This window comes from Lithobates pipiens, unplaced genomic scaffold (assembly GCF_037356315.1).
Source record: "Lithobates pipiens isolate NorthernLeopardFrog02 unplaced genomic scaffold, aLitPip1_a1.2 Scaffold_13, whole genome shotgun sequence".
Classification (NCBI taxonomy): domain Eukaryota; kingdom Metazoa; phylum Chordata; class Amphibia; order Anura; family Ranidae; genus Lithobates; species Lithobates pipiens.
The window spans coordinates 416,327,902-416,440,587 of NW_027507718.1; the positions used below are offsets into that span (position 1 = coordinate 416,327,902).

At 44.0% G+C, this 112,686-nt stretch overlaps 1 protein-coding gene across 3 annotated transcripts; it reads left to right on the forward strand.

Moving 5' to 3' along the window:
* The first annotated feature begins 21,747 nt into the window (after positions 1-21,747).
* Positions 21,748-107,935, forward strand: GUF1 (GTP binding elongation factor GUF1). 3 transcript variants are annotated; one of them, XM_077477539.1, is made up of 18 exons: positions 21,748-21,822; positions 24,604-24,929; positions 27,074-27,185; positions 35,118-35,266; positions 41,667-41,747; positions 47,176-47,253; positions 51,412-51,495; positions 54,828-54,892; positions 62,024-62,227; positions 62,425-62,564; positions 66,202-66,325; positions 68,003-68,135; positions 71,227-71,370; positions 76,210-76,343; positions 76,866-76,967; positions 80,275-80,394; positions 102,703-102,739; positions 107,480-107,935. In XM_077477539.1, exons 2-18 carry the CDS (start codon positions 24,744-24,746, stop codon positions 107,615-107,617), a joined length of 2,031 nt encoding a protein of 676 aa, XP_077333665.1. In that variant the 5' UTR covers positions 21,748-21,822; positions 24,604-24,743; the 3' UTR covers positions 107,618-107,935. The 3 variants fall into 3 exon arrangements, with proteins under 3 accessions (XP_077333665.1, XP_077333668.1, XP_077333667.1); XM_077477542.1 differs by lacking the exon at positions 107,480-107,935 and adding an exon at positions 104,613-105,002; XM_077477541.1 differs by lacking the exon at positions 21,748-21,822 and adding an exon at positions 21,862-21,881.
* Positions 107,936-112,686: the final 4,751 nt, after the last annotated feature.

A 112,686-nucleotide genomic window follows, 5' to 3' on the forward strand; every position in this document is an offset into this window, starting at 1 on the left:
CTGAATTGAGCTGGTGTTTAAGCTATTCCTTGTGTTCTTGGGTTCCGTCCCTCTCTGGGGGCGGCCTTTCATGATTAATCAGCTTTCTCAATTCTAAATAACACTGTGCTTTTTACTCTTGTCGCCCCCTTGCAAGAGATTAAAAAAAAAAAAAATCACTTGTGCCACTGCACCGTATTCCAATAATGGCAGCGCGTGTAATTTCCTCCCAAGAGGGGAAAAATGAAGGGAGAGAGATTTGATAGACTCAACGTCCTGCACCAGAAGGGGGTAAAACACTCAGACGCTGCTGGCTCTTACATAACCGCCAAGTTAAATATAGCAGGCGCAATTGTCCGTAAAGAACTTAATGTTACAGACTCAGGGACCTTGAGCTTAGGGGTTTACAGTAATCAGAGATCTTTGGCCGTGGAGGCGACTTCACCTACTGCATGCTAAATGCTTTACTTGCTATTTACATTTCAGTTTGCTTATAAAGCTTTCAGCAGTTTTCCACCCTCCCTTGGGTTTCTAGAATGTCTTCTGTTTAAACCACTGCACAGTCTTTATCCATTTAACACTTTTCAAATCATACCTGTGGGGTGGCATCCGATCTCATAATCAAGCATCCTTGATCCTGGTTGCTCAGGCAGCTCCCGGTATCTCCTGGTGATTGCTGGGTGGTGCAATGCAGCCTGTCTCATTGCCGAACTGCATCCCCCTCGCTCCTGCCGTGCACAACACTCCATCAGTCATCAGCCACTGGTCGCTACAGATCTGCGAGGGCTTGTAAGGGGTCTGCGAGGGCTCTCGGCGGAGGGCTCACGGCGGACCGGAGGCTCTCATCTGGGGCTTGTGCGGGCTCTCACTCCACCAGGTTCCCGCTGATTTTCTGGAGCGTCCTCTCTGCACTGCACGCTCACACGGCTGACATTACCTGGCCCCTTCCCTCACCTCCAGTGCGTCACGTCTGCATCCTGTGTCTGTGCTGCAGGAGCCTTGTCAGTACCAGAAAACACATTCTCCTTTTACATTGAATCCACAGAGTTCCCCTTTGACATCTGAATCCATAGAATTCCCCTATGGCAACTTCCATACTTCCTAACTAAGCTCTCCTTTATGTTTTGCATAAAATGAGGAAAGGTTTTTACTTTTGTTGGATTATTAAAGTGACACTAAAGTTACACTTTTTTTTTTAAATAACAAACATGTCTTACTTACCTCCACTGTGCAACTTGTTTTGCAGAGTGGCCCTGAACACCATTTTCTGGGGTCCCTCGGTGGTTCTCTTGGCTCCTCCGCACTTCAGATAACCCCCTGGGAGAAGCCCTCTACCAGGGGGTTACCTTGCCTGTGCGCTCCCGAGTCCTGCATTCGGTGTCCATAGATGCCGAATGCAGGATTCAGTCCCGCCCCCTGGCGGCTGCGTCATTGGATTTGATTGACAGCAGCAGGAGCCAATGACTGCGCTGCTATCAATCTACCAATCAACAGCCAAGAACTCCTGACAGAGAGACGGCGCGTCCCCGTGGAACAAGTTTGAAGGGTCAGGTAAGTAAAATGGGGGGGGGGGGGGGGGCTGGGGGATGCATTAAGGTGAAAAAACACTTACCTTTACAGCCCCTGTAAGGATGAACTTTGGGCTGGTGTAAAATATACCCATGCAGTGAGTGCCCCCCAGATACTCCATAGGTTCTATGTTTGTTTTTAAGGTGAATTACTTAAAGTGGTATTAAAAACAATATAAAAAATGTAATATACATACATACACATATGCACACACACATATATATATACTTACCAATCATTAGATCCAGTGGCTGTATTAGTAAAAAAAAAGTGTTGCTTAAAAAAAAGGCAGACATTTTTGACAAGTGCTTTATTTAAAAGAAAAAAAAAATGTCACCTGGTGTAGATCTATCATCAATTATGATGCCCGCTGCCACCGCTGACCCAAAAAAGGACCTCACAAGGGGGTAGTGCACCACCCCTTAGTTATTTAAGAACTGGCAGATGGCAGGGCGGGCGGACGGTGGGAGCTTTTGCTGGGAGTGGATTGTTTTTTTTTTTCCTTTTTCAGGTTGACAGTGGCAGTGGGCATCGTGATTGATGATGGATCTACACTGGGGGAAATTTTTTTTATTTTTACTTTTTATATAAAGGACTTGTCAAAAACTGCCTACTGTCTTTTTTTACACTAAACTTTTTACTCATTCCCTGGGGGGGGGGGGGGGGGGTAGATCTGGGAGGCCCCTTGTTAAAGGGAGCTTTCAGATTTCTTACACTATAAAATGTTAAACCCATCATATTTTCTTCATGGACATCTCGAAAATGAGGGGATTCCTAATTGTCTGACAAAAAAAATGTAATACTTATCTGAAATTGGTGTGACAGTTATCCAATAAACGGTCCTCAGGCACCAGCAAGTACCTATATAAGAAAAGAGGATGCGCCATCTTACAGGCAGAAGGAAGAAGACACGAAAGAAGATTGTCCAACAATCCCCTCCCTGCCGTGGCCCTATTTATGAGGTGTTCGATTTATTGGAGTCTGCTTTCCTATTTATGTTTGCTGTCCCTTTGAGTTATAAAAAGGGCTTTTTTGGTTGGTTTTAAAATATTAGCTTGAGCTTATATAGCTGAGCTATGAGTATGTTATATTAATAATTTACTATGTGATATAAGTATTGATTTATCAAATTTAATATTTTTAATGATTCATTTAATTTATGAATTATTATTATACCTATAATAAAGGGCACTGCCTTTTCAACCCACAGGTTATTGAGTCTTAAATATTATTTGGTTTGAAATAAAAAGTTCTATCTATGATCCCATGTAGCTGGACAGTGGATTTTCTCTCTGCCCGTGGTCCCTGCCTGTAAAAGGCTTCTGCTTAAACTGACTAAGTACAAACACAAAGAAAGGACGGCGCCCTCTAATTGCAGCATGTACGATAAAACCATTTATTTATAGGGTATAAACACACTCACATTTGAGTAGTATAGTGCCAGCTTATCAATAATAGTATGTGTCACCTGCGCGTGCCACAGTATAGGAAGAGGTCATAGGCTGTAGGTGTAGATGTAAATCCTGTGTCCCTGTAAGATTCTGGAAATGCTACAGGTGGTGAAAACTTCCTGGTTGGTGGAGCGCAGGAAGGGGACGATCCATGATCCACAGCACAGCAAGGCACAGCGTAGTTGACGTCACTTGCGGGAGCGATGCAGGCAGGCAGTGCTCGCGTTCGGAGCATGCATGCTCCTTTGTCAGGCTTAGCTTAGAGCTAAGCTTTTTTTTTTTTTTTTTCTTTTTTAATCTTAGAGCTTTACTCTGTGATTGTTAATCTGACTAAGTGCCTTTTTGTTAGATTCCTCAGTGTTCCAGCTGAGTCTGTGTGCTTTTTCTGAAAGCAAATGCTGGAGGAAGAGCAAGGAGTGTATATAGACTGTAAATAGCTAAGTTGTCCTTGAAGAGTTCTAAGTCAAGTGATTATCTCATAATTTTCCCTCTACCTTATCCAAGTTTTATCCCCTTAATAAAAGATAAAAACAACCACTGGACTGTTCTTTGACTCTGGGATACTGTGAGCATTTGGTGTGCCTGGCTGTGCAGGGTGGGGAGTCCCTGTTCCCCAGTGGCTCCTGCGTGGGGTGCGCTACAGATATGCAATAATTTATATACTTTTTATATAGGATAAATCTCTCCTGTCACCAAAGATTGTATTTCTGTTCTTTTCCCATGCACTTAGCAATATTTGTAAGTGTTAGTGCCACACTTGTAAGAGTCTTTATATGACAACCAAGTTCTACCATCTTTTCCTGGAGAGTGAAACAAGCTGAGCGATAATAATGAACCCAAAGAAGGTGCTCTACAGCTTGAAAACTAAAATCCTTGTTTCAACATGTTCCTTATGGATCTATCTGTAAAAAGAGTAGGTACATTTTTCTTGACAATTCTAGCACTCTGCTTATGTTCCATAGAAAAAGATGTTACAAAGGTGGGACCCAGTCTATATTTCGTGCAATGTTTCCTATTTACGCTCTGTGAAATTGATGGATTATCCACTAAAAGAGAGTCCAGACACCATGATGACGGTATTCTTAGGCCCCTAGATATAAGGGCATCAGGGTACAAACAGTCCCTCAGTCTGTTACTAATGGCAGAACATTCCCCCTGAAATACTTGTACCTGGCTCTAACAAAATTCCCCCATTGGAATGATCTACAAAGTATAGTATGGGTGACAATTATTTGCCAGAAGCGTAGTGTTACCCAAACATTCCTTGTGAAAAGTCCTATTACTCATACAAAGGCATTCTCAACCCCTCAATGTCAACATAATCAATGTCCAAAACATTGATTGTCCTCTAATTGAACTGCAAATTAAAATCATTTTATTTCAATATGTGTCATGATCTGGAGTCAGGTTCAGAAGCCAGTAGTTATAGCAGTAGTGAGGCACCCACCGACTAGCTGGAGGTACGGCGTCCAAGTACTAACCAGTGTTCACCAGAGCTTCTGATAGCAGAGATTGATCGCTGTCCTCAGGACTACCCCACCAGGAGGTGAGCAAGCTGGGGTTCAGTAGCAGATATAGAAGGTAGAGATAAGTATACTCAATAAACAAGCCAAAGGTCAGTAACAAGTGGTTGCAGGTTGGGATCAAGCAAAAGCGTAAGTGGCAGGGCATCAATATAATGACCATACTACAGTAAATGCTGTGAAGTGAAGATGTCCTTCTCTGCCCATATATAAATTTGTCAGCAACAAAGAATCCAAAGACAGGTCAAACAGGCAGAGTCAAGCAATGCATGACAAGGTAGGGAACTACCCTGTGGCAGCATTGCCTAGCAACTAGGTAGCTGCGGAGAGCGTGCAGTGCCCATCTCACCAAAACAGCGATACCAGCTGGATGAGAGACAGTGACTGCCATTGGCCAATTGGGTACAGAGGGTTGAAATATCTATTGCCCAGCAACAGAGTCAAAACACAGGTCAGGTTCAGGCTACAGGGAACAAAGTAGGAGCATGAGCCTAAATCATGCTCCTAACACACCACAGCAGATAATTAAACCCAATTAAGTGACTCCTCCATACTCAGGCCAAAGATTTGACTGGAGTTTCACTTAAACTATATTCAAGGCTTGATTTACTATTAGAAGAATTTTTTTCTGAGTAATTATTGCACGTTTTTCCACCATCAACTCATCATCTCTTATGAGGTTTTTTATGCATTTCACAAAATTCTAAGCTACGTTAAGATCAAGAAGACAGGGAAATGCTATGTGTAAACTAGATGATTTTTGCAGAGGGGTGTTAATTAGGATGCAAAAATGTGTGTGCCTACAGACTGCATTGATACAACTACAGCCCTACTACAGCTCTAACCAATAAAAGATGTCAAGGAACTGCAGCAATTAGACCCCTTTCACACTGGGGCGTTTTTCAGGCGCTTTAGCGTTAAAAAAAGTGCCTGTGAAGCGCTTGAAAGAAGCCTCATCTGCAATCCCAATGTGAAAGCCTAAGTGCTTTAAGAGCCCTTTCACAATGTCAGCACCTGAAAAGCGCTTGTAAAGCACTGCTTAAACTAGCAGCGCTTTACCAGCGTTTTTCAAGCGCTATTGGGGCGCTTTTAACCCCTGCTAGTGACCAAATAAAGGGTTAAAAACGCCCACAAAACGCTGCTGCCAAAAGCGCTTTTCAGGTGCTTTTCAGGCATTTTGCAGGCGCTTCCCATTGATTTCAATGGGAAGGGGCACTTTAGGAGGGGTGTATTCACTGCTCCAAAAGCGCTGCAAAGAAGCTGCTAGCAGGATTTTTTTTGACGCCCTGCCAGCGCAGCGACTCAGTGTGAAAGCACTCGGCTTTTACATTGGGATTGCAGTTGCGGCTTCTTTCAGGCACTTTACAGGCGCTTTCTTTAAAGCTCCGTATAGTTTTTATTGACACCTGTAGAGGACCTAAACTGTCAGAGGAAGATTTCCTTTAAATAAAATATTGAATAGATGTTTACTTACTACTAACAGAATATTGAGCTGTAATTAGATATGGATTATCAATGAAGTGATTGATTCAAACAGAAGACTGACATTTTTTTTTTTCTGGGGTTTTTTCTGTTTTTCTCTTGAAAAATTAGAACAATGCTTGAATAAACAATTTTAGAATAAGCAAAACTTGATGGCAGAACTTGACGGCGTTTGGTCTTTTTCAGTTCTTATGTTATACCCCTCTGTATATGTCAGTTCATTATTCCTTTGCACACAGAGAAAATGGTATCTGAAGCACCGAACTGATGAATCAATGGCAGAGACTGATTGCCTTTGTTGTACAGCAAGAAAATGAAAACCAGGAGCAATGATTTGTTATATGAGAAAGATTTACTGTGAGATTGCAGCCTAATGCTGTGTACACACGACCAAACTTTCCGGAAGACTAGGTCCAACGGTCTTCCTGACGGACTTTCGGCAGCGTTCCAATGGACCATCTGAACAAACGGTCTTGGCCACACAAACAGACTAATGCCGTGTACACACGTAGCGGACTATCCGGCGGACTGTCCGCCGGACTTTCCGAACGGGCTACTTGCCCACGCCACACACAGCACTTTTTCAGCTCACTAATACGGCGTACTAAGTCCGCCGGACTATCCGCCGTACTTTTGAAATGAACGGACTCGCCCACACACGCGGAGGAAAGTCAAGTCCACTCATTTTGACCGCGTCTCCAGGTAGGCGGGGCCCGCGAAGGAGACGTCGCTGGCCCCGCCACCTGGTATGGACTTAAAGGGGAACCCCAATGCCGAAAAAAATTGGCATGGGGGTCCCCCCAGGTCCACTTTAGACCCTTGTCCGAGCACGCTACCCGGCCGGCCAGGAAAGGGGGGGACGAGCGAGCGCCCCCCCCCCTCCTGAGCTGTACCAGGCTGCGTGCCCTCATCATGGGGGGGTGCCTTGGGGAAGGGGGTCCACGCGGCCCCCCCATCCCAAAGCACATTGTCCCCATGTTGATGAGGACAAGGGCCTCTTGCTGACAACCCTGGCCGTTGGTTGTCAGGGTCTGTGGGCGGGGGGCTTATCGGAATCCGGGAGCCCCCTTTAATAAGGGGGCCCCCGGATACCGGCCCCCCACCCTATGTGAATGAGTATGGGGTACAATGTACCCCTACCCATTCACCTGTAAAAAAAAAGTAATAAAAAAACACAACACACAAGGGTTAAAATAGTTTATTGCACAGCTCCGGGGGGTCTTCCGTCTTCGGGGGTCTTCTCGTTCCGCTATCTTCTTCTAGCTCTTTTACTAGCGGAGGAGCCCGGCTTTCTTCCTCACCGCCACCCTCTTCTTCCAACTTCGGGGGTCTTGTCCCCCTCTTTGGGGGGTCTTGTCCCCCTCTTCGGTTCTTCTTGCCGGGCCACCGCACCTTCTTCAAGCTCTTTTACAGGCGGTAGCCCGGTCTTCTGTCGCCGCCTTCTGTTCTTCTCTTCTTCTCTCTCAGATGTTGCCTCGTCGCATCCTCCGCTCACAATGGCACGGACATGACGCGCGGCGACTTATATAGGGACATCACCGGATGATGTCCCCGCCTATTATGATGTCACAGTCCCAGCATCCTTTTTTTTTCGGCGTTGGGGTTCCCCTTTAAGTCCATACCAGGTGGCGGGGCCAGCGACATCTCCTTCGCGGGCCCCGCCTACCTGGAGACGCGCTCAAAATGAGCGGACTTTTCTCCGCGCGGGAAAAGTCCTCTCATTTCAAAAGTACGGCGGACTGGCATACCAACGGCCGGATTGTCGGCCTAAATGCAAGTCCGGCGGGAAGATTGGAGTGCAAAAATACTTTCTAAGTCTGCCGGACTTTCGGGTAAAAAAAGTCCGCCGGAGGCTACACACAGGGGGATTGTCCGGCGGACTTGAGTTTGCCGGACTTTTCCACCCGATTGTTTGATCATGTGTACGCGGCATAAGTCCGTTGGTTTTGAACGTTATGATGTAAAACAGGACTAAAAACAGAATTTCAATAGCCAGTAGCCAATAGCTTTCCTTGCATCGTATTTGGTCTGCTGGACTAGCATACAGACGAATGGTTTTCCCCATAGGAACTGAGTCTGTCGGACAGATTTGAAACATGTTCTATTTCTAGGTCCGTCTGATTTTTTATGTGAAAAACAGATTAGCCCACACACGATCGGATTGTCCAACGGACTGAATCCGTCAGACCTAGTCTGCCAGAAAGTCCGGTCGTGTGTACGCGGCATAAGTCATAAATTCCCTCTTTGCTGCTCTAGGGTAGCACTACACCAATAGAAAACATTATATTGATGCATTACTGTATGTACCTATTATGTGGTTATATCACTCTATTTTTAATTCAATCTATTTTTAATTCACTATATTTTTAAGAGAGAGGACAGTTGCTTTTTTTTTAATTATTTTAAATATGTAATTGTGGTGATTCATAGCTGTTTTTAGGCTAATTGATAGATATTTTAAAGCCAGGCTAAGACAGAATGATTGTTTTTCCCGCAACCATGCTCTCTGTGAGTTTCCTGGATTTCCAACAACGGACTCACCTCTGGCACTCAATCCCGGGAATCACTTCCCTTCCAGGCTCCTGGAGTCCTTGGTCTCCAGCAGCAGGACCACATTAGAGGCAGGCTTCTTCTTCTCCCCGGCTTTACCACTGAGAACATGGAAAGGCCTCCTAGGTCCCAGGCTTAGACAAAAGATTTGTACATCTCACACCCTCCTGAGGCCAAAGCACAGGAGGAAGAGAACTTCACAAGCCCAGCCCAAATATTTATGCACCACTAGCAATAAAAAATCAAGTGGTTGGTTGGAGGAATATAAACATAAATGAGTACAGCACTGCAAATCAGCACAGGCTGTCTACCACCCAGCAAACTAAATGTGGATATTCAACCCTTAGGGTAAGGTACACATGTGCTATTTTAACCAATCCCAGTTGCATGTACAGTGCCTTGAAAAAGTATTCACACCCCTTAAAATTTTCCACATTTTGTCAGGTTACAACCAAAAATGTAAATGTATATTATTGGGATTTTATGTGATAGACCCATAAAAGGTGGCACATAATTGTCACATGGAAGGAAAATGATAATGTCATGGTTATGCAGTGATCTTCCTGTGTTTGCTTACCTTCCCCCATGTCTTCAGACTAAGAAGCCAGCCACTTCCACCTGGGGGTTTTTATAACCTCTCCTCTAAGCATGGCTCCACCCCAAGCCCTATCAGGGAGCCCTATATTAACCTGTGCACTGCAGGCCTCAGTGCTGATCAACCATTGTGTATTAGCTTCCTGTTTCCTGCCGTGTGCTCTGCTACTGGTTTCCGTTACCGACTTTGGCGTGTCTTGACTATCCCTGCTTGCCTGTGACCCTGACCTTTTGGCGTGTACCCGACTATCCTTGTCTGCTTGTGGCCCCGACCTTGTCTTTATCCCTCACCATCCCTATCCTCCTGTTGCCTACTGTGGGTGTGAGCTAGGGGACCCTGGGGGTTGCGACCTGGAGCCAGTTGCAGCCAAGTCCATCCTCACCACTGGAGGCTCTGGTGAACACCTGCTGGCTCTTAGAATCCGCGCCCCAGGGAATCTCACGCTCTATCCCCAGTGGCATCTGTCCCCCGTCTGCAGCAGTCAGCCGTAGGGTCCACAACCTTGCGGTGCACTCCGGATCCCTACGGTGTGCACCTGTCACCTCGCCTCAAGGTGACCTGACAGTTTGATCAGCCATGGACCCGGCTGACGTGCCGCTTCCTGCAGATGATCCATTGCAGAGCTTAGTTTGGCGACTTGAGACCCAAGAATCGCATCAGACCCAGGTGATGCAATTCCTTCAGGATTTGGCGTCCCGTTTTGAACAGGTTCAGGCCTCATTAGGACCCCCGGTTCAACAACCTCAACCGCTATCTGCCACTGCACCTATCGCATCAGTCGCAGCCACACATTCATTACAACTACCAGCTCCAGTCCGTTTCTCTGGGGACTCCAAGGCTTGCAGGGGGTTCCTTAGCCAGTGCACAATTCATTTTGAACTTCAGCCCCAAAACTTCCTGTCCGATCGGGCAAAAGTTGCATATATCATATCCCTCCTGTCCGGCGAGGCGTTAGCTTGGGCTGCCCCTCTGTGGGAACTGAATGATCCAGTGGTTTCTAGCCTGTCTGATTTCTTGAAACGTTTTCGGAATATCTTCGAGGAACCGGGTCGTGTCTCCTCAGCGGCTAGCGCTCTTTTACGTCTCCGCCAAGAGTCCGCTTCTGTGGGACAGTATGCTCTTCAGTTCCGTATCCTCTCAGCTGAATTGAGCTAGAATAATGAGGCCCTAGTTGCAACCTTTTTACATGGCCTCTCTGATAGAGTGAAGGATGAATTAGCAGGAAGATCCCTTCCTGCTGATCTGGACAGTGTCATCACCTTGTGTAACCAGATCGATATTCGCTTTCAGGAGAGGGCCCTGGAAAAAAGACGCCAGCACTCCCCGTTCTTTAGGCAGCCTGAGTCCCCAGTCCCTTCTCCTCGATCCGAGGAGCACCCCCTGCCTACCGAGGAACCTATGCAGTTGGGCTGGACTAAGTTATCTCCCGAAGAACGTGCTAGGCGCAGAACTCTGGGCCTATCCCTATTGTGGGGCCAAAGGTCATTTCCGTGACACTTGTTCTCTTCGTCCGGAAAAACGCTCAGGGCTAATACATCTGGAAGGTGGAGTATTAGACCCTGAAATATCACCTTCACCTTCTCGTCTTCTCCTTTCTGTGTTGTTTCATGTCGGTGCTTCCTTTCGTTCGGTCTCAGCACATCTGGATTCCGGAGCCGCTGCCAATTTCATGGATTGGGAAACTGCATCCTCCATGAGACTTACCCTTTTGCCCCTTACAACACCATTGGTGGTCTTGGCGATTGATGGCACGGTTCTCCCAGGGGGTCCTATCCGCTTCCAGACTATTCCTGTTAAGATGTCAGTAGGGACACTCCACTAGGAGTGGATATCCTTCCTTGTCTTACCTAAGGCTTCATCTCCTATCATATTAGGTCTTCCTTGGTTTCGGCTCCATTCTCCACACGTTGACTGGTCTGCTGGACAGATCCTGGCTTGGGGTTCCTCCTGTTCCTCTTCCTGCCTACTCAAGGGTACCCCAAAGGAGAGACTTCCTGTTACCACCATCCCAGTATCTTCTGCTTTTCCTGCTGTATATGGCGATCTCTGGGACGCATCCTGCAATAGTCGGACTGGTGCACTTTCTGGGTCATGTGGTACTCTGGATGAGGAGCCCACCTATGAACCTGAGTTGATCATTTGCTCCAGTTCGCATAACCAATTACCTCTGCCTGTCCCTAATCTCCCTTGGACGCACAGCCAGGTTAACTTGTCTGCAAGTTCCAGAGTCGCTATGCCTTGTGATGCGATTGAGATGGTCGCTACATCTGACAATACTATTCAGTCGGCCTCCACACCACTTATGCCAGTCCAGCCCATGCCCAATGAGCTTCCTGCTTCTTGTTCAGGACCTTCTGTGACCCAGCCTCACCCTACTACTACTATGTCCGTTCAAACCCATTTAAGAGGCTCAATCCATCCTTTGGATAGAATACCTCATTCGGCCAGGAGGGGTTTTCGATCTTTTTCTCAGGGTTCTGTTTGTGTTTCAGCTATCCAGCTTGACTCTTGCGACATGTCACCCTCTAACCAACCTGACCTCAGGGATCCACTGACCTCTGCCCAGTCTGGTGGTCCTGTTATGGATGCCCAACTCAACTTTAAGGGTGTGGGGGTCCCTGCTCAGACTCCTGTTCTTCTCATGCCCTTACCCATTCCTAAAAAAGCCTTTAGTCCTCAAGTCCTCTCAACCTCTCCCTACCTCTGCTTTGGTTTCTGAGGATAATCTAAAATAGGAGGTTAGTCAAGTTTTGGATTCCCGGCTCCGTAAAGGCATTCTTCAATACCTCGTACTTTGGAAAGGGTTGGGTCCTGAGGAGAGGTCTTGGATCACTGCATCTGAGGTCTTTGCTCCCTGTCTGTTTAGGAGGTTCCATCTGGAGTTTCCCTTTAAGCCTGGACCCAGGCGGGGGAGGGGGAGGCCTCGTAAGAGGGAGGGTACTGTCATGGTTATGCAGTGATCTTCCTGTGTTTGCTTACCTTCCCCCATGTCTTCAGACTAAGAAGCCAGCCACTTCCACCTGGGGTTTTTTATAACCTCTCCTCTAAGCATGGCTCGACCCCAAGCCCTATCAGGGAGCCCTATATTAACCTGTGCACTGCAGGCCTCAGTGCTGATCAACCATTGTGTATCCATTGTGTATTAGCTTCCTGTTTCCTGCCGTGTGCTCTGCTACTGGTTTCCATTACCGACTTTGGCGTGTCTTGACTATCCCTGCTTGCCTGTGACCCTGACCTTTTGGCGTGTACCCGACTATTCTTGTCTGCTTGTGGCCCCGACCTTGGCTTTGTCCCTCACCATACCTATCCTCCTGTTTCCTACTGTGGGTGTGAGCTGGGGGACCCTGGGGGTCGCGACCTGGAGCCAGTTGCAGCCAAGTCCATCCTCACCACTGGAGGCTCTGGTGAACACCTGCTGGCTCTTAGACTCCGCGCCCCAGTGAATCTCACACTCTATCCCCAGTGGGATCTGTCCCCCGTCTGCAGCAGTCAGCCATAGGGTCCACAACCTTGCGGTGCACTCCGGATCCCTACGGTGTGCACCTGTCACCTCACCTCAAGGTGACCTGACAGATAAATGTTTTAAAAAATGTTTACACATAAATATCAGAAAAGTGTGGGGTGAATTTAGATTAAGCCCCCTTTACTCTGATACCCCTAACTGAAATCTAGTGGAACCAATTGCCTTCCAAAGTCACCTAATTAGTAAATAGAGTCACCTGCATTTAATTTAATATCAGTATAAATACAGCTGTTCTGTGAAGCCCTTAGATGTTTGTTAGAGAACCATAGTGAACAAACAGCATCATGAAGACTGAGGAACACACCAGATAGGTCAGGGATACAGTTGTGGAGAAGTTTAAAGCAGGGTTAGGTTGTAAAAAAATATCCCAAGCTTTGAACATCTCACAGAGCACTGTTCAATCCATCATCCGAAAATGGAAAGCGTGTGGCACAACTGCAAACCTACCAAGACATGGCCGTCCACCTAAACTGACAGGCGGGGCAAGGAGAGCATTCATCAGAGAAGCAACCAAGAGGCCCATGGTAACTCTGCAGGAGCTGCAGAGATCCACAGCTCAGGTGGGAGAATCTTTCCACAGGACAACTATTAGCCCTTGTACACACGGTCGGACATTCCGACGGAAAATGTCCGATTGGACCATGTTGTCGGATAATCCGACCGTGTGTGGGCTTTATCTGACTTTTTCCGTCAATGTCCGACCAACAAAGTTTGAGAGCTGGATATAAAAATTTTCCGACTTTGTCCGATCATTTGTAGAGAATTCCGATCGGACAATGTGCCACGCATGCTCAGATCAAATTCTAGACCAAAGCTATTGGCTACTAGCCTGAACGTAGTCCCGTCATAACTAAATAACATCATCACGTTACGAGCGATCGGATTTTCTGAGAACTTTGTCCGACTGTGTGAATGCAACACCAGTTTCGGACAAAATCCGTCGGACAAAATCTGATGGATTTTGTGGTCGGAATTTCCGACCGTGTGTACAAGGGCTTAGTTGTGCACTCCACAAATCTGGCCTTTATGGAAGAGTGGCAAGAAGAAAGCAATTGTTGAAAGAAAGCCATAAGAAGTCCCGTTTGCAATTTGTGAGAAGCCATGTGGGGGACGCAGCAAACATGTGGAAGAAGGTGCTCTGGTCAGATGAGACCAAGATTAAACTAAAAGCAAAATGCTCTATGTGACGGAAAACTAAAACTGCCCATCACCCTGAACACACCATCCCCACCGTGAAAAATTGTGTTGGCAGCATCATGTTGTGGGGATGTTTTTATTCAGCAGGGGCAGGGAAGCTGGTCAGAGTTGATGGGAAGATGGATGGAGCCAAATACCAGCAATCTTAGAAGAAACCCTGTTAGGGTCTGTAAAAGACGTGAGGCTGGGGCGGAGGTTCATTTTGCAGCAGGACAATAACCCTAAACATACAGCCAGAGCTACAATGGAATGGTTTAGATCAAAGCAGACCTAAATCCAATTGAGAATCTGGGGAAAACTTGGAAATTCATACTCTCCATCCAATCTGACAGAGCTTGAGCTATTTTGCATAGAAGAATTAGCAAAATGTCACTTTCTAGATGTGTAAAGCTGATAGAGACATACCCAAAAAGACTTGTAGCTGTAATTGCAGTGAAAGGTAGTTCTACAAAGTATTGACTCAGTGAGCTGAATATAGATGCATGCCACACTTTCACATATTTATTTGTAAAAAATGTGAAAACCATTTATCATTTTCCTTCCACTTCACAATTCTGTTGTGTTGGTCTATCACATAAAATCCCAATAAAATACATTGACATTTTTTGGCTGTAACATGGCAAAATGTGGAATATTTCAAGGGGTTCAAATACTTTTTCAAGGCACTGTAGCTGGTGGCATGGCAGGGGGTATGTCCTTCTACATACTTTGTCCTAAAAGAAAGTTGGAAGTCATAAAGAGGTGTGACAGCTGAATTGGTTAAACATTAGCAAAAGAAGCATATGGCACAACAGTTAGGTTAGATTTCACATTCTAACTGGTTCCATATAGAGTATATGATTCGAGAAGTTACTATAGACAGCACAGCTTTAAACAATCACCATTGTATTTAGAAAATATCTACACCTAGGGCCAGTGCCAGAATAAGGCAGCTTAGGTAGCCGTCTTAGGGAGCCGGGATAGTGGGCGTGGTAAAATCAGAGTTCTTCAGCACTCTCCAGTGCTCCCCCTGTGTCCCCCTGCACTCTCCAGCATTCCTTCTATGTCCCTTGCATTCTCCAGTATTCCCTCTGTGTCTCCCCAGCTCTCTCCAGCTCCCTACTAGTAAGCCCCGACACTCCATTGCTGCCACTTTCCAACATTCCCTCCCGCTCCCCCATGGCGCTGTAGTGCTGGCCGCTCACAAGTGCAGATGAAAAGTAATGCCGTGTACACACGGTCGGACATTACGGCAGAAAAAGTCCAATGGAATCTTTTCATCGGATATTCGGATCATGTGTGGGCCTCATCTGACTTTTTTTCTTCTTGAAAATTCTGACGGACCTAGAAATAGAACATGTTTTAAATCTTTCCGGCGGAAATTCCTATCGGGAAAACTGTTCATCTGTATGCTGTTCCAACGGACCAAAAACAACGCAAGGGCAGCTTTTGGCTACCGGCTATTGAACTTCCTTTTTCTAGTCCCGTCATACGCATTGTATGTCACCACATTCTAGATGATCAGACTTTGGTGTGATTGTGGGTAAGCAAGACCATTTCAGCGGAACTCCATCGGAAGTTTATTCTGACGGAAAAAACGGTCGTGTGTACGTGGCATTAGAGTATTGGCAAGCCTCAGAGATCCCACAGGGAGGGATGCAAGCTGCTGGAAAGGAGGTAAGTTGGTGGAATTGTCATGAGGGATTGTGTGCAGGGACTCAAGAAAGGGTATGAAAGTGGCAGGGAGGGTCAGGGGGAGGCATTGGCAGGCATTCCCCAAGCATGTGTACAGCTCTTTCAGGCTGTAATGTTAGCAAATGGGTGGGGGAGGGGGCTGGAAAACTGATAATCAGTGGCTTGTTTCACAGCCCCAGGCCATCCATGTGAAAAAGCCCTGTGGGCTCATTCACACAATGTACTTTCATACCACCTGGACATATCTCCCTGGCCCCTGTTACACACTCCTCTACTGCACAGTGACATACCCACTGTCATACTCTCCACAACCATTTCCTGCACATAGCTTCAATAGTCATGGGCTTGTTGAACCCACAGCACTGTCCTTGGAACTTTTTTTGAAATCTTAATATAGGCAAATATGTACTTGCTGGGGATTCATATTGATAGAACACCTTATTGATAGAACACCTGTCTTCCGTTCCCTAAGGCCCCTTTCACACTAAGCGGAATCCACTTGCTTAACAGGGGATCTTTCCGCTGAACCCCACTGTGCAGGAAGATGGCAGGTCCGTGTCCGCTCCTTTCTGCAGAGTAGACACAGACACAGTCCCACTCTCCTCTATGGGTCAATCAGATGGAAACAGACTGCATGTCTGTTTCTATACAATGCCATCCAATCCCATCTACTGGATGGATGGGGAATAGGACCGCCATCTGTCTGTTTTGAAGTAGGGCCGCTGTCAGTGGACATGTGTCCGCTGACATCTGCCGCACCATAAAAGAAACTGGAGGGCCCGATCAGGTCCACCTGAAAAACTGACAGGCAGACCTGATTGGGCAGCCCATGTGAAAGGGGCCTAACACTGTTCCCTCTATGCTACTAGGCTAGTGTTGCCACCTGTCCATGATTCACCTGGACAGTCCAGGTTTTGAATCAATCATGTGTCCATGTTTCAGGTCCGCCTGAAAACCAGACACATTATTCAGACTGGGCTGTGGCTTCTCAAGTAACCAAGATAGTCACACACACACACATCTATTGCTGTCTGGGAGCTGCGGGCAGCTGTCTGGGGGCAGGTTTGACATCACTGAAAGGTAGGGCGATGATGCTAGCCAGAGCAATTTGAGATGGAGTGGTCCCTGGCCACCTGCACCTTCAGCTGTCCTCATTTTCCAGCCCCAGTCAGCCTGTTATCTGGTCCTGGGGAAGTGGAGAGCACTGGGTGGGAGCTGAGAGTAATGGTGGGGTTGGAGAGCACATGGGTGGGGGCAAAGAGCAGGGGGGAGTGGAGATCAAAGGGGTGGGGAGTGAGGAGCGCTGGGGGGGAACTTGAGAGCAGTGGTGGGGCCCAAACGGGGTGGCACGGGAGGCTGAGAGCACTGGGGGGGGGGGGGCTAAGAGTGAGGAGTGGCGAAGATCACGGGGGGGGGAGCTTGAGAGTATTGGGGGTATCAGAAAAACAGGGCTGGAGAGCACTGCGGGGTACAAAGAGCAGGGGGGAGTAGAGAGCAATGGGGGGGGCTTTTGGAGCACTAGTGGGGGCCAGAAAGAACAGGGGTGGAAAGCACGGGGGAACTGGAGAGCACTATGGGGGGCGGAGAGCACATGGGTGGGGGCAAAATGCAGGGGGGAGTGGACAGTACAAGGGTAGGGAGTGTAGAGTGCTGGGGGGGGAGCCTGAGAGAGCACTGGAGAGGGAGCCAAAAAGAACAGGGGTCGAGAGCATGGGGGGCAGAGAGAACAGGGGTGGGGAGCACGGGGAGCTGGAGAGCACTAGGGTGGGGGCTGGAGAGTGATGGGGAGAGCTGGAGAGCACTGGGGGGAGAAAGAACAGGGGTGGAGAGCACTGGGGTGAGTGGAGATTGGAGAACAATGGGATGGTGGTTAGAGAAGGATGGGGAGAGCTGGAGAGAAGGGTGGGCAGAAAGAATAGGGGTTGAGAGAACTGTGGGGGGGGGGGGGCTGGAGAGTGTGGAGGGGGAGGAGAGCACTGGGGGGGAGCCAGGGAGCATAAGGAGAACTGGGGGAGGGGCAGTAAAAGAAGTTGCATTGGATAGGAGGAGAAGCAGGGGATTGGCATATAGAGGAATCAAGCTTTCCATATTCCTCCATGCAGCCGTTAAATGCTTGATTCTCCTCCTCTCCCTCCTGCAAGCATTCAGAGGCTGCATGGAGGAATATAGAAAGCTAATTTCCTCTATATGCCGGCTGGGTCTGTGTTTGGTGGCAGCGCCCGTCCCCCCTAGACTGGCTTGTGTGATAGGCGGAACACTGATTCTATCTACTATCACACGAGCCGGTTTAGGGGGCGGGACCGTGTTACAGAGCCACCGGCAAACACAGACCCAGCCATCTCCATGCCACACAGGAGCAGGAGAGAGGGGAGCACTGCAGCTGCAAAGCGGCCCCAGGGAAGACGGCCTACCGGGAAATCACCTGGTATCCCGGTAGGCCAGTCCGGCCTTGCTCCCAGAGGGGGGGCAGGAGAAGACAGTGATTATTGCTAGAAGCAACACTAGCTGCCAGCGATAATCACATGCAAAATCTGCCAGGCTGGTCGTACCCAAGTTGATTGATCGATAAACTTGGGTACATTCAGCCTGCCCATACATGGTTTGAATCGTGGCCAGTTCATTTAAACTATTTACGGCTGGCCTTATGGTGTGAAGGGGGCATTTTTTCTTTGCAGACTATAAAGGAACAAGCTCTTACACTAAACAATATTCTAATTTTGCAAAAATATTCCATACACATTCACTACTTAAAGGCTTCACATTTACAGAAAAAATAATAAATGAACATATTTTTACAGGAAAAAAATATGCATAAATTAATTTTTTTCCTGCAAGAGCCTGGAAAGCACGGTGGTCATGCTTTCGGTTAGGCACCAGTATCTGTGTTGGGAGTGCGGTGCCGCGCTCTCGGCACAGCTGTTTGGACAGCAATTGGTGCCAAGGACCAGGGCCACATATTTGCATGTGGCCGGCGCCAAGGGGTTAAGGGTTTTTTCTGTTTGAAAGCTGGAGGTCATCTGTGCCCCACAGCTGATTGAAACTACAAATAGTACTTTTTATTTTTTTATTTATTATTATTATTATTATTACTTTTTATTTATTATTATTATTACTTTTTATTTATTATTATTTTATTATTTAATTTATTAATTCGCAGGAATCTGTGAATGAATGACATGGCTGTGTGGGTGCAGTATGTGACCACATAGCTCCCAACAATTTAAGATGGGAATGAGGGACACCTACTAGCAAACATATGGGGCCATGGGACATGCCCACGCCCCTTAAAGGGGACATATCCAAAAAAAAAAAAAGAAGGGTTAATTAAATCCAAAAGTGTTGTTTTTTTTGTTTTTGTTTTTTTTATCACCACTTTTATATTGGCTTTTAAAATGGACAAATGCAGCAATTTAGAATTTGGATGCAAAGTTTAGCACTAGTATATAGATCAGACCAAAATGAGGGACAAATGAGGGGGACAGAGGGACATTGCTCCAAATCAGGGACAGTCCCTCGAAATCAGGGACAGTTGGGAGCTTTGTGACCAAGTTGTAAAAACTAAATTAAATAGGAACTGCAGTCTGCTCACATAATTTTTAATAAAAACATATTTGCCAATCTGAAGCTTCCCTCCAATCACTTTGCATATTATTCATAGCTCCCAACTGTCCCTGATTTGGAGGGATTGTCCCTGATTTAGAGCAATGTCCCTCTGTCCCTCTTTCCTCCTCGTTGTCCCTCATTTTGGTCTGACTATATAGTTGTATATGAAATGCTTTCAAAAAGTGTTTCCCAGTGTTAAACCTTCCATCCAAATTCTAAATTGCTCCATTTGTAAATTTTAAAGGCCAATGTGAAGGAAGCGTAGTGGTAAAAATAAAGTCCTTGTGGATTTATTTAATATTTTTTTGGTTAATTCTCCTTTAAGGGTGTGTGGCAGGGGTGTGTCCTATGCCTGCATATATATTCTAGTAGGTGTCCCTCTTTGCCATCTCAAAATGTTGGTAAGTATGTATTATTTTATATATACTGTGATTCTGTACTTGCCAAATATGCTGCAGAAAGTCTGGCTGCATCCATTTTAACTGTGGGCAGCTGAAGCTGCTGCGTGTTCACTTCCCGGATTTACAGACACACAAAGGCACACCTCTGAAGCTCTCATTGGCCCTCTTATGACTCATCCACCTCCCTTACTGGCAAACTCTCAGGAGCGTGAGAGAGAGAGCTGTGTATGATATCATAAGCCTATGCTAATGACCATACAAGAAAGGAAGTGGGCTGTATAAGGTATTTAGGAAAAAAATGTTCTACTATCCAAAGTTAAAGCGGGAGTCCGCGTTTTTTTTTTTTTTTTAAAAGCCAGCAGCTACAAATACTGCAGCTGCTGACTTTTTAAATAGTGACACTTACCTGTCCAGCGCGCCCGCGATGTCGGCACCCGAAGCCGATCTCTCGATCGTCTCTCGGGTGCTGCCGCCGCCATCTTGGGTATGGGAATCAGGAAGTGGAGCCTTTCGGCTTCATTTCCCGGTTCCCTACTGCGCATGCGCGAGTCGCGCTGCGCAATAAGGATGGACCCGCTGCCTCTGGGATCTGTGTGTTTCCCAGCAGGCAGCGGGGGACTTTCGGAAAGGGGCGTAATCTACGCCCCTTTCCGCAGAGAGCTATCCCGGAAGTGGGTGCAGATACCTGTACTGTACAGGTACCTGCACCCCCCTCCCCCCTGAAAGGTGCCAATTGTGGCGCCGGAGGGGGGGAGGATTCCAATGAGCGGAAGGTCCATTTTAGGGTGGACCTCCGCTTTAAAGGGGTTATAAACCCGCGTGTTCTTTCACTTTAATGCATTAAGGTGAAAAAACTTCTGACACTGACCGGCCCCCTCGTTTTACTCACCTGAGCCCGTTCGTTCCCCCCCGCTGGAGACACGCTCTACCTCTCTAGCTGGGGTTCTCGGCTCTTGATTGGATAGATTAATAGCAGTGCAGCCATTGGCTTCCGCTGTTGTCAATCAAATCTAATGACGTGGGCACTGGGGATTGGGTCAAGTCCGGCATTCTGTGTGAATGTACACAGAAGCAGGACTCCAGAGTGTGCCCACAAGGGTGTCCACTGTAGGAGAGCCTTCTCCAACATGAACACTCGATGCGGGTTAGGAGCTACCAGTGCCTTCTCCAACATGAACACTCGATGCGGGTTGGGACCTCAGAAGAGGAGGACCGGGAGCACTCTGTGTAAAACAAACTGCACAGTGGAGGCAAGTATGACATGTTTGTTATTTTTTTTTTTTTTTTTAAAGGAGGGTTTACAACCTCTTTAAAACAACAAGGGCAGAAGATTTAATAGATGAAAAGATGAAAAAACGACTGAAGGTCCGCTTTCTTGTGTTGACTTGAGTCAGTCTGCATTTTAGCACACTTGTAAAATACGGGTCAGCACTATGGGGTTTGTTTACTAAAGGCAAATCCACTTTGCATTGCAAGTGCACTTGGAAGTAAAGTCGCTGTAGATCCGAGGGGGACATGCAAGGGAAATAAAAAAACAGCATTTTAGCTTGCACATGATTCGATAATAAAATCAGCAGAGCTTCCCCTCATTTCAGATCTACCCCTTGCAGGAGTCTCAAACTGGTGACCCTACAGCTGTTGCAAAACTACAAGTCCCATGAGGCATTGCAGGGCTAACAATTACAAGCCTGACTCCCACAGGCAGAGGCATGATGGGACTTGTAGTTTTGCAACAGCTGGAGGGCCGCCACTTTGAGACACTTGATAGAGCGACTGCACTGCCAAGTGCACTTGCAGTGAAAAGTGGATTTGCCTTTCATAAATAACCCCCATAGACACATAAAGAAACAATTGTTGTTGTTTTTTGTGTGTCCTGTTCACACTACAGCGCTGCATTGATCCGCGTAACATTATGTTGCGTTAAAATGCACCATGTATGCATTTTAACACAACGCAGGTCATCGCAGCATTGTAGTGTGAACAGGACACAAAAAAATAAATTTATTTTAAATGTGTCAACCTGCATTTTACAAGTGCACTAAAAAAAAAAAATCAACGCAAGTTAAAACACGCATAAAATAGATGGAAAGGCACACCCAAACTGTTGATCGTGTATTCAGTTTCCATAGTACATGGTGATCAGGGAAGGTCTGCACTGTGTTATCATTGCCCTTTTAAAGTTTTAGATTTGACATTGCCTCTTTAAGAGGAGCAGTGCATGCTGGGAGAGCGAGGCTCACATGGAGTGCTGGCTGCATAGGACATATGTAGGAAGGTGAGAGAACACTGTGTGTTGTCAGTGATCACACTGCTCTGTACTGACACCCAGCAATGGTGACTTATAATATTAGAAGATTTCCTCCTATAGATATATGAATGTATATTAGGATCACTTGTCTGTGTGCTGGGATCTAGTTCTCTGCAGGAAGTATCTGACTTGTAACCACATTGCTCTCTCTATATCTGTTATGTACGTTGTTTGTTGTTTATAGGCAGGAGACCAGAAGAATCATAACACATGAAACACATTACATAATAGATACAGATGTGTTTGTCAGTAGATCAGAAGAGGCAGAATCACATACATGAACATTCCAGATACTGGACGCTTGTCAGTTTCATATATTTTCTTTACGTCTGCATGATCCTTGCTTGCAAAGTCTCACTCCTCTTGCTGAAGTAAACGTGAGATGAATTGGGGTTGTCATTGCTCGCCTTCTTTGAAAATTGTCAATGCTCTGATCTTATTCATTTATTGGCATTTATATAGTGCCGACAATTTACAGCCCTTTTACATATTGTACATTTACATCAGTTTGCTCTCAAGGAGCTTACAATCTCTAAGGCTGGATTCACACCTATGCAGTTTTAGTGCTTTTTGCATTTTGCAGATTTGCACAACAGAAAGTGTTCCATAGGAAACCATGGTAAATGGACTGTAGCCCAAATATGCAAAAAGCGCTAAAAATGCATAGGTGTGAATCCAGCCTAAGAACCCAACATACACATACTACTACCCTGTTTCCCCGAAAATAAGACCTAGTGTGATTGTCGGTGATGGCTGCAATAAAAGCCTTACTCCCCAAATAAGCCCTACCCTGTTTCCCTGAAAATAAGCCCTACCCTGAAAATAAGATCTACAAGGACTTTAACTTGGGCTTATTTGGGGGGTAGGGCTTTATATTGCAGCCATCACCGACAATCACGCTAGGTCTTATTTTCGGGGAAACAGGGTAGGGCCAATTCAGAATCGATTAACCACTTCAGGATTTATCCCCTTAATGGCCAGGCCATTTTTTTGCGTTACAGCACTATGTCGCTTTAAATGACAATTGCGCAGCCTTGCGACAATGACGTTGTACGCAAACAAAATCTATGTCCTCCCCAACCCCCCCCCCCCCCACACAAATAAAGCTTTTGGTGGGATTTGATCACCTCTGCACTTTTTATTTTTTTTGCCATAAACAGAAAAAAAAAACGACAATTTTGAAAAGAAAAACTACAGTATTTTTTACTTTTTGCTCTAATATCACCACAAAAAAATGTAAAAAAACTAATTTCTTCATCAGTTTAGGCCAATATGTATTATTCTACATATTTTTGGTAAAAACAAATAAACGCAGTAAGCGTACATTGGTTTGCAAAAAGTTATAGCATTTAAATAAATATTTTTTTACTAGTAATGGTGGTGATCACTGTTTTTTAGCAGGACTGCGACATTGCGGCAGACAGATCGGACACTTTTTTTTTGGGACCATTGACATTTATACAGTGATCAGAGCTAAAAATAGCCACTGATTACTGTATAAATGACACTGGCAGGGAAGGGTTCACACTAGGAGGTGATCAAGCGGTTAAATGTATGTTCCCTAGGGAGGTGTAACAGCAGATCTCCCTCTCCTCCTCTGTCAGAATGGGGATCTGTCTGTTTACATTGCCAGATACCCGTTCTGGCTCTCTGTGGCGCGATCATGGGTGGTCTGTGGACATCGCAGCCGCCGGTGAGGTGGCACGGGTATGCACACGCCTGTTTTTGCTTTTATAGCGTCCAACGTACACCTACGGCGATTCGCACAGCCATAGGTTTCTATGCAGAGTGGGAGAAATAATGTCCCATCGGTGTCAGGGCCGTCTTTAAGGCAGGGCAAAAGGGGCCGTGTCATTGTTGTGGGGCCCAAAACAGCTGCCTCATACTTGTCAACTATCCAGGTTTAAATTCCCTTGTCCCTTGAATTTTATTCCTGTGCTGTGTCCCGATATCTCAGTGTGAAGTGCTGGTACTAATGCTGCCCAGCTCTGCCCTATTGTGTGCAAATGACTCACCTGCAGACCCTGTGTTTACATGTAAATAACCGGCATTCGTATGTAAATAGCGGCGACAATACTAAGTAAATAGCTGCGGCTGGTGGCATTGATATGTAAATAAAGGCGGCATTCCTATGTATCTCATGCTCCCCTGCTGTGAGGAGGTGATGTGCTGTAACCTCTAGCAACTAATCAGTGAGCTGTAATGTGTGCTGTAACCTCTAGCAACTAGTCAGTAAGCAGTAATGATATGCTGTAACTGCTGGCAACCAATCACAATCGCTGCCTGATCTGATACAGAAAACTGATTTTAAGTCTAGCTGCTATTTATTGTATGTCTCAGAGTAGGTGGAGAGGGAAATTGCATGGGGGGGGGGGGGCCCAAGACAAATTTTGCCCAGGGTCCAATCTATATTAAAGACGGCCCTGATCGGTGTCTATGGAAGGAGTAGTGCCCTATTGTTGGTGTCAGTGGGAGAAATAATGCCCCATCAGTTTCTATGGAAGGAGTAGTGCCCTATTGTTGGTGTCATTGAGAGGCGTAATGCCCCAATGGCTGGATTCTGGCAAGCAAAAGGACCATAACTGGCCTGAGGGCCGCAGTTTAGAGACCACTGCTTTTAAAGGGATAAAACACAGGGAAATGTGCATTAATTCCTGGGATGTTTGAATTTTTATTTTATTTTTTTTGTCTTCACATATGATTTTAATAACCATTTTCAAATCCTGCCCTACATTTAATTTATTACAGGACCTTACAATCTTCTGCAGATTATCTTTGTAGTAAGGATGTGTAAGACATGAACAGCGACCACCATATACTTAAAAGCTGGAATGTAGCAAGGCCTTTGCGGGATGATACAGAGCTGATCATAGACGGTATTTGGAGAGATGAATGCTTTCAGCCCACGTTGCACTGGAAGATGTCTGCGTCTATGGAAGTACAAAATCCGTACATTGAACACACACCTGTCTGCTCAGAAATGGTTGGGAGGCACGCTCTGTGGAGGTCATGGTTTATTGCAAAACATCCAATCTACATCTCTGAATCCGGCTATGCACTTTAGTACTAAAAAGGTAACAATGGTTAAGCATGCAATATAACGCCTCTAAACAATGTTGCTATTATCTTTAAAATCCATTTTTTTTTTTTTTTTTTTTACCCATTCCTATCTGTTGATGTACCTGTGGGCCATCTCTGTGATGTCCTTTAAAGCTCAATGGGACACAAGGACAGCTTCATACCGGTGTCTGTGTTTTTGGATGGCTTGTTTGGCGTAAAGTCACTGACCTACCTGTGTTTTCACCTATAACCTTCAGAAGCCTATCCATGACCCAAATGTTTCTATAATAACTCACAAGGAACTGAACTCTGGAAGCTGTTGACAAACATGGGGCAAAGAGCTACCCACTAGTATTGCCTGTGGTCTTCCTACTGATCAACCTTCCCCCATTACTGACTTGCCATGCCTTGTTCTACACCAGTGATGGCTAACCTTGGCACCCCAGATGTTTTGGAACTACATTTCCCATGATGCTTATGCACTTTGCAGTGTAGCTGAGCATCATGGGAAATGTAGTTCCAAAACATCTGGGGTGCCAAGGTTCGCCATCACTGTTCTACACTGTGTCTGCACCACATGGGCTATTTTAGTAGAGGCGGGGCTTCACTCTCTCATGTCAGAGCCTCCAGTAAGGAGAACAGTGAGCAGCACAGTAATGGCATCCCTGAGACTAGCAGGGTAGCAGAGCCTTAAGCTGACCATGCATGGATTGGAATTTGACCGGTTCAGTAGGGACCAGCCGAGATTGATCCATGTATGGACAGGCTGATTGTACCCAAGTTGATCCATTGATCAATTTGAGTGCAGCCAGCCCGTCCGATTTTTTTTTTTTTTTTAATTTTTTGTCATATGATTATATGTCTAGGAACCTCCTCCTGTTGGCACTCTCGACTCCTCTTCTGTGTGTCCCCCTATAGCAAGCCATTTGCTATGGGGGCACACATGCAGGCTTGCTCCCAAGCTGGGCTGCGAACATTCATAGACCTGTCCCCCACTCCCTCCTCATAGGATTTGATTGACAGCAGAAGGAGCCAATGGCTCCCATGGTTGTTTCTGTGTGGAGAGGAACACAGAGCAGTCGACAGGCAGAGTGCTGGATCAAGATAGGACTCGGGTAAGAATAATGGATTGTGATGAGGGGGTGACACTACTACTACCTGAATGCATAAAGCTAAAAAATGTCTTGGCTTTAGAACCACTTTTACCTCTTCACGACCATGCTATAGCCGAAAGATGGCTACAGCGCCGTCGCACATTGCTGGGAGGGCGTCTATGGATGTCCTCCCATGATCCTGCTGCCCGCGTGCCACTTGTGGCGTGCATTGGCAGAGATCTGTGATCACTGTGTTCCTAACCAATCACAGCGCTTCTATACCACATGATCAGCTGTGTTCAATCACAGCTGATCACAGTGTAAACAGGATTTGCCAGTTAATGGTATTCCTCTTCTCACACAGTGCGTGAGGAGAGCCGATAACCGGCAAATCCACACAGGGGACATGCACACAGATAATTAGGGCACTGATCTGCATTGCTCTTATTATCAGTGCAGCCCCAACAGTGCCTAAAAGTGCTGCCAATCTGTGTCTTCCAGTGCTGCCTGGCAGTACCCATCAGTGCAGCCTCATCAGCACACATCAGTTAAAGGAGAAAAATTACTTATTTATAAAATTTTATGAAAAGTTTTATTTTTTTTATTTTTTTTTCAAATTGTTTGGCCTTCTTTCGTTTGTTTAGCAACAAAAAACCCAGTGGTGATTAAATACAACCAAAATAAAAATCTATCTGTCCAAAAAAATGCAAAAAATGTTGTTTGGGTACAGTACTGCATGACCGGGCAATTGTCATTCAAAGTGCGATTGGCCTTGGCAGGAAGGGGGTGAAAGTGCCCAGTAGGCAAGTGGTTATTGCAGATGATGCAAGGTACAAAACAATTATAAGTTTAGAAACACTTTAATTATGTGGCTATGTTTAATGGTGGGTATGTGTCCCTTACTTGCATTCTTCAGTTAAAAGTCCATCTTTAAGATGCTGTCATAATCTATATAAATTACAGACTCCAGCTATGAAGAATAAATATAAGTTCAATGTTATTTTTGTTGCATCATCATGTACATTTTTATTTATTTTTTTCCATTTCTGTGTCATCTCTTTCAGGAAAGAATTGATATGTCCGAATATAGCACTGAATATATTAGGAATTTTAGTATTATAGCCCATGTGGACCATGGTAAAAGTACTCTTGCAGACAGACTGCTGGAAATAACTGGTATGACACTTCTTATATATGTATTTTTGCTTTTCTTTAACCACTTCAGCCCTGGAAGGATTTACCTCCTTAATGAACAGGACATTTTTTGCGATAATGCACTGCATGGCTTTAAATGACAATTGCTCGGTTGTGAAAAGTTGTACCCAAAAAAAAAAAAAAAAAAATTGATGTCCCATTTCTTCCCACAAATAGAGCTTTTTTTTTGGGGGGGGGGGGGGGTGTATTTGATCACCTCTGCGGTTTTTATTTTTTGTGCTATAAACAAAAAAAGAGTGACAATTTTGAAAAAATAATAAATGTATTTTTCTACATATTTTTGGACCCGAAAAGGGGCCGGATGCCTGAATAGTGGGTGGCAGCCATGGATAGATTAATTCTATGCATGAATCTATCCATTCTACGTAGAGGGGGTGGCTGGAGAGAAGGGGCGGTGCCTGTGTGCCCTTAATGGATGCACTGCCACTGGTTGTCGGCACCCCAAGATGATTTTTCAATCGGCTTTGAGTGCAGGTACAGGCGCTGGCATCTTCACTAAGGCTGCTTTCACACTGAGGCGCTTTACAGGCGCCATTTAAATCAATGGGTAGCGCAGGTGGCACTTTGCGATCGATTTTTTTTTGCCCGCTAGCGGGGGTTAAAAGCCAACTAGCACTGCTAAAACTATGGTAAAGCGGCCCCAATGTCTCAGTGTGAAAGCAATCTAAGACCCCTTTCACACTGAGGCACTTTACAGGCGCTATAGCGCTAAAAGCACCACTAAAAATATATCGGCACTTTACTGCTGACGCCTGGCGCTGCTCAGTGTGAAAGTGCCCTTAGGGGAAACAGGCAGTGAAGGCTTACAGCCCGTTTCCTACTATGAATGCGTGAGATGCTCAGAGCTTTCTGAATGGTCACGCTGTCTGCTGGGACCTGTGGTGTCCGGGAAGGAGGAGGGCCGGAATTACTTGAAGTTCATTGCAGCCCAGAAGTGGGACCAGGTACCCCCCCTGCAAAAAAAAAAAAAAAAAGTGTCAAATGTGGTATTGGAGAGTGCGAACAAGCAGAGCTTCCCTTTTGCTTTTGGGTGGAACTCCGCTTTAAGCTCAAAGAAGGTTGTTAATGTGAGGAATAATCGCACAAATTGGCAGATGTTCGATGACAATCCAGCTATTGTATACATTGTTGTACCCTATTGGAACACCAATGATTTATCTGGATTCTAGCTTGTCTGCTCTTACATCTGCCTTGTCTAAGATTAGATAGTGTGCAGGGTCAGATCTATGTATTGTCATGTTGAGCTCATTGGACAGAGGATTTCCCTTTTAAAAAAAACAAAATTAAAAAAAACTACTTGAAATGAAGCATATCACTTTTAGTAAAGTGGTCCTTGAAATCTCTCTTCCCATAGTGTAGTCCACATGTCAAAATGCTTGGCTTCAGCACCACTCCTGAATTCTTTACTTATCAAGTCCTGCCCAGGCACTGCACAACCGTTACAGCAGTGGAGTACTACGTGGGGGATGGGCCGCCCCGGGTGCCACACACTGGGGGGGGGGTGTCAGGCCAGCGCCCTCCCCCTCCGCAACTGAAGAGGAGACAGCGCCACGCCTTGGGTTCGCAGCCCACACAGAGAGAGCCCGAGGCACTGGCAGTGGGCGGCATTGCAGGGGGGAGGTGCGAGCAGCACCTGAGTGGAGTGACACCTGCCGACTCAGTGATCCGGAACCCGGTGCAATAATCCCCTTCTCTCTGTGGTTGCATCGCGCGGCCGTTCTGATCAGTCTCAGCAGCGGCTGTCACTCACAGCTGAGCAGAGTGAAGCCGCCTCCCCCCCCTCCTCCTGCATGCACAGCACTGTGTAGACATAAAGGAGGAGGGGGAGGCGGCTTCACTCTGCTCGGCTGTGAGTGACAGCCGCTGCCTAGACTGATCAGAACGGCGTGATGCGAGTCACGCGACCACAGAGAGAAGGGGATTATTGCGCCGGGTCCCGGATCACTGAGCCGACAGATGTCACTCCACTCGGGTGCTGCTCGCACCCCCTCCCCTGCAATGCCACTGCCTTGGGCTTGAGGTACATTATGGGTCGTTAGGGGGGTTCTTTACTGTAGGGGGGTCTGTGCACTGTAGGGAGGTCCTGCACTGTAGGAGGGGGTCTGTACTGTAGGGAAAGATTCAGCACTGTAGGGGGGTCTGGAGTGTAGGGGGTATGCACTGTAGGGGGGAGGGGTCTGTACTGTAGGGGGGATTTGCACTGTAGGGGGAGAGGTCTGTACTGTAGGAGGGTCTGCACTGTAAGGGAGGATTCTGTACTGTAGAGGGTTCTGCTCAATAGGGTGGAGGGGTCTGCACTGTAGGGGGGTCTGCACTGTAGATGGGGGGTCTGTACGGTAAGGAGGGGGTTCTGCACTGTAGGGGGTCTGTGTAACATGCAGGGGGTCCAGAGCTGTGAGGGGCTGTGTAATGTAAAGGGGTGCAGGGTGCTGTGTAATGTAAAGGGGTCCAGAGGTACAAGGGCAGGGTAATGTAAAGGGGTCCAGAGGTGCAGGGTGCTGTGTAACGTAAAGGGGTCCAGAGGTGCAGTGGTGGAGAGGGGGGTACACAGTAGTGACAAAAAGATATTGAAGGATGCAGGGGGCAGAGTGGGGTGTTTTCACATTTTAAGGTGGGGGGGGTGCCAGATATAGGATCCGCCCCAGGTGCCAAATGCTCTAGGTACGCCCCTGCGTTACAGAAAAAAGTGTTGACTGCATCCAGCTTCTACTGTTTATGTTCGTCTTTCACCTTATTCATTCCTATGGCTGGTCCGTACTAATGGCAGCCCTCAATTATCCAAAGTAGTAGGGCTCCAGCTATAGAAATGAATAGATGAGGGTGGACCTTCTTTTTACAAAGGCTGTATATGGCAGGGCAGCAAAGTAATAAACTCAGGAGCAGGGCAGGAGGCAACTTTTTTGATATTTGGCTGTATCTGCTAATGCCACAGTATAAATCTTGGCGTGTCTCTATTAAGGATTACATTGCCAAGCCATGGTCACCTGTCCACAGGCAGAAAGTACCTAAAGAAGGTACTGTTCTCTCCAAAATGGCCTCAAAGCCTTCAGTTGGGGACACCTGTGTTTATGGTTTTAAACTATTGTGCTAAGTAATAGCTGACACTGACAGCTAAGCAATAACTGACATTGTGAACATATGACCCGAAGTAATCTGAAAAAAGGGTTTGTGGCGCTACCTATAGAGACCAGTAACCTTATCTATATTATATTCCCAGGAGGTCAAACCAATATAAGCAGAAATTAGTTTTAGTTTTCTACTGCCCCTATGCCAGTCAATTCACTCTATACTACTAAAGACAGATGGCACCCAGCATAAGAGAAGGAGGGGAGAGATACGTATCAGTAATACAGGAAAGCACCTAGTAGCAAGTCTTTAAACCTGATGTGATAGTGCTACCCTCACAGGTCCTATACTTATAAAGTGTCCAAAAAAATATATAGATAGTAAGCTTCAAAATTGTACTCCTCCAATATGAGTGTAAATGAGTGCAATCATTAAAGGTTGTGTATGTATAAACCCAAAAATTATACGTTACAGCATACAAATAAGCCAATAATTAACCTGTTACATATATTCTACTAATATAAAAAGTCTGGAAAAATCCACACTCTAAAAAATGCCTATGGGGTATCAACTCCAGAGGTGTGTGTGTGTGTGTGTGTGTATATATATATATATATATATATATATATATATATATATATATATATATATATATAATGTGTGTAATACAATATCCTTAAAGTGCAATGCATAAAAAATTATGTGTAAAATACCAAAGATATATATATATATATATATATATATATATATATATATATATATATATATATATATATATATATATATATATATATATATATATATATATATATATATATATAAGATAATCAAAAAAAACAATGTTTATCACCATACAGACAACCGTGATTAGTTATCTGTACTCCACACCCACTCACAATACTCTCATAAGGGATGGTGATAAATTTCTACAGTGAAAAAGCCCCTAACAAATAACAAAGAAAAAATACAAAGAGAAAATAAAGTAAAATAAATAAATAAATAAATAAAAGGGCTTAGTGCAAAAATGTGCAGAAAAAGGTCTGTGAAAGTCTCATAATTAGTCCAGAAACTTCTGAAACGGTGACTTTTGTATTTGTATAAATCCAGTGACTTCTGTGCTCATGCCCCTTTTGGGTCCCCACTCACCAGATTCCTATCCCCCTAAGGGGTTGTGAGCCTGTAGTATATCCACCGTATGTCTCCTGTCGCAGATCCTTGTGTCTCTTTGTTGTGTGGTAACAAGCAGATGGTGCCCCTTTTACAGTAGGTAGTCAGCAAACAGGAATTTCCTCAGAAGGGAAAAAGAGCAATCTTCATAGTGCGGTATGTTCATCACCATAGAGTAAACATTTCAGCAGACAGTCCCCAAAAAGACGTCTTCAGCCATATTCTATGACGAAATGCGTTCAGCGTAGTCACGCACACCACGTCACTTCCGGTCCGCTGAGTACGTGGAACGCAGGTGGAGCGCAAGCCGTTTCTCCACGAGCTCTCTGCTAGAACCGGTGACGTACTATACAACACTTACAGCGCGGGAGCGTTTTTTTCATTACAAACAGAATGCTCTATTAAAGCATATATGGTTATGGGATTTCCCAACCTGTGCTGATTGCATGGTTTTGGCCACCGGGTTTACATACAACTAAAAGGTAAATTGTGAATTATATATAACTTCACACAGTGGTCATATAATTCCCTGCTCTCGACATCCTATGCCAGGTCTGGGACCACATACACATGTTTTGTGATGGACTCTTTCACATATATATTTTTATGAATTTTTATTTATTAATTTTTTATTAATTTTTATTTTTTATGTTATGAATTTTTTTTCTGGATTTGTGAACATTATACATCTTCTGGTATTTCCAACCATTAAAAGTTTTTTTAGTAAAATATATGTTTTTGGTGTTGGATATAAATATACCAATCCACATATAGAAAGGAAATTCCCCCTTTTTGGGCACTGTCTGCTGAAATGTTTACTCTATGGTGATGAACATACTGCACTATGAAGATTGCTCTTTTTCCCTTCTGAGGAAATTCCTGTTTGCTGACTACCTACTGTAAAAGGGGCACCATCTGCTTGTTACCACACAACAAAGAGACGCAAGGATCTGCGACAGGAGACATACGGTGGATATACTACAGGCTCGCAACCCCTTAGGGGAATAGGAATCTGGTGAGTGGGGACCCAAAAGGGGCACGAGCACAGAAGTCACTGGATTTATACAAATACAAAAGTCACCGTTTCAGAAGTTTCTGGACTAATTTTTGCACTAAGCACTTTTATTTATTTATTTTACTTTATTTTCTCTTTGTATTTTTTCTTTGTTATTTGTTAGGGGCTTTTTCACTGTAGAAATTTATCACCATACCTTATGAGAGTATTGTGAGTGGGTGTTGAGTACAGATAACTAATCACAGTTGTCTGTATGGTGATAAACATTGTTTTTTTGATTATCTTTTTATATATAGTGTGTGTGTGTATATGTGTGTGTATATGTGTGTGTATATGTATGTGTGTGTGTGTGTGTGTGTGTGTGTGTGTATATATATATATATATATATATATATATATATATATATATATATATATATATATATATACTTATCTTTGGTATTTTACACATAATTTTTTAGTGCGCAATATTGTTTTTTTATGCATTGCACTTTAGTACTTTAAGGATATTGTATTACACATATATACCTCTGGAGTTGATACCCCATAGGCATTTTTTAGAGTGTGCATTTTTCCAGACTTTTTATATTAGTAGAATATATGTAACAGGTTAATTATTGGCTTATTTGTATGCTGTAACGTATAATTTTTGGGTTTATACATACACAACCTTTAATGATTGCACTCATTTACACTCCTATTGGAGGAGTACAATTTTGAAGCTTACTATCTATATATTTTTTTTGGACACTTTATAAGTATAGGACCTGTGAGGGTACCATTATCACATCAGGTTTAAAGACTTCCTACTAGGTGCTTTCCTGTATTACTGATACGTATCTCTCCCCTCCTTCTCTTATGCTGGGTGCTATCTGTCTTTAGTAGTATAGAGTGCATTGACTGGCATAGGGGCAGTAGAAAACTATAAAACTAATTTCTGCTTATATTGGTTTGACCTCCTGGGAATATAATATAGATAAGGTTACTGGTCTCTATAGGTAGCGCCAAAAACCCTTTTTTTCAGATTACAAGTAACATTTCCCCAGCTCCCGTATAGGAGTTGAGGCTTTTTTGAGGGAGGCAGCAACCTATAAACTAATAAATACATATACCCTGCCCTTCAGAGTGCGGCTATCATATATTATTCCAATATGACCCGAAGTCTCCTATAATGTTATATGCAATAATGATGTCAGATACCAATCTCTTCTGAGTGTTATCTGCAGTAAAGCAAATCTTGCACTTAGACCCCTTTCACACCACACTGCCCATAGCGCGGGCGGTAAAACGCCGCTATTTTTAGCGGCGTTTTACCGGCGGATTTGCGGCGCATTTCGGCCGCTAGCGGGGCACTTTTACCCCCCCCAGCGGCTGAGAAAGGGTTAAACCGCTGGCAGTATGCCGCAATAGCGGCGTTTTGCCGGCGGTATTACAGCGCCGCCCCGTTGATTTCAATGGGGAGCAGCGGTGGAGGAGCGGTAAACACACTGCTCCAAAGAAGCTGCTGGCGGGACTTTTCCCTGATGTCCTGCCAGTGCACCGCTGTAGTGTGAAAGCCCTCGGGCTTTCACACTACAGACAATGGTGCCGCTTTTTTAGGGCGGATTTCTGTCGCTATAGCGCCTGCAAAGCGCCCTGGTGTGAAAGGGGTCTTAGTGTTTATCTAAACCCAAAGACTTTAATACATTGCACCTTACCAGTCCTTAGATGTGGTGGCTGCTATAGCTTTATTTACTCAGGTTCTTTGTTTCCTTTATTTTTACTTGGGCTATGCTCCCTCTTCCACTGTATCTATTGAGAAAGTCATGGTTGTCACAAAGGCTGCACTTTAAACATGTCTGCCTTTGTTCAACTCCATTACATGGGGAGATTTGTAGCTTACAGGAGGAAGATAACATTGTATTATGCTTCAGCTAACAGGAAGTGACAAAGACACTGCATTTCTGGCAGGATCAACCAGTATTCCCTGTAAGTGCCAATCAGTGGCTGCTAATAGCTAACCCGGTACATAACATTCAAAATTGTAACCCCCATACAAAGCTATCCACCATTCTGCCCGAGCTACTTTATCAACGGCATCTCAAAATATCACTTCACTTCTCCCAAGAGCTGCCTCATTGCCTCCTCCCACACGTTACTCCAGAACTTCTCTAGAGCCTCTCCAAACTTCTGAAACTCCCTTCTCCAATCTGTGGGGCCATCTCCTAACCTGCCTGAAAACTAATCTCTTTAGGGAAACCTATCTCACTTTCACCCAAAAACTTTACTCCTACCTACTTCATCAGCACACATTTCAGCTAGTACTATTTGTACCGCTAGACCCTCCCTTTTAGAGTGTAAGCTCCCACAAGCAGGGATCTCCTAATCCTTCTGTATCAATCCGCATTGTAACTATTGTGCTATCTGCTTTTATTTTGTAAAGTGCAGCATAAACTGGTGGTACTTTATAAATTTTGCCTCCTAACAATAATAATGTCCTTAGCTTGAAAGGTGAAAACAAATGCAGCCACATTGAAGGACTGGTAAGCTGCAATATATAATATGTTTTGTCCTTGGGTTTAGTTATGCTTTAAGGAAATGCCATTGTAATCATTGTTTTGATCTGCTTTAAACATATTTAAACATGTTCTTTCTCTTCATGTCAGGGTGTATCCCTAAAGCCTCCTCCAATAAGCAAGTTCTTGATAAGCTTCAGGTGGAAAGAGAGAGAGGCATTACGGTGAAGGCTCAGACTGCATCGCTTTTTTACACTTATGAAGGAAAAAAATATCTCTTAAATTTAATCGACACACCAGTGAGTTTTTTTCTTTACTTTCTGCAAAATGTTTGACACCATTTCATGTAATTACTATATTCTGTTAAACTCCTCTACAAGTCGGAGACACAGCCTTGATTTTTTTTAGATGTTCTTTGTAATTGAATGACTGCATTGCTATGATACAAAACAAAATACCTGGTATATGTGGTGTTGTTATGGCTCAGAACATGTGCACAAATTTGAATATTTGTCCCAGTGTTCCTATTCCTTCTCAACACCTATTAACTGGATAGGTGCAATAGATGGCATCTATTCCTGTCCCCTTATACTATGTCATGTAACAGGTGGCACAGCTCAAACGAAAGCTCTCTTTACACCATGGGAGAGATGATTTTCACTTGAAGGCTAACGAGCAGGAGTAGAATTGCTAACCAGAACAAAACTTTAGATTTATCTACATAAATCTGCTGGAAGAAGCTGGATCAATTTAAAAAAAAAAAAACCAGCAGCCAGTGTTGTGCACACATAATACAAGATGTAAACCGTATGCTAATCAACTTTAAGCCTAGTGCATGTGGGCCGTTGTTGGGCGGCATCGGCCCGTTCAATAGAAACTGGCTGACATTCAGCCCGTGTGTACTGGAGTCGGGCCAACAGAAGCCGGCTATTCGGGGGAAGGGGGTGGGGCACTGAGGGCTCCATCCCCCTGTCAGAACACAATAGCACAGCAGGGGTACTAACATCAGATAGTTAGTACTTGATCTCCTCCTGAGCTGTCAGATGTTTGTTTTTTTTCATTCAGCCCTACTGGGTTGAATATAAAAAACTACTAGTGTGTACAGGCATACCTCACTTTTAAGTACACAATGGGGTTTATTTACTAAAGCTGGAATGTGCAAAATCAGGCTCATGTCTGCATAGAAACCAATGAGCTTCTAACCCCAGCTTGTTCAATTAAAGGGGTTGTAAAGTAAAAAAATTTATTTTTTTAAAATAACAAACATGTCATACTTACCTCCACTGTGCAGCTCGTTTTGCACAGAGTGGCCCCGAACCTGCTCTTCTGGGGTCCCTCGGCGGCTGTCTCTGCTTCCTCCCGCAGGTGCTTCTCACGTTAATGTGAGCTCCCTCGCATTGGTGAGAAGCACTGCGGGCGCGCTCCCGTGATACAGCCGGCGGCTATAGCCGCTCGCTGTATCACAAGGCCCCGCCCCCAGCGCGCTGCGTCATTGGATGTGATTGACAGCAGCGCGAGCCAATGGCTGCGCTGCTTTCAATCCATCCACTCCAGCCAATCAGCGGCCAGGCTGAGCGGCGAAGAGGACGGCGGGGGCGAGCGCGGGATTTTCGAGGGGTCAGGTAAGTAAAACGGGGGGACTGGGGGCGCCGGCAGTGTGAGATGTTTTTTCACCTTAATGCATAGAATGCATTAAGGTGAAAAAACATTTACCTTTACAACCCCTTTAAGCTTTGGTAATAAAATCAGGAAGCTGATTGGTTTCTAAGCAGAAGTGAGCCTGATTTTGCACTTTCCCCATTGTGTACTTAAAAGTGGGGTATGCCTGTACAAGGCTTAAATCTGACTCCAGCCCTAAGTGATGGATGAGTAGTAAGCAGTAGTCAGTATGTGAAGACCTCTGCTTGCAGCAAAACAACATGCAAGCATAGAGCTAAGAGGGGGACATCACATGCAGCAGACACGGTTAGGAGGCGTGAGAACACATTTCAGGGTGGGTACAACCCTTTCTTAAGCCCAAGGGCTTGAGGAAGGGGCATGCCTGCCCTGAAACATGGGACGGCTCTCTCCTTCTTTTTTTTTTCTTTTTTTTTTTTTTTTTTCTTTTAAATGTTTGGTTAGCAGGATTTACCAAAGTCCTGCTTCTGTGATTGCAGACGCTGTCAGTGTACATTACCCATCCCACTTGCCACATTTTCCATGGACTTCTTTATATTATTACAAGGACTTTTATTTTAGATTTTATTTTATTTTATTTTTTTCCCTCCTTGGCTGTTTTTATTGCTACATCGAAAACATTTACCCTGGATAAATATGTGGAGACTTACAAGTCTGATTTTATCCAATCCTTATAATCTAATAAAAAAAATATATGTTAAGACCCCTTTCACACTGGGGTGGTGCAGGGGTTAGCAGTAAAGCGCCACTAGTTTTAGCGGCTCTTTGGCGCCACTAGCAGTGCGCTCTTAACCCCCAGAAGGGGTTAAAGGTGCCCACTTAGCGCTGATTTTTAAAGCGCTTTTAAGGCATTTTGAAAGCAGTGCCCATTAATTTCAATGGGCAGGGGTGGCGGAGGAGTGGTGTATACAAGAAATAAAAGATGCTGCTTGCAGGACTCCTGTCCTGCAAGCGTACTGTCCCAGTATGAAAGCACTCGGGCTTTCACACTGGGGCTGTAGAAGAGGTAGTTTACAGGCACCATTTATAGTGCAAAACACCTGTAAAATGCCTCAGTGTGAAATGGGTCTAGGAGTTCCCATAATGCATTACTATAACTTTAAGCAAACATACATGGCTCAACAAATGATTTCATAAAAGCCTAGGAGGGGTAGAAAATTATCGGGTGAATAGTGACTGCGTTCTATACAGGTACTGCTCAGGTATTCTGACAGTCATGGGTGTCAAAATACAATAACTGACAGGGGAGGTGCCTCCTTCCAAGTTTAGTTACTGAATGATGAAAAATCTACATATGTACGGTTAGCCTTAGGCAGGCCTCACACCTTACAATTCTTTGCAGCAATGCTTATTGGGGAATAAGTCACACAGCTGCATAATAGCGGCCAAAGGCGGGCGCAGCAAAAATCAGTAAGTTCTTGCTGGTAGTTCTAAATGTTACCTACACACCCTGTGTGTGAACAGCTACAGGTGTCAGTGGCGGCTGTCAGGTTTCTGTTCTGTACAAACCTATGGCTGGCGCCATTGCTATTCGCATATATAACTGCTTATCTGACTAGTTTTATGTGAACAGATCCTCTGACTGACCCTGGAAGCAGCCAGTGTTCATCCAGGGTTGGCTTTTTGGCAGAGTTTTGGCTCCACGCTAATTGACCAGTTTGTATGCATAAGGTTGGTGTGTCGAGAATGGCATTTTGCTGACTCTGAATGCAGCAAACCATTTGCACTCTTTAAATGTAGTTCTACAGTATCTCACAAAAGTGAGTACACCCCTCACATTTTTTGTGAATATTTTATGATATCTTTTTCATATGACAACACTGAAGAAATTACACTTTGCTACAATGTAAAGTGGTGAGTGTACAGCTTGTATAACAATGTAAATTGTCTGTCCCCTCAAAATAACTCAGCACACAGCCATTAGTATCTAAACAGCTGTAAACAAAAGTGAGTACACCCCTAAGGGAAAATTTTCAATTTGGGCCCAATTAGCCATTTTCCCTCCCCGATGTCATGTGATGTGTGACAAGGTCTCAGGTGTGAATGGGAAAGGTGTGCTAAATTTCGTGTTATCGCTCTCACTCATACTGGTCACTGGAAATTCAACATGGAACCTCATGGCAAAGAACTGTCTGAGGATATGAAAAAAAATTGTTGTTGCTCTACATAAAGATGGCATAGGCTATAAGAAGCTTGGCAAGACTCAAGACCATACAGTGTTTTAACTGGGCAGGTTCCACTCAGAACAGGCCTCGCCATGATCGACCAAAGAAGTTGAGTGCACGTGCTCGGCTTCATATCCAGAGGTTCTCTTTGGAAAATGGTCATGAGTGCTGCCAGCATTGCTGCAGAAGTTGAAGGGGGGTCAGCCTGTCAGTGCTCAGACCATACGCCGCATGCTGCATGAAATTGGTCTGCATAGCTGTTGTCCCAGAAGGAAGCCTTTTCTAAAGATGGTGCACAAGAAAGCCCACAAATAGTTTGCTGAAGACAAGCAGACTAAGGACATGGATTACTTGAACCATGTCCTGTGGTCTGCTGAGACCCAAATAAATTTATTTGGTTCAGATGGTGTCAAGCTTGTCTGGCGGCAACCAGGTGAGGAGTACAAAGACAAGTGTGTCTTGCCTACAGTCAAGCATAGTGATGGGAGTGTCATGGTCTGGGGCTGCACGAGTGCTGCCGGCACTGGTGAGCTACAGTTCATTGAGGGAACCATGAATGTCAATATGTACTGTGACATAGTGAAGCAGAGCATGATCCCCTCCCTTCGGAGACTGAGCCGCAGGGCAGTATTCCAACATAACCCCAAACACACCTCCAAGACAACCACTACCTTGCTAAAGAAGCTGAGGGTAAAGGTGATGGACTGGTCAAGTATGTCTCCAGACCTAAACCCTATTGAACATCGGTGGGGCATCCTCAAACAGAAAGGGGGAGGAGCCCAAGGTCTCTAACATTCACCAGCTCCATGATGTCATCATGGAGGAGTGGAAGAGGACTTCCGTGGCAACCTGTGAAGCTCTGGTGAACTCCATGCCCAAGAGGGTTAAAGCAGTGCTGGAAAATAATGGTGGCTGCACAAAATATTGACACTTTGGGCCCAAAGTGTACTCTCTTTTGTTACCAGTGGTTTAGACATTTATGACTGTGCGTTGAGTTATTTTCAGTGGACAGCAATTGTTGATACTGTTATACAAGCTGTACACTCACTACTTTACATTGTAGCAAAGTGTAATTTCTTCATGGTTGTGACATGAAGATATAATAAAATATTGACAAAAATGTGAGGGGTGTACTCACTTTTGTGAGATACTGTAGGTGGAGGTGTTAAGTCCAAATGAAAAATGTTGGCACCGGGATCCTGCTGAAGTATAAGCAAGTGTTATTAACTCCAGCTGCATTAGAGTTAGACCATCCACTAAAATTACCTTAATTTTAGAGCTGCAGAATTCAGGAAAAAATGAGAATCACTATTTCTTTTTTTTTGCTTAGAATAAACATCACGATTCTCGGCGTAACATCTTTCACATTCTACAAAAAAATTGGCCTAACTTTACTGTTTTTTTTTTTTTTTCCCAAAAAACTGATTTTGAAAGACCCACTGTGCAATTACAGTGTGACATAAAATATTGCAACCACTGCCATTTTATTCTCTCTCTGCAAAAAAATATAGATAATGTTTGGGGGCTCCAAGTAATTTGTTTTAGCAAAAAATACTAATTTTAACTTGTAAGCAACAAATGTCAGAAAAAGGCTTAAACCCCGTACACACTATCAGATTGTCTGCTGAGTTTTTTCTTCAGATTTACCAAAACCATATAATATGAGGTCAAACCTTAGGAGTTTCAATGTGTATGCAATCAGTCAGGCCCTTCTACTACATGGTTTTGGTAAATCTGAAGGAAAAACTCAGCAGACAATCTGATAGTGTGTACGGGGCTTTAGTCTTTAAAGTGGTTGTAAACCCTTTATAACCACTTTTGCCTACAGGTAGCCCTATAATAAGGCTTTCATGTTGGTACCGTGAATTTCTCCTAAACTTGCACAGTTTAGGAGATATTCACTGTATCCACATGTACCGATGTCATTGGCACATGTACTCTGAAGGAACGGTCTTGATCATGCCGTTTCTTCAGTTGCTGTGCCATAACCGGCGGCTCCCGTGCGCATGCGAGTGACATCATCGTGGCTCCAGCCAATCACATTGCTGGAGCTTGCGAACCCGGCAGTAACATGCATACTAGCTCATTATGCCTTTTTGTTTTGGAAGTTGTGTTTTTTTTTTTTTTTTTTCTAGAGTTTACAACCACTTTAAGTGGTTAAACTGCCCTCATTTGCAGATATAAGTTCATCCCTTTGATCTAAAAGAACCAAATGATACAATGTTTCTTTTGTTTAGTGCCTGCCTTTCTTTTATTTAGTTTTTTTGACAGCTGTCAGCCGTGAGCAGAGAACGGCTCTGCACTGAATTGTGGAAATTCCAGATTAAGATCGTGAGGGGGGGTTGAATCGAGATCAAGTTTTTTTTAACGATTAGTGGTGCAGCTCTACCTTAATTTAAGTTTTGCAAAATTTTCTGCAGACTAATTCCAGAGAACTATTAACACGTGGAGTGGTTGGGTCTGCTGTGTAACCTCATTTTGCACATGTGTCACCAGTCAGGTTGAAACCTTCAAGGCAAGTTTGAGTCTAATCTGTGACTGTGTTTAGGCAGCTTAGTTGAAATTAGCATATTTAATGTACCTGACTTTCTGTATGTTAAAAGCAGCAAGGATCCTTCAGTAGATGTCTTGGGTATAGCTCTCCTGTAGTACAAATAGGTAAGAAAAAGGGGTTTCCAGATGATCAAATTTCTGATAAGTGAGCAGAAAGGTTGACGGATATACTATACAATTGTACTGTATGTTATGTGCTTTATATGCATTTTATTGCCTTATTTCCACCACCTGCCTTTTAAAAGTAGTTTACAATGAGTTGTTTAACTAGATTTAGTCTATAATTGTTTTATTTCCTTTTTAGGGCCATGTTGATTTCAACTATGAAGTCTCTAGATCTTTGTCTGCGTGTCAAGGTGTCTTACTTGTGGTTGATGCAAATGAGGTACTTCTTGTTTATTTTCATTTCACAAATGGTCAGTTATAAATCCTACAACAGTCTTCCGTTGCAGCCTTTACTACTTGAACTAATGAAATGGCAGAAGTTATAGAAACATATAGCAGATGCAGAAGGTGGTGCGAAAACACTTTTATCAAACCTTGGTTATTATTTATAACATAATTTTACCACTATTGGTAAACCATGTACCGCTGTCAAGATTTTGTTTTTGATGGGGTTCATGTATCATCTGCTTTTATCTACGTTTTAACTGCTGTACATCTAATCCTGCCACCACTGGACTCTGTTTAGTCCAGTGATTCTCAACCAGGGTTTCGTGGAACCCTAGGGTTCCTCCAAAGGTTGCTAGGGGTTCCTTCAGCATTGGGCCATTTCTACCTCAGGTAAGTTCCCACTGACTCCATTGATCTTTTTAGCTATCTGTAAGGAGGTAATTCTTCCCAATGACCACAAGTGTAAGGACCATTTTTCCCACTGACCATCACACTATTGTATCATGAGTTGAAGATTTCAAATTTTTAGCAAGGGCTCCCCGAGACTGGAGAACTATTTTCAAGGGTTCCTCTGTGTTGAAAAGGTTGAGAAAGGCTGATTTAGTATAATATTCATAATTCTCGAGTCTTTGTTATAGATTATCTTCTTTACACACCTAGTTTTAGAGATGGGTCTACATTTCAGATCAGCCTTTGTCAACCTTTTCAGCACAGAGGAAAACTTGAAATAATAATTATCTGGTCTCAGGGAACCTGAGATAAAAATAACTAGGTCTACAACTCATAACACATTAGTTAGATGGTCAGTGGGAAGAAAGCTTCTTACATATGCAATTGATTGGAAAGAGTTACCCCCTTACAGATAGCTAAGGAGCATTGGTGTCAGTGGGAACTTATCTTAGAGGAAGAAATGGCTCCTTGCTCAAGGAACCCCTAGCAACCTCTGGATGAATTCTAGGGTTTCATGGTACCCTGGTTGAGAAACCTTGTTTTAGATCAGGGGTCTCCAAACTTTATAAACAAAGGGCAAGTTTAATGTCCTTCAAATTTTAGGGGAGCATTACTGTGGCCAGCATGGGAAGAAAATGTCCTGGCATCAGTGGGAGTAAACGGTGCCCCATCATTGGTGTCAGTGAGGATTAATGCCCAATCATTGGTGTTGGTGAGGATTAGTGCCCCATCTTTGTCAGTCGGAGGAATAGTGTTCCATTGCTGCTGACAGTGGGGGGAATAATTGCCCCAAGGGCTGGATAAAGGCAAGCAAAGGCTGCAGTTTGGAGACCACTGTTTTAGATCATCGTGCCTTGTGTACTGCCTGGTAGGTAACACTAGAGGGAGCTCCTACTGACATTGCGGTTATGCTCACTAGTGTGTTACAGTAGCTAGCAATCATAAAAGTTTTTTTTTTTCTACAGATCATAACTGTTCCACTGTGCTACTTTTAGATGCCTATCCCAGTACCCAGAATGAGGGTTTATATTACCATTGGGGTAATATGATGAACACAAAAAATATGAAAGTCCAGGGACCAGGAATGAGAAAAATGTTTGCAGATTCACAATTTTTCCGTTTACAGAGCTATAATTACCATTTACACATATTAATATACAAATGACCCATAGGTACAAACCTTAAAGTGGAAATATAGTCACTTAAGGCTGGCCCCTTTTTTGCAGGTATAGCTATGAAAAACATTAAAAATACAGTCCCTTGAAATTTTCCAGATTTTGTCATGTTACAACCAAAAATGTAAGTGTAATTTATTGGGATTTTATGTGATAGACCAACACAAAGTGGCACATCATTTTGGAATTTGGAAAAGTGGAAGGAAAATGATAAATGGTTTTCAAATCTTTTACAAATAAATATGTGAAAAGTGTGGCGTGCATTTATATTCAACCTCCTTTACTCTGATACACCTAACTAAAATCTAGTGTAACCAATTGCCTTCAGAAGTCACCTAATTAGTATATAGACTCCACCTGTGTGTAATTTAATCTCAGTATAAATACAGCTGTTCTTTGAAGCCCTCATAGGTTTGTTAGAGAACCTTAGTGAACAAACAGCATCATGAAGGCCAAAGAACACACCAGACAGGTCAGGGATCAAGTTGTGGAGAAGTTCAAAGCAGGGTTAGTTTATAAAATAATATTCCAAGCTTTTAACATCTCATGGAGCACTGTTCAATCGATCATCCGAAAAATGGAAAGAGTATGGCACAACTGCAAACCTACCAAGACATGGCTGTCCACCTAAACTGACAGTCTGGGCAAGGAGAGCATTAATCAGAGAATCAGCCAAGAGGCCCATGGTAACTCTAGAGGAGCTGCAGAGATCCACAGCTCAGGTGACAGAATCTGTCCACAGGACAACTAGTAGTCTTGCACTCCACAAATCTGGCCTGTATAGAAGAATGGCAAGAAGAAAGCCATTGTTGAAAGAAAGCCATAAGAAGTCCCTTTTTCAGTTTGCGAGAAGTCACGTGGGGGACACACAAACATGTGGAGGAAGGTGGTGGTCAGATGAGACCAAAATTAAACTTTTTGGCCTAAAAGCAAAATGCTATGAGTGGCAGAAAACTAACACTGCACATCACCCTGAACACACCATCCCCACCGTGAAACATAGTGGTGGCAGCTTCATGTTGTAGGGATGATTTTCTTTAGCAGGAACAAGGAAGGTGGATGGAGCCAAAGATCGGGCAACTTAGAAGAAAGCCTGTTCAAGTCTGCAAAAGACTTGAGACTGGGGGGGAGGTTCACTGTCCAGCAGGACAATGAACCCTAAACATACAGCCAGAGCTACAATGGAATGGTTTAGATCAAAGCATATTCATGTGTTAGAATGGCCCAGTCAAAGTCCAGGCCTAAAATCCAATTGAGAATCTGTGGTAAGACTTGAAAATTGCTGTTCGCAGACGCTCTCCATCCAATCTGACAGAGCTTGAGCTATTGAGCAAAGACGAATGGGCAGAAATTTCACTCTCCAGATGTGCAGCTGGTAGAGACATTCCAAAAAAGACTTGCAGCTTTAATTGCAGTGAAAGGCGATTCTGCAAAGTATTGACTCACGGGGGCTGAATACAAATGCACGCCACCCTTCACGGATTTATTTCTAAAATTATTTTGAAACCATTTATCATTTTCCTTCCACTTCACAATTTATGTGACACTTTTCTGTTGGTCTATCAAATAAAATGACAATAAAATACATCTGTTTTTGGTCGTAACATGACAAAATGTGGAAAATTTCAAGGGGTGTGAATACTTTTTTCAAGGCACTGTAATAATAATAATACTGTTTAAAATCTGTTAAGGCCCTGTCTCGCCTTCTGCTCTGCACAGCTTCAGTTGTTTGTATTCTCTACACTGTGCCTATAATCAGAGCCACGATAGGCCTATCAGCTGACGGCTGTAAGACTTACTGATGCTGGAGGGGGAAGAAAGCAACAGGAATGACATAGACTGTGTAGAGGGAACACAGAATTTTGGAGGGAGAAAAGAAAAGCAGGAGAGGGGACAGGACAAACTCTGCTGCCAGGGAGCCGCAAAAGAGTTAAACGTACAAGGATAGTGTCTTATCTTATTTTGTGATATTCTTTGGGGTTGATGAACAGGAGAGTGCAAAATCTGATGCAGCTCTAAATAGAAACCAATCAGCTTCCAGGTTTTATTGCCAACGCTTAATTGAATAGGCTGAAGTTAGAAGCTGTTTGGCTACCATGCACAGCTGTAACAGATTCTGAGTGTACCAGTTTACTGGTACACTCAGTCTGTGTGAATGAAGTAACTGCTTTGGGCTTCAACAAAATGGCAGCCTCCCAGTAAGAAGAAACGGGAGCAAAGCTACAGGAGACCATTTACAACACACACTCATTTTGGTAGAATCATTTATTAATTTGTAATGTTTGGTAACAATGAATGTTTTTTAACAAAAGAATAAACTGTTATGGGTAAAGTTCCGCTTTTAAGCAATAGACATAGAAGATAATTGTAGAAGGCAGTAGTTAAACAGTAAGAGTAGTAGAATTCAGCTGTAGTACTGGGATGTAGTAGTAGTCGCCAGTTTTGCCTTCCTTGAGCAGGTCCTTTCCCTATTACTGACTTGCCATACCTTGCTCTGCTCTGTGTTTCTGAGTGGAGTCAGCCAACTTGGTAGAGGCAGAGTTTTGCTTCCTCACATCACAGCCTCCAGCAAGGATAACCGTGAGCAGCATAGTATGGGATCTCATTCTGAATTTCTTGAGTCTAGGCAGGAGAGCCTTAGATCTCGCACAATGGATATACAGCTCCATAGGAGTACCTAATTATCCACAGACCCCTTTCACACCAAGGGCGTTTTGCAGGCGCTATAGCGTTAGAATTACTGCTTGCAATCCGCCCTAAAACAGCTGCACCATTGTCTGTAGTGTGAAAGCCCAGAGGGCTTTCACACTGCAACGGTGCGCTAGCAGGACGTCAGGAAAAGTCCTGCCAGCAGCTTCTTTGGAGCGGTGAAGGAGCGCTGTGTTAACCTATCCTCCACCTCTGCTCCCCATTGAAATCAATGGGGCAGCGCTGTAATACCGGCGTTTTGCCGGCGGTTTTAACCCTTTCTCGGCCGCTAGCGGGGGGTAAAAGCGTCCCACTAGTGGCCAAAATGCGCCGCAAATCCGACGGTAAAACTCCACTAAAAATAGCGCCGTTTTACCGGCGACGCTATGGGCAGCGTGGTGTGAAAGGGGTCTAACATACCAGGAAATGCACTACTGTTTTTTACGGTGAATATAAAACCAAAAGGGAAACAATTTTTAGGGTACTGCTTAGCGACAAATAACATTTTCTAAATGTTTCCTATAACATAGAAAAAAACGTTTTTGAGTTCAGTCCCATTTTAATGAATCAATAAATAAATAAGCTAAATACAAGTTCGGGGAAGTTACTTCTGGCCTTGTCCAACAAAGGTTTGAGACCGACGGCTAGTACGATGCTGTGTGTAATGAAATCGGAGCACTTCGCTGTACAGAGACAACAAATCCCGGGCCTGTCAGCTAGTTCTGTTCAGTTTTGGCAATAAATAGTTCAGCAGGTGATCGTATACAAGTCACACATTTACAGGCCATAACCGTTTTAATCTACCATGGACAGAAACAAGTCCCACTCCGGGGCTTCTTTGACAAATGCATGTTTATTGTATTGTAAAGAGGAATCTAAGAAAAACACTTTTCCATCTGTTGCAGAATTTAGATCAACTAATAAAAAGGAAAAAGAAATGCACTTCAAAGCGACAATGGGGTAAAATGTAGAATTGCTGTTTATTTATTACAAAGCAGCAGTGATGTACAGCACCAGAAGGCAAATCATTTATCAGTTTACTAGGCTTATTGCAGAAAAGCATTTAGATGTTTCAATATTTCTGTATCTTATTTTGTCTACCTTCAGGGGATTCAAGCACAGACTGTGGCAAACTTCTATCTCGCTTTTGAAGCACAGCTTTCAATTATTCCTGTCATAAACAAGGTAAAGAGCTTACAAAGCCGTACCCGCCATCAAACCAAACCCTTCAGTCTGGAAGCGGATGAGACGGTAAACACTGTCTGGATTCCTGCAGTTCAGACGGAGGAGAGTGTAGATTGCTGGGACACATAAATGAAGTAGTTGTTAGGCTGAGCAGGGTTCATGCAGTACAGTTTTTGTGTCTCTCTCATTCAGACTTGGTCAAAAAAAAAAAAACGAAACTTACTGACCCTAAGACCCCTTTCACACTGAGCCGTCAGCAGTAAAGCGGCGCTATTTTTAGTGCCGCTTTACCGTAGTTTTAGGGGCGCTATTCGGCCACTAGCGGGGCAGTTTTACCCCCCCCCCCAAAAGGGGTTAAATCCGCTTGTAAAACGCCACCGCAGTGGTGTTTTGCCAGCTGTATATCAGCGATGCCCCATTGATTTCAATGGGGAGGAGCGGTGAGTTCACCGCTCTTTCACCGCTCTTTCACCGCTCCAAAGAAGCTGCTGCCAGGACTTTTTCTGACGCCCTGCCAGTACACCACTCAGAGGGCTTTCACACTGGAGCGAATGGAGCAGCTGTTTTAGGGTGGTTTGCAGGCAATATTTTTAACGCTATAGCGCCTGCTAAATGCCCCAGTGTGAAAGGGGTCTAAGGCTGATCTCAGCCTGAAAAATTTGCTAGCGAGTCAGGGCTCACACTGTTGCAGTGCCTTAACACATGTGCATGGACATTCGTTGTGGTTCTAAAGGTTTTTTTTTTTCCCCCTAATGCATTAGTGTGAAAAAAACTTCCACTAGCTGTTCCCCCTTCCCCTGACACTTACCAGAGTCCTTCGATCCATAACTGTGCCTGGCTGCAGCTCTTGTCTTCCCTCTTACTGCTCTCACAAGCTACACTGAGAGCAGTGGGAGCCATTGTTTTCTGCTGCTGTCAGTCAAATCCTGTAAGAAGGGAGTGGAGGGGCAGGGCCAAGCCGCTCTGTGTGTGTCTATGGATGGACACAGCCCAGCTCGGGAGCCTACAGGTCACAACTTTCTATGGGGGCACATGCGGAAGTTGAGAAGCAGACAGCACCAGTGCAGGATTCCAGAAGAGCAGGTAAAGGACAGCTATGTGCAATATCACATTAAGCAAAAGATCTTTTTAAAAATGACTTTACAACTGCTTTAAGGCAGCCCAAGAATTTGAATAGGCTGCTTAATGGACCAAATACACTAAAAAGTGCGTGTACTTTTCTTTTCGGGGGGGGGATTCAGCACAGCACACCATGGCAGTGTGTTTCCATGGTTTGTGGTGCACTGCAATGCATGTTGGCAAAGTGTGTTAAGGTGCTATTAAGAATATATGGCACACCAGCACACAAAACGCATTGCAGTAATGCACATATACTGCATGCGTTACTGCAGCAAAAGAGTTTGCACCCACTCATAGGATTTTATGGCAGGAAAGACTTTCTGAGTCTTTTCTGACAAAACAAATTATTTCGCTTCCTTCAATTTTTTATTTTTTTTCACTTTCACTTACGTACAATTACTGTTTCACATGCCTAGAGTAGAGTACACTTAGGAATACATAAACAAAAATCACTGATATGGTTATTAAAAAACAAAACAAAAAATGCTCTGCACATTTAGAAAGCAGTGTAATTACTGGAGTCCGAAGCTAGCAGAGCGCAATAAAAATAACGAAGGTTGTTAAAAACAGATCAGAAGAGTGGGCGGTCACATGAAAATGCTTTTGACTATTGCAGACACAATAGTGCAGCCTGCATTTTATGAATGGGCTGCAAAATGCAGGTTGTGGTATTTAGAAAAATAAATAAGAATTAACACCACCTAGGAAATTGATTTGCTCCTGAAACACACCCCCCTAATGCAAAGCCTTGCACTGCACCACAAAATGTGTAGGCCCCACATTATGTTGTGAGATGTGGTGGGGACATTCCTCAGTGCTGACTTTCTAAAAGTCTAGGTTTGGGAACTCCCTAAGCACTTTGCAGCAAGATTCTGAAGACATTGCTATCTATAGGCACCTGTCACTCCCTCATTTGTAAGGTTAGTGATCTGGGTGACAAGTGACACGTTTACCCCTTATCTACCAGGGTATGTCTTTAAAAGGCAGATTGGCGGCCAATTTATTTATTTTTTTAACCTAGTGTCGTTTAAAATTCGCTCTGGTTAAATATCGATCGGGCAGCGATTCTAGCTGCTAATAGCGGGGTGCAGAGCCATCATAAAAATGGCTTGGGTCACAGAAAAAACTGTACCGTGTTGATCTGTGGGGCTGGGTACCATGTGATCGCTGTAATTCAGGGGTGGCCAACCACTGGCCCCATGTGGCCCACGACCTCCTGGTCCAGTCTTCTGATGTGGCCCATGACCTCCTGCTCTGGGATGGCGGGTCGGCTAGCACAGATCGCAGGTTTTCCGACCAGCCGTTCAGAAGCATATATGTGTTGAGGATGTTTCCTGTATAGCGCTGGCTCCTGTCACAGGTGGACTGATACCAAATGCACTTTGCCTGGGACAGCAACAGCTGGTGATATATGCACTGGCTGGTCAATTATTTTTATTAAAATCACATGGCAATGGGTATATCTGTTCTAATTCTGCACTGGTTACTCTGGGCTGCTTTCAACCTGATCCGCAAGTGCAGCGTAGTGCACCTGCGGGTTACCTGCACTGAGCCATAGACTTCTGTTATCACCTGTAGGTTTGGTGTGCCTTCTGAATGCAGGAGTTTTGGTGCACTTTCAGAAAGTGTGCCACACCTGGCAAAGTGCAGCTAATCTGCGGTAAGCCACAGGTGCACTGCGCTGCACAGGCAGTGTGGGAAAATCGCATTGGCACCAGTGTGAACGCAGCCTTTAGACCGATTATGTGAAAGGGGCCTATCGGGTCCGCCTTTCTTTTTTTTCAGGTGGACCCAATCGGACCCTACATTCACCTCTATGGTAGACTTGTGTCTGTTTACATCCGCCTACCTCCAGTCCGCAAAAAACAAAACAAAGGGATCCGTCCCCTTTTGCCTGGGTGGATCGGAGGGCCCACAGAGTAGAGTGGGCTGTGTCCATGTTTGCTCTGCATATGCAGAATGGACACAGACCTGTCATCTGCCTGCTTTGCTCATTGTGGCCAAGTTGCTTAAGGGCCCTTCGCTCTTCAAAAGGTTGGGCACCCCTGCTGTAATTGGTCATTAGTGGTCATTTGTGAAGTGAATGGGGGAAGAATCAATGGATCAACATCAGTAGCAGCTGTACACCCTGATGGAAGAGTCAGAGCTTGTTAATAAGCCAGTCATGCTCCTATTTCAGCAGAGATGGACAACAGGATCAGACTTAGGCTGAGTACACACGGGCGGATTGTCTGTCCAACTTAGTCCGCTGAACAGTGTTTCAGCGGACAATCCGCTCGTGTGTGTGGGCTTCAGCTGACTTTTTCAGCGGACAGTCTGACGAACAAAGTCTTACGGAATTTCCGTAAGACAGTCCGTTCAAACTTGGTTTTGTCCGTCCAAACTTGGTTTCAGCGGACAGTCCGCTCGTGTGTAGGCAAGTTGGACGGACTAAGTATGGCGCATGCTCAGAAAGGGTTTACACGGCCGAAGGTTGCATTGCAGTGTATTGGACGTCGTTTTTCTAGTCCCGTCGTACGTGCTGTACACGTCATCACGCACGCTTTCAGCGGACTGTCTGCTCATCGTGTGTGGTCAAGTCCGTTCATGCAAATTTTGAACGGACTGTCTGTCGGATTGTCTGCCGAACTTAGTTAGGCAGACAATCCGCCCGTGTGTACGCGGCCTTAGACTTAAATGATGACCTCCTCTTGTAATCTCTTACCATCTTACCACCTGCATACACAGTTCTGCATACATAAAATCGCTGCATGCTACATGTACTGAAATATTAATTTCCTGACATTATAATCCAAAGACTTATTAAATAATGCAACTGTGAAACAGTGATGAAACAGGGGGCTGCCCCTTGCTTATCTACTGTAGGTCTTGGTCAGTGTTGCCTTTTCTTATATCCGGGGCTGAATAGATAATGTGATTGGGGCTTTGCTTATTTAGCTAGAGAGGGCAAAATGTTCTTTTAATTGTAGAATACATCACATCAGTGAGTAACAGTTTGCAGCTATAGAGGTTTTTAAAGTGCATTGTTCTATTTTTAAGATCGACTTGAAAAATGCAGATCCAGAGAGAGTGGAGAAACAACTTGAAAAAATGTTTGACATTCCGGCATGTGATTGTGTTAGGGTGAGTATGTACTTCATTAGGGTCCTTTGCAGTTACCTATAGGAATTGACCATTGTAAATTGAAATCTGCTTTTCGCAGGTTACTTCAGTATGCAAAAAGTCTTTATATTCTCTCAATAAAGCTTCTTATGTTTATCGTTGTTTATTGAATGACCTTTATAACATAACAGTGTGTATGTGTGCACTTATACACCGATCAGCTATCACTTTATGACCACTGACAGGTTAAGTGAATAACATTGATTATCTCATTACAATGGCATCTAAAAGTCCAAGGGATACATTAGACCACAAGCAAACATGTGTTATTTTTGTTTTGTTTTGTTTGTTTTTTAAGTTTTAGTGTTGAAAGCAGAAAAAAACTGGCATTTGCATGCTTGTTGTGTAGCCGCAGACCGGTCAGGATGCCCGTGCTGACCCGTGTCCACAGCCAAAAGTGCCTACAATGGGCATGTGAGCATCAGAACTGGACCACGGAGCAATGGAAGAAGGTGGCCTGGTCTGATGAATCGCATTTTTATTTACATCATGCAAATGGCCGGGTTCATGTGTGTTGCTTACCTGGGGAAGAGATGGCACCAGGATGCAGTATGGGAAGAAAGCAAGCCGGTGGAGGCCGTGTAATGCTTTGGCCAATGTTATGCTGGGAAACCTTGGGTCCTGACATTCATGTAGGTGTTACTTTGACATGTACCACCTACCTAAACATTGTTGGTGATCAAGTACATCCCTTCGTGGAAATGTTAATCCCTGATGGCAGTGGCATCTTTCAGTAGATAATGCACCCTGCCAACCTGAAAAAATGGTTCAAGAAGGATTTTATGGTGTTGACTTGGCCTCCTTATTCTCCAGGTCTCAATCCAATCAAGCATCTATGGGATGTGCTGGAAAAAACAAGTCCGATCCATGGAGGCCCCACATTGCACCTTTTATAGGACTTTTGAAGATCTGCTACTGATGGCTTGATGCCAGATACTGCAGCATACCTTCAGAGGTCTGTTGGTGTCCAAGCCTTGACAGATCAAGGCTGTTTTGGTGAAACAAAAGGGAAAACTACTCAATATTAGGTGGGTGGTTATAGAGTTATGTCTGATTGGTGTATATATTTGTTGAATATACTGTTTATGTGTGTGTGTGTGCCTGCAAGCCTAGGGACTGATTCTATGACCATTTCATTCAGTAGAGAGGAATACAGAGCCATCATCCAAACAAGTCTTTTAAATAGGCCCTGATGTCCTGTGGTCAGCTCTAGTCCTAAGCAACTTTATACGTGCAGTTTTTGTTATATGTCGGAGTTCTTTTGACCTCAAAGGGATAGTTGTAGTAAAGAGATAGTATTGTGCAGATGCTGGTTTTCCATACCCATATTACAGGTTTACACAGAATAGGGAGTGGAAGAAGCCATGAGGGACAGCTGCTGGGTGCAGTTGGCCACCCACAATTTCTTTCTTAACTTTGCCTTGCTGCAGCCATTAAAGTGGTTGTAAAGGCATTCTCTGCAACTTTGTAGCGGCGTATACACCGCACCTGCCCATTGAACTGAATGGGTACCGCTGCAGAACCGCCGAAAAAGTGCCAACACAGCAGCGCTTTGCGGGACGTTTTAACCCTTTTTCGGCCGCTAGCAGGAGTTAAAACCGCCCCACTAGTGGCCAAAACCCCCCACAAAAATAGCAGCGGTTTACCGCCGAAGGCCCCGGCGTTCCAGTGTGAAAGGGGTCTAAAGGTAAAAAACCTTACATGGTCAAATTCCACCTCCCCAAATATTTACCTGTGCCCAGTCTTGACCCCAGAAGAAGAGGTTCAGGGCTGTTTTCTGAAAAACCATTGCACAAAGAAGCTAAGTATACCCTTTTATTATTTAAAAAAATATATATATAACTTTACAATCACTTTAAGTTCTAGTAAGCCTATTAGAGGGATTCATTTCTGTAAACCTAGCATAAGGAAGCTGAATTAAGGCAGTATGGTCATTTCAGGGCAGAAATGAATTTTTACACTGTTATAAGCTTTTGGTGTAGCATATTGAGAGCCCCACGATACGTTTTTTATATTTATTATTCATGGGGCTCTTCCATATAAGTTAGAGTTGGTTGAAAGTACGTTTGTGGCTATGATAGATGGATATACTATGTCTGGTCTCCTGTAATTACAAGCAAATCAAAGTGGTTCTAAAGGCCCCCCCCATACTTACCTGAGTCTCATCTCGATCCAGTGATATCCATGAGAGCAGCGGCTCTCCCGGGCCTCTCTCTCTCTTTGTTAGCTCATACAGCAGCAGGAGCCATTGGGTCCTGCTTCTATCAATCACAGCCAGTGAGCCAACGAGAGTGGAGGGGGGCATGGGCATGGACAATGTCCATTCACAGGAATGCGGCTCGGAGGCAAGCCTGCTCGAGTGTCCTCATAGAAAGAGGCTTGCTATTGGGGGTAATCGGGGGGGGAGCCAGGACCGCCGGCAGGGGACCCAAAACTAAGGATCTGTGCTGCTTTGTGCAAAACCATTGCACAAAGTAGGTAAGTATAACATGTTTACAAAAAAAGACAAGAAGGCGCACACACCTAGTTCATTATCAAACCCGTTTATTAACGATATAAAACAATATAAAACCAAGTGGATACTCACAAATAAGGATGAGCTCAGGCTTGTTCGCATGCTCCACGTGCAGAGCCCGCCAGGAAGTCGGCGCAGCGCTGCTCTAATCACAGGCAGTGAGGCATTGCCCCGATGCGCGGCTGCAGAGATCGGACAATGTCTCACTGCCTGTGATTAGCGCTGCTCCGACTTCCTGGCGGGCTCTGCACGTGGAGCATGCGAACACGCCTGAGCTCGTGCCTACTCACAAAGTAGCAACTGATAAATACCAATGAACCACAATATGCCATATAGTGCGAATGGATGTACTCTGATAACATAGGTTGTCAAGCTGACACACATCTGTGGTTCATTGGCTTTTATCAGTTGCTACTTTCTGAGTATCCAGTTGTAGTGGTTTTATATAATTAATAAATGTGTTTGATAATGCACTAGGTGCGTGCACCTTCTTGTCACTTTTGTTTTTGTAGCACTACTCCGGATCCCCCCGTCTGAGGAGGGGTACATCTGCCCAGTGTTTAGCTTTGTTGTTGCTCATTATCCAACCACAGAGGATCTCATAGCGCTGGAAGAGACTGTTTGCAAGTATAACATGTTTGTTATAAAAAAATGACAACCTTTAGAATCACTTTAAATATTGCCTTCTATTTTGTTTGTTTTTTGTTGAATATGCATGACAGACTATACATGACATTATCTGACATGAAAGAAAATGTCTCCTATTTTACTGGTTTAGATCTCTGCAAAATATGGAACAAACGTGGAGAGCGTTCTTCAAGAAGTTATTAAAAGACTCCCATCGTGAGTATAGTTGTCTGGACTGATGCACTGTGTCGTCTGCTCAGCTTTAATTGTTTCCTGTTCTCTTTTTTATTTATTCTTTATTATTTAAATGGAATTTGTCAAGCAGCTGTTACTGGGACAGCGGGGGCTCCCATCAAGCACTGGGAGCTGTCATCACTTAATTCCTGGAAGCAGTTTCAGGACAGGAAGGTCCCGGTGAGTGATGCTACAGAGATCTCCCTTGTCTCAGAGATAGCACTGCTTCCTGAAGTCAGGCACTAGAAGTCTAGAATTATGGAATGGAGAATCAACTGAAATTAGTATCACCTGTCCTAACAGGATCTCTTTAAAGAAAACCTGTACTGACAGAAAAATGTGTAGTTTCATAAAAAGTCACCATTTGTAACAACCCTGTTGGTCATCATAGGCAGCATTTTTTTGAAACCCCGAAGAGTGCATATAGTATAGTTTGTGGAGCAGACTATGACTGTGGCACTTGCGTGCTTGCAAAATGAAAAAGATTTACAACTGTGTGTTGCGGCAACCATGTGTTAATACAACACATGGCAAAACATATTATATGCCTTGACGCATTGAGGTGCCATTCAATATGAACAGCACCTCAGTACACTGAGTCTCCTTTCACATGGGCTTTCCAGTCAGGTCCGTCTGTCAGTTTTTTAGGCAGACCTGATTGGAAGCTCCATGCAGGTCTGTGAGCAGGTGGAGTCTGTCCAGGTCCAAAAGAAAAAACGAAAACGATTGCGGTTTTTCTTGTTTTTATGGACCTAAACTTGACATGTCGGAGGAGACCTGTTATGGGCATAAGGCCATTTGCATCCAGCTGCCCATAGAGATATCATGGGTCCACCACAGTCTGCTGTCAAAATGTGGACAAAAACTGAACAGACACGGATGTCACAAAACTAATATCCATTCCATTCTGCCCCAACTCTGCAGAGAATCTGCTCACAAATCCTCTGCTGAATACAGTGGAGAGCCCGTGTGTGAATAACCCAAAGGTAATGCACATGTGACATGTCCATTTTTTTTTTTTTTTTGGGGGGGGGGCAAGTTTTGGTGTATCAAAAGCCCATTGATTTAAATGGGGCTGCCTAAATGCAACGTAAGTTAATGCACGGTTAATTAGCATTAATTTATGTGGATTTTGTGTAAATGGATCCTTGCAAACTAAATCAACATGATGGCCTACTTGCATTTCCAAGAGTACAAGTCAGTAGTGTAGTAACCATATTCTCTAGGAGGAGATGTGCTGTAGGGAACTTTGCATGGTGCCTTGTGATATTAATTTAGAGTGAAAATCCAAAAGGCAGGTACAGTATGCATGCACCACTCCACATTGCAGTGCACCACAACATACATGTCATATTTTCCCATGCATATACAGCCATTTAAAAGGCTACTTGCATACCAGAAATTAATAAGATTACACCTAGTTGACCTTTTGCAGGAGATGTGCTTTACAAGGCACACAGTGTGTATAGAATAGTATTAGAAATGTTTAGTTTGCTCAGAAGCTACAAATGGTAGCAATAGAATAACTGGCAGAAAAGACTGTCTAGAAGTTACTATCATTCCACAACAGGGAAAGCTGCAGGTTAAAGTGGTTGTTTAGTGACCTGTTACAAAACAATTTAAAGTCAGCAGCTATGAAAACCGTATCTACTGAGTTTTAATCATCAGACACTCTAGGGATCCAGCCTTGTCCTCACCCGACTGGTTTCTTCATTGGGTTTCAGTCCCATGTGTCAGCTTATTAAATGTGGGTTGTGACTGCTCATGTGCAAGCTGCGTTGCTCTGAATAGTCCCCCAGTTGTCTGGGACTTGTGACATGTCCCATGAAGGCTGCGGGGGAAGCAGGGGGGGTTGTCAAAACTAGGTCTCCCCCCCCCCCCCCCCAAAAAAAACAATGTGCCAAATGTAAAGGAGGAGGCGGAAGAGCAAAACTTGCCCTTTTGGGTGGTGATCCGCTTTATTATTTCTTAATCCAGTATGAGGCATGTACCTGTTTCCTTTCAAATACTGTGGTCACCCTTTGACTCTATCCTACACTCTCTAACCCACATCTTCAATCACTCCCTCTCTTCTGGCATATTCCTCAACTCTCTAAAACATGCACAAGTTACCCCCATACTTAAAAAGTCTTCCTTGGACCCACAAATCCTAACCCACCTACACTCAATCTCCTTGCTCCCTTTTTCCTCTAAACTTCTTGAACTCCTGACCTACAACCAATTGAGTGACCACCTCATTACGAATGACCTTCTTGGTCCACTTCAATCTGGATTTCGCCCTCAACACTCCACAGAAACTGCTCTCCTAAAACTCACAAACAACTTACTAACAGCAAAAACCAATGGACACTATTCTGTACTCCTACTTCTGGACCTTTTGGCTCTCTTTGATATGGTTAACCTCCCCTTCTCCTCAAAAAACTTTACTCCTTTGGTCTCCCTGACTGTGCTCTTCTATTTCTGTACCTTTCAGCTGCCTTTTGATACAGTTAACAACCCCCTCCTCAAAAAAAAACATTACTCCTTTTGGCTCCGAGACTGTGCTTTTCATTGACTCTAATCCTACCTATCCCACGGCACCTTCAATTTTGGTTCCTCCTGTCCTCTTTCTCCGTCAGAGTTCCCCAAGGTTCTGTTCTTGGACCTCTCCTGTTCTCAATCTACATCTCCTCCTCCCTGGGTCAGCTGATGGCTTCCCATGTCTTTCAAGATCATTTTTATGCTGATGACACCCAAATCTATCTCTCCACCCCTCACCTCACTCCTTTAGTCTCTTTACGCTTCACTAATTAAATAACTCATTTATCAGTCTAGATGTCACACCACTTTCTCAAACTCAACCTGTCCAAAATCAAGCCCAATATTTCCTCCCTCATGTGCTCCTTTCCCTGACTTCTCTGTCAAGATCAATAGCACAACCATCAACCCATCCCCGCATTCCAGGGTGCCATGTGTAATCCTGGACTCTGTACTTTCGGCCCCACATCCAATCACTCCAAAGCTTGCCGCCTTAACCTCTGTAACATCTCCAAATTACACCCCTTCCTAACTAATGACACCACTAAGCTCCTAGTCCACTCCCTGGTCATCTCTTGCCTTGATTACTGCAACTCCCTCCTCATTGATGTACCTTTTAAAAAGGCTACCCCCTATCCAGTCCATCATGAATGCTGCTGCCAGACTTGTCCATCTTACAAACCACTCAGCATCTGCTACCCCTCTCTGCCAATCCCTCCATTGGCTGCCATTCATCAAACAAATTTAAATTTAAAATGCTAACAATAACTTACAAAGCCATCTACAACTCTGCCCCAGCTACATCACTAACCTAGTCTGAAAATACTGACCAAGCCGTTCTCTTCGTTCTTCCCAAGACATGTTGCTCTCTAATTCCCTTGCCACCTTCTCCTATGCTGGCCTCCAGGACATCTCCTGAACCTCTCCCATCCTTTGGAATTCCCCACCCCAATCTGTCCGACTATCTCTAATACTATCCATTTTCAGTCCTCATGTTGTAAAGTGCTGCGCAAACTGTTGGTGCTATATAATAATAATAATAATAATAATAATAATAATAATGATGTACTACAGGCAAACACAGTTAAATTACATACATTTCAAAGGTTTGTTGCAGCCAAAATAAATATTAAGCCTTGCCCGCACTCAACCTACACAGGTCAACTTCTCATTTTTGTCTAGGGGATTGGAGAGCAGAGATATACTTACCTGATCCCCCTGATCCTTCCAGCACAAGATCGGTCCACCACCCTCAAGCAGTCTTAAATAGTGGACTGTTTCTGACGTCATTACACCCATAGCAGGATCCATAGACTAGGAACAGTCCACTGCTAAACCATGGGGGGTCTCCATTTCCTGGGGTTTAAAAGATTAGGTGAGTTTATGCTTCCTGCTCACCCCTAGACAAAATCGCAGCGTTTACAACATTAGGGCAGACAGTACAATTACAGTACAATTCAATACAGGGGGCAATCGGAGCGCCCTACTCGTTAATGCTTATAATCTAGGAGGGAGGACCAAGTTATACAAAAGGGTAATAGTTGTGGTGGATGAGATAACGGAGAAAATGGTGCAGTTGTTAGACGGAGGCAGGATAGGCTTTTCTGAAGACGAAAGTTTTAAGGGGTCGCCTAAAAGTCGATAAATTTGGAGACAGTCTGACAGATTGGGGAAGCGAATTCCAGAGGAAGGGCGAGGCTTGGGAGAACTCCTGGAGGAGGATATGGGAGGAGCTGATGAGGGAGCTAGAGAGCATGAGGAATGAAGAGGATAATTAGGTTGGTATTTTGAGACTAAGCTAGTAATGTAGCTGGGGGCAGAGTTGTGGATGGCTTTGTAACTTATTGTTACTATTTTGAATTTAATTAGTTGGGCAAGTGGCAGCCAATGGAGGGATGGCAGAGAGGGGTAGCAGACACTGTGCAGTTTGTAAGGTGGATGAGTCTGGCAGCAGCATTCATGATGGACTGAAGGGGGGGGGCTAATCTATTTAAAGGTAAGCCAATGAGGAGGGAGTTGCAGTAGTTAAAGCGAGAGATAACCAGGGAGTGAATCGGGAGCTTTGTGGTTTCCTTGGTTAGAAAGGGACGTAGTTTAGAGATGTTGTGGGGCCAAAAGGAGAGTTCAGAGTCCAGGATAATACCTAGCACACAGACATGTGGGGATGTGTGGATGGTTGGATGGCCATTGCTCTTGACAGATAAGTCAGAGGAAGAGGCACGTATTATAAGCTCGGTTTTGGACAAGTTGAGTTTGAGGAAGTGGCGTGACATCCATACAGATATTATATTGAAAGCCATGAGAAGCTATCCTCTGACCCAGGGAAGAGGTGTAGATTGAAAATAAAAGAGGTCCAAGAACAGAACCTTGGGGGACCCCGACGGAGAAGGCAAGAGGAGTGGGGGAAGTAGAATTGTAAGTGACACTGAAGGTGTGTTGGGATAGGTAGGATGAGAGCCACTGAAGAGCACAGTCACAGAGACCAAGGGAGTAAAGTTTTATTTTTATTTTTTTATTTTATTTTATTTTTTTTGGAGGAGGGGGTGGTCAACCATGTCAAAGGCAGCTGAAAGGTCCAGATTTAGGAGTACAGAATAGTGTCCATTGGTTCTTGCAGTTAGTAGGTAATTTGTGAGTTTTAAAAGAGCAGTTTCTGTGGAGTGTTGAGGGGTGAAATCCAGATTGAAGGGGATCAAGAAGGTTATTCTTAAACTCTCCCACTCTGATGCTTCTTTTCATTTAGTCCATTATAATAAGCCACTATCAGACTATAGCCACTGTAATCCAGCCCAAATCACATATTACTTAGGCTGCTTTCACACTGGGGCGGTATTCAGGCGTTACAGCGCTAAAAATAGCGCCTGTGTAACGCCTGAAAAAAACCGGCCCCTTTAACTCCAGTGTGAAAGCCGGAGGGCTTTCACACTGGAGCGATGCGCTGGCAGGACGGTGAAAAAAGTCCTGCTAGCCGCATCTTTGCAGCGGTGAAGGAGCGGTGTATTCACCGCTCCTATACCGCTCCTACCCATTGAAATCAATGGGACACCGCGGCAATACCGCTGGCAAAGCGCCGCTGCAGCGGCGCTTTGCGGGCGGGTTTAACCCCTTTTCGGCCGCTAGCGGGGGTTAAAACCACCCCGCTAGCGCCCGCACACCGCCGCTAAAACGACGGTAAAGCGCCGCTAAAAATAGCGGCGCTTTACCGCCGACGCTGCTCCCGTCCCAGTGTGAAAGCAGCCTTACTGTTTAAAGAAACTTTAAAAATCTTGTTTCCAGGAGTTAGGCAGCACCATCTTAAGTATTGTTTTCTGAGTGCACAGTGGAGTGTATTTCCGCCCCTTACATTGAGCACTTCCTGTACTGTTAACCAAGCCTCCTTCTCAATCCAATATTTCTATGGCAACCCTGCTTCCCTGTTCATAGCTTACTTGTTTATTTTTATAGTATTTACTTGTGCCGATGTCTAATGTTTCCCTTTGTCAGTCTTATCAGCTTCAGCTGATAAGACTGCAGTAATGGCCAAGTTTAGACTGTATGTCATGTCACATGATCACATGGTGTGTAGGAGGAAGCTCTGAGTGATTAGCAGAGTTCAGTATTGTGCCGTAGGAAGTCCTGATAACAGATGGATAAGACATAGAGAGTGTGCCTTAAATCAGGGGATATCTGGGCATGCTCAGTGACTTCATTCTACAGAACAACAAGAATTACAACAATACTAAGCAAGTAAGGAGATATCTACAGCAGTGTTCATTAGGGTTTTTTATTCTGATTTACATGGGACAAAGTTGTGGGGGAGGGTTTACAACCACTTTAATGAGTTGGTCACTCGGTTGTAAACCAGATGTTCAAGGAGTTTAGAGAAAAAGGGGAGCAAGGAGATAGGGCGTAGGTTGTTAAGATTGGTAGGGTCCAAGGACGGCTTTTTAAGTATGGGGGTGACCAGTGCATGTTTTAGAGCATTGGGGAAAATGCCATAGGTGAGGGAGAGATTGAAGATGTGGGTTAGAGAGTGTAGGATAGAGTCAGAGGACAACGGTAGTATTTGAGAGGGAATAGGGTCCAGGGGGCAGGTGGTTAGATGGGCGTTAGAAAGGAGTTTAGCAACTTCGTCTGTAGTAGCAGATTTGAATAAGGGGAGTATCAATTGTACCTGTTGATATGGGTTCTTAACTGGGGGAGATACCTGTAGAGTGGAGATTTCATCACTGATTGTATCAATCTTGTTTAACCAGCACGGCTGGTGCAGAGCTGCATAGTCGCCTGGGTGACAACCTTATCATTCTTGCAATTTTGTAGCTATTTGTGTCACCGGTCTGTTCATTGGATGATGAATCAACATCATCACACTGCGTATTCACTAAAGAAGCAAAGCTAATATTGAAAATTGTGGTTTCACAGGGTGTTAGAGACCTCAATATCACAAAAACCAAAGTGATGGAAAAGAATTTTGGCAGGTGTGATAGTAGACATGGATGTATCGTAACCTATTATTATTTTGCTGGTTGGCGTTTTGCTTTAATGTTGCTAGATCTATTAATAGATAATGATTTAATGCCAAATATTAGAGGTTAAATGGATTTCTTTGTGTTTCAGACCAAAAATTGAGAAGAACAGCCCTCTTAAAGCCTTGCTGTTTGACTCCAACTTTGATCATTATAGAGGAGTGGTAGCCAATATTGCCCTCTTTGGTGGGGAGGTGAGCAAAGGCAACAAAATTGTAGCTGCCCACTCTGGGAAGAGCTATGAAGTGAATGAGGTTGGCATACTGACTCCCGAGGAACTGCCAGCTGATAAATTGTAAGTATTTTTTATCTTGTGAGAAAAGATCATCACCTTTGCAGCCCCAAGTTGAAGTGATATTGTGTTCTGTTTTTTTTTTTTTTTTTGTACAGTCCCAGTATTGTGCTTATAGAATAATAGTTTATGTACTATTTGGGAATAGTCTCTGTTCTATATGTGTGTATGAATGTATTCAGTGATCATTTATTTTGCAGGTATTCTGGTCAGGTGGGGTATCTAGTAGCTGGAATGAAAGAAGTAAAGGAAGCACAAATAGGAGACACACTGTATCTGTACAAGCAGCCAGTGGAGCCACTGTCTGGTTTTAAAGCTGCAAAGCCAATGGTATTTGCAGGTAAGATGAATTTTGGTTGGGCTACAGTATGTTTTACCATAGTAAATACAAAGCCATTAGTTCTCATTCACACGACCATAAAAGTGTTATTACATGTGTTTTCATGGGTGAAACGTTCCTGTGTAACAATCAGTGAAATACTTGCATATAGATACGTTTAAACACGTAAAGACGCGTATGTGTACATAATCTGTTTTATGATAATTTATTGTACCCCTTTGATTAGATGTAATTTGCACACTTACAAGACACTTGCATGACTCCAGATCAACTTTCTTTGCAAACATTCTGCAAGTCTGCTGCAAATTCCTGGTTCAGTTATGTTGTGCAATAGCCATCCCACCACAGGGGTCACTGTGGCTGAATTTTCATGCTGTAGACCAGGAGAACCCAACCAGTGGCCCTCCACCTCCTTCTCTGGGATGGCAGGTTTGCGAGTCCAGATTACCAGTTGCTGACCCGCCATCCTAGAGTATCAGTGTTGTGAATGAAGCCGGCGGTAGAGGAAGCAAGAGGCTGCGGAGTGGAGCCACATAAGCCGTTGCTTCCTGTATAGGGCTGGCTTCTGTCACAAGTGGAGTGATGCCAAATGCACTCTGCTGGGGACAGCAACAGCTGGCGATACCTCATTAGAAGACTGTTATTAAAGGTACGTTTGTATTACTAAAATCAGTGTGTGTGTGTGTGTGTGTGTGTGTGTGTGTATGTATGTATACAGGCATATCTGTTCTTCAGTGGTTACTAGGCTGCTTTCAAACTGATCTGCAGATGCAGTTCACTGTACCTGTGGGTTACCTACACTGAGCCATAGACTTCTGCTATTACCTGCAGTATATAATAGAAGTCTATAGCAAAGTGCAGCTAACCTGCAGGAAAGCCACAGGTGCAGTGCTCTGCACCCACCGTGTTGGGTAAACATCAGTGCATCAGTGTGAAAGCAGCCTTAGGCCCCTTTCCACATGATCAGCCCGACCCAATCAGACCCTCTATTCACCTCTATGGAGCGGCAAATGTAAACAGACACAAGTCCTTTTAAACCCATCTACCTCCAATCCAATCTGCTTTAAAAAAACGAAAGGGGATCCGTCCCACTTCCATCTGGGTGGATTGGAGGGCATAGAGTAGAGCAGGCTGTGTCTGTGTCTGCTCTGCATATGCAAAGCAAACACAGACCTGTCATCCACCCGCTCCACTCATTGTGGCCCACGACCGGTTGCCAAATGTGCAAGTTAACAGACTTACAATTCAACACTGCCACAAGTTTGTGGCAAGTTATCCTTGCTATCTGGGTAGATGCAGAATTTTTGGATTCTGTGTAACGGACCTGAAAGCAGCTCATGTTTATGCACCTACATGAATGGATTAATTGATAACAATGCAGCTGTGTTCAGATCCGTATTTAAAGTGGTTGTAAACCAAAAAAAAAAACCCTGTAAGACAAAGGCATAATGAGCTAGTGTGCATCGCATACTAGCTCATTATGAAATAATTACCTTAGATCGAATTGCTTACCGTTGTGACTGGCGACGTGTCTCCAAAAGTTATTTCCGGGTTTGCAGGCTCCGGCGATGTGATTGGCACGCCGGTCACAGCACGCTACTGAAGAAACGGCACGAGTGACCCGTTTCTCAGTGCGCAAGTTCAGATGAGGTCGGGGCAAGCATATATGGTAAATATCTCGTAAACCGTGCAGGTTTAAGAGATATTTACAGTATCTACAGGTAAGCCCTATTATAGGCTTACCTGTAGGTACAAGTGGTGCAATACGCTGCGTTTTGTTACAGCTGTGTAAATAAAGCCTTAAGGCCCAGGTTACACAGGCATTTAAAGAAGGCACTTGACATGCATTCTGATCCCTTCCAAGAGCGCCTCAAGTGACAGGTGTGATAGAAAGTGTACCTGTATACAGTTGGCTACTGTGGCTTTGTGATAGATAAAACATTCGGTCATAATATTGTTCCTGGATCATTACAAAGTATTGAATACTCCTGTTTATCCAGTGGCCATATGAACATAACATTAAAGATAATGTGGGAATTTACTAAAATTGAAGGGGGCAGAATCTGGTAAACCTGTGCACAATAACCAATCCGCTTCAGATGTCAGCTTGTTCAGTTAAGGCAGAGCTAAACCCTCCTATCAGTTACAGCCAAGCAAGCTTTAATCTTGGCCTCTGTTTGATGTGCAGTTGCAATTGTGCTGCACATGTGATCCGTTATAATGCCAGCTATTTGTTGGCTTGTAAAAACAGTTGAGAGCACAAGCAACTGTGACATTTATCATTTACAGCATGAATGAAAGGCCTTGTTCACCCCATACATGCAAAAAAACTGACAGAAAATTCACTTGCATAGACACGAGTTTCAATCCGTTTTCATGCATGTTTCAGTCAGTTTTCATACACGACTTTTATGTGCCCTGTTCACATTACAATGTTGATGTTATGTCTTTTTTTTTTCCATGAAGAAAGCTGCACATACATTGCAGATTCCTGTACAGAAAAAAAAAAATTCTTTCTGCTCTTTCAGAACGCGTACGGAAAAACTAACGTCTCTGCACATGGTGTGAACAATGCTTAACCGTTTTGGGAAGTAGTTAAATTAATGGGTTTAGTTCCACTTTAACCACTTTCAGCTACGGAAGGTTTCACCCCCTTCCTTACCAGAGCATTTTTTGCGATACGGTACTGCGTCGCTTTAACTGACAATTGCGGGGTCATGTGACACTGTACCCAAACAAAATGTGTCCTTTTTTTGTTTTTATTGCTGCCTGTGCCCTACTGTGCCCTAGATTTGCCCTCTCGATTTATTCTGTTTGCCATTATTATTAAAAGTGAAAGTAAAATAAAATCCCAAATTTTGGGTTGTCCCCAGAAAAGTAATAGAGGGGATATCTTCCAATGGGGACATTAGTTCTGGTGATCTGGGGGTACCCGAGAAATTCCTTTAATTTGCAGATACTTCCTCTTACTTCCTATTTGGCTATGGGGCAGGAAGTGAAGGGATATCTTTACAATGGGACATAGATGGAGGAAAAAAAAAAAATCCGACGGGTCATAACCCTCCCTTACTCTGTCCAAAAGAAGAAAAAAAAGTTTTGCATATAGTTCTACTTTAAACAGTTGTTAAAAACACACACACCGAAAAAAAAAGTATTTATTTTTCTCCAAGGTTCATTTCTTTTTTTAAATTCAAACCAGTTATTTTGCATCTGTAGCTTATAAATGTGATTTATTGACATTCAATGCATACAATCTGATATATATTATCCTAGTAAGGCAGCTGGTCCCATACAGAGAAAAGCGGCTTACTGAACTATTTTTAAACCTAAAGAACTACCTAGCTTTTTCCTTTCGCTGCATGCAGCAGAAAATGTACAAGTCTTATAAATATCTAAAACCTAAAATTAGCAGGCACTAGGACCTCAGATACTGGCAGGTTTTTGCCATTGTCAGAAATTGTTGCTGCACTGCGGATTGATACGCAACGGTGATAAATAATGCATGCATGCTCTTCAGGTTGTCTTTGAAGTTTTGTTTTTCTCTAGGCTGAATGATAGGACTGAGATAATGTATTTGCATGATAAAGTTGGAGATAAACAATTAGCTGTTCATTTCACATGTCTCCTGTTGTGAAAGGCATGTTTCCAGTGGACCAATCAGAGTATAGCAATTTGAAAAGCGCCTTGGAGAAGCTGACTTTAAATGATTCCAGCGTATCTGTTACCCGGGACAGCAGTGCAGCGCTTGGAGCTGGATGGAGGTCAGTGTGTTCTGTTACTGTATATATGTTTCAGTACTTCTGCAACGAACGAAAAGAAAAATATTGTACTACTGATCAGCTAAATTAGATATTTGAAATAAATAGAAATCTAAACGGGGATAATTCTTTGGGTATCATCAAGGAAGGAGAAAGATATATTGAAGGTTAAAACAATTAAAATGGAACTAAAGTTCTGCTGTAAAACATGCTCTCTCTTCTGCAAACAAATGCCCCTACCTGTCTTCTCTGGCACTGTAAACTGAGCTGTGCATGCAGGGCTGCTGTTATAAATCACGCCCCATACAGCCTACCTTCCCCCGCTCTCCATCCTGGAACATCCCCCCTGTGTGCCCCTTACCCCCGCCAGTGCTGCTGAGTAGAGGAAAGGAGGGAAGCCAGCAGCACTGCAGGGGTAAGGGGCACACAGGGGGCCCAGACAGCAGATGCAAGAGGTGAATGTGCTAGAACCAATCTTCCTATGGTGAAGCTGGAGGGAGAAAGAGGAGGAGAAACTGGCAGTGCTGCAGGGGAGGCCAGAAGAGGATTAGTGTTTGCAATAAGACAGTACAGCCGACGCTCCTGCTCAGCAGGAGCCTGGTCCCCCCTTATGAACTGATGGGGACCGGGCCCAGTACAGGAGGGCTGGCTGTACTGCCTTATCAGCAGCCCTGTGTGCATGCGCAGCTCTTATAGTGCTGTGCCAGTCTCTGAGTGCTAGGATGACTAACTCCTGTGCATCCTGGCTGGAGTGATGTCATCACCAGCCAGCCAATGAAGAGGCCCAAAGACTGGCACTCAGAAGAAGATGCCAGAGCTGGTGAGAGAGCGCTGCATAATGTAGGTAAGTATTCACCCTTTAATTCCACTTCAAGGTTTTTCTGTAGGGTAACGCTGCCCATTGATGGCTTAAATTTCAACCCATTTCTGCTGAAACTGACACAATTCTAAATTGCTGCCCATGCAGGCACCACCTGGTTCAACAAAATGTAAATTTAAAGCTGATATCCAGGTTTACTGTTCTTTGTCACACTGTTCAAGCTGGTCCAAACAAACCATTTCCTACACTAACAGGTGTGCCCTCTGGGTACACTATATGAACTAAAGAAAGGAGATCTAAAACACTAGTGGAGTGCAGCGTCAAGCTCAATGACCTCACAGGACGTTGGAAATCACTATAGTAGTAGTGTCTGCTTCACTAACTTCCAGCATTCAGGGGGATCCCACACGTATGGTATATGCATAATTACATTAGTCCAAGTTAAACCAATGTAACTATGGATAAAATATCCATACCAGGAATCATTTATAACCATGTTATGTCAGGTATGCTTTCCATGCTACTGCCAGTTTTTGAAAATGTGACAGTTTTTTGCTTTTTTGAGTTGAGGCAATTAAACCAGCTCAGTAGGATATGTATTAAAACTTTAGATTTTTTTTTTTTTTGGGGAGAAAATACTAAAATGGTAACAAATACACGTATGTTGTTCGGCGTGCATCTAGTAAATATTTACCAAGCCAATGTATACCCCACCTATTACTTTTCTTTATTTAATTTTAGAATTAAATGGGAAAAAGGACTTTGTTTTTGTGTTGCCTATCTTGTTACATTTTCATTGCCTCTCATGTGAACGGGTATCTACATAAATCACAAATGTCCCTAAATATATACCTGCACAGGTTGGGTTTTCTTGGGCTTCTACATATGGAGGTTTTTAACCAAAGGCTGGAGCAGGAATACAATGCATCTGTTATCATGACATCACCAACAGTCCCATACAAAGCTGTGCTCTGCTCACCAAAACTTATAAAGGTAAGATGTCCACAGAGCTACTTTTACTCTTTATTGTTACAGGTATTTATATAGCGCCAGCAATTTTTGCAGCAATTTACATATTGTATGTTCACACCAGTCCTTGCCCTAAATGTGCTGCTAATTTTATCTATGTAATAACACAAAAAGAGCAGTAGGCCTATATAAGGGACATACTTATGCCAAGGCAAAGTGTTCCTAGTGCTTTAGTTGAAATCCGAAGTCCTCTGACACCCCCCATCCCCTGTCCTCAACATTAATCTTCCAGTGTGCGGGGATTAATGGAGCCTAGGGTCCTGTAACAGGCACTCCCGTGCCGGCTATGCTTGTTCTTTCCACCCACCTCCTCCATTCATAGAAGCTGTACTATAGCTCCTATGAATGAAAAGCTATGAATGGAGGAGGGTGACTTTCATTCATCTGCCCATCCTACAGTCATGGAATGCTTTTCATTCAGACGATTATCACTTTGGGGGAAATGGTGGGGTTCTGAGGACTTCAGATTTCAACTAAAACGTGAGCCATCAGTACAAGGGCACCTTGCATTGCTAATGAATACTGTGCCTTTTGCTTATTTAAAAAAAAAAAATTGACTAAATTTTAAGTGGATGATTTACTAAAGGAGGTGATAATCTTCACATTGTGTAAATATTCACTTTAATTATCCAGTCATTTTCAGATAAAATAAATAGGAATGTGCGACTGGATAATTAAAGTAAACATTCACACAATTTATTATGCAAATATTGTTAACGTCTTTAGTAAATCAGCTACTGAGGCTTTAAAGTGAACCTAATATCCCATTCAGAACAAAGTAATAGATTCACTTAATAGCTTTACTGAGCCTGCTTTAGGCTCAGATGAGGCTGACTTGGAGCTTACGCAAGCCAAAGGAACACCTCCAACCCACCATAATCACTTCAGTCCTTGAGCCTAATGATTGGCCTGTGTGGTGGCTCGCACTGTATCATGAGTGGGAAGGAAGTTACATGCTCACCCTTACCTGGAAGAACAAGGTATGTCTCGTCTTCACTGGTGGGGGAGAGCAGAGAACAGTTGGGGGCACTCTCAAGTGAACCTGTTACTTCCCCTGAATGGGAAAAGTACAGGTTGCTTTTCAGAACTAAAACTATATTTATAAAAAGACTGGGTAAAATATTTGCATTCCTTATTATAAATGTGTGAAAGACCAGTCTTTCCAGAAGAGAAAACTGGCAAAGTTTCAAATGCAGAAAGTGATGGGAAATTCCTAATGTTATAGTCAATTGAACTGAAAGTGAAGAAGGAATCTTCAAACAAGAACACCCGTTCTAGTGATAGCTAAGGGACAGTCTCCTCTCACTTTGAAGAGATTTCCACTCAACTTCCTATTATGAGTGTTGGACAGGAAGTGAAGGAACACAGACAGAAGTTCTAACTGTTCCCACAACTATTAAGTTGTATAAATGACATGCTTGCATTAAAAGGGTTTCACTCTATAACTGTATCATTGCGTGTTACCTTTCTGTTACGCATAGATACATTTGCCTGTAAAATAATACATCTTGCTTACTTTACATGTAGATCTCTATTAATACCCCATAAATCATGTTTCACTGAGTATATTGGCAAGCATGAACCTTTAGCTGCACAGATTATTAGTTATCTGTGTAGGGACTATTAGTTATATAATTGAAAAACATTTCTAATCTTGTCACCTAAAATGTTTGATTTAGGTTAGCAGGTCCTCTTGTGCTCTGAATAGCACTGTGTACATCATATTCTCATCACATACGCTTCAGTTTCCTCTTTGCTCCTTATTCTATTCAGCCTGGTCTTTTATAGGTCAGCCATCATCTCAATTTCTATCCACTGACATTTTCCAGAGCTTCTGCCAGCAGCCAAAAGGTCCTTTTTCCATCCGTTTCTCCTGCCTCCAGCATGGGCATGACAGCGTTTCTAAACTAAGATTCCAGCTTCTTGTGTCATTAGACAGAGTGAATCCACGAGAGAGCTGGTGGCAGGGAAATGCTTCATATTTCTAAGTCACTAGCCCGTTAGCTTTCCTGTAATAGCCCGGTGGGGTATTGTACTCTGCCCCACTCCATCCAAAAACTTGGGTGGAGTTCTATTGTTACTTTGTGTTTCAATATTTTTATTAAAGTTTTTCAGTACAATACAAACAATAGTCTCATTAATGCGGCAACGTATTACATCAAGCACAATGCATAATGGGCTAACACACCGGTCAGTTCCGGAAACATGCTGGCGGCAGCGAAATAGGTGCCTTATCCAATAACCCCGGATCACATAGGATCCCAGCTGCCGGAGCTGTTACCTCTTGAGTGATATAAATATCCAATCATTTAGCTAGCACCACTAAATGAGAGCTATAAAGAATTCAACAGAGAACAGTAAAGAAAAGAGGAAAGACCCTATAGCAGGGAAAGAGAAAAGAGTAGCGAGTAGAAAAAGGTGGAAAAAAGAGGGAAAGGGGGAAAACTGGGTGGGAGGGGGGGGGGGGGAGCCGTAGTCCTGGATCCTCAAACTCATGTTACCGTGACAACGTTAAACAGCATGTGTCCCGGAACCATTAGTTAGATAGACAATCCATGGATCCCAAATTCTATAAAACATTTTCATCCTGTCTTGTGACAGTGCGGATAACCGTTCGTTTAGCATTAGCCATGACATTTTATGTTTAAGCTGGGCTATCGGTAGTGCGGCTGATCTCCAGTTACGAGCTATGGTGATCTTAGCTGAAATAAATATAAAGGTAAGGAGCCGCTGCTGAGGCCTGGAAGCCTCTGCCGCCTTGCCCCCCAAGAGGGCCAGCTTAGGTGATTTCCTCAGGTTCAATCCTGTGATAGTATAGACAAAATTAAACACTCTAATCCAAAACCTTCTGACCTTCGGGCATGACCACCAAATATGGTAGGTGGTCCCCACCTGGCCGCATCCTCTAAAACACTATTGTTACTTTGTTATCCAAAAGTACCCCTAAGCACACTTTTCTTTTATTTTTTTATGTTATCATGAGCAGTTCTTGCTGTTTATATACTATGATTGCTGTATAAATGTCACAAAGCTTCTCTGATTTGTAATTGTTTAGGAATATGGAGCACAAGAAATAACCATTGTAAACCCCTGTGAATTTCCTGATAAAACTGTAGTGTCTGAATATCTTGAACCTATGATACTGGGCACAATAATTTCTCCAGATGAGTACTTTGGAAAGATAATGTCACTTTGCCAGGTTAGTTCTTTTCTTTTTTTTTTTCATGCTAAAAAAGATCTGTAATTATTAAAATAATTACAAATAGATTTCATGGAAGTTGTGGTCTTTGCCATTATATTTTTATAGCTGTTTCATAATTGCTCTATAAAACTGCACTGACTCTCCGGAAAGAGTTGGACTTTATTGCCCCTTTTTTAGACCTTTGTGGTATTCCACTCTAAGTTATCCATTGCTGTGAATCGAAGCAATGGGGGAGTATATGAGTTGGTCATAGATGAGATCGATTAGAAGGAAGTTTATATAGAACACAGGATGTCCTAAAATAAACAATTTCGATCAGACATTCAGCTGAGAGTCAACCCAGCTGTTTCTATGGATAAGTTGTTATGAAGATTTTGTATTTCCAGGAAGTAGAAGAAAAATAAAATTGAAAAAACGTAATTCAAATATAGTATATTGGTGAATATTACATTTCAGAAGGGAAATTTGTATTCCTACATTTAATTGAATATGCTGCGCTAAAAAATTCTATAGATTGTAGTGTTATACTAAAACTATGTAAAATTAATCAAATTAATATAACTAATAAATGGATATGATGTACACAAAACCAATTTAAAGTTCCAAACTGTGTTTAAAACCATAAACTTAAATAATATATAGAAAAAGTGCTCCTGTGTAATATACAGTGTCCAAATATGTTGTAAATGACTGTGCTGAAAATAAGCACTGCAGGGGATATGTGATTCAGATCATAAGAAAAAGTGCTCATGTGCTTATAAATCGCATCCAATTGCGTCTCTAGTAACGTAATAAAAGTTTGTGTAATTCATGAACAATAAAAAGTGTGATACAAGTCGTGCTGGGGTGTCTTCACTCAGGTGCCCCCCTTTAGGTAGTAAACGCTCACCTTGGAGCGTGCAACTTTGCGATTAAGCTAAGCCAAAGCACGCACGTGAACCACCTCTTGGCTCTTTAAAATGTCAGGCTCCTGGGATCCTCCTCAGCTTAGTTATCCGGGATATGTGAAAGGAAAAACTCAATAATGCAATTTAAAGTGGAAAGTGCTAATGCGCTTCACCTCACTCACAAAAAAATGTCAAATAAAGGGGTGTATAAAAATCTAAATATACTAAAAAAACTAATGTTAGTATATGTGTAAAAAATACCGAATATACTAAAAAAGTGGAAGCAGCCAAGCAGTGAATAGTAATCTCAGTACTACATAGAAAGTAAATGTTAATAATTAATGCGGCGCTGCCAGCAAACTATAATATAATATTACAAAGACACTAAATAAATAACCAGTGAAAAAAGTGAATCCACCTCACTGAGTGATCCAATGTGCAATAAGAGCAATATACTAGAAAACACTAGAACTAGTGCGTGTATAAAAACATCATGACCAAATAAATAAATAAATGAATGATCAAAAAATATTAGAACGTGACTAAAAATAAAAATAAACAGTGCACATAAATACAATAAACAATGTAACGTGCCGACTTAATTAAAAGTCCATAGAATTACTTCGTGAATATATAATCAAGTCCATGCAAGTGACGTGATTTCCAAGCCCGTGATACTCCAGCAAACAACTTCAGTGCCAAACAGGTGCACCAAAACGTTTCCCCCAGCCTCTCACCTCAAAAGCTTAGTAAGCAGACTCTGAATACAGCCCAAAGGCTATTCCTTTCTCTTCCATCCAGCAGATAATAAATAGCTGCACATTCCTTTCCCAGACTCTTCCGTTATCTCCCAGTACAGTGTGCGGTATGGAGAGTATGAAATAAAGGACAGGGGGGGGCTCTCATGTGTAGTAATTCACAAAAAGATTTAATGAAATAAGTAATCACTTACATAAAGGATAAGAACAGCAAATAGCGTCGAAACATTCGAACTTTCGGTCTCGGCCGCGACCGGAAGTGACACGTGTAACACCACAGCTCCTTCCCTGACGCGTTGCGTCACTCCCTCGTGACTTTCTCAATAATGCAATTACTCTTTAAACAATTTATTTCACTAAAGCAAAGATCTTCATCTGGAGTACTCACATTTTATCAGGTGCGTCAGTGCACCATTCTATGATGAACATGTAACAGATTATACCAGAGTGGTATCGGGATGATACGAGCGTCCTCCTTAGCTTAGAAGATGTTTTGGGTTATTTAAACCACTTTAAGCATCAAGACAGTGGTGGCTCGCAGGATTTCTTTCTATTTTTGAAATTTTTATTCCTGTGTGCAGCTTCTCCTTTTTATAAGTAAGGCATAGCTGAAAAGATTTAAACTGGGAAAAAGTTAAAGCAATGCAAGCTTTAATTTTTTTCTGTTGTGGTTGAGGATATGGGCAGAGGCACAAAATATGAGAGGGTGTCTGGTGCTGGCCTGCAAAGCAACTGGTGCTGGCCTGCAAAGCAACTGCTCTCTCACCAGAAGCAAAGGAAGTTTTCAGATTTTCATGTAATAATATAGTTTGCCAATCTTTTGTAAAGTAATATTGAGATGTTTAAGGTTGAATATATTTTTATTAAACATTTTTACAAGTAGAACAATAGAGGGTATATTAAAATTCCTTAAAGAGTATTTTTTATTTTTTTCCAAAATAAAAAATGTGTTTAAAAAAAACTGCTGCGCAAATACTGTGTGACACAAAAAATTGCAACAATCGCCTTTTTATTCTCTAAGGCCTCTGCTAAAAAAAGTGTGTGTGTGTGTGTATATGTGTGTGTGTGTGTGTGTGTGTGTGTGTGTGTGTATATATATGTGTATATATATATATATATATATATATATATATATATATATATATAATATAAAAAGTGGTAGAAAAGGCCTTGTCGTTAAGTGGTTTTAACTGATGCCATTTATTTGACTGTAGAGTTGCTCCAATATACTTAAAGTGGTTTTAAACCTCTAACATGAAAAATGAACAAATCGTATCCTTCTATAGTGTGCATTAGCGTCAATCCAAAGCACAAAGTGTAATTTCTCTTTGATCTCTCCTTTTTCTGCTATCTACATGAGTCACTGATAATACTGTATGCCGACACCTCAGCCCTTCTGGTGATGGCCCATCCTCCCCTCCATTGCACATAGCAGGTGACTGACTGACAGTCTCAACTGTGTACGTTTCACAGTGTATAGAGGAGGGTGTATAAATTCCCTCACTCAGATTTCACTGAGCTTTGTACTGTAGCTCTGCAATGTTGGTGACATCAGATCCCGGTACACATGAATACAACCTCTCGGCAGGTGGACCTTAACAGCCTTTAGACTAACACTAGTTGCGGTTTTCCTGATCTGTCCCACTTGGTCTCCTACACTCAGGAGCATGAGATATTACAAAGAAAAAAAGAAAATCTCTTTCATATCACAGCACTTAGGCCACTTTCATATGGGCTCTCTGATTAGGTCCACTTGTCAGTTTTTCAGCCCGACCTGATCAGAGCCGCCATTCACCTCTTTGTAGAGGCGGATGTCAGCGGGGACCTGTCCACTGACGTCCGCATACACCCGCTGCTATTTGATCCCATCCTGCCCAGGGAATTCAGGCAGATGGTTACCTGATTCTCCATCCGTATGGCAGATCGGATGAAAACGGACAGGCGGTCTGTTTTCATCTGATCTCCCCATAGATGAGAGCGGGGCTCTGACAGGTCCAACTCTGCACAGTAAGCGGAGACGGACCTGTCATCCGCCTGCTCCGCCGATTGATCCCCTGCTGAGCAAAGCGAAGTCTGGGCTGCCCTTGTTAAAGGACCCTTAGTACATATTCTCTGACCGATGCATTTTGTTTATTTGTGAAAGCTGTTGGGAGACAGAATGAGCAATGGAGCACATGAAACCTAAGATACATAAACAAAAGGTGGGGGTCATGAGTGATGATACAAAAATCTGTATATTGCAGGAATTGACACCATTCAATTTTATAATAAACTCTGCCAAAGGGTTAATTATGGGTACAAGAATTACTATTTTAACCACTTGCCGCCCTCCATATAGCAATATGACGTTGGCAAAGTGGTGGCAATATCCTGACGTCGCCAGGATATCAAGCCACTGTGTGCCCCCGGGGGCACGCATAACGGCGATCGTTCTTGTGGTGTGTCAATCTGCCTCGGTGCCCATCTGTGTTGCCTATTAGTGCCCATCATCAGTGCCGCCTTATCAGTGCCTGTCAGTGCAGCATCATCAGTGAAGGAGAAACATTACTTCTTTTCAAAGTTTTGTAACAGAAACAGAAAAATATTTTTTTTTTTCAAAATTTTCTGGTTTTGTTTTTTTATTTGTTTAGCAGAAAATAAAAATCCCAGAGGAGATCAAATACCACCAAAAGAAAGCTCTATTTGTGGGAACAAAATGATAAAAATGTAGTTTGGGTACAGTGTTGTATGACCGTGCATTTGTCATTCAAAGTGCAACAGCGCTGAAAATCGGTCTGGGCAGGAAGGTGTATAAGTGCCCAGTATTGAAGTGGTTAAAATATATTTGTGAAAAGACTCTCACTTTATAGTCATACTGGCAAGTTCAGAGACTGATAGCTTCCATGCCCTATCCCTACAACGAATCGCCTAAATACCCTCATACTAACCAAACTTTCATGTTAGATTGTACTATATTGTGTGTAATGAGTTCTTTACTTCTATGAAGGTTTCTCATGTCTTTGATCTTATACCCAGTCTAGGTTTTCCTCAGGAAGATGTAATTTCCTTTCCTCTTCCCATTCCCCCTTTCCCTTTGTTTTTCCACTATTGGTCTTAGATACAATGTTACCTGATTTTAAGTGTCACTATCCTGTATACTGAAAATTTAGAATAAAGGAGATATTTGAATTAAAATATATTTGTGTTTCCAGTCCCGACGTGCTGAACACAAAAGTTTTGTGTACATTGATGAGCACAGGATCATGGTGAAATATCTGTTTCCATTAAATGAAATTGTGGTGGATTTTTATGATAATCTAAAGTCTCTGTCATCTGGATATGCAAGGCAAGTACTACAGACATTATTATTATTTTTGTAGAGGCCGATTCTTTACTTAGTAAACGTCCCTTACTTTCTCAATGTCAACATATTTTCATGTAACTCTGGCATCTCCCTAATGGGGATTTAACTATTCCTTGGCCCATCCAAAGTGAAAAAAGTGTTGGCTTTAGGTTTCCAGGCCTGTAAAGTTATTTATTAGACTTGCAGGCAGAAAAGCAAGCAATTTCTGCATTGGCTTTGTTCATGCTTTTTTACCAAAGGGCTGATGTATGGTATCACAGAACAAATGATTCAGTAATGTCTGGGCACACACTGTATTGTAAATTGTAATTTAAGATGCAGTAACAAAATTATGTATTCTATGCAAATTGCAGTAATTTCAGATTTTTCAGCCTGTGGTAGGTTTATTATTTTTTTTGTGTGTGAAATGTTGGATTGCAGTAACAATGTTCACCAAGTAGGGCCTGTATAGTTGTAGTCTAACACTGATTGATTCCACTGTCTGCATTTTTTCTATCTTTTCAGTTTTGATTATGAGGATGCTGGGTACAAAGCAGCTGACCTGATCAGAATGGATATTTTATTAAATGGGCGTTCTGTGGAAGAACTGGTGACTATAGTACATAGGTAAGAAGTGTTGCTAATAAAAACAGTATGAACAAACACGAAGGCCTGTTTCACATGGGTTTCAGCTTGTATAAGAGCAGTGTGAACAGCAAGCAATGACAAAGCATTTGCAGAGCTTTAGCAAGCTTTGTTGAAGCTTTTAAAGTACCATTCAGCTCCAGTTTGTAACTATACAACAGAAATTCTTTTTTTTATTTTTTTTTAAAAGAATAGTGCGAGAAATGTAATTTAAAACGTAATTTTGCAACATGAGGTGAAATTGAAGGCTTGGTCAGCCGAATTTCGAAAATCAATGGTGGCACCATCGGATCACAAAAAAAAAAAACTTTCTGATTTTGAAAAGAAAATTTGTTCGAAATTCGACCCTGTATGTCCGGCATTACGGGATGAGGAAGTAATCAGTTGGGTAAGTACTCCTGTCCCAGTCAGTTTCAAATTAGTGGTTGCTGCCTGTGCCGTTATTGCATGCCTAAGTTGTAAGTATTGCTAGAATGCAGTGTTTGGTAGGTTGAATTCTATGCGTAGAGATTGGAAGTCCCGGAGTGTACCCCCAACAACAGAAATTCTAATGGTGATGTTGATTGCGACTGTAAACAAGCTGCTAGCAGGCTTCAGCATTTCTTGAAGCTTGTTGAAAGCTCTGCAAATGCTTTGTCAAAGCTTGATGTTCACACTTCTCTCATACAAGCTGAACCCTGTGTGAAACAGACCTTAGGGGTCCATTTATAATGCAGTAGTATGGTCTATCTGTATTGCAGGCTCCAAATTATTGAATGGCACCAGTACAGACTAAAGCCTAATACACTAGAAGTTGTTTTTTTTTATTTATTTTTTTTTATTTTTTCATTCAACCCAGTGGGCTAAATGAAAAAAAAAATGGACAGATTGCTGTACTAACTAAAGTGATGTTAGTATGGCGATCTGCCCTGCTGTCCTATTGTGTTGTAACCCGGGGACCGCACCCCCGCCAGGACACACTGATCAGCGCTGGCAGCCATTGATTGGATGCTGCTTTTCCAGCATGCCTGTTCGACAGAAGCCAGCCGTGAGAATAGCTTCTGTCGGACAGGGAGATGTACACACGGGCCGAAAGTCAGACGATTTCTGCCAAACCAACTGCTTTTGGCTGATTTTCGGCCAATGTGTAACGGGCTAAAGGTATGCATGATGCATAAATTCAAGTACATTGTGAGTATTTCCAGCTATGTGTTGCAGTTTCAATTAAGGCACCCAAACACTGTCCAGTTATTGGTCAGCTTTGGCCATTTAAGTCCTAATTATATATCTACACACAGTATCTCACAAAAGTGAATACACCCCTCACATTTATGTAAATATTTTATTATATCTTTTCATGTGACAACACTCAAGAAATGACACTTTGCTACAATGTAAAGTAGTGAATGTACAGCTTGTATAACAGTGTACATTTGCTGTCCCCTCAAAATAACTCAACACACATCCATTGATGTCTAAATCGCTGGCAACAAAAGTGAGTACACCGCCAACTAAAAATGTCCAAATTGGGCCCAATTGGCCATTTTCCCTCCCTGGTGTCATGTGACTTGTTAGTGTTACAAGGTCTCAGGTGTGTTAAATTTGGTGTTATCACTCATACTGGTCACTGGAAGTTCACCATGGCACCTCATGGCAAAGAAAACTCTAAGGATCTGAAAAAAAAGAATTGTTGCTCCACATAAATATGCCAGGGATATTCAATTAGCGGACCTCCAGCTGTTGCAGAACTACAACTCCCATGAGGCATAGCAAGACTTTGACAGCCACAAGCATGACACCCAGAGGCAGAGGCATGATGGGACTTATAGTTTTGTAACAGCTGGAGGTCCGCTAATTGCATATCCCTGGTCTAAGCTATAAGAAGATTGCCAAGACCCTGAAACTGAGCTGCAGCACCGTGGCCAAGACCATACAGCGGTTTAACAGGACATGTTCCACTCAGAACAGGCCTCACCATGATCGACCAAAGAAGTTGAGTGCACGTGCTCAGCGTCATATCCAAAGGTTATCTTTAGGAAATAGACGTACGAGTGCTACCAGCATTGCTGCAGAGGTTGAAGGGGTGGGTGGGGGGGTCAGCATGTCAGTGCTCAGACCATACGCTGCACACTGCATCAAATTGGTCTGCATAGCTGTCATCCCAGAAGGTAGCCTCTTATAAAGATGATGCACAAGAAAGCCCGCAAACAGTTTGCTGAAGACAAGCAGACTGGAACCATTCCCCGCGGTCTGATGAGACCAAGATAAACTACAGTCAAGCATGGTGGTGTGAGTGGGGCTGCATGCGTGCCGGCACTGGGGAGCTACAGTTCATTGAGTGAACCATGAATGCCACCATGTACTGTGGCATACTGAAGCAGAGCATGATCCCCTCCCTTCAAAGACTGGGCCGCATGGCAGTATTCCAATATAATGACCCCAAACACACCTCCAAGATAACCACTGCCTTGCTAAAGATTGAGGTTAAAGGTAATGGACTGGCCAAGCATGTCTCCAGGCCTAAACCCTATTAAGCATCAGTGGGGCATGCTCAAACGGAAGTTGGAGGAGAGCAAGGTCGCTAACATTCACCAGTTCCGTGATGTCATTATGGAGGAGTGGAAGAGGACTCCAGTGGCCACCGGTGGAGCTCTGGTGAACTCCATGCCCAAGAGGGTTAAGGCAGTGCTGGAAAATAATGGTGGCTACACAAAATATTGACACTTTGGACCCAGTATGGACATTTTTACTTAGGGATGTACTCACCTTTGTTGCCAGCGTTTTTAGACATGAATGGCTGTGTGTTGAGTTACTTTGAGGGGACAGCAAATTTACACTGTTGAAGCTGTACACTCACTACTTTACATTGTCTCATAGTGTAATTTCTTCAGTGTTGTCACATGAAAAGATATAATAATAAAATATTTACAAAAATGTGAGGGGGGGAATTAACTTTTGTGAGATACTGTGTGTGTGTGTGTGTGTGTAGATATATATATCGAGAGAGACACGCACATGCATATACATTTTCGTGATTCTGCTTGCGCAATTTTACCGCGATTCTTCAGGCGACAATCTTGGCAAAATCACACAGCAATCGGAGTGCCATTGGAAGTGACGGAGATTGCAAGGGCGTCCCGCAATTTGATGTGATTCGGGACGCCTAGATGTGAACGGAGCCTTAGTCTGCTAGAACAACAGTTATTGGGGTGTCAGGTGCCTAATTTCTGTATGAGCACAATTTTATTGGTCTACTGGATATATTGGAAAATAAGTACTGTAAAATAAATATGTATATTCTGTTATTTAGGGAAAAAGCCTATTCAGTTGGTAAAGCTATCTGTGAAAAGCTGGCTGAATCTATTCCCAGACAACTGTTTGAAATTGCAGTACAAGCAGCTATTGGAAGTAAGATCATCGCAAGAGAAACGTAAGTTTGTAGACCGTGAAAGGAATATTTTCTCATTTATGTCCCCATGTTCAGCATGGCAATTACAAAATATGTGGGGTGAAAAAGTCATCAATGCTCTTCAAGCAGTATTAAACCCAAAACCAAAAATGTCATCAATTGCAGGCCGTTAAAGAGGAAGTAAACCCTGATGGGGTTACTTCCTCTTCGTCTCCCTGTAAAGGTAAAGCATAATGGGCTACTATTATTATGTGTCACTTACCCGATACAGGAGCCAGCGATGTCGCCACTGTCCCCTGTAGCTCGGAGCGTCTATCTTCTTCCGAGTATCGCTGCTCTGGCCACTCACAGCGCTGGAGCAGCGATGACGTAACTCCTGCATGCGCCGTAGACAGCGGTGACTGTCTTTTTGTAAATATCTCTTAAACCGTATAGGTTTAGGAGATATTTCTTGGACCTACAGGTAAGCCTTAATCTAGGCTTACCTGTAGGTCAAAGTAGTTTGTAAGGGTTTACAACCACTTTAATTAATGAGGTAATGCACCTCATTTATTAACGAGACAAAACTCTGGAGGTATGGGAAAAGGAGGGACAGGAGCAATGTCAGTCTGGGGGTAGTGTTAAATGTATTAGCAGATTTAAGGGGTCCACACAGGACCACTTCATCAGGCATGTGACATCACATGCCTGACAGAGGGGTCCTGCACTACACCGTTTTGTGATGTGATCATTCTTTGAATAAAAAAACGTTTGGACAAATTGATTATCCTTGGTGTGCTGGTGAATATCTACATACCACTGCAAAGTCTGACCCACTGTTGAATGTAAAACATTCAGGTATGACTTTTATGCAGCTTTTGAGGGTTAACATTTAAATCTATGGCCCTCAAGTTGCATGAAAGTTGGACCAAAGTAGTGCATGAACTACTTTGAAGTCGCACATTATATGAATGGTTATCATTGGAAAACATGGGACGTGACTTGTCATGTGACTTTGATGTCCAGAGTCATATGACAAGTTGCACAAGTGTGAATGGGGTGTAAAAATTTGGGTTTAATACTGCTTTAAATTGTATCTCTAGACAGAACATTTTTTTTCTTGTTCTTTTCTTTTGGATAGAATATGAAACTGTTATAATAACCCAAGGAGATATGTGGGCTAGAACCTCTGTCGGACGATTTTCTCTTACATCCTGCTCCGTTGACATAGTTCTCACTGTGGCAGGAAGTAAGAAGAAATCCCCCACTGGGGACACACAACAGTAACAAAGCAACTGGGGTCATGGTTTATTGCATTGTGTTCCTATTTAAAGCAATTTCTCCTCATGTCATGCCCTGGTGACAATGTTATGACCAAGACAGGAAGCAAGGCTAAAGTACCAGAAAGGGGAATCGAAAAAAAAAACCTATACACAATAGTTAATTGTTTCTCAAGAAAATGAATATAGGACGTTTGGGGTGCTAAGAGACATAATTCAATTTCATGTACTGTTAAAATTTATACAAACGTTTATTGGATTACATGGAGTTAAAATTTCATAGTGTTAATATAGTCTTGCTGTACTCATTTTTACAGAGGTACCATGAATGATTGTCCCGACATGTTTTGCACAAAGGGGCTTCTTCAGGGAAATACAACCGTTGAGACGGTAATACTGTATGGAGGAAACAGAATGTAAATAAACAACTTGATATTTGAGCAAGGTATTAAACAATATATTACAGAATACCATATAGAACGTCTGCAGGTCATGCTTACCCCGAAGTTTACTATTCCTCTGGTAAAGGGAGAAATTAAAGCTTCAGGTTTGGTGTCAAGTGCAAGATTCTTTTGTGACCACAGGAGGTACAACAGGACCAGACTGTAATATATATATATATATATATATATATATATATATATATATATATATATATATAATGTATTAGGGATGCGCCAAAACATATTGCCCGAAAATGACCCTTTCGGCAAAAAGCCGAAAGAGTTTTTGCTGATACTGGCGCCGAAAATGGGGCGGGGCCTGCTGGGCTTGGCCCCACCCCTGGTGCCGCCCATCACGGGGGTGTCATTCCATCTTTACTCTCTCCTCCTCCCCTCCCTCCCTCCTCATCCATGCTGCAGGCAGCCCGTGGGGTCTCACTGTAAAGTCCCCCTCTCCCCAGCGGTGACTGCATATGGCTCCTCAGCCGATGTGTAAATCGGCTGTGCAGGAGCCCGGGCATGCTGTTTACTGTGAAAGTGAAAGCAAGGGAGAGATGTCTAGCAGTGTGTGCTGTGCTCTCTGGTCCCCCTACAGTGCAGTACCCAGCATGGAGATTGAAGGTACAGAGCTGCAGCTGCCAATTTTTAAAAAGACTGTGTATGTGTTTCGGGACCAAAAAAAGCATTCAGTGCATCCCTAAAATGTGTGCGTGTGTGCGACATTAGGTATATAAAAAAAAAAACAAAAAAAAAAACGATGAGGTCCTTTCTTAATAGTATCTTATCAAGATAGACCACCAGGGGGCGCCGATTCAACAAAAAATATTTTCATGGTCAGCTTCAAGGACACAACTAAATAGGGATTGAGGTTATCTAATGATGTTTAAGAGAGCTGCATCTATCACTTTCTAAAGTATATAAATCATCCTCAAAATTAAACTAATTTGAACTACCATTAGTGTGCAATAGCCACTTGCAATTAGGGTCCTACTCAGTTATCACTCCCTTTAACAGAGGAATGATAAACCCCGGGGTAAGCATGGCCTGGCCAACACTGCAGATGTTATGTATTGTATTCTGCAATATTTTGTTTAATACCAATGTGCGATTTATCAAGTTGTTTATTTACATTCTGTTTCCTCAATAAAGTATTAAAGCCTCAGCGGTTGTATTCCCCTGAAGAAGCGAAACATGGTGGGACTATCACTCACATGGTACTGCTGTAAAAATGACAAGACCATATTAACACAATGCTGGTTTTTATTATGAAATATTTGAACTCTGTAACCAATATACTTTTGTATAATTTTAACAGTACATGAAATCGTAAGTATGTCTCTTAGCAACCCGGAAGTCCCATATTTATTTTTCTTGAGAAATCTAATTGGGGATGTGGTGCTGACAATATGATATCAATTGCCCAAACTACTATGGAAATAGTTAATTGTTGCCTACCCTAATCAAAGCTTACAAAAAATGAGCTAGAAATAAACTTTAAAGCGGTTCTTCACCCTAAAGGGGAAGTTCCGCTAGTATTATCCCTCCCCCCCTCCGGTGCCACAATCAGCACCTTTCGGGGGGGAGGGGGGTGCAGTTACCTGGATAATCCAGGTAACTGCACCCACTTCCGGCCAGAGCGCTGCATGGCCCCGCCCACCGCCGCATGGCTCCCCCCCCCCCCCCCCCGTTGTGTTCTGGGAAACACACAGTTCCCAGAGACACAGCGGGGAACCAGCGCAGCGCGACTCGCGCATGCGCAGTAGGGAACCGGGCAGTGAAGCCCTCTTGCTTCACTTCCCGATTCCCTGACAGAGGATGGCGGCGGTGGCTGCAGCGAGACGAGCGATCGCTCGTCATCTGCCGCCGACATCGCTGGAACCTGGGACAGGTAAGTGTGATATTATTATTAAAAGTCAGCAGCTGCAATATTAGTAGCTGCTGGCTTTTAATATTTTTTTTTTTTTGTGCAGCTCCTCTTTAAGGCTCATGTACACTACAGCTCCTAAACTTAAAGTGGTGTTGCCACCAAAAAATTAAAAGTGCTTAAAATTCGTAAAAAATAAAAAAAAAAATTGGCAAAAAAAAAAATTTTTACTCACCTCTAAATACCGGTTGCTAGGGGGTCCCTCGTAATCTGCCTTCCTCATTGCCCAGGCTGGTGACATCACTTCCCCTCGCGCCGCACATTCACCTGGGACCTGTCATGTGTCCCAGGTGACTGTACGGCGTATCACGGCGCCCTGCGCCGCTCGCGCATGCGCAGTGGGTGCCCGGCTGTGAAGCCACAGCCGGGTGCCCACAGTATGCATGACGGCGCCGCGAGCGGAGCGGGGAGCGAGGGGGGGGGCTTCGTTCCCCCGCATCGCTGGACCCTGGGGCAGGTAAGTGTCCGATTATTAAAAGCCAGCAGCTGCAGTATTTGTAGCTGCTGACTTTTAATTTTTTTTTTTTAGGGGGTACCCCACTTTAAACCATAAAAACCTATGTCCCAAAGTACACAAAGGCTTTTAGCAGAGTTTAGGAGCTGCTGTGGTTAGGGGAGCTTCAACCTCCTTCCCCATGAACGTGAAAGAACTGTGTTCAGGATAGGAATGTTTTGACCATTGGCAAACGCAAACTGCGGTCCAATTTTCCAGCATTTTCCTGTGGCCGGTGGTTAAAGTAGGCTATGTGTACATGAAGTCTAAAGCCCCATACACACTATCAGACTTTCTGCTGATTTTTGTCTTCAGATTTACCAAAACCATGTAGTGCAAGGGCCTGCCTGATTGCATACAAATTGAAACTCCCAAGGTTTGACCTCATATTATATGGTTATGGTAAATCTGAAGGAAAAAATCAGCAGAAAATCTGATAGCGTGTATGGGGCTTAAGAATGTAAAAATTAGGCCTTAAATTATTTAAACTGTGCAGGTTTAGTCTTTGCCAGTGTCTGATTATTCAGTTTAAAATGGAAGTATAGGTTTGTTTGTATTTTGCTAATCATACTTTTTAATCAAAGTGAAGTTTATTGAGCATAATAAACAGAATATACATTTAAATGTAAGGTGCAACAGGCACCAATCAAAAAGGATAGAGCATTTGACATGACCATCACAAATACAAGCAACACAGAGAGACATACAATCCATCAAAGGCAGAATGAAGAGCAGTGGCACAGGAAACACCAAGGTCCATGTTTTGTGGAGAAGTTATTCCTCGCCTGTGCAAGTAGAGGAGTCTTCCATCCATCTGTCCCAGATTTTATTGAATGTGGCCGGACAACCCCTGTGGGAGTACCTTACTTTTTATAAGGGAGTGTGGCATTCACCACCCTAATCCATTGTTGAACAGTGGGGGGGGGCGCGCGACTCTTTGTTTCAAGTCCAGGCTATTTGCATTCTAGCCGTGAACAACGTCTCTTGCAGAAATATAATTAGGTACTTTTCCCAAGTGTTCTTCCAGGACAGCCCTTGAGAGATGGAGCTCCTCCCATCGACACAGGAAACACATTGCCACAGTTCAAAAGGCGGTCCCTCAGGTCCCTGGTCATTTGTGTTTCCTCCGTCGGAGGAACATGTTGCCAGGAACCTGGAGGCCCCTCTCAGGGGCTGCCTGAGAACCTGCAAGCCTAAGGGACCGGGTCCTGGTTTATGGCTGCAGTTTTGGGTCCATACCTTTTTTCTTTGGCTCGGGTACCGTCCAGCTGAACCGGAGCAGACCCGTTACCCTCCTCCTTCCAGTGCCGAGGTGGCCAGGGGCAGAATGACGCCGGTTTCCCCCAGGAGTGGTGAGTGGAACCTTCCATCTTCCCTCCTTGTTGCAGGGGGTCGGAGACGCCGAGCGTTCACTTCCGGCGGAACCGCGTCATCTCTGTGTGCCGAGACTTCCGGTTCCGGGTCTCTAAGGTACAAGGGGGAGAGGGAGAGCCAGCGCTGTGCCTGTAAAGCCCGACCAGCGTCCAGCAATACCGGACTAGCGGCGGGATCCGGAGCGGCAGAGGGGGACTATGGAGACTATTCCCCAGGACACTCCGGCGGAGACAGGCACCAGCCAATCCCAGGTAGGCTGCCGGGCATGCTATTACTCTGGTGGAGCGGTGGTGTTTGTAGGCTGGGTTCTGTAGTGCCCCACGGTGGTGGTTACTCACAGTCTAGGTTGTGTGCAGTTAGTGGTGATTCTAAGGAGGGACAGGGGGCTGGCGCTAAAAATCCTTTGTCTTCTTATTTTCAGGTTAAAGAGATACCAAAGGAAGACAAGGCAGGCCGCAAAAAGTGCCCTAATTGTGGGAATAGGTTGTCCTCTGGCTCTAACAAAGCCCTATGCAAGCAATGCATTACAAACCTGCTTAAATCTGAGACAGATTCCCCTTTGGCAAAATTTTTGGGCTCCTTTAAAGAGGAAATGGCGTCGACCTTTAAGTCCCTCCGAGAGTTAATCACTGACGTGGGATCAGCTGCAGCTGCCTCCACGAGTAAAACAACTGCAGTCCCCTCCTCACCATGCTTTACAACACCCAGCTCAGGGGAGCCCCGTATGTTCAGGGAGCCTAGCCCCACGTTGATTAGCCCCGATTCCTCTGACACTGATTCTGATCAGGAAGAGGATCAAGCAACATCCAAAGCCTCAAAGTATAGATTGTCTCTTGAGGAAGTAGATGAGCTAATGGGGGCTATCTATGACACGCTGGAAATTGAGGAGGAAGAAACTCAGTTATCCAGACATGATATGATGTATGAGGCTCTGGGGAAAAAGAAAGCAAGGGTTTTCCCTATACATAAGGTGCTTTCTGACCTTGTCCTTAAGGAGTGGTCTGAACCAGATAAAAAGGTTTTCTTTCCTAAATCCCTTAAGAGAAGGTTCCCTTTTGATGAGAGCCCAGAGGCGGTCTGGAATAAAAATCCTAAACTAGACGCCCCTCTGTCCAAAATCTCAAAACAAGCTGATCTGGCCTTTGAGGATATGGGCCATCTGAAAGATCCCATGGACAGGAGAACAGACATTGTCTTAAAGAGGGCCTGGGATGCCTCTATGGCAGGCTTAAAACCAGCTCTAGCCACTTCCTGTGTAGCTAGAAACCTGGAGTTCTGGTTATCGCAACTACAAGAACACTTAAAGGCAGGCACTCCTAGGGGGGAGCTTTTGAAATCCTTCCCTATGCTTTTTAAGGCCACCAGTTTCATCTCTGACGCCTCCACGGACTCCGTAAAATTTACGGCTAAATCTGCAGCACTTTCAGTGGCAGCAAGGAGGTCAGTATGGATGAAAACCTGGGGGGGGAGACACGGCGTCTAAAACCCGCCTGTGCAGCGTCCCTTTTACAGGAGACTTAGTCTTCGGGCCTGAATTAGACTCCGCCTTAGAAAGGACGGCGGACAAAAAGAAAACCTTTCCCGCAAAAAAGGAAAATTTTCAAAGAAAAATTTTTCGTCCCTTTAAGGAACCCTCTAAACCAGAGAAGAGTTCAACCCCCAAAAAACATTGGTCGGGACATAAAGGGAAAGGAAAAGGGGGCATACTGTTTAGCCGCCCCAATCAGGATCCCAAACCCCAGTGACGTCAGGGTTCCTGTGGGAGGAAGATTAAGCAAATTTCTTCCACAATGGGAAGAGACAACCTCGAACGAGTTTGTCTTAAATATAATAAAAAGGGGTCATATGCTGGAATTTCACAGCAACCCTCCTTCCAAGTTTCTGGTGACAAAGCTTCCAAGTCACTCAGAAAAGGCCAGGGCCTTACCTTTACTAATAGGGGAAATGGTAGATCAAGAAGGATTGACACCAGTCCCTATTCAGGAACAAGGGGACGGTTTTTACTCGCACATTTTTGTGGTAAGAAAACCGTCAGGGAGATTCAGACTAATTATGAACCTCCGTCCACTGAATCGCTCCATCCGTTACAAGAGATTTCGGATGGAGTCCATTTATTCCATAAAGAATCTCCTGCAGAAAGAGATATTTATGGCGACCCTGGATCTAAGGGATGCTTATCTGCATATTCCAATAAGGGAGGAATGCCAGAAATTCCTTCGGATGGCAGTGCAGATAGACACAAAAGTTTACCACTTTCAGTGCAGAGCGCTCCCCTTCGGTCTATCATCCTCCCCAAGAATCTTTACCAAGGTTCTCGGAGAGGCCTTAGTTCCACTGAGGCTTCAATCAGTCTCAATTATCCCCTATCTAGACGATCTGCTCCTAACAGCACACTCAGAGAGTCGTCTTTCTCAGGATCTGGAATTGACTCAACTCAACCTAAGTCGATTAGGGTGGATTGTCAGTCAGGAGAAATCCAAGACAACCCCAACACAGGAGATCCTGTATCTGGGTTACTGGATCAAGTCTGTAGATCAGAAAATTATACTGCCGGAAGAAAAGATTTTGAATCTGTGGCAGAGAATATCTTTTCTTCAATGCAGCCCCAAATGTATGGTGAGGGAAGTAATGTCAGTCTTGGGTCTTATGACGGCAGCCATTCCAGCCGTACAATGGGCCAGGTTCCACCAAAGAGACCTTCAGGGTTTTCTGTTAGAACAATTTAAGAGGCAGAGATCTGGAGGAGGAGGTATCGATCCCCTCAAGGATAAAACGCTCCCTCTGGTGGTGGAAGGACAGGGAGAACCTAAACAAAGGGGTTCATTGGGTCCTTCCTATCACTTCAACACTAACAACGGATGCGAGCAGTTGGGGCTGGGGAGCCCACCTCGGCTCAAGCTGGGTCCAGGACAGGTGGACCCCGGAAGAGAAATGTTTCTCTTCCAATTGGAAAGAGCTAACAGCAATCCTGAGAGCTGTTCTAGCTTTTCACCCCACAATACAGGGTCACCATCTACAGGTCCGTTCAGACAATACGACGGCTGTAGCATACATAAACAAACAAGGAGGTACCAAAAGTCCTCGTTTGATGTTGGTAGCCAGACGCATTTTCCAGTGGGCAGAAGCCAATCTGGAATCTATTTCTGCAGTTCACCTGAAAGGGGAACTGAACAACACGGCGGACTTCTTGAGTCGACAAAAGATTTCGAACCAAGAATGGTCCTTACACCCAGAGGCATTCAATCTCATAACAACTCACTGGGGAAAACCAGAGGTAGACCTTTTTGCGAACAAAAAGAATGCAAAGGTTCCCAATTTTTTTCTCGCTAAACCCAGGAGATCAGCCCCTGGCTGTAGATGCCTTGCAAACTCCATGGACTTTCAGTCTGGCGTATGCTTTTCCCCCTCTTCATCTCATTCCGAGGGTCCTAGCAAGATTCCTCAAGGAGAAAACCTGTTTGATTCTAGTAGCACCTTTTTGGCCCAGGAGACCATGGTTCACAACGTTGCTACAATTGACAGATTGTCCGCCTCTAAGACTTCCCTACAGACAGGACCTCCTGTCGCAGGGACCTCTTTACCATCCACAGGTGGCCACACTGAAGCTTTCAGCGTGGTTACTGAAGAGGAAATCTTAAAGAGTAAGGGCCTGACAGATGAGGTAATTGCGACCTTACTACAGAGTCGCAAACCAGTCACGAGGGCTATTTACAAAAAAGTCTGGAAAAAATTTAATAGCTGGCTGAATAGCCGTGACATAAATACGGCTAATATTCTACAGTTTTTACAGGAAGGCGTAAACAAGGGTTTAACCCTAAGTACTATTAAGGTACAGATAGCTGCTTTAAGTGTGTATCTAGATGAACGCTTACAGGAAAATCCTTTTGTCGCTAGATTCTGTAAGGCAGTCGCTAGACGCAAGCCAGTCAGAATCACCAAAGTCCCATCCTGGGATTTAGCAGTTGTACTAAAAGCTTTCTTGAGGTCACCCTTTGAGCCTATCTCAGAGGCCTCCTTAAGGCTTATTACATTTAAGACAGTACTCCTGGTGGCAATCACTTCAGCCCATAGGGTCAGTGAAATCCAAGCCCTTTCCATCAGGGAACCTTTTCTACAGATCCTAGAAGACAGAGTCATACTAAAGACAGACCCTGGGTTCTTACCAAAGGTAGCATCTAGCTTCCATAGGTCCCAAGATCTTGTCCTCCCTTCATTTTGTCAAAATGCAGCAAATGAGAAAGAGGAACGTTTTCATTTATTGGATGTCAGGGGATGTATTCTAGAATACCTTAAAGTAACAAATCCATTCAGAATTTCAGACTCCTTTTGTCCTTTTTTCCGGACAGCGTAGGGGACAGAAAGCTTCAAAAGTAACCATAGCTAGATGGATTAGGCTAGCTATAGCAGAGGGGTATAAGGCCTTGAATAGAGATCCTCCTGAGGGTGTTAAAGCTCACTCCACAAGAGCGTTGTCTGCATCCTGGGCAGAAAGAGCTGGTGCCACCCCGGAGCAGGTATGTAAAGCAGCCACATGGTCAAGCTTTTCCACCTTTACAAGGCATTACCGACTGGACTTAATGTCTAGTCAGGATCAGGCCTTTGGGAGGAAAGTCCTCCAGGCCGTGGTCCCCCCCCCCCTAATCTGGTAAGTACTTGGGGATCCTCTCAAGGGCTGTCCTGGAAGAACACTTGGGAAAACTGGAGTTAGTACTTACCGGTAACTCCTTTTCCGGTGGTCTTCCAGGACAGCACGATCCCACCCTTTATTTTGATTATAGTGATGTACTAATGTTATTACCTGTTATGGTTTATATGTTTTTCAGTTCCATCCTTCGGTTCTTGGTGAATGACTGACCAGGGACCTGAGGGACCGCCTTTTGAACTGTGGCAATGTGTTTCCTGTGTCGATGGGAGGAGCTCCATCTCTCAAGGGCTGTCCTGGAAGACCACCGGAAAAGGAGTTACCGGTAAGTACTAACTCCAGTTTTCCTCCTCTGGGATAGAGGGAAGCCCTAATAGACATTGTCAGGGGCATAGTGTTAGAGGGGAGCCCATGCGGTCATGGAGAAATGTAACCACTTGACCAGTACTCCTGAAGGGGAGGGCAGTACTATAGTAGAACATACCCCTGAGGTCCCCACATCTTGGGCAGGCTGGACTGTAATTAGGGCTTATATTTGGAGAGGCGAAGCGGGGTAAGGAAGGACCTATGAAGGATATATAAAGGTGTGTAAGGTGGTCTGACAGTTTAGAAGATACTGTTTTACAGGTGGCCAGCGCCTCCTCCCGCTCCCCATCTTCCAACCTCCCCCAGGTCCGTCTCCCATTTGGCGTTTAATTTGTAAGCATGGGTAGTGCCCAAAGGCAGCATAAGGTGGTTGTAAAAGAAAGATCAATAGATAAACTTCTTGGGATCTTGACCAAGGACCACGTCGACCAGGGATATCGACTCCAGTGAAGGAATGGAGTTGCTGAATTGGGAGTTGAGGATGTGCCAGACCTGGAGGTAGCGGTAGAGCATATGATTAGGCAGGCCAAAGTCGTCCTTGAGAGCCTGAAATGACCTAACCATGCAGTTGGCAACAATCTGTGAGAGAAATAGGACACCCCTGGTGACCCATAAATTATAGTCAAGAGCAGTCGGCAGTTGGGGGTTGTACCATAGCGGGGGTACGGGTGTGGAGAACCTTGGTAATATTCATGGCAAGCTGCCAAATCTTACAGTGATGAAACCATTGACCATATTACGTCTGTTGCCCATACGTGGGGACCAACGGGCACTGCTGAACAGAATCTGGAAGGGGTGTGCCACCATATTGGCAACAGAGGAACATTCTAGAGTGGAGTACCTAATTTTATCTTCCTTCTCCAAGTGGGATAATTGTGAGGCGATGTAGTAAAATGCAAGGTCGGGTAAGGCAATACCACCCTAATGGACAGGGCACTTCAGAGTTCGCCACGAGAGTTTGACGGGAGGAGCCCCATACAAACGTGTTGAGGATAGATTCCATTAATGATACGGGCAGGAATATACAAAGAGCATGACAGAATAGATAGTCATTTGGAAAGGAGAATCATCTTCACCAAGTTGATGCGGCCCATGATTCAGAGGGGGAGCCGAGACCAGACTTGAGTTTTAGTTTTAAGGAGATCGTATAGAGGTTCTAGGTTCAGGTCTATGTCGTCCGTAAGGGCTCTGGAGCATTGTACACCCAGGTATTTGATCTTGCATGGTCAGCTGTAGGGACAGTAACATCTAATGTGAGGATTTGAGACATGGACCAGTTGATCTGCAGTCCAGAGAATGCTCCGAACTGTTTTATCAGCCACAGAACTGCCACCAGGGAAGGGATGGTGTCCTCCAAGTACAAGAGCATGTCGTCCGCATAAAGACTGACACATCCCATGCAGAGGCCCCACGGGATATGGATATCCATGGGATATGGAGCAGCCCTGACGAGTACCCCGGGATAGAGAGGAGTCTGAAATCCTACCATTGACTTGGATCCAGGCAGTGGGAGCCTAGTATAGCCATTTAATAAAATTTGGGCCAAAGTCAAACCTATGGCTGAATTCCACAGAGTCAAATGCCTTAGCGGTGTCCAGGCTGATCACTACCCTGGACCCAGTGTTGTCGTGTGCAGCCTGGAGGTTCATGAAGAGTCTCTGAAGATTGAATGCTGTGTTCTTGTTGGGCATAAATCCCGTCTGAGAAAAATATATCAAACTAAGGATCACCTTGTTAATCTGCAGGGCAAGGATTTTAACATCTAATTTTAAGAGGCAAATTGGACGATAGGATTCGGGGAGAATCGGGTCCTTCCCTTGTTTTGGAATTGGGACAATGAGGGCTTCACCCATGGAGCTCGGGAAAGTTGCCGAATCGAAGATGTGGGTGTATAACGCCTTCAATTTAGGGATTAGGAACTCTTGGAATTGACTGTAGAACTCCAAGGGAAGGCTGTCGGAACCAGGGGCCTTAGAGGTTTGGGGATGCGCCAATGCCTCTGCTATGCAATCTGTGGTGATGGGTGCCTCTAGCTGGTCGGCCTGGGAGTGGGTAAGGGCGGGAAAGTTAATGTCCTGAAGGAATAAACACAGTTTGTCCTGGGAGTGACTAGCAGTTGAAGTCAGAGAAGAAATGCTTAAACTCGTCCGCCACCTGGACCGGGTCTGTGATCATGGCTCCAGACGTCGACTAAAGCTGGACCACCACTGAGGCCCTATGATCTAGGTGAGCCATATATGCAAGCAGCTTGCTCACGCATTTGCCATGTTCAAACACTTGTTGCTTGCTAAAAAAGATTCCCTGCTCTGCTTTCTCAAAGTGTAGTTGGTCAGTGAGTCTAGATTGCAGACGCAAAAGGGCAGCATTGGCCGTGGATGGGTTGGTGAGGAATGCTTGTTCAAGAGAATTCAGTTGCTCCTCAGTTTGCTGTAGAACAAGTTTGGATGAGGCTTTGTGTCTATTGATGCATGCAGAAAGAATTGTGCGAGTGTGCAGCTTGAAAGCCTCCCACACCACACCCACTGAGGCCGACCGTAGGTTGAAGCGGAAAAAATTGACCCATTCTCGCTGGTTATCATCCAGGTCTGGCATGATGGCGAGCCAAAACGGGTTCAGCCACCACATGCAGACCAAGGGGACTGAGGGCAATTGCAGGGCCACCCAATAGGGTGAGTGATCAGAGAAGTATCCTGGCGCCGAACCTTGCATCGAGGAGGACAGGCACTAGGGTAGGGGAGATCAAAATCATGTCAATGCGGCACATAGCTAACTGCGAGGGAGTAAAGCAAGAGTAAGAAACTGTTATCGGGTACCTATGCCTCCAGGTGTCTATCATGGCAAACTCTAAAAGGAACCTCCCAAATCTGGTGAGCGAGGGCTGGGGCAGTGTCAGGGCAGAGGAGTGGAATTTGTCATGGGTGGGATCAATCGTGATGTTAAAATCTCCCAGCCAATTAGCGGGCACAGTGGGGTGTTTGGCCATGAAGGCCACTCCCTCCTGTAGGGAAGCAAACTGAAATGGTGGTGGAATATAGAATGCCAGAATGAGAACCTCCAGGCCACTAATGGTGGCGTACAGGAACTGACCCAGCGGGTCCGACTGTGAGGCTGCTTTCACACTGGGGCGGTATTCAGGCGTTACAGCGCTAAAAATAGTGCCTGTGTAGCGCCTGAAAAAACCAGCCCCTTTCACTCCAGTGTGAAAGCCGGAGGGCTTTCACACTGGGGCGGTGCGCTGGCAGGACAGTGCAAAAAGTCCTGCTAGCCGCATCTTTGGAGCGGTGAAGGAGCGGTGTATTCACCGCTCCTACCCATTGAAATCAATGGGACAGCGCGGCAATACCGCCGGCAAAGCGCCGCTGCAGCGGCGATTTGCGGGCGGGTTTAACCCTTTTTCGGCCGCTAGCGGGGGTTAAAACCACCCCGCTAGCGCCCGCAGACCGCCGCTAAAACGACGGTAAAGCGCCGCTAAAAATAGCGACGCTTTACCGCCGACGCCCGCACCGCCCCAGTGTGAAAGCAGCCTAAGTAATGGAGCTGAAATTTTATGGATTAGCAATTTAGGATAGCGACACTGTGACTGATCCAATCCCACACACTCAGATTGCTTTCGTCATATACCACTTCCCAGCCTGAATATAGATATCAGATATTCCAACCGCTCACAAGCACAAAACAAGACGACACTTGCTTAGCTGCTCAACATGGACTGATTTATTAGAACCAAAATGACAAGTATTTATAATACAGTAGAAGACTAAAACCTAACCTAATTAGCATGAGCTAATTATCTAATCGTTGACCCAGATTAGTTGTCTAAGAGATGGGACTTTTCAGGGTAAGACTTTGTCTCCTAGCTCACTGATTGACTATTCAATAGACATTACCATAAACATAAACACAGGGTTAATTACCACAAACAACAATGTGTGGAATACTCTTACAAGCCAGACTAGACTCATTTATACAACAGACAGGTGGCTGGCGTTGATGACATTAGCATCTAACAGTTTGTGTCCCAACAGTGTGATTCAGTCTATTGCTAATATGGCAAATACATATCCAGAGTCTGTGTGTCTGGGGGGGGGACGGACGGACATGGATCTGAATCCAAGTAACACCACCTCAGGGGCCCCCAGGCATACAGCTCACAAAGAGCACCATTCCCCCAAATGCCAGGGCCCATAATCGCAAGGCAAGAGGCTCACATTCTGTCCCCTCCAACAGCCTTTGTCCCGGCTAGGTCTGTCACAGACACCGTGGGAGTTAAACGTGTAGAGAGCTTGGTATAACCAGCTGACCCAGGGTTTTTTGAGTGCCAGTTGCATCTGCCCTGTAATATGGATTTCTACGAGGACAGAGACGTCCGCATGCTAAGATTTGAGGTGTGAAAGATAGGACAGCCACACATTTTGGGTTTGGCTCGTAACCCTCGCACATTCCAAGTGACTAATTTAGAGTGATTGTAAGGGTGCATTTTTATTTTAAATAACAAACATACTTGCATCCACTGTGAGCTTGTTTTGCACAGAGTGGCCCCGATCCTGGACTTCTGGGTCCCCCGGCGGATCCTCCTCACGAGATGACACCCTAGGAAAAGCACTCCTCAAACTGGGTTACCTTGCGGGTGCGCTCCCGAGTCCAGCATTCGGCGTCCATAGCCACCAAATTTATGACTCAGCCCCGCCCCCCCCACGTGATAGGATTTGATTGACAGCAGTGGGAGCCAATGGCTGCACTGCTATCAACCTATCCATTCAGAGCAGAGAACCCCAGGCAGAGAGACATCGCATCCCCGTCAGGTCAAGTTCCAGGGCACGTGTAAGTAAAACGAGGGCTGGTCACAAAAGGTTTACAACCCCTTTAAGGGAGGACATAACAGTGGCATGGGTATAGAAGTTTGCAGCCGAACCAACAGAGAACAGCCTCCAGTAACACATACAAACATCTCAGACATAATGCAGGACAGTGAACACTGCAGTGAAAGCATAACATAAACATGTGTGGCAGATCTGTGTGAGCAGGCTGCAGCGATCAGCAGCTTGCAAGCGCTGGTTACATAGAGAGCCAAGGAGAGAAGCAATAGACCATGCATATATAGCATCCTGTGGATGTGAACATGTTGAAATGTGAGGTAAGTCAAGCATAGGTATACCAAAATGTGGAACACATAAACTTCGCCTACACTGGACCAGCTTGGCAAGTTGAACAAGTAGCTGCCCACCTCAGCCATGGGGACAGCAGCTGGCCAGGAAAACAAATCTTGTACAGTCAGTGATGTTCGCCAGAGCAAAAAAAGAAAAAAGGCCATAGTTCCAGGTGCAAACTTACCGGCCTCAGGGGGGGGCGGCTAGTAACTGAAAAGTGCACAACAGTACAGTGTGCAAAATGCCTAACAGTTCAAGGGGGTGCAGACGAGAGCGAGAGTGGCTGGGGTCAATGAGGTGGGGGGTAGTAAAGGGTAAAGGTAAAATTAAAAAAAAATGGACAACAGAGAGATGATCCGGCTTGGGGTAGCAGGGGCAGGGGGTATGGGCAGCTCCAGGAGTGTAACAAGGTATATGCAAGAGGGAGAGGAAACAGCACAACTCATGGTTCAAGGAAAAACTGGAAAAATAGAACGCTGGATAGCCGCACTCCAAAAAAGTTCACCTTTATTAACAAATGAATATCAAGGCATTACCGAGCAATACAGATTAACTGCACAGCTTCTGATGCGTTTCACACCAGATATGGTGCTTAGTCATAGCTATGCATAGAGTGTGGCTATCCAGCATTATATTTTTTCCATTATCTCTGCTGCAAACAGAGCCAGCACCCTGCCTGATTGTGAAGACAGCTGTTCTTGACAGAGGTGATCACTTTGGAGCGGTGCACTCCCATGGTTCACTAGTCAAGGAAAAACTGTCCGTTCCATAGATGAGGCTCCAGGGCCAAATCCAGAGGGACCTGTTCACAGGAAAAAGAGGTGTTATTCACTGAGGTTTTAGGTGGACTCAGGACCAGCCACATTACGATACTCCAACTAGGACAAGACCGCAGAGGGATCTTCAAAGAAGTGGGTCTTGCCATCTTGGACTACACGGAGTCACGCTGGGAAGAGCATAGCATATGTTAGGTGGTGAATGCGTAGTTGCCGCTTTGCCTCAGTGAACTGTGCCCTCATTTGCACTTCAGCGGAGAAGTCTGGGAACACTGCGATATGAACAGAAAAGTTGCCTCTCTCAAGGGTGAGGAGCAATATGGGGTCATGATAGTTCAGGAGCTTGGCAATATAGAAGCCTTCTGCCCTCTCAGGCAGACCCACAAACCGTGTCGTCCTGTTTGCTTAGGACAGCATTGAGTTGCAGCCGTTCAGTGGTTACCTGCACCAGCAGAATTTCATCCTCCACGTGGCCAACCCTGCGCTCCGTATCAGTCACCCTCTCCCTCAGTTCATGAATATCCTGGCGAATGATGAATATATTGATCTTCACCTCTTTTATTTGTGAGGTGAGGGTTGTCTGGCATAGCAAGATGGCTTTCAGGATTCTGGCAGTATTCCCTATTGGCGGTTCCACTATTTCCGGAGTAGGAGCAACGTCATCTTCCTCTGCCAGGTTCCGTTCCTCATGGTGGAATCTGTCCAGCTTTGCCAAAGCCTCCGTAGCCCGTTTTGGTGGGGACATCGTTGCGGGTGTGTTGTAGGATGCAGTAAGTAGCTTGTCTGTGTGGAGGAGGCAGGATTACCCCCCAGGATCGGTATGAAGGAGAAATCATTAGCCACAGCTCTCACCCTGCACACCCTATTCCATGCAGCTCGAGGCCACGCTCCCTTTGCTAATTATACTTACCTAGGTGGATCAAGCATTAGACTGATGCTGCAACTGACTCCTGGCACCTCTGCACTGAGAACCGAACATCGCCGATGGCACTCTGAAGGCAGGAGGACCCCCAAAGAGCATCAGGGCTGCTCTGTGCAAAACCATTACACGGAGTGGGTAAGTATAAAATGTTTGTAGTTTTTTAAAAATAAAAAAATCACTTTAAAGACTGTGCAGGGAAGATTTACATCTGAACCCAGAGAAGGTGGAGGCTGATAGACTGGAGGTAATATAAGGCACTACAATTACATTTAAAGTAAACTTTTACCAGTATTGTGCATTATATTTAAAATGATCACATCCATAAAAATAAAAGTCGCAGCTTTTAGTACTACTTTAAAGCAGAGTTCCACCCATTTTATGTACATCCTTTTCCCAATGCAAATTCTTCATTTTATTTATTTTTTTAATGGAAATACCTTTTATATTCTTCTTTCTCCTGCACTTCCAGCAGTGTCCGCCTAGGCGATTATGTCAGCAAGCGATTCATGAGGGCTCCTGGGATGGCGCTGTCATGTATCCCCGCAGTCCTTGCACATCGTCTAGTGATGAAATCCCACATTATTTCCAGGCCGTTGCTATGGCAAGGTGTCAGGAGGATGGAGCGCTGCACAGTGACATTACTGTGCAAGTGCAAGATCAGGAGGTGCATGCTGGGTATCCAGCTGCACCTAGTCCCAGAAATAGATACCAGAGGGCTTTAGATGCCCACAGTGGACATGGCCCCTGCCAGCTTCCGACATCAAGGTAGTCTTTCTTTATTTTAATCTGAAATGAACTGGGAAATACACTATATACACTAGCTAAACGTGCCAGATAAAGTTAAAGAAATGACAGTGGCGTTTAAGAAAATTTTTTGACTTGGGGGGACTTTTGCGAAAGATTTCTATCTCCCTTCCACCCTTCATATAGCTTCATGTCTGACTCCTAGTTAAAAATTCCCATATACCCTACTTCTGGGTGTATTTGTTATTATATAGATATATGATATAAGTAATATATATTATTACTTTCTGAGTCTGATATTTACCAGATTCAACCTAATAGTACATACAGTATATCTCTTCTGTCTGTTATTCTCAGCATGCATTAAAGATTTTGCTCCCTAACCATATAATTGGTTATTTATATTTGCCACTGCATAGAGATATTCAAGAACACATTATTTTTTTTTTTCAAACTTTACATATTAACCACTTACCCGCTAGCTGCCATAACCCCGGTATCCTCTTCTTTAGTGGGCGGTCTGCTACAAGATAAAAGTGGTCTCTGTGGTTGATTTGCCGCAAGATCACTTATCGGCAGAGGGAGAGGAGCCGCCGCGCTCCGGTGCCCTCCACTGCTGACCGGAGCCCTCGGCAGCTGCGGAGGCGATCGCGTGTTGTCTCTAGGTAGGGAGACATGGCCCCCACCCATCTCCTTACAATTGCTGGGCGGAAGCAACGTCTTTTTGACCCCAGATCTCATATTTTAAGAGGTCCTGTTATGCTTTTTTCTATTACGAGGGATGTTTACATTCCTTGTAATAGGAATAAAAGTGACAATTTTTTTTTTAAACTGTGTAACAATAAAAGGTAAAATAAATAAGAAACACCTTGTCAAACTTGAAAATGTATTTTAATAAATCTGAGGCGATGGCAACAAGTATAAGACAGGCTCAATTAACACAACTTCAGACAAATTTTAAGCTCAGTGGACGACAACAGCCTTGAGATATTTGGACACATATATTCCTCCGAATATAGCTCAAATATTTGACCTGAATTTTCCACCTTTACTGAAAACTACAAGGGCATTACTCAACAATTGCCATACAGGACTCCATTCCTGGCATGGTAGGTGTAATATTTTGAAGATGTGTATCCTTCCCAAATTATTGTATCTCCTCCAGGCATTGCCGATTCATATACCCTCTAAATATTTTGATCAGGTTGCAATAATGTTCTTCGAATTTATTTGGGCACATAAACGTCCAAGGCTAAACAGACCACAACTTACATTTCCTAAAATTTAGGGTGGATTGGCGGTACCCGATTTACGGAAATGCCAACAGGCAACACATTTAACTAGACTTATCGATTGGAACCGCCGTCAAACAACTAAATTATGGCCAAGATTGGAACAGTCTCAAAGTACTATCTTGCTCACTAGGGCACCTTGGTGCTATCCATCAATAGCAACTGACATAAAGAACCACCCGTTAGTGAGGTTGACTATACGAGTCTGTCTGTCACTTTTTTCTAAGCTTCCTCTTACGTCTAACAAATTCTCCACTCTACCCAATTCTGGCGAATCCTGCATTCCCTCCCGGAATGCTGGACCCAGACTTTCATTCCCTGAGGCAGAATGGTTATTTTCAGGCATCTCATTTTCTGAACCATAGTAACTGGCCATCTTTATTAGAGTTTATGGATACAATGGGCCATTTTAGGTTAGATTATTGGAGAGCTCTTCAATGAATCCATTTCCTACAGCCTTTGCCCCCTCCTCAAAATTTCAATCAAAATCTAACTTTATATGAGACCAGAAGAGGGTGCTTTTCCCTATGCTTTGTCAGTCGTATATCAACTATTAATTGCGCCATCTGGAGAACATAAATTACCATGCCTGAAGGAATGGGAAACAGATATTGGGTATATTTTCACACAGCAGCAACAGCAAAGCATCCTTTTCTTTACATGTGGATCATCCATAAGCACCAAGATACAGGAGACACATTTCAAGATTTTTACCAGATGGTATAATACTCCTGTAAAATTGCAAAAGATTTATCCTTCCTCATCAGATCGATGTTGGAGATGTCAAGAGGATAGGGGAACGATTTTTCATGTCTTCTGGTCTTGTCCCAAATTAGAGCAGTTCTGGAAGACAATCCAACAAGTAGCCACAATTTTACAGAATGCCCAGTCCTGAACGATCCGGTCTTCTTTTTGCTCCATGCATATACTATCCCGAGGAAAACATAAAAAATGAGATCTTCGCCATCTTTTAGATGAAGCTAAGGCATGTATGCCCCTGCGTTGGAAGTCCACACAAGCACCATCCATAGGTCTGTGGTTTAAAAAAGTGGAGGAAATTAAGAAAATGGAGGACCTTATCCTTACAGCAGGCCATCAAAGGGGAAGATATATTGGGACTTAGACACCTTGGGATGTGTTTATTTTTTCTGATGAGGGATGAATCCTGCTTTAAGGCGATATGACAGATTAAATGAAATCGACTTTATGGGCCCACATGGCAAATTGCTGTGGAGACCTAAGGATATCCTTTCTCTTTGCATAATAATTTTCTTTTTGAATTGTTTGCTGTACTACTGTTTTAATAAATTTGAAAAAACTAAAACAAGGGAATACGTAGGGTAACACGTTATAAGCTGACAGAATTACTACTTAAGTATGATGAAACAATTGTTTGTTTTTCCTAATAATAGGCTTGATGTATCTATTGGTAATGGCTGATAGGCCCAGTCAGGCATATATATTGGTATCCTGAAAGGTTAGTTCTCTAACGGGCATTGTTAGTTTGTAGTGTGTGTGTGTGTGTGTGTATATATATATATATATATATATATATATATATATAGTAATATTGTGTTTTTTTTTGTCTCTTGAAATAAAGGATTTAAAAAAATAAAATTATTATATATATATATATATATATATATATATATATATATATATATATATTTTTTTCTAAACGCGCCCCGTCGAACTCGCGTGTACAAGCGAACGCATACGTGAGTAGCGCCCGCATAGACCTCCTTTGTAACTCAAAACATGCAACCTGTAGAATTTTTTTAAACGTCGCCTATGGAGATTTTTTCTAAACGCGCCCCGTCGAACCCGCGTGTACAAGCGAACGCATACGTGAGTAGCGCCCGCATAGACCTCCTTTGTAACTCAAAACATGCAACCTGTAGAATTTTTTAAACGTCGCCTATGGAGATTTTTAGGGCTAAAAGTTTGTTGCCATTCCACAAGGGGGCGCAATTTTGAAACGTGATATGTTGGGTATCAATTTACTCGGAGTAACATTATCTTTCACAATATAAAAAAAATGGGCTAACTTTACTGTTGTCTTATTTTTTTAATTAAAAAAAGTGTTTGTTTTTTTCCAAAAAAAAGTGCACTTGCAAGACCGCTGTGCAAATACAGTGTGACAAAGTATTGCAACGACCGGCATTTTATTCTCTAGGGTGTTAGAAAAAAATATATATATAATGTTTGGGGGTTCTAATTAATTTTCTAGCAAAAAAAATAAAAATTGACTTGTAAACAACAAATCTCAGAAAGAGGCTTTGGCCTTTTAAGTGGTTAACAAAATTGCACACCACACTTTTAAGGTTTTTTTTCTGATTAATCAAAACAATCGGCCAACAAATCAATTATAAAAATAATCATTAGTTGCAGCCCTATTTAAACAGTTTCAAAAAACAGTTACATTCCCGACACTTGCTGGGATTGCTGTCACTTTGGTTATGCTCTCAACCAAACTGCCAAACCATCATATGGCTGGATTTATAACTGATCACATGTGCAGCATCATGGCAATTTAGGATCAGAGGTCAAGAAGGCAGCATCCTTGGCTGAAAAGGATCGGGTTTAGTTCTCACTTTAAGAGCAACAATATAATGTCCCAGGGCAGCCAGATTTCAGTCAAATAAAGAATTTGTGAAAAATCGTGCAAAAGAATGTTTACGCATGCCCAGATATACAAATCGGATAAAGATCTATCCACACAGACAGACAGCTGTAATTGCTGACAAAATTCATCCACTAAATATTAACTTCAAGGGGATGTAGACTTGTACAACATTTTACAATTTAAAAATAATTGCACATGTCCTTTCTATAGGGCTATAGTTACGTTACACCCCGGTATATTGATATTTCTTTTGATATAGTTTATTTAATGACGACATTACTAGCACCTGATTTATTTACAAAAATAAACTTATTTTTTCAGAATTAAAGCCTACAGAAAGAATGTTTTGGCAAAATGTGTAAGTAATACTTAAGCTAATTAATTCTCTACAATTACCAACTATCTTTTTTTGTTGAACTGCCTATTATATTGTTAATTATTGCTTTCTCTCAGTTGTAATGTACTGCCGAACATGTTGCTTTTATGTAACTAACAAGAATCTGTAACCTGTTTGTAAACCTAAACTGAAACATTTCAACAACTCTGTATGAATACATTCCTGACATTTTTACACATTATATTTTTTGGTCTGGTGCCTTGCCTTAAAGGAGAAGTATAGCCAAAGCTCATTTGGCTGTACTTCTCCTGTGGATCACAGGAATGCAGTTTGTTTTTTCAGTAGACAGCAGGTTGAATCCCGCCGTCAAATGATCTCACAGATTCAGTCCAGGCTCAGGCAAGATTGCTACAATGAAGTCTGGATCCATCCACATGTCTGGCCCAGCTGCTGAGAGCTTGAGTCAGCCACTCCCATTCCCTCCACAGCCCAGTGCACCAGTGAATGAGGAGGGGGGCAGAGTGGTGACTGACAGCAACTCTCTGCTCAGGAAGCACCAAGTGATCGGCAGTGTTCGATTGCTCAGTTCTCAGTCTTAGAGCCCGCGGCGGATAGATGCTGCATCCACCTAGGTAAGTATGGTGCTGGAAAAAAAAAAAAAGCCATACTTCTCTTTTAAAGAGGAAGTAAACCCTGATGAGTTTACTTCCTCTTTCATTCCCTGCAAAGGCAAAGCATAATGAACTACTATGCATCGCATAGTAGTCCATTATGTGTCACTTACCTGACACAGGAGCCAGCGAAGTCACCGCTGTCCCCTGTAGTTCCGAGCGTCCATCTTCTTGGTGGGTCTCTGTGGGTCTCGCTGCTCTGGCGCTGTGATTTGCCAGGGCAGCGATGACGTCACTCCCGCGCATGCGCACGGGTGCCGAGACTCGCGGCATTGCCGTCATCAACGATGCCCCGCTCAGTGCGCCTGCGTGCCACTGTCTACGGCGCATGCGCCGTAGTTAGCGGTGCCCGTCTTCGGGCAAATATCTCCTAAACTGTATAGGTTTGGGAGATATTTCTTGGACCTGCAGGTAAGCCTTAATCTAGGCTTACCTGTAGGTCAAAGTGGTTTGTAAGGGTTTACAACCACTTAAAGTGCACATATAGTTATGTTGCATCATAAGCTGGCCATACACATTAAGATCTCTCTCATTCAGCCCCACAGCCTGAACAAGAGCTATCACTTGATTCCCCTATCTACATTTCATGCTTAATCATTTGATATGCAATTCCTTGGGGAGGTCCTGCTGGCACCAACTGGCTCGCCAAACTTTGATAGAAGAATCAAAGGCTTCAAAGGATAGTTGTTGGACAAACAGTGACTGCAATCAATCGGTTACCATTAGGGTATTCTGACTGTCACAATAATCAGCACTGCAGGTCCGTTCATCTGCACTGCTTAGACCCCTTTCACACTGAGGTGTTTTTCAGGCACTAAATGGCTAAAAATAGCACCTGAAAAATACCACCCCTGCCACCCTACTGTAAAAGACAGAGCGCTTTTTCACTAGGGCGCTGCACTGGCAGGACGTTAAACAAAAAAGTCCCGTAAGCAGCATTTTTGGGGCGGTGGAGGAAATTGTGGGGGGGGGGGGGGGGGTTGGACTTCTGCAGTGGGGCCACTACTTCCATTTTGCTACATTGACATAATTAACCTAAATGCTTCAAGTAGACTTGAAAGGATTTACACTAATACCACCTATCGCCCAATATATTAAAATCTAATGTTTACATTTTTCTTCATTACAATACTATTTCTGTGCTCCTCAGGGACCTCAAATCGGAGACCCTTGTTAGATGCAGATTTCAGCTGATTTTGATTTATGCATTGTTCTCCTTGTAGCTTATAAGTCAAAGAGAATGCCTTCTCTCTAAGGCAAGCCACAGATGATGTGATTTTCCAGGTTGCAAGTTCCCCATCAACACAGTGACTATGGAGGAATCCCTCCGGCAGCGCTATTGTATTCTGCCCACAGAACAGGATTTCTGGTAGCAGCCATCGCCACCGGCAGTAATCTCATGCAAAAAACCTGACAAGCTGGTTTTATTAAAGTAGATCGATGGATTGACTTCAGTACAACTAGCCTGGCCATAGATGGATCGAATCTCGACCGGTCCCTGCTTAAGTAGCTGAGATTTGATCCAACTATTGCTGGCTTTAGATTTTTTTTATATACAAAGAACACATTCTCCACCTGTATATTAAGAAATAAAAAAACGTTTTTTAAAGGAATGTATTTCTGTTCTAACAATGATCAAAGTGTTTATTTCATTGTTTTGGTAGTTTGGAATTAGTTTAGCACCTTCTCAGACGTTTTTGAGAGGCTTGACACTTTTCTTCTATAAATGTCTCTGAGCCTATTAAATATTAAAGCACTGCATGTTACAAAAAAGCAGAAAGGTTTCTAGATTTTGACAAACTTTTAAAATGTTCAACCTTTTGGGCTTTGATGGGGAAAAAAATCATTTCAGAACTAAGCAAAACATGGTATACAAAAAAAAGTGTACTTTTAGTTTTCATACAATAAAAAACAAACTAATGAGCATTTAGCATTAGTAACGTGTTGGCAGTGGTATTGGTTACAAATCTGTGCCACATAAAAACCATGTGAACTACAATAAATACCTAGGCCATTCCAATGTTGGATTTTGGTGAAACACGTTTTCTTCATAGTCTCATAAGTGACTTCAGTCAACAGTGATATTTGGTCTACAGATCATCCCTTGGCCTCTTCTCTGCCTTAGATAATCCAAAAGCAAGAAATCCTTGCCATAATGCCTCACTCTGTCCCCTGCTCATTTTTGTATTGCCAGATCTTTTTTTTTCTTCTGTTTTTCACCTAGTCAGTTTTTCAAAAGCACACATTTTCTGGCAGATGTAGCAGTTACATTGCTGAGACAAACCATTTAACACTGTCAGGGTTGCTTACAGCATTTATATAAAACCTTTATCCCAAAAAGAAAAAACTGTTTACTGTAACTGCTTATAAAGGGTGAGCTGGAGTTTGTCTTCAATTTGTTAGATGTACTAGCAGTAAATACACTAACACTCTCTACCCCCCACCCCATAGCACAACATGGCTTTGATAAATCTGAAGACAAAAACCTGCAGAAAATGTAATAGTGTGTATGGGGTCCAACACAATTGCTGTGTTGCTAGCCAGATCACCAGGTGAAAAAAAAAAAAAAAAAAGATAGATCTCTCTCTATATTATATATCTATATCACCTTTAAAGTGGTTGTAAAAGTCTCTATTACATGCATGTAGGTTAAAAAAAAAAAAAAAAAAAGTTTTGGTATGCGTTTCGCTCCCACTTCCCCCTGAGCTTGATCTCATGCCAGAGCCTGTCTTCTCCCACTCACAGGCTTTGCTGAGGGCAGCGGGAGCCATTGGTTCCTGCTTCCATCAGTCAAATCCTGCGACGAGAAAGTAGGTGGAGGGGCAAAGCTGCATTGTCTGTGTACGCAGGCTTAGAAGGGAGCCCACATGTGTGCCACCATAGGAAGTGGCTTTCCTATGGTGGCACACTGAAGGAAAAAGGAGCCAGGAGTGCCAGCGAAGGACTTGGGCCACACTGTGCAATACCATATCAGGTAAGTATAACTTTAAAAATCTCATAACAAAAAAAAAACCTGGACTTTAAAGCAATTGTAAAGAAGACTCAACTAGAAAAGTTAGGAAACATCTAGAAATGTTAATTGTGAATAAACAGTATGTTAAACCAGGAGTCTCCAAACTGCGGCCCAAGGGCCAGATTTGGCCCTTTGCTAGCCTTTATCCGGCCCTTGGGGAACAATTATTCTCACTGACACCAACAATGCGGCACTATATTTTCCATCGATACCAATGATGAGAGACTATTCCTCCTACTAATAGGGGGGGGGAATACTCCTTGTCCTATTGACCATCAACCCTGAGGCTATACTTATTCTCACTGATGCTGGGCCTATGACATTTTCTGCCCCTGCAGGCCACAACCTGGTCCTCCTAAAGTCTGAAGGACAATAAAGTGGCCCTTTGTTTGGAGACCCCTGTGCTAAATCAATGTACATTTTTGTCTGGAATTCCTCCTGAAAAAGAACTGTGTGCTTCATGGTATGGGGGCAGGGGCGCAGTCACTGTGCCTATAGCCACATAGCTGTATATCTGAAGTATGAACTCTAAGGCACTGCTGTTGTCAGGAGGCTATGAATAAAAGTCCTGCCTCTACAAAGAGGGTTGCTTCCACACAGACAGTGTGCAAATCAAGTGTTGGTAGGTCAGTAATGGGAAAAGATCAGACACAGGCAATACATGTGACTGCTCAACTTCCAGAGTCCAGTCCCTCTTTCATGCAATAAGCGTGGTATTCTAAGTTTTCTCAGGAGTTTCACATGTGCACACACACCTTCCAAATCATATAGTTCAGAAACCATGTAAGATAATAAGTACTGATTCATTTTGCTTAGTGCGCCAGTCACTCAGTTAAGTGTTCCTGTTAGGACTTTTTTTTTTTTCTCCAAAGCTGCCATTCTGAGACATTTTTAGTAGTTTTCAATGGACACGGATTTGTTAAGGGGTTGATGACCATTCCTATAAAACTGGGAGGCTGTAGTTAGTTCATCAGAGCATGCAGCCAGACAGCTAAAAGCAGAGAAACCAACCACAGAGTTTCAGAAATGGCCAAACTGCTTATAGCAACAACTGAATTGTTTTATATCTCTTGGCAGTATGGAGGTGATATTACAAGAAAGATGAAGCTCCTCAAGAAGCAAGCTGAAGGAAAGAAGAAAATGAGGAAAATTGGTAATGTGGAAGTTCCCAAAGATGCATTTATCAGCGTGTTAAAAAGACAGCCGGACAAATGACACCAGGAATTGTCTATTTTCTACAAAGGATATGATGCACCAGGCCACGGGTCCTCCAGTGTTTATCTGCTGTATAACTCATGTTTGAAATTAAAGAGCAGGAGTAAAGTTGGCCTATTATTATGGCCAATCATACTATGGTGGTCCTTCCAATGTGCTACAGTGCATCGGGGTGCTATTCCCAATAAATACCACTGTATCACAATGCACCTAGAGCCATATGTTCTGGTAACACACAAGTATGAATGTCCCTAAATGATTGTTTTACAAGATGTATTTTCTTGAATATTTTGTACAAATAAAATTGAAAAACTCTCATTTAAAGGGGTTGTTTTCCCAGACTCAAGCTTGGCGTTGAGAAGGGAAGTATATAACTGGTGCATAAAAATTACAGCAAAGGGCAAGAGAGGAATCAACTTTAACTGCACTGTTTTACAGAAGGTAGTGGTGACCTGTCTACATCAATATAAATATGTATATGCTTAAATAATTAGATTTAGCAACTTCAAAGTGGTTATCAAGGCAGAAGGTTTTTATTACCTTAATGTATTCTAGGCATCTCAATCCAGCAATGTGCATGAAAGCAGCATTTCTCCCGGGGGTCTCTCTCCTCCCATTGGATCACACAGCAGTGATTATGGTCAATTACAGCCAAAAAGGAGAGAGCGGAGCCCTGCTCCATTTACAGGAGTGTGGCTTAAGTGCCCCCATAGCAAGAGGCTTGCTATTGGAGGAGCCAGGACCGCCGGTGGGGGGGCACAAAAAAGTTCGGGGCTGCTCTGTGCAATACTATTGCACGAGCAGCTAAGTATAACATTTCTCTTGCGTTCACTGACTGACACAGCTCCTTTATTCTTAACCATTGGGTTGTTACACCACCTTCAGGAGAGGATAAGGCAGGACATGTTAACACGTACAAAAAAACAGAACTTTCTAGTTTTGCCCAAGGGACGGTCCCTTCAGTAACAACCCCCCAGCTTCAGTTTTTTTTCTGCCTAGTGAAAAAGAAGGACCTAGGAACCCTGCGGGCCCATCGGTCCGTGGATTTTTTTCTGCAGAAGTTTGCCTTTTGCGCAAGATTAAGATCTGCTATCAACAGCCGGCTGGGTGACAGGCTGGATACCCTTATCCTTGTAGTCTCCCCAGCCTGGCCAGCAAGCATGTGCAGACCAGAGCTCCGGCGCGGCCGGTGAGCGTAATGCTCCAGGGCACACATATGACCGGGCTACTGATGCTGATCACTGTAGCGCTGTTTGCCGCCATTTCCTCTGCCTGCGTTTCACTGTCCCTCTCTGCATACAATGCTTGGCGGCCATTTTTTATGTGACCAGGGAGAAGCATGAAACCGTTTTTTTGTAGTTCGGCAGCCATTTTCCCTGTGATTGTCCTTTATACTGGATGCTCAACTGCCATTTTGTTGTAGCCTAAACACATTTTTCATGCTCAGCGCTGTTCCCTGAGGCTCAGCACAGCGCGGTTTTCTCTCACAAGCACCTGGGAGCTGGCACAGGACACGGGCACACCTAGCTGGACAGCACCAAACTCTGTCAGGGTGGCGAGTTCTGTGGTGGGGGCCCCTCAACCTGCAGCAGTTAGGAGGGTGGGACCATCACTGTCCTAAGTCCTCAAAAGATGGCAGACAGGGTAGGGTCAGCATGGCTTTAGAAACTGGTGTTTCTTCCCCCGAAATCCAGGCAATTACAACCGGTTCGCCTACAGACAATGCAGTGCCTCTGGACGCTTGTCGGCAGTCCTTAGACGTTGCTAAGATGGAGGCGGTGCGTGGGCGCAAAAGACGTAAAAAGCAGCCCCTCCCCCCTGGGGACAGCTCTGACGCAGACTCGGGCACCCGCTGAGGTTGGTGACCTCTGCTGTTTCAGATCACGCTAACCAGGACCGAGCGGACAGTGAGGATAAGACCGGGTCCGCGCGCAACACATCGCTTGTTGGAGCACTTATCACAGCTGTGCGCGATACCCTGAAAATTCAGGACACAGCAGATTCCTCTGCTGAGGTAGCGGTCCCTTTTGGGTCCCGTAAGCCAGCCCGTACACCTAAAGGTGTTTTCCGTATCGGACTTATTTCAATAAGTTCATTTACGGGAATGGCGGCGACCGCAACTGACCTTTTTAGGTCCCAAAAACGCATGGCAGTACGTTACCCACCTTGAGGAGAGCCTTCCTAAGTAAGGGTCGGCTCCTCTGGTCCAGGTTAAATAAAAGTAACCACAATCCTGGTAAAAGAGGTTCCTGTGTTCTAGGACCCCATGGGCAGGAACAGAGGCAGCGACCCGTTCCTTATTTACGGTTGGGGGGTCAGTAATACGACCAGTACTGACCACAGCACTTGTGTTGCAAGTTTTACTGAAGGGCAAATCTTTTGCACCGCAAAATGTAGAAGCAGTAGAATTAAAGGAGAATGTGGCAATCACCATGCAAACCCTGCAGGTATTTAGGTGGCTGTTGAACCTAAAAGTCAATGCTGATACCGATTCAGCGCTGGAGTGCCTAGGCTTACTGCTGCACGCCATGGAAGCGAGAGTTTTCTCCCTTCAAACTGCAGACTCTCAGAGCCACGGTAAAATGATCGCTGAACCGCAGGTGGTCGTCGCTGCGTTTCTGCATCCGAGTTCTGGGCATCATGGTGACCTCCCTTGAGGCGGTACCGTACGCCCACTTTCCACCAGAGTCTTGCAGGAGATAGACATAATGGGACATATCTCCGTTATCCCTGGATTGGCAGATTCAGGTGAGCCAGCCAGTCAGGGACTCCCTGCTCTGTTGGCTGAGGTCCCCGGCACTTCGGTCCGGGAAGTCATTCCTACCTCTGCATTGGGCTGTGATCACAAGAGACGCCAGCCTGACCGGCTGGGGCGGAGTACTGGGGAGTACAGTCGACCCAGGGCCTCTGGTCGCGTGAGGAACCCAAGTTGCCGATCAATATGCTCGAACTCCGAGCGTACAGGCTTGCCTCTCCACATAGGTCAATGAGACTACGAGGGCGTACAATCAGGATCCAGTCATACAACACCACGGCGGTGGCATATATCAACCATCAAGGAGGAACAAGTAGCTCGGCTCCAGCACGGGAGGTCGCCCACATCCTTCAGTGGACAGAGCGGCAGGTACCGGCCTTGTCGGCCATTACATCTTGGGAGGGAGAAACTGGCAGGCGAGCTACCCAAGTCGCCAGATGCTGGACCCAGGAGACTGGGCATTGCATCCAGACATGTTCACGCTATTGTGTCTGCGGTGGGACACACCAGGCGTCGATCTTCTGGCTTCACATTTCAATCGGTAGGGCCGAGATTCGTATCCAGGATAAGAGATCCTTGGGCAGAGGCGCCAGTCGTGCTGGTGGCTCCATGGGATCAGTACTGGCTGATCTACGACTTTCCCCTGCAAAAGCTACTACCACATCTGCTACACAGAGTGGAGGCCAAGGGAGTTTCAGTAACACTAATGCCCTCGAATGGCCTTGGTGTTATCGGTGCTTCACAAACTGTTGTTTGAAGAACATCAGAGGAATTCCCTTGTTGACTCTCTCAGAAAAGGGGTCTTTCTAGTGGTCATTACATCGGCCAGGAGGGTTTCGGAACTGGCGGCCTTGTCTTGCAAGTCACCCTATATGGTTAACCATAAGGATAAGGTGGTGTTACATTCACAACCTTCCTTTCTGCTGAAGGTGGTTTCAGCGTTCCACATCAATGAGGATATTGTGTTACCATCTCTGTGTCCTAAACTGACACATCCTAAGAGGTTGCCCTTTATTACCTGGACATGATCAGGGCTATAAGGATATATTTGTCTGCCACGGCTCCCCTTCGGGAGTTAGATCTCTGCTAGTTTCGGTAGCTGGTCCGAAAAAGAGGTATGGCGGTCTAGTCGATCAACATTTCCGGGTGGGTCAGACAGATGCGGTACAGTCCTACGCCTTGAAGGGGCAGGTGCCCCCCTTTCCTACCATGGCCCATTCCACTAGGACAATGGGGCCTCTCAGGCTTCCGACATCGAGTGTCAGTCTCTGGTGTGTAAGGCTGCGATTTAATCGTCCGTTCACACTTTTATAAAATTCTACAGAGTGGATTTAAGCGCATCGTCTGATGCCTGCTTGACCGCAAGTTTGCGGACGGCCGTGTAATGTTGCAATCTGCACTTCTTTTTCTGTTTTAAAGAAAATAGTTACTTTTGAGTATAATGCACTGTTGCATTGTTACCACAAGTTCTGATGTGGCAAGATAAGATAGTGGCTCCCTTGTTAGGGAGCACTTCTGTTTGTGGGTGAAGTTCTTTTATGCCGTTTCCCAACCCTCGTTATGAAACTGCTTGGGGACGTCCCAATGGTCAAGAATAAAGGAGCTGTGAACGTAAGAGAAAATAGGATTTTTTATGCTCACCGTAAAATCCTTTTCTCTGGGGTCACTGACTAACACAGCACCCTCCCCTCTTATTGTTTTACGTTATACTGCTTGTTGACGTACTGAAGCTGCGGGAAGCAGGCTAAGGGGTTGTTAATGAAGGTACCGCCCCCTGGGCGCAACTAGAAAGTTCTGTTTTTTGTGCGCTAACATGTTCTGCCTAACAACCCAATGATCAAGAATAAAGGAGATGTGTCAGTCAGAGAAAAGGATTTTATGGTGAATACAAAAATCCTATTTTTTTTTTTTTCTTATATTGCAACCTTTTAGATCTTTAAAGTTCCTGTGTGCCTGCACTTTACACCTGGAAGCAGCCTTTTTTTTTTTTCTACTTTTGATTTTTCTGATCAAAAGGGGATCCACCAGCATTCTGACAAGTAAACAATAGTCCTTTTATTTTACTGTAGGCAACAATAACCTTTGTTAAAACAAGATAAAAAAACAATAGTGTGGTGCTAAAGCGGACTAATTGAAACACATGTGAATGGCCAGGAAGGTCAGAGCAAAGTGTAAAAAGTAAATAATGGTCAAAGATGATTATAAAGCGAATATGAAACCATTTTGAGAAAGTCCATCTTAAAATTCAGCCTGAGATTTTTAGGCTGGGCTTCTCCTATGGGTCACAGGAGTGCAATTTGTTTAGCATTCCTGT

What these genes read in the sequence shown, in the direction of transcription:
- GUF1 (XM_077477539.1), top strand. Translation starts at nt 24,744, where the DNA reads ATGAATGCTTTCAGCCCACGTTGCACTGGAAGATGTCTGCGTCTATGG. An exon ending in TTATTCCTGTCATAAACAAG is followed by an intron (nt 47,254 to 51,411) that starts GTAAAGAGCTTA and finishes TCTATTTTTAAG; the next exon opens with ATCGACTTGAAAAATGCAGA. An exon ending in AGAATGTTTTGGCAAAATGT is followed by an intron (nt 102,740 to 107,479) that starts GTAAGTAATACT and finishes ATCTCTTGGCAG; the next exon opens with TATGGAGGTGATATTACAAG.